This window comes from Grampus griseus (genome assembly GCF_964374135.1).
Source record: "Grampus griseus genome assembly, chromosome: 10".
NCBI lineage: Eukaryota > Metazoa > Chordata > Mammalia > Artiodactyla > Delphinidae > Grampus > Grampus griseus.
Genome location: NC_139004.1, coordinates 15603989 through 15725884, shown reverse-complemented (window position 1 = coordinate 15725884; position 121896 = coordinate 15603989). Strand labels below are relative to the sequence as shown.

General features: G+C 41.5%; 1 protein-coding gene across 1 annotated transcript; it reads left to right on the top strand.

The window, feature by feature from the left end:
• The first annotated feature begins 1001 nt into the window (after positions 1–1001).
• MBOAT1 (membrane bound glycerophospholipid O-acyltransferase 1) lies at positions 1002–113420 on the top strand. Its single transcript, XM_082664173.1, has 13 exons — positions 1002–1114; positions 56497–56642; positions 57526–57603; positions 61321–61416; positions 83046–83101; positions 85147–85201; positions 86659–86842; positions 88756–88948; positions 93468–93571; positions 95542–95606; positions 97705–97837; positions 100375–100526; positions 112045–113420. Exons 1-13 carry the CDS (start codon positions 1019–1021, stop codon positions 112169–112171), a joined length of 1485 nt encoding a protein of 494 aa, XP_082520299.1. The 5' UTR covers positions 1002–1018; the 3' UTR covers positions 112172–113420.
• The last annotated feature ends 8476 nt before the right edge of the window (positions 113421–121896 follow it).

Below are 121896 nucleotides of genomic sequence, written 5' to 3'. Positions count from 1 at the left end.
TTTCCAAGTGCCAGTGATACACTTGGGTGTCTGAGGACAGAGAAGCGAAGGGGCCAGGTACCTCTTTTTAGAACCGGTTCTGGCAAAAGCTGATCCGAATGCACGTAACTGTAGCGCCGTTTCTTACAGGAGTAAAAAGAATTCACAATCCAAAGGGCCGAACATTAACGGTCAGAAGCTAGCAGTCCTGGTGTCTGCGCCTGTGTGACACAGACCATGTCAGATCAGGGTGTAGGAAACTATGTCTTGCCCACAGGCACGTAAGGAGAAAAGGAGGCTGGGTGCTGGGGTGCTGGCTGGGAGCCCCGGGGCGTCCTTGGGCTTCGAGCCCCTGGCAGATTAACCCTTTGCCGCAAGGACTGCGAGGGAGAAGCCTTGCAAGGAAAGTGCAGGAAATCTTAGCCGGCGCGGGGACCGGGAGGGCCGCGGTGCCGACGCTGCGACGGAACCAGAACGGGGTGGGGTCAGGGTGCTCCCTAGCGCAAGGAGCCCGTCAGGGTGACCGGGATGGAGGTCGTTTCTTGTGGCGGGGAGGGAGGATGGGGAGCTCGGGCGAAGTAAGAGCAGAGGATCCTCCCGCCCCCGGGGCCGCGCGCCACCAGGCGCCGGGCTAGGCGGCGGCGTCCTTGTCGTCGCTTTCCCTCTCGGGTTGGCCCGGGCAGGGCGGGCCGGGTGGCGCTCGAGGGCCGGGCTCCGAGTCCGCACTTTTCCTCCCTCCCTTCCTCCCTCCTCCCGGGCAGTCCCGGGCGGCCGGGCCAATGAGCGGCGAGAGGAGGGGAGCGGGAAGCAAACGCTCTCGGCCGCAGCCCTCCTGCCGCGCCCGCGGCCACTGCGCCAACGCCAAGTTTGCGCCCCGAGAGTTTTGCGCTGGGTCGCGTCCTCCGGCTCGCCGCTCGGTCCCCGCGAGCCAGGCGGCCGCGCGGCCCTCGGGACAGCCACCCGCGCGCACTCGGGCGGGAGGACGCCGAGCGGGGTGGCGCGGCCTGGGGCCGGGGCTGCCGCCTCCCGAAGATGCAGGATGGCAGCAGAGCCTCCTCCCAGCCTCTCCTACCGCACCACGGGCTCCACCTGTCTGCACCCGCTCAGCGAGCTCCTGGGCATCCCTCTGGACCAGGTAACGGCGGGCGGGCGGGCGGCCCTCGGCTGGGGCGGGAGCGCGGGAACCCTCCCGGAGCCGGAGCGGGCGTGAAGCCTGCGGGGGTGTTGGTGGGGATGTTATCTACCTCCGTCCCCGCCCCCATAGCAGATTTCACTGCTACAAACTAGACAGGTGGAGTTTTGTTTGTTGGTTTTAAATTGATGTTTTTCTCCTGTAAGTGTGAAAAAAATTGGTATACCTTGCACAGAAGGTTCGAATAAACTTTTTTGTTTTGTTTGAAGTTTTGGGTTTCCTCATTTCCTGTAACCCAGGGCTAAAACATTCTGATAAATGACTCAAGTGTTTCTTTCATCAGTGTAGTCAGGTCTTTATTATTTTTAAGTTAGATGAAACTACTTAGAAACTGAACCTGAGTGATCTATATGCAAAAGCCTGTAGCTTATGAATGAGAGACCTGGGTTTTCTGCAGTGAGGCTTGTGAAATCGGGTTGACAGTTATTTTGTACCACCTGTGATCAACATCGTCAAGGGAGGAGGGACACAGGATGCTGTGGTTTTCCGAGGGCCTTAGGTTATTCAGTCAGTCTACCCTCGGGGGTCCAGGCTCCCTAGTAGGACAGGTTAGTGGGAGAAGAGAGGCACTGTTGCAGGTATTTGGACTGTCCAGCAACTGTCTGCTACCATTAAAACTGAAAATGGCAGCAAACAACAGTAATTCCAGGTAAGAAATTTTCCCAAGGGTTGAGGCTATCTTAACCTCTTTTCTTGTCTCCTTAGGTGCTGCAGGCTAGATAGGCCCTGTATTTAGCAGTGAGTCAATAAATATACAGTTGACCCGCGAACAACACGGGTTTGAACTGCATGGGCCCACTTATATGTGTATATTTTTCAATAGAAAATACTACAGTACTGTACCATCCGAGGTTGCTTGAATCCACAGTTTCCGAGGAACCACAGATACAAGGGGCCGACAGTAAATTATAGACAGATTAACCCCTATGTAGTTCAAGGGTCAGCTGTATGTTATTTAAATGGAATTGGGTAAGGCATGCTGGAGGACGGCCCACTAGTGATCTTTTAAAAAATTCTTCTTTCCTTCAAACAAGAGTATACCTGCTGCTCTTTCCACTCACATTCCCTCAGCAACGAGGAAGTGAGACCTAGATGTTTCCCGTACTCAGATGCTGTTTACTGAGCCACCCTTCCACCTGGCTCCCTCTGAGGATCTGATTCAGAACTCCACCTGACCTGACTGTCGGCCATCAGTTGTAAAATCCAGACGGTCAGGAAATTGGGAGAGGTATCAGCTGCTAACGCCTGTTCTTGTAGTGAGAGTGTAGTGACTGCCAAGGACCTGCAAAGGCAGAAATAATAGCAAATTCTTTAGCCCTGAAATGAAATATAACTCAGAGCTGAATTTCCTTCAGGGGAGTTCGTTGGTACTTACCCCTCTACTCTCCATCACAATTTATTTTAATTGCATTTTCCATTTTCAGCAATTCAGCACAGCTACAGAGAAGAGGAATCCAGGGAGGTTTTTTGTATGGAAAGAGTTAGATTGTTAATGAATCCCAGAGATTGACGACTGAGAGGTGCCTAGGATGATGTTATTAAGTGCTTTGTAACTGCATCCACCCTCATCTTCCATCTCCTGGATTTCTGGCAAAGGAATTCTGGTTTTAATTTATAAACAAGAACAAGAGAGCCTGTGGGATGTTTAAGGCTGGAAGGAAGGGATTTCTGGGATGAACTGAAGGAAAAATGTGGGCGATAGGCAAGGAAGGAGCACCTGTGATCTCTTAGATCTTAGGAAACCCCACTGCCCTCCAGCAGGGTCAAATCTAAGCAACTCTCAGTGGAAGAAGCACTGAAAGGGCAATGCCCCAGCTGGCTCATTTCAGGCCGAGGGAGAATCCCAAACCATAAATAATGTGGTTTGAGGCTAAACTGTGGCTTGAGAGTTTGGAAGCTTGATGTGTTTTTCTCCCTCGCACTTTCAGGGGCTTTTTAGTTGTTAGACTGACTTGGGAGTAATTTGTGCTCTGCCAGAAACTTCCTTTATGACTGCTGGCTGGTATTCTACCCTCCTGGAGCCTCAGAGTCTTCACGTGTAAAATGGGAGACGACAAAAAGACCTACATTTTGGAGCCGAGACATTTTATATAGATATAAAATGCCCTACAGTCCTTGTATCAGACAGGGTCCTGGCAGGAAACAATTCAACTCAATGGATGGCAATGAAGAAACTTTGATGAACTACTTAGAGAGGTGTGGGTGGCATTAAGGGAACCAATAAAGGAGGTCCAGGTACCAAGACCTGGGCAAGGGAAAGGGAAGAAAGTCCTCTTGCCAGGATACAGGGGGGAAGTAGAGAGAGAACCTCAGCCCTTCTGCTCCCCATCTCCTGGCCTTTCCATCTCTTTTTTCTTGCGGTACGCGGGCCTCTCACTGTTGTGGCCTCTCTCGCTGCGGAGCACAGGCTCCGGATGCTCAGGCTCAGCGGCCATGGCTCACGGGCCCAGCTGCTCCGCGGCATGTGGGATCTTCCCGGACTGGGGCACGAACCCGTGTCCCCTGCATCGGCAGGCGGACTCTCAACCACTGCACCACCAGGGAAGCCCCCTTCCATCTCTTGCAGTGGCCCCCAGTGGGTGGCTGGCCTGGGGCACCTGGGCGATGTGGTCTGCAGGGGCTCCCCCTGGGGCACAAAATTGGGAAGAGAAAAGTGGAGCCAGGTCTGGAGGACAGTCCTAGGGTGAGAGCCCAGTCCTTGATACATGTTTGCTCCTGGCCCATTAAAGAGTGACTTTTTATTGGCCTTCGATTTGCTAACAGTGATTAAACATATACCTCACGTTGTCCAAGTGGTTCTTCATATGCCACTTAAGGATAGTGAATCCTTTTCTTAATGTCTTAACATTTCACACGTATATTTTTAATTTCTGTATTGATTGCACTTGTGAGAATGTCTTTGGCTTCTGGGTCTCCCTGTGTCAAGTTGTTTATTATTTGCAAAACCTGAAATATCTGTTGAGCATTCTACTATGTGAGTGAAGAACTCTTTTTTTAAATATTTTTACTGGAGTACAGTTGATTTAAATGTTATGTTAGTTTCAGGTGTACAGCAAAGTGAATCAGTTATACATATACGTATATCTACTCTTTCTTAGGTTATTTTCCCATATAGGTTATTACAGAGTATTGAGTAGAGTTCCCTGTGCTATACAGTAGGTCCTTATTAGTTATCTATTTTATAAATAGTAGTGTGTATATGTCAGTCCCAATCTCCCAATTTATCCCTCCCCCAGCCCTTTCCCCCGGTAACCATGTTTGTTTTCTATATCTGTGACTCTGTCTTGTAAATAAGTTCATTTGTACCATTTTTTTTAGATTCCACATATAAGCGATATCATATGATATTTGTCTGACTTACTTCACTCAGTATGACAATCTCTAGGTCTATTCATATTGCTGCAGATGGCATTATTTCATTTTTTTTTTATGGCTGAGTAACATTCCATTGTATACATGTACCACCTGTTCTTTATCCATTCATCTGTTGATGGACATTTAGGTGGCTTCCATGTCCTGGCTATTGTAAATAGTGCTGCAGTGAACATTGGGGTTGCATGTATCTTTTCAAATTATGGTTTTCTCTGGATATATACTCAGGAGTGGGATTGCTGGATCATATATATGGTAGCTCTATTTTTAGTTTTTTAAGGAACCTCCATACTATTCTCCATAGTGGCTGTCTTTAATTATTTTTCATCTAATTCTTCCATTTATCTGTTCTGTTAGCTTATGGGGGGAGCCTGTGTGCAATTGTGACTATACTCAGGAAAAGTCTATGGTTTTAGTTTCCAGGGACTTTTACTAGCCTGGCCTCCTCCTAAAGATGTTAAATGCAAAATCATCTTATTTAATTAGAGACTAGAGCACAGCAGTTCAGATCCAGAGTATAGGAAATGGATGACTTAGGGGCCTTCACAGGTGCCTCACAGATGAGTTTGATGAAAACTGCGTTTCTAGAATGAGTTTCTTTCGAGCAGATGTGGAACTCGGGCAAAGAACTGAGGATGACTATTTTGTTTGATTTTTTTGTTTAAATCATCTGCTCATGCCCTCTCCACTCGGTTTTGGTCGTGGGGTATGGCATGATCTGTCTTTAAACTATCCTAGCCTTCGAAGTTTGCAAAGTTGACTCAGCTACCAGGATAGACGCGGTAATACTGACGTTCCTAATTTGTGTGGTACACAGTCGTATCCTAGGAGCTGTGCAAGAGGAGAAATTCCTGGCTTTAAGGAATTTGCAATTTGGTGGTGGGGAACTCTTTGTGCCAGGAAATGATTTTTGAGATTAAAGCAGTCCAGGTTTAGGCCTATTTATGTAAGCTTGTGTTACAGTTTAAAAGGCAAGATCAGTGAAGACCAGCTCTGAAGGCCTGACCCTCTCGACTTATGGTGATATCAGCAGTGGGTTTTGATGACTCCACCGGGGCCTCTGACCACAGTGTCTGTACCTGCCTGGAGCTTTCAGTCACCTGGTTGGTTCTTTTGCCTATTCTTGGAAAGCCCAACCCTCAATTTTCTATTCTTATCTAAGTCTTGCCCTTGGTTAAAAGCCCAGCTCACATTCCACAGTCATTATTAAATCAATTAAATATTTATTTAACACTAGTAGTACCAGGGACTTGGTCAAGTCTTAAAAAAAAAAAATCAAGGTTCCTATCCTTGAAGAGTTTATACGCCCATGGAGGAGACAAAAGACCTATAGAAGTGCTATGTCCTCACAGACCTATGTAGGTACTAATAGAGGTTTGTAGGTGGTACCTTAGTGGAACAGAGAAGGGAAAAGCCACAGGACACCTTGGACTCTTGTGGAATTTACTGTTTACCTTTGACACGGTTTATATTTGACACTTGACACAAAATGTTACCTTATTTTGTTAGGTATCCTGCCTGGTTTATAATACAGAGTTTCAAACTAATTTAAAGTCTCCTTGAAGTCTAGGTTTTATCTATCCTGGTATTCCAAGCAAGTAGTAGCGTGCTCAACAAATGCTTTTCATTAGTAGCAATATATGCCAGTGCTGACGATATACATGATCAGACTTTGATACAGAATCTTCTGTTTTTAAAGTGGAGAGAGATGGATCTTTGTGGGAGGGGTGGGGAGGGTCCTCTACCGAACATTCCCCCTGTGGGTGCTGCCTCCAGGCTGTACTCTTGGGTTTCTGACTTGAACAATCTACTCTCCACCCTGGGGCTTTCCAGCTGACCCCAGGCTCAGGATGCATATGGCAGGTCACAGAATGTCCATCCTGCAGAGAGCCACTTCATTCATTTTTTTGGCCTACAAGGCTAGGTCTCCTCTCCCTACTTAATTTCCCTTTCACTGTCTGATAGTGAAATCATCGGCTTATGGGAGGAGCATCATTTGGTTAGACTACAAACAGCAAATACTGAGTTTCTGCCATGTTCCAGGAATTCCTGGGACTGGGTGAGGCTGTTATCATTCAAACATGAATAAAATAGGGTCCATCCTCGAAAAACTCATTGTTGGGTGGGGTGGGGACACAGAAGTCAACCAATGTTGCTCCTGTGTGGTGCCTGGACCTGCAGCATCAGCCTTGAAACTTGTTAGAAAAGTTATTCTCTGCCTGGCACCCTGTCTGCTGCTCTGGGCACAGACCTAGCCAGCGGGGGATTTCATGAGCCCTCTCGGTGGTGCTGGGATGCCCCAAAATTTGAGAACCACTGCTGTATGCAGATAAATGGGATACAAATTAATTAAGTGCCGTGGAGGCGGGTGAGGTGTGGTTGTCAGAGAGCATCTCACAGGCAGGGAGGACCACGAACTGGGTCTTGAAGGCCGAAGAGGTATTTGTCAGGCAAAGTGGGTAGAAAGAACAGCACATACAGAGGTGGGGAGGTGTGAAACTGTGCACTTCGTTCAAGGAACTGAGTCCACTGAAGTGGCTGGTGAGGCTGCCCTTGTGAAGATTTTGGGACTCCAGGCTGGGGAGGGAGGCAGGGGTGACATCATGAGGAAGCTGGGAGGCTCTGGTGAGGTGTTTGTACTTCACCCTGCAGAGACCAGGGGGAAGCAAACTATTTCTGTAACGGGCCAGACAGTAAATATTTTCGGCTTTGCAGGCAGTACAGCCTTTGTTGCACGACTCAACTGTGCCATTGTGCGGTGAGAGCAGCCATAGACAATATGTAAATCGTTGGGCCTGGCTGTGTTCTCATGAAACTTTATTTATGGACTGAAATTTGAATTTTATGTAATTTGCACATGTTGTGAAATTTTCTTCTTTTGATATTTTTTTCCCAACCCTTTAAAGATGTAAAAACACGTAGCTAACATGCAGGCCACACAAAACAGGCAAGGGCTGGATTTGGCCTGAGGACTGGCGTTTGAGACCCCTGTTATAGATAATTTTCCTCACATTTGGCGGATGGACCGTCATCAGTATCTATTGCCAAATATGCTTCTGGGATTTGACTCAGACCTAGTGAATCCAAATACATTTCCGAGTGACAGGGCTGCCCAGGTGATCCTTGTGCTACCTGAAGTTTAGAGGCATTACTACCGTCCAAGGGAAGGCATTGAAGGGTTTAAGATGTGAAAGGATTTTCATTTTGTGAAGTGGGGCGGGAGGTCCTGGCTGAAGGAGGCAGGGATGGAGCAGGGGTTTTTGACAATGAGTGGATGTTTGGAGTAGTCTTAATGGGGGAGCAGAGAAGGAGCGGCCTGGGGTCAATTTAATGGGTTGCTGAGTATAATCGACGCACTGAAAATCAAAAATTTCAGGATTGGTGCCAATATGTGGTTTTTGTCTTTCAGCAGCTCCTTGTAGGAGCAAAAGTAAAATAAATCGCTGGACGTTTGCAGGGAAGGTTGTTGGAACGTTAAGAAGTAAGGGTGTTGAAAGATGCTGACAGGTAGCTGGAGGTGATGGCAGTGAAAAGGGAAACATTTGGAGATTGGAGGGACTTTGAGGGGCGGGTGCAGGGGAAGTGAGAGAGCCGGGGGCCAGGGTATTTAAGATGAAGATTCCTAGGGAAGCTTCCCTGGGCAAGGATGAAAGTCAAGGTGTGGCCATGGGAGAAGGGGTGAAAGTCGACTCAGTTTAGCAAGTTGAGGAACTGGGGAATTTGGTTGATCGTCCTAAACATTGAAGCTGCCTAGGTGACTGGGGATGTGAGGTGGAGAGAAAGACTCTGTGCTACCTAAACTCTCCAGGAATGTGGAGGTAGATTGGTAGATCCTGACAATGAAGAAGGACCAGAGAGGGTATGACAGGCTCTGCTATCAGGCACTCAGCCAGCCACTCTCCAGGGCGCATCTCATTTAATGTTAGGACGCAGAGTGGGGTCTGGAGGGAGGTACTTCCTGGCTGGAAGGACGGTGCCTCTCAAAGGGCGTTGGAAGAGCTCTCTTAGCCCCTTTATCAAAGGAGGCAGCAGCTGAGCCTGTTGAGCGGGGGTCAGCCTGCTCTGTTCTTTCAGTCCCACCACCCCCTGTTCCCTCCAACCGACACCATCCTAGGGCCCAGTTCACACTTGGCACTACTTAAACACTTTATTGAATAAATACAATACCAAACAAAATGCATTCAAATGCTTTCTAAAGAAGTCAATTTTAAAGGTCTTTCCATTCAGGTTAATGACAAACACAGTAAAGGCAGATACGCTACTTTCACATAATTGGCTGATTCTATACAGCACTTATATCTTTTAGTCCACAAGTATATTCTTAAATGACAGAAGGATGGTGGAAGAAAAATGGTCCAAAGCAGCAATGGGGGAATCTGGAAAAGCAGTGACTTTCTTCTCTCTCCTTGCCGTTTGTGGTGGTAAAATGGGAAAGCAGACGCCTGGGGGCGGACAGTTCTCCCTCAAGGCTAAGAGGGAGGGAGAGAGCTGGGAAGACACCGAGGCTTCCGGGAGCAGAGCAGACTGAGGGCTTTGAGGAGGACCTCGGAGCCCATGACTGCAAGCCTGCATGCTGGGCACAGGAGGCTCAGGGATGAGCGGCGGGGTGCTTGGCAGGTAGAGGTGTCCCCGGGGGCCCCAGAGTCCTGGTAAGGCCGCGGCCAGCGACTGACCCTGGGCCTTGTGGTCTTTCCTGGAGCTGCACACAAAGAGGGTGGGCAGCCTGGGAGCTGGGCAGGGCTCGAACCCAGGACTGCCTCTGCAGACTTTGCTCGTAGTCACTGCCCTGCATCCCAGCCACTGCTTCCCTGGGCGCTGTACCATCAGTGCAGCGGATGAGTTCTTTCCTGTGCCTCAGATCCACTGCGTCGTTCACACCTTCCAGCTTCTGCTCACACTTTTCCCTCTGCCTGATATTAGTCCTCATCCTCATCCTCATTTCCTTTTTCATCCCCTCCTGTCTGCTCTCTGGAACCCTGGCCTTGCTCTCTCCTCTCCCCTTATAGATCATCCCCCCGCCTCCCCCAGGGCCAAATGGATCCGATTTTATTTTCTTTTTTTCTCCATAGCACTCTCTCCATACTGTATGTGCTTCTCTTTTTGGTGGGAGAGATTATGTTTATTGACTTTGTATATGCATATCTACTTGTCTGCATATTGGTTATGTGTGTGTTTCTGTCTTTTTTTAAAAATTGAAATATATAGTTGATTTACAATGCTAGTTTCAGCTGTACAGCAAAGTGATTCAGTTATATGTATATTTTTCAGAGTATATTCCATTGTAGGTTATTACAATATATTGAATATACAGTACATATATTCCCTGTGCTATACAGTACATCCTTGTTGCTTACCTATTTTATGCGCAGTAGTTTGTATCTGTTAATCCCATACTTGTAATTTATCCCTCCCCCCTCCCTTTCCCCATTGGTAACCATGAATTTGTTTTCTATGTCTGTGAGTCTCTTTCTGTTTTGTACATAAATGCACTGGTATTATTTTTTAGGTTCCATATATAAGTGATATCATGTAATATTTGTCTTTGTCTGACTTACTTCACTTCGTAGGATATACGCTAGGTCCATCCATGTCGCTGCAAATGACAATATTTCATTCTTTTCTCCCACATGGTGCCTCTTACTTTATGTCTCAGATATTTATCGTCTTGCTGCCCTGCCTGATTCTGAGAGGCTTCTCTCTGTACTTGCTTATGGAGTACCGGATGCCAAATATTGGGCTAGAGGGGGATACAGAGATTAATTAGGATCTCTGCCTTCTAGGAGGCAAACCAATACGCACTTGGTAAATTACTTTATTACGTCTAAACTCTTGTAAAGCAGTGTGCTCAATGCTCCAGAAAATGTGTACGTGTGGGCCTCAGCACTCCTGGGCCTGTCCTGGGGAAGGTGAGGGGAGCTTCCTGGGAGCTGCTGCTTTAGAAGGAGAAGGGGAAAGGGCAGCGGTGAGGCCAGGTGGGACAGGCAGAATATGCCAGGAAGAGGAAGCTGTTTGAGCAAAGGTACTGAGGCTGAGGAAAGATGACCTTTCTTCTTGGGCAGTGAGTGAGGCTGCATCTTAGTCATCTTGGTATGCTTGTTAGTACGAAGTAAGAACTAAATAAACTTGGTTCCCTTGAAGTGGAATTTTATTTACATAATTTGCACTGGAATGGATGACTAAGTGATGATAAAATTAGGAGCCGGTTCTTTTTACCAACTGGTTAAGCCTGTTTATTATTTGGACCCTACACTTCAGATCGAATAGGCCTAATTTCTGATTTGAGAGTTAATTAATGGCCCCATTACTGATAGTTAAATGTGAATCTTGGGTTGTTTAAATATAAAATTCTCCATTCCCGTTTTCATTATGTGGAGTTGATAGATGCATTACCTACCATTATAAAGGCAGATATTAATATCATTTTTTTGGACCAGTTGTCTCAAGTGTGTGTGAACACCATGTACAGTTTTCCTTTTGCAGTTTGAAGTCAAGTCACTTACATACAGAAAGTGCTGTATACCCAAGTACTCCCAAGTGTTTTTGAAGCACAGCCTCTGAATTACATTTATAAAGGAAAATTTCATGGAAAGATTATAAGGAGATACAATCTGGAAATATCTTTTTGTAGCAGCAACTTGTAAAAAGAATTCAGTCTGTGTAATTTAATAACAGTATTTGGTTGTATGCTTTTCAGAAGCTTTCTATTTTAAGGAAGTCAACCCTTTCAGTAAACAAGACAAAGGGAGAACTTGCTGCAGTCTTGTTAATGACAATTTCTAGTAGTTTTGCCAGGATAGCAGAAGGATAGAGAATAATCAGCGGGAAAAGTAACTTCAAGTAGTTTATTCGAGTTAAAAATGTGCTTCATTAAAAGCCCATTATCCCGTAGGGCTTAGAAATGTGATCATCTGCCACAAGATGAACTCTTTAACCCATTTTAGTTAGCCAAAAAATAGGCACTCGGTTAATCATTTACCGTCTTCCTTATAATAGTGGGGCTCTGCCTATAACTTTGTTATCAGTGGTTAATCATTTTTTGAAGTATGGTTTTGAAAGTCCACACAGCATAAAAGGGGCTCTCAGTGTTGCGTTAGGATTTCTGGCTGGGGGATGGTGCTGGGGATTTTGCAACCATCGTATTATTACAGATACTCCATTCTCCAGCCTATTTACCAAAACAACAACACAAAGCTCGGGTTTGAAAGCCTCATCTGAAAAAGGAGCAGGGGTACATTGGAAAAGTTTTGTTCAGAGAGTTCTAACTTCTTATTTCAAACAAGTAATTAAAAAATGAGTGGTTGTCTCCCCCCCACCCCTATTTTTGTCTCATTCATCATTCTGTACTTCTCATTTGAAACAGTCAGCAGAGGTATACAACACAAGGTTGCTAAGGCCTAGAGGAAGTTGCTAAATTCAAAAGTCATTTTGTGAAATTTTATGAAGTGGTTTAACTGTGAGTGTCACTGGGTTGAGACTTCTTTCCTCCAACGACTTTTTTTTTATCCCTGGCATCACTTTTTGCTCTGTCTTTTTAAAAATTTAATTTCATTTATTTTAAATATTTATTTATCTGTAATGTTTTGTGTTTGATTAATTTTTTTGGTTTTTATTTTGTATAAATACAGTTTAAAAAAATGAGTTTTCTGACCAGGTAGCTTATGGACTTAGTATCAAACCACAAGGCAGAAAAGGGGGTATAATGAAGGGTCAGTCCCTGTGGTGTACACCCCCCTCACGCCCCGCCCCCAGTTTGCAGCTGCTCAGATCCGCTCCCCGCTGGTGGCCAGAGGTAGGCGAGGCTGCCATGTACACAGAATCTTTTTGTCTTTTCTGACACAAACGAGAGTGTACGGTTCTTCCACTCTTCGCCTTTTTAAAAAAACTTAACAGTGTCTCTTAGGGATTGATTCATATCTGCATCTACAGAGTTCTTGTGACGTTGACTTCCTTTCTGCCTTTTCTGAGAGTTCTGCTTCTCTGCTTCCAGGAACGGCCTTGTCCTTTAGCAGACGCTGAAAGACGCTGGTGGGGGTGGGTGATGAGTTTGGGGAGGGGTCTCCCACATTGGCATGGTCCCCAGGAACATGGAGAACATGGGGACCACGTTCAGTGGGGCAGGTGGGGTGGTGGGATGAGCACTGAGCTCAGGGCGAGCAGAAGATGGGCTTTGCCTCCAATTTCCCTGGGAGGGAGAGCGTACACTCTGGACTTAGGCATGAGGACATTAAAGATTCCCTTTCCCTTGTGCCCCAGGGATGAAAATGGTTCTGCCTCCCACTGACCCGGTGTCAGCGGAAGTTTTGGTCTCTCCGTCTGCTGGAAATGATGTTCTTTAAGCCCAATGCAGCTCTAAAATTCTGTGATTCCAAGATCTTCAACAGTAGCAAGGAAGGCTTGGTTTTAGATTGTAAAGAAACACTTCTTGAGGGTAAAGGCCCCCCTCCAAGGCCTTTTCTTTCTCTTTTTACTTTTCAGTGGATGTAGCTAAAAGGATTGTATCTGTATATTTTCCTTTCTTGTTTCTCCCAGTGAAATGAGTGCATTTCCATGCATGTTGGCTGAAGCGAATTGACCTTCAGGGCTCTGGAATCTCTCTTCTTCCACCTCCTCGTTAGAGCAAGGTCAGAACGCCTTAGGAATTTGTGTGCTTTACAATGGAAATAAGACAGTGTGAAAAAGAGCTTCTGTTTCTTGTTTACTAGAGATGTTGAGCTGGTTTTCCTCCCTTCTCAATTCCAAAAGAGAATCGCCATTCATCTCCAAACAGTAAGTGTTAACCTGCCTGCAGGTTACTGAACAAAAGGGAAGCAAATCAATTTGTATATGAAATTCTACTCAGAGAGCTGTTTTCTACACATTGTGGAGGGAAGAACAAGAAGATTTTTCATTTTCTTAATGTGTAGGGTCTGGGGGTGGAGTTTACAAAAAGAGTATAATAAAGGACTGTTTTGTAACCTCAGCCTTATCGAGTTAACATTTACCTCAGTTTTATAGTGAGCCTACGTTGCAAAGCTTAAGTTGACTTATGTGTTTATCTTTCTACTGAGGTATTGAGAACCTTCATAGATATCTTTATCCGACGGCCAGTTTTGTTATCTTAGTTTGAAAGAAGGGCGAAAGGAGGCTATAAACTAAAAGTAATCATTTCATCAAGATACCAGGTGGGACCCAAGTTCACTGTCATAACCAATAATGAATTATGACTGTGCATCTTAGCTAGTGGAAACTGCAGAGAGAATTAGAAAGACAGTAGTGGGCTGTAAAATGATTTGGAAATTGACCCCTTACAAGTTTTTAGGAGAGCTGGAAAACCAGCTCTTGTGTGCTTGGCAACCCTCAAACATTGATTAGAGTTATATGTGTCGAGATTTGGTTCTCTGTTGCAGAGTTTCTAGATGCTATGGAGAAGTTAGAAACGAGCAGGAAAAATGGTTCTAAGAACAACTGGACTGAAGGTTCCTAAACAAAAAAGGAAATGAACTTGAGTAAAGGAGTTGACAAAAGATGGCAAGAGCCACAGACTGTGGAGTAGCCATCAGTGAGGACCATAAAATGCCGGTTAGGTAACCATGGATGGGGTGTGCCACTGATGCGCCTCATTTCCTGAAGAAGGCCTTGAACTTGATGGCCTCAGAGAAGTCCTTTGTTGTGTCATTTTGTAATTATCCCTCTTTAGCTCGAGGGAAAATACTAAGGGTCTCACCAATATTTCAAGAAGCGACTTGCACCTCATCTAAGGTTTGCCCTTTGCTTCATAATAATAGATCACATTCTATGGTAATTAAAGAAAAACAAACTTATTTTGGAATAATTTAAAATTCACAGAAAAACTGTGCTGATAGTACAGACAGTTTTTATATGTGCCTCCCCCGGTTTTCCTCAACGTTAGGTACACTTGTCAAAAGTCAAACATCAACACTGATAGAAAACCATTAAATAAATTCCAGACTTTTTGAATTTCACCCATTTTTCCACTAATGTCCTCTTTCTAGTCTAGGATTCTGTACCTTACAATTCACCCATTTCAAGTGTACCAGTCAGTGTTTTTTTTAGTATATTCACCAGGTTGTATAACCATTGGCATAACCAAGAGAAGTCTCAGGAGACATGACAAGTGAATGCAATGTGGTGTCCTGGATGGGATCCTGGAGCAGAAAAAGGGCATTGGGTAATAAGCAAATCTGAGTAAAGTATGGGCTTTAGTTAATACTAGTGTATCAATGTTGGTTCATTAACTATGACAGATGAAACCTTTATATGTAAGGTGCTAATAATAAAGGAAATACGTTGTAGGATATATGAGAACTCTCTGTATTATCTTTGCAATTTTTCTGTGAATCTAAAACTGTTCTGAAAAATAAATTTTATTTAAGACATGATGCTTTTTATTTTAAATCAAGGATTGTTAGTTGTGCTATGTCTGTGAACATTGGGACCAGCATGCTTTTAGAGAATTTTCGAGTCAGAAGAATGGAAAGAAAGCACACAGTTACACTGGTATGTGTCTGTGCTTTACTTTAAAGTCAGATTTATTAAAATCATTGCATGCATCTAAGTCACTTTCAGTAAAGATATAAAGGACTTTTGGTTCATCCTGAATCCATCCGGTAATCTTCATGAATGAATAGTTGTTTAGTAAGATAAATATTTCTCTCCCTGTAACATCAAACAGCAGAACCACCCCCGGACAAAACTCTCCAGGCATTTACCATTGCTCAATGAGATATTTCCTCATTATTTTGACCACAGAAATGCTATTCTGCATCTCAGTTGTCCATTCAACCGGACCATTCTGAGTGTATATTGCTTAAGCCACAAGAATTCACGCGAAAATCTTCTCAAGGCATTATGGAGTGCAAGCTGTAAAAAGTGACTAAATTTTAGACCCAGGCTGTGTAATGAATGTTTGTGTTTCCTTCTGGGTTCTGTCCTGTGAACTTACCTTGCTCTAACATAGTAGGAACAATGCTGGAATAGACTTTGAAGAGCCGGGTTCTAGGCTTAGAGCCAGTCTTTTGTAGATGTGTGACCTTGGACAAGCTATTTAACCTTTCAGAGCCTGATTCCTTATTTGTAAAATGAGCTAATATATATACATGAGGGGTCTTTGTGTATTTCAAATGAGGCAGGTGATCCATAGGGAAGATTTTAGTAAACTGCTCAGTAATTATGTGGATGTTGTTTGCTATCATTTCCCCATCACCACCTTCATCACATTTTTGAAGCTCATAGGGAAAAATGCTTATGTTATAGCACTGAGCTTAAGTGAGGTGAGTGTAGGTGGCATTTGGAAGGGAAGTTGGGCTTTCAGTTAGAATCTGGTGAAGAGTAAGAAAAGACTCGACTTTGGGGATTCTATGGGATGAAGGAATTTCATACTTCAAGGCAGAAAAGATGGGGCAGAAGAAGGCAGTGAGTAAAGAAAGGGGTGACAGCTGGAAAGAAAACTTTTTTTTTTGACTGTAGTGAAATGGGAAGGTGAGGATCCAAGCTGAAACATTAGTAAACTTAGTGAACCCAGGAAGTGAGAAAGAATCTCGCATAGGAATGACTCTTTTTATCAGGTAAACATTACCTGTGTTGGAATCAGATAACGTGAGAGGGAAGGTGAGAGATTTTGAACCTAGTTCCTATGAGGAGGATTACAGAAGGAAGAAGAGGTGTTTAACTTAAAGAAGAAAAGCCTTAGATAGGATATAATAGTAGTTTTCAGATATTTGAAGAATATAATTATGATGTGTCCTCTGCAGAATTAAAGGATGGAAACTTTAGCAAGGTAGGTTTCAATTGTCAGAAATTTCTTATTAATGAGAGTTGTGTAGATAAAAGAATTGATCATCATTGGAGTTCATGAGTCCCCCATCCCAGGCAGTATTCAAGCAGAGGCTGTGTGGTGATGACTCCTATTGTCAGGGTCTACTCCCTTCCTTCCTGATGTCCCTCCCTGCTTGCCCTGAGTTCTTTCTTTATCTAGCTGTCAGTCCACAGTGATCCTAGTTTCAGTATTAATTGACAAGTAAGTCAGTGGTTTAAAGAGTGACCTTTCTCAATGGGCATTTAAAGGTAGAAAGATCCCTAAATGTTAAGCAGTAGAGGAATAGTTAGATTGAATTATGGTATACTCTAGCTGTGGAATTATATACAAGTGTTAGAGAAAATAAAGTCAGATTGAAAGATATCATATTGAGTGAAAAGAGCAAGTTGAAGAACAGTATGTATATTATGATCCCATGTCCTGTTTAAATTTAAAAAAATAAAAATGCTCTCTCTTTCATCTATTTATCTGTCTGGTTTTGGAATGATAGTCACCAACGTGTAGCTAGTGGTCACAGTGACCTTGACCCTCTTAACAGTCACCCCGATTGCTGCAGAGGATAAAGGAAACTTTAAATTTTTTACATCTGTGTTTTCTTAAGCAAACATAGTATTTGGGTATTTAAAAACATTAAAAGGAAAGATCTTCAAGACCCAAAGGAATGAAATAATTGTGCAAAATATCAGGTTGTCTGGTGGTTATTTTGGGGCTCTCCCAGTCATAAAGCCAATGGGGTTGCAGAGGGGAGTATAAGAGTGTCTTGGCGAACGGAACTTCTTCTGACAGAAATGGAGAAACTGGAAACAGAGGTTGACTAAGAGGTGAACTAATGACTTCTGCTTGAGCCATATTAAGATGAGAGCAGGATTTCAAAAAAGAAATGCCCTGAAGGCAGTGTGAGGCATGAGAGATCAGAGCTGGGGAGATGGAGACTTGGAAGTCATTGGCATGGGTTGGGGTGGGGTGAATGAAACCAGGAAAAGGAACAAACTCACTGAGGGCGGAAATGAGATGAGACCACAGCAGAGACTTGTTCTGGTGAACACTCCCCATTGAACGCCTGTGGAGGAGTCCAGAGAGAGCGCAGCATTAGGAAGGTAATTTAGTAGCACAGAAATGGATGAGGGTGGGAGGGGTGTTGCAGGGCCCTCAAGGGAGGAGGAGGGTTGAATTTTTTGAGAAAAATATTGTTTGGGATGGTGGAGAAGGCAGTTTTAGAGAAGTGGTGAAGAGGGAAAATGATACAGTGTTTAGGGAAGAAATGGACATATGTGTAGACCATTCATAAGAGGCATCTGATGGCTTTGAAGAAGAGAGATGAGACAATGGCAGGAAAGGCCAAGGGGAGGTTTGTTTTCAGTTTTAAAGATAGAGGGGAGGGCTTCCCTGGTGGCACAGTGGTTGAGAGTCCGCCTGCTGATGCAGGGGACACGGGTTCGTGCCCTGGTCAGGGAAGATCCCACATGCTGCGGAGTGGCTGGACCCGTGAGCCATGGCTGCTGAGCCTGCGCGTCCGGAGCCTGTGCTCCGCAAAGGGAGAGGCCACACAGTGTGAGGCCCGCATACCACAAAAAAAAAAAAAAAAAAAAAGAGGGGAGTTATCCATATCTGAAGACAGAAGTGAAGAAATCACAAAACCTGTGGAGAAGAAGTTGACAGAGACTTGATGCAGAGTGGGTTAAGTGTGAGAGGGGACAGGATCCAGCACATGGTCAGCTGAGGACACGGAGACAAGGTCCCCTCTGCACCTGGAAGGGTGGGTGTGGGCCTGAATCACTTCAAGATGGAGACAGGAAGAAGCATGGGGTGCTCCTCCTGAATAGCCTTGGCTTTGGTTCTTCATTTGACTGAAGAATACCTGGATGAACGTGTGAAAACAGATTTATCAGCATTTGTTCTTCAGAAAGAGCCGAGTAGATGGGAACCATCAAAAGGGTGGGACGGGGCTCAAAGTATCATAAGGACTTAAGGCATCCTAAGGACATAAGGTGTCATGAGGTGGCTGAAGTTGTCCTTGTTTACAGTGGTCACCATCAGAATCACCTGGGCAACACTTTAAACACAGGGATTCCTAGGCCCCACCCCTGATCTTTCTGAGTCAGAATTTCCTAAGAAGTCCCAGTCTAAGACTGAGGGAGTCTAAAGAATCGACCTACATCAGCGAGCAGGGAGACAGAGTAGTGGAAATCAGTGAAGGAGAACAGAAAAAAAGAATAAAAAGAAATGAGGACAGTTTAAGAGACTTCCAGGACAGCATCAAGCATACTAACATTCACATTTTACTGGTCCCAGAAAGAGAAAGGGGCAGAGAACATATTTGAAGACATAATAACTGAAAACTTCCCTAACCTGAGAAAGGAAACATATATTCAGATCCAGGAAGCACACAGAGTCCCAAATAGGATCAACCCAAAGAGGACTACATCAAGAGACACTGTAATTAAAATGGCAAAAATTAAAGATAAAGAGAGAATCTTAAAAGCATCAAGGGAAACACAAGTTACAGGCAAGAAGGGAGTGGCATGATCAAATCGGATTTATCCAAGGGGTACAATATGGTTCAATATTCACAAATCAATCAGTATGATACACCACATTAACTGAAGAATAAAAATCATATGATTGGTACTCGTTGGTGGTCCAGTGGTTGGGACTCCGTGCTTCCACTACAGTGGGCAATGGTTTGATCCCTGGTTGGGGAACTGGGACCCTGCATGCCATGTGGTGCTGCCAAGAAAAAAAAATCATATGATCATCCTAATAGATGCAGAGAAAGCTTTTGACAAAGTCAACATTCATTTATGATAAAAACTCTCAACACAGTGGGTATAGAGGGAACATACCTCAAAATAATAAAGGCCATATATGACAAGCCCACAGCTAACATCATACTCAATGGTGAAAAGCTGAAAGCATTTCCTCTAAGATCAAGACAAGGCTGCCCATGCTTGCCACTTTTATTCAACTACTATTAGAAGTCTTAGCCACAGCAATTAGATAAGAAAAAGAAATAAAAGGAATCCAAATTGAAAAGGAAGAAGTAAAACTGACACTACAGATGACATGATACTCTACATAGAAAATCCTAAAGACACCACCAAAAACTACTAGAGCTCATTAATGAATTTAGTAGAATTGCAGGATACAATTAATATACAGAAATCTGTTGCATATCTACATACTAACAATGAACTATCAGAAAGAAAAATTACAAAATTAATCCCATTTATAATTGCATCAAAAAGAATAAAATACCTAGAAATAAATCTAACTAAGGAGGAAAAAGACCTGTACTTGAAAAACTGTAATACACTGCTGAAAGAAATTGAATATGACACAAGCAGATGGAAAGATATACTGTGCTCATGGATTGGAAGAATTAATATTGTTAAAATGACCATACTCCCCAATGCAGTCTACAGATTTAATGCCATCTCTGTCAAAAAACCAATGACATTTTTCATAGAACTAGAACAAATAATTCTAAAATTTGTATGGAAAAACAAAAGGTCCTGAATAGCCAAAACAATCTTGAGAAAGAAGAACAAAGCTGAAGGTCATGTTCCCTGATTTCAAACTATACTACAAAGCTACAGTAATTAAAATAGTATGATATTGGCACAAAACCAGACACACAGATTAATGGAACAGAATAGAGAGCCCAGAAATGAGCCCACACTTAAATGGGAAATTATGACAAAGGAGGTAAGAATTTACAATGGGGAAAAGACAGCCTCTTCAATAAATGGTGTTGGGAATTTTGGACAGCTTCATGAACAAGAATCAAACTAGACTACTCTCTCTCACCGTGCACACAAAAAAATTGAAAATGGATCAAAGACTTAAATGTAAGATCTGAAACCATAAAACTTCTAGAAGAAAACATAAGCAGTGAGCTCTTTGACATCGGTCTTAGGCAATATTTTTTTGGGTATGTCTCCTCAGGCAAGGGAAGCAAAAATGAAAATGAACATATGGGACTACATCAAACTAAAAAGCTTTTTAGGGCTTCCCTGGTGGCGCAGTGGTTGAGAGTCCGCCTGCCGATGCAGGGGACACGGGTTCGTGCCCCGGTCTGGGAAGATCCCACATGCCGTGGAGCGGCTGGGCCTGTGAGCCATGGCTGCTGAGCCTGCGCGTCTGGAGCCTGTGCTCCGCAATGGGAGAGGCCACAACAGTGAGAGGCCCGTGTACCGCAAAAAAAAAAAAAAAAAAAAAAAGCTTTTTCACATTGAAGAAAACTATCAACCACACAAAAAGGTCACCTAATGAATTGGGGATGACATTTACAAGCAGTATATCTGATAAGGGGTTAGTAACCAAAATATACAAAGAACTCAGAAAACTCAATGTCAAAAAACCAAACAACCTGATTAAAAAATAAGCAGATGTTCACATCCCTGTTTGGGTCCCCAAAATGGGGAGGCAGACAATCTGCATAGACATTTTCCCAAAGAAGACATACAGCTGGCCAACAGGTACATGAAAGGATGTTCAACATCACTAATCACCAGGGAAATGCAAATCAAAACCACAGTGAGATACAACCTCACCCCTGTCAGAATGGCTATTTCAGAAAGACAACAATTAACAAGTATTGACAAGGATGTAGAGAAAAGAGAGCCCTTCTGCACTGTTGGTGGGAATATAAACTGGTGCAGTCATCATGGAAAACAGTATGGAGATTCCTCAAAAAAGTAAAAATAGAATTATATAATCCAGCAATTCCTCTCCTGGCTATTTACTCAGAGAAAACAAAAACACTAATTAGAAAAGATATATGCACCCTTATGTTCACTGCAACATTATTTACAATAGCCAAGATATGGAAGTGACCTAAGTGCCTATCAATAGATGAATGGATAAAGAAGATATGGTATATATACACAATGGAATATTACTCAGCCATGAAAATAATGTAATCTTGCCATTTGTGACAACATGGGTATACCTAGAGGGTATTATGCTAAGTGAAATAAGTCAGACAGAGAAAGATAAATACTGTGTGATTTCACTTACATGTGGAATCTAAAAAACAAAACAAATGACCAAACATAGCAAAACAGAACAGAGTTATAGATACAAACAAGTGGTTGCCAGAGGGGAGGGTAGTGGAGGGAGAAAAGAAATAGGTGAGGGAGATTAAGAAATACAAACTTCCAGTTCTAACACATATATATGGAATCTAAAAAAAAAAAAAAAAGGTTCTGAAGAACCTAGGGCCAGGACAGGAATAAAGACGCAGGCGTAGAGAATGGACTTGAAGACATGGGGAGTGGGAAGGGTAAGCTGGGACGAAGTGAGAGAGTAGCATGGACATATATACACTACCAAATGTAAAATAGATAGCTAGTGGGAAGCAGCCACATAGCACAGGGAGATCAGCTCGGTGCTTTGTGACCACCTAGAGGGGTGGGATAGGGAGGATGGGAGGGAGATGGAAGAGGGAGGGGATATGGGAATATATGTGTACGTATAGCTGATTCACTTTGTTATACAGCAGAAACTAACACACCATTGTAAAGCAATTATACTCCAATAAAGATGTTTAAAAAAAAAAGTTACAGTAACCAAAAATGAGTTACAGGTATAAAATTTACAGAATGGGGAATATAGTCAATAGCTATGTAATATCATTGTATGGTGATGTAACTAGACTCTTTGTGGTGATCATTTTGAAATGTATAGAAACATCGAATTATTATGGTGTAAATGGAGCTAGCGTAGTGTGATAGGTCAATTACACTTCAAAAGCAAACAAACGATCTCATAGAGAAAGAGATCAGATTTGTTGTTACCAGAAGCAGGGGGTGGAAAGAGGCGGAACTGGATGAAGGTGGTCAAAGGGTACAAACTTCCAGCTGTAAGACAAATAAGTACTAGGGATGCAATGTACCACATGATAAACAGAATGAACACTGCTGTACGTTATATATGAAAGCTGTTAAGTGAGTAAACCTTAAGATTGCTCATCACAAGGAAAATCTTTGTTTCTTTCATTTTGTATCTATAAGAGATGATGGATTTTCACTAAACTTATTGTGATAGTTGTTCATGATGTACGTGAGTCATATCATTATGTGGTACACCTGAAACTTCTTCAGTGCTGTATGTCAATAATATCTCAATAAAACTGGAAGGAAAAAAACCAGACTCAGTCTACACTTCAGGATCTGCCTGGGATGCTAGGAGTCATTTAAGAGGAAGCATGCCTTTCTGGAGCATAAATACTTTGCATATTGTCTGAAGGTTTGTCTGAGCCTTTACTTCTCTGGGGGCTTGTTCTGAATTTTTGCTCACTTAGGGATGTCAAGTCTTCCATGGTGATCAGACACCTTGCTATTTCTAAGGCTGGGCTGGCGTTTGTAGGTGTGGATATGTGTTTGGTTGTTTACTGTTCTTAGCCTGCCGTGTCTTGTTCCCACAAAGATTCCAAGGCATTTCTGAGCACCGTGGAGTCCTTTTCTCTAGGTGCTCTTCCAGGTTCACAGGGTTGCCTCTTACTCCTCACACAGGCAGACCTCAGATATCTTGGGGGTTCAGTTCCAGACCACTGCAATAAAGCGAGTATCTCAATATAGCAATTTTTTCTGGTTTCCCGGTGCATGTAAAAGTTATATTTACACTATGCTATAGTCTGTTAAATGTGCAATAGCATTATGTCTAAAAAAACCAATGTGCCCACCTTAATTAAAGAATACCTTATTGCTAAAAAATGCTAACCATCATCTGACTACACAAGGTTGCCACAGACCTTCAATTCGTAAAAAACATTATCTGCAAAGCACAGAAAAGTGAAGTGCAATCAGACGAGGTATGCCTGTATAGTGTTCCCATTTCACTTTTAAACTTAGGTAGAAAACCAGTGCGCTGTTAAGTTTCTTCCTTTCTTGACCTGACTTATGGAAATTCTTCTTTTTCTGCTTATTCTTTCACATTAATTAATCCAGGAGTCTAACTCTTAGTGCCGAGACTCTCTTTTCTTCCTTCTTGCCGAAGGTAGAGATTGCTGAACCTCTTCTGGTGTTGTAAATTGTTTTAAATTTGTAAAATAAGAATTTGGAACTATTTTTGTAGGGGAAGTGGGCAGAAGAAAGTGAGCTCTATGGAACCATAGTAGACATTTGCCCCGGAGAACACTCCCCATAAACTGTGGAAGAGCCGTTTAGGTGCTTGTACGAGATGTGATCCCTATATTTTGTTATGGAATTTTCAGAATTATCCTAACAATTATTTTTTTCCCTTCCTCATTTTAAAGACAAGCAGATCTAGGCTCATTAAGATCAGATCACTTGTCCAAGGACACCCTAGCTAGCTGGTGGCAGAACTGGTTGTCTGACACCAAAATTGATGCTCTTTCCTATATGGCATGCTTACTATTTTGTTCATATCTTCAGAATTAATAAAATGTGGCCATGGTGAGAAGGCTAGACCTCTGTATTACATGGTCATTGCACACAGAGTTGCTGTTGGTCGGTGTTTAAACATTCCAGGAAGCTTGGGAATCCTCTCTTATGTCTCAGAAGGACGTTATATTCGTATCTGAATGAACAAGTTGTGACGGTCCAAGATGTTTTAGCGGAAAAACATAGGAAGGTATTTTTATCCCAAAGATGTTTAGGTTGGAAATAAATGTTTCCAACCAACTTGGTAAATAGTTTTATAACCATATTTACAGGCTGCAGGTTTTGCTTAAAACGGAGTGGCTTATGCTTTGCTTTCCACATGTCAGAGTGTAGAACTTGTTTAATTAACTAGAAATTAGTCATTGGGAATAACTCAAGGTTCTATGTTTTTTCTTCTGAATTTCTGGTTAGTTTATTTACTTTCAGAAGTAGATGTTCTCTTTCTCATGTGGTTTTCTTAAGTCCCAGACTCAGATAGAGTTAAAAAGCCTTTACATTGTCCAAGGTGTACCTTTGATGGAATATTCTGATCTGTGCTACTTCTTCAAAGGTTCCGCCAGGGCTCTGGTTCAAAGTGATGGCATTTCAGTCTGGCCTCATTGACCCTCCAGATTCAGGCCCGGCAGCCAGCCAGGGAAGAACTTGCCCGGCAAACTTGCTTCAAAGAGCAAGTGCTTATCTATTCTACACAGGGTCACACTATTGCCTCTCTTTCTGTTTCTCATTCCCTTACCCTAGGCTGTAGGAAGGGTGGTGAAACTCAGGACACGTGGATTTGTAAGTGGTTGGACCTGGAGAATGAGGACAGTAGGGATAGGTATGCTAGAAGTGTCACTGAAGATGGAACACTTGTTGGCACAGCCACTATGAAAAACAATGTGGAGGTTCCTCACAAAACTAAAAATAGAATCACTGTATGATTGAGCCATCCCACTTCTGGGTATATTTACAGAGGAAATGAGATCACTATCTCGAAGAGATATCTGCATCCCCATTTTCACTGCAGCATTATTTACAATAGCCAAGACATGGAAACAACCTGTGTGCAATGACAGATGAATGGATAAAGAAAGTGTGGTTTGTATATGTACAATAGAATATTATCCAGCCCTCCCCGCCCCCCCCCATCAAAAAAGGAAGTCTTGCCATTTGTGACAACATCGATGAACCTTGAGGGCATTATGCTAAGTGAGATGAGTCAGATACAGATAAGCACTGTATGGAAGATTCCGGCAAACGCCAGCCCTCTTACCCACATTTCCTTCCTCCCAATCATTTATTGATGTACAATAGTAGTTAAAGGCAGGGAGTCAGAGCTGGTATTAACTCCCTGTGAGGGCAATTGGCTAACCCTCCCTGCATTTTAAAAAAAATGTTTTATTTTATGTTGGAGTATAGTTGATTAACAATGTTGTGTTAGTTTCAGGTATACAGCAAAGTGATTCAGTTATACATGTATCTATTCTTTTTAAAATTCTTTTCCCATTTAGGTTATTACAGAATATTGAGCAGAGTTCTCAGTGTTACATAGTAGGTCCTTGTTGGTTATCTATTTTAAATATAGCACTGTATACATGTCAATCCCAAACTCCCAGTCTATCCCCCTTTCCCCCCCAGTAACCATAAGTTCCTTCTCTAAGTCTGTTTCTGTTTTATAACTAAATTCATTTGTATCATTTTTTTAGATAATGCATATAAGTGATATGATATTTGTCTTTCTCTGTCTGACTTACTTCAATTAGTATAATAATCTCCAGGTCCATCCATATTGCTACAAATGGCATTATTTCATTCTTTTTAATGGCTGAGTAATATTCCATTGTATACATGTACCACATCTTTTTTTTTAACACCTTTATTAGAGTATAATTGCTTTACAATGGTGTGTTAGTTTCTGCTTTATAACAAAGTGAATCAGCTATACATATACATATATCCCCGTACTCCTCCCTCTTGCATCTCCCTCCCACACTCCCTATCCCATCCCTCTAGGTGGTGGCAAAGCACCGAGCTGATCTCCCTGTGCTATGCGGCTGCTTCCCACTAGCTACCTGTTTTACATTTAGTAGTGTGTATAGGTCCATGCCACTCTCTCACTTCGTCCCACCTTACCCTTCCACCTCCCCATGTCCTCAAGTCCATTCTCTACTTCTGCGTCTTTATTCCTGTCCTGCCCCTAGGTTCTTCAGAACCTTTTTTTTTTTTAAGATTCCATATATATGTGTTAGCATATGGTATTTATTTTTCTCTTTCTGACTTACTTCACTCTGTATGACAGTCTCTAGGTCCATCCACCTCCCTACAAATAACTCAATTTCGTTTCTTTTTATGGCTGAGTAATATTCCATTGTATATATGTGCCACATCTTCTTTATCCATTCATCTGTCGATGGACACTTAGGTTGCTTCCACGTCCTGGCTATTATAAATAGAGCTGCAGTGAACATTGTGGTACGTGACTCTTTGAATTATGGTTTTCTAAGGGTATATGCCCAGTAGTGGGATTGCTGGGTCATATGGTAGTTCTATTTTTAGTTTTTTAAGGAACCTCCATACAGTTCTCCATAGGGGCGGTATCAATTTACATTCCCACCAACAGTGCAAGAGGGTTCCCTTTTCTCCACACCCTCTCCAGCATTTACTGTTTGTAGATTTTTTGATGATGGCCATTCTGACCGGTGTGAGGTGATACCTCATTGTAGTTTTGATTTGCATTTCTCTAATGATTAGTGATGTTGAGCATCCTTTCATGTGTTTGTTGGCAATCTGTATATCTTCTTTGGAGAAATGTCTGTTTAGGTTTTCTGCCCATTTTTGGATTGGGTTGTTTGTGTTTTTTGATATTGAGCAGCACGAGCTGCTTGTAAATTTTGGAGATTAATCCTTTGTCAGTTGCTTCATTTGCAAATATTTTCTCCCATTCTGAGGGTTGCCTTTTCATCTTGTTTATGGTTTCCTTTGCTATGCAAAAGCTTTTAAGTTTCATTAGTTCCCATTTGTTTATTTCTGTTTTTATTTCCATTTCTCTAGGAGGTGGGTCAAAAAGGATCTTGCTGTGATTTATGTCATAGAGTGTTCTGCCTATGTTTTCCTCTAAGAATTTTATAGTGTCTGGCCTTACATTTAGGTTTTTAACCCATTTTGAGTTTATTTTTTTGTATGGTGTTAGGGAGTGTTCTAATTTCATTCTTTTACATGTAGCTGTCCAGTTTTCCCAGCATCACTTATTGAAGAGGCTGTCTTTTCTCCACTGTATATTCTTGCCTCCTTTATCCAAAATAAAGTGACTATATGTGCGTGGGTTTATGTCTGGGTTTTCTATCCTGTTCCATTGACCCATATTTCTGTTTTTGTGCCAGTACCATACTGTCTTGATTACTGAAGCTTTGTAGTATAGTCTGAAGTGTGAGAGCCTAATTCCTCCAGCTCTGTGTTTCTTTCTCAAGGTTGCTTTGGCTATTCGGGGTCTTTTGTGTTTCCATACCAATTGTGAAATTTTTTGTTCTACTTCTCTGAAAAATGCCATTGGTACTTTGATAGGGATTGCATTGAATCTGTAGATTGCTTTGGGTAGTATAGTCATTTTCACAATGTTGATTCTTCCAATCCAAGAACATGGTATATCTCGCCATCTGTTTGTATCATCTTTAATTTCTTTCATCAGTGTCTTATAATTTTCTTATAATTGTCTCCGTAGATAGGTTTATTCCTAGGTATTTTATTCTTTTTGTTGCAGTGGTAAATGGGAGTATTGCCTTAATTTCTCTTTCAGATTTTTCATCATTAGTGTATAGGAATGCAAGAGATTTCTGTGTGTTAATTTTGTATCCTGCTACTTTACCAGATTCATTGATTAGCTCTAGTAGGAGTTCTGGTAGCATCTTTAGGGTTCTCTATGTATAGTATCATGTCATCTGCAAAAAGTGACAGCTTTACTTCTTTTCCAATTTGGATTCCTTTTATTTCTTTTTCTTCTCTGATTACTGTGGCTAAAACTTGCAAAATTATGTTGAATAGTGGTGGTGAGAGTGGACAATGTTGTCTTGTTCCTGATCTTAGAGGAAATGTTTTCAGTTTTTCACCACTGAGAACGATGTTGGCTGTGGGTTTCTCATATATGGCCTTTATTATGTTGAGGTAATGTCCCTCTATGCCTACTTTCTGGAGGGTTTTTATCATAAATGGCTGTTGAATTTTGTCGAAAACTTTTTCCGCATCTATTGAGATGGTCGTATGGTTTTTTTCCTTCAATTTGTTAATTTGGTTTATTACATTGATTGATTCTGTATACTGAAGAATCCTTGCATTCCTGGGATAAACCCCACTTGATCATGGTGATATCCTTTAATGTGCTGTTGGATTCTGTTTGCTAGTATTTTGTTGAGGATTTTTCCATCTATGTTCATCAGTGATATTGGCCTGTAGTTTTCGTTTTTGTGACCTCTTTGCCTGGTTTTGGTATCAGAGTGATGGTGGCCTCGTAGAATGAGTTTGGGAGTGTTCCTCCCTCTGCTATATTTTGGAAGAGTTTGAGAAGGATAGCTGTTAGCTCTTCTCTAAATGTTTGATAGACTTGGCCTGTGAAGCCATGTGGTCCTGGGCTTTTGTTTGTTGGAAGATTTTTAATCACAGTTTCAATTTCAGTGCTTGTGATTGGTCTGTTTATATTTTCTACCTCTTCCTGGTTCAGTCTCGGAAGGTTGTGCTTTTCTCAGAATGTGTCCATTTCTTCCAGGTTGTCCATTTTATTGGCATAGAGTTGCTCGTAGTAATCTCTCATGATCCTTTGTATTTCTGCAGTATCAGTTGTTACTTCTCCTTTTTCATTTCTAATTCTATTGATTTGAGTCTTCTCCCTTCTTGATCAGTCTGACTAATGGTTTATCAATTTTGTTTATCTTCTCAAAGAACCAGCTTTTAGTTTTATTGATCTTTGCTATCATTTCCTTCATTTCTTTTTCATTTATTTCTGATCTGATCTTTATGATTTCTTTCCTTCTGCTAACTTTGGGGTTTTTTGTTCTTCTTTCACTAATTGCTTTAGGTGTAAGGTTAGGTTGTTTATTTGAGGTGTTTCTTGCTTCTTGAGGTAGAATTGTATTGCTATAAACTTCCTTCTTAGAACTGCTTTTGCTGCATCCCATAGGTTTTGGGTCGTCGTGTTTTCATTGTCATTTGTTTCTAGGTATTTTTTGATTTCCTCTTTGATTTCTTCAGTGACATCTTGGTTATTAAGTAGTGTATTGTTTAGCCTCCATGTGTTTGTATTTTTTACAGATTTTTTCCTGTAATTGATATCTAGTCTCATAGTGTTGTGGTCGGAAAAGATACTTGATAACGATTTCAACTTTCTTAAATTTACCAAGGCTTGATTTGTGACCCAAGATATGATCTATCCTGGAAAATGTTCCATGAGCACTTGAGAAGAAAGTGTGTTCTGCTGTTTTTGGATGGAATGTCCTATAAGTATCAATAAAGTCCATCTTGTTTAATATATCATTTAAAGCTTGTGTTTCCTTATTTATTTTCATTTTGGATAATCTGTCCATTGGTGAAAGTGAGGTGTTAAAGTCCCCTTCTATGAGTGCGTTACTGTCAATTTCCCCTTTTTGGCTGTTAGCATTTGCCTTATCTATTGAGGTGCTCCTATGTTGGGTGCATAAATATTTACAATTGTTATATCCTTTTCGTGGATTGATCCCGTGATCAGTATGTAGTGTCCTTCTTTTTCTCTTGTAATAGTTTTTATTTTAAAGTCTATTTTGTCTGATATGAAAATTGCTACTCCAGGTTTCTTTTGATTTCCAATTGCATGGAATATCTTTTTCCATCCCCTCACTTTCAGTCTGTATGTGTCTCTAGGTCTGAAGTGGCTCTCTTGTAGACAGCATATATATGGGTCTTGTTTTTGTATCCATTCATCCAATCCATGTCTTTTGGTTGTAGCATTTAATCCATTTACATTTAAGGGTGTTATCGATATGTATGTTCCTATTACCATTTTCTTAATTGTTTTGGGTTTGTTATTGTAGGTCTTTTCCTTCTCTTGTGTTTCCTGCCTAGAGAAGTTCCTTTAGTAATTGCTGTAAAGCTGGTTTGGTGGTGCTGAATTCTCTTAGCTTTTGCTTGTCTGTAAAGGTTTTAATTTCTCTATCGAATCTGAATGAGATCCTTGCTGGGTAGAGTAATCTTGGTTGTACGTTTTTCCCTTTCATATGTCTTTAAATATGTCTTGCCACTCCCTTCTGGCTTGCAGAGTTTCTGCTCAATGATCAGCTGTTAACCTAATGGGGATTCCCTTGTATGTTATCTGTTGTTTTTCCCTTGCTGCTTTTAATATTTTTTCTTCGTATTTAATTTTTGATAGTTTGATTAATATGTGTCTTGGCATGTTTCTCCTTGGATTTATCGTATATAGGACTCTCTGCACTTCCTGGACTTGGTTGACTATGTCCTTTCCCATATTAGAGATGTTTTCAAGTATAATCTCTTCAAATATTTTCTCAGTCCCTTTTGTTTTCTTGTCTTCTTCTGGGACCCCTATAATTCGAATGTTGGTGCGTTTAATGTTATCCCAGAGGTCTCTAAGACTGTCCTCAATTCTTTTCATTCTTTTTTTTCTTTATTCTGCTCTGCAGTAGTTATTTCCACTACTTTATCTTCCAGCTCACTTATCCGTTCTTCTGCCTCAGTTATTTTTCTATTGATTCCTTCTAAAGAATTTTAAATTTCATTTATTGTTTGTTCATCATTGTTTGCTCTTTAGTTCTTCTATGTCCCTGTTAAAAGTGTCTTGTATTTTCTCTATTCTATTTCCAAGATTTTGGATCATCTTTACTATCATTACTCTGAATTCTTTTTCAGGTAGACTGCCTATTTCCTCTTCATTTGTTTGGTCTGGTGGGTTTTTGCCTTGCTCCTTCATCTGCTGTGTGTTTCTCTGTCTTCTCATTTTGCTTAACTTACTGTGTTTGTGGTCTCCTTTTTGCAGGCTGTAGGTTCATAGTTCCCATTGTTTTTGGTGTCTGCCCCCAGTGGCTAAGGTTGGTCCAGTGGGTTGTGTAGGCTTCCTGGTAGAGGGACTAGTGCCTGTGTTCTGGTGGATGAGGCTGTATCCTGTCTTTCTGGTGGGCATGACCACGTCCGGTGGTGTTGTTTGGGGTGTCTGTGAACTTATTATGATTTTAGGCACCTTCTCTGCTAATGGGTGGGGTTGTGTTCTTGTCTTGCTAGTTGTTTGGCATAGGGTGTTCAGCACTGTAGCTTGCTGGTTGTTGAGTAGAGCTGGGTCTTAGCATTGAGATGGAGATCTCTGGGAGAGCTTTTGCCATTTGATATTACGTGGGGCCAGGAGGTCTCTGGTGGACCAGTGTACTGAGCTCCGCTCTGCCAATTCAGTGGCACATGCCTGACACCTGGCTGGAGCATCAAGACCTGTCAGCCACACGGCTCAGAAGAAAAGGGAGAAAGAGAGAGAGAGAGAGAGAAAAGAAAGAAAGGATATAAAAAGAAATAAAGTTATTAAGATAAAAAATTAAATCCACCAATAATAACAAGTGCTAAAAAGTATACTAGAAAAAAGAAAAACGGAGAGGCAGAACCCTAGGACAAATGGTAAAAGCAAAGCTATACAGACAACATCACCCAAAGAAGTATACACATACACACTCACAAAAAGAGAAAAAGGAAAAATATATATCTATATTTTTTTTAAAAAAGGGCTTCCCTGGTGGTGCAGTGGTTGAGAGTCCTCCTGCCAATGCAGGGGACACGGGTTCGTGCCCCGGTCCGGGAAGATCCCACATGCCGCGGAGCGGCTGGGCCCGTGAGCCATGGCCGCTGAGCCTGCGCATCCAGAGCCTGTGCTCCGCAACGGGAGAGGCCACAGCAGTGAGAGGCCTGCGTACCGCAAAAAAAAAGAGAGCAACCATATCAATAAACAAATCTACCAATGATAATAAACTCTAAATACTAAAGATAAACATAAAAGCAGAAACCAGTCAGTTGCATACAGGAAACCCCAAGTCTCCAGTTGCTCCCAAAGTCCACTGCCTCAATTTTGGGTTGATTCGTTGTCTATTCAGGTATTCCACAGATGCAGGGTACTCAAGTTGATTGTGGAGATTTAATCTGCTGCTCCTGAGGCTGCTGGGAGAGATTTCGCTTTCTCTTCTCTGTTCGCACAGCTCCTGGGGTTCAGCTTTGGATTTGGACCCGCCTCTGCGTGTAGGTCACCTTAGGGCGTCTGTTCTTCGCTCAGACAGAACGGGGTTAAAGTAGCAGTTGATTAGGGGGCTCTGGCTCACTCATGCCGCGGGGACGGAGGGTATGGAATTCGGGGGCAGCAGAGGCCAGCGTGAAGTTGCATCAGCCTGAGGATTGCCGTGTGTTCTCCCGGTGAAGTTGTCACTGGGTCACGGGACCCTGGCAGTGGCGGGCTGCACAGGCTCCCCGGAAGCGGGGTGTGGATAGTGACCTGTGCTCGCACACAGGCTTCTTGGTGGCGGCAGCAGCAGCCTTAGTGTTTCATGCCTGTCTCTGGGGTCTGCGCTGATAGCTGCGGCTCGTGCCCGTCTCTGGAGCTCATTTAGGCGGTGCTCTGAATCCCCTCTCCTCGCGCAACCATAAACAATGGTCTCTTGCCTCTTAGGCAGTTCCAGACTTTTCCCAGACTCCCTCCCGGCTAGGCGTGGTGCACTAGCCCCTTCAGGCTGTGTTCACGCCGCCAACCCCAGTCCTCTCCTGGCCCTCTGACCGAAGCCCGAGCCTCAGCTCCCAGCCCCTGCCCGCCCCGGCGGGTGAGCAGACAAGCCTCTCGGGCTGGTGAGTGCCGGTCGGCCCTGATCCTCTGTGCGGGAATCTTTCCGCTTTGCCCTCCGCACCCGTGTGGCTGCGCTCTCCTCCGTGGCTCCGAAGCTTCCCCCCTCCGCCACCCCCCGTCTCTGCCCACAAAGGGGCTTCCTAGAGTGTGGGAACTTTTCCTCCTTCACAGCTCCCTCCCCGAGGTGCTGGCCCCATCCCTATTCTTTTGTCTCTGTTTTGTCTTTTTCTTTTGCCCTACCCAGGTACGTGGGGGGTTTCTTGCCTTTGGGGAGGTCTGAGGTCTTCTGCCAGCGTTCAGTAGGTGTTCTATAGGAGTTGTTCCACATGTAGATGTATTTCTGATGTATTTGTGGGGAGGAGGATGATCTTTGTGTCTTACTCCTCCGCCATCTTGAAGGTCTCCCCTGTACCACATCTTCTTTATCCATTCATCTGTCGTTGGACATTTAGGGTGCTTCCATGTCTTGGCTACTGTAAACAGCACTGCAATGAACATTGGGGTTCATGTATCCTTCTTAACCATGTTTTTCTCCAGATAATATGCCCAATGCATATATTTGAGCCATGCAGCTGAAACTAATTTTACTTTTTTAAGGAACCTCCATACTGTTCTCCATAGTGGTTAGACCAATTTATATTCCCACCAACAGTGCCTGAAGGTTCTCTTTTTCCACACCCTCTCCAGCATTTATTGTTTGTAGATTTTTTGATGATGGCCATTCTGACTGGCATGTGGTGATACGTCATTGTAGTTTTGATTTGCATTTCTCTGATAATTAGCGTTGTTGAGCATCTTTTCATGTGTCTACTGGCCATCTGTCCTCCCTGAGTTTTAAGTCTTTTCATTTGTTGAATGGATATGAGAATACCTGCCTCACAGCTTTCTTAAGAGGATGGAATGAAAAAATATGGAAAGTGCTGAGACTATAGAGAATGAAATTAATTTTGCTTATCCCGTGGTGGGCACTCTCCTAGGTGGTAGGCTTACGGAGATGAGTAAAACTTGTTCCTTGCCTACAGAGAATTCAAACGTAGCTAGAATATACACACACACACACAAAATTGCAATTATGTGTGCCAATTAAAATATTTGATACATATGGTAGTACAGAGGTAACGTAGAGGCAGATACCTAGCTCTGTGTGCATATGTGTGTCCAGAGATGGGGGTTGGAGGGTGGGAATGAGGAGATGGTTTCCAAAAGAATGGAGTTAGGTAGGGAGTTGGGGGTTAGATGATGGCAGACGCTGGGCTGTATCTGAAGGGCTTTAAGCCTGGGAGAGACATGGCTGGGTTGTTCTAAGCAGTTCATTTGGTGGAGGATGGTTTGGGTAAGTATAGACGAATTGCTCACCACAAACTTTGGCGAGTCTTATAGTCACACAGGGGCTAGTTATCCAACCAGTGATTGAAGCCCAACCCTCAGCCTTGGCTCAGTGACTATAGAGTCCTGCTCTCCAGGGTAACTGCCCATCCCTTGTGTGCCTGTCTGCCGGTGTGGGCTTCCAGTCTAGTCTAGTCTACCTGCCTTGTCCCAGCTCTTCTCTGCCTACCTGTTGTGAATGGCATCACTGTAGACAGAGTCCCGTCCTCCCCCTGCGCCACCACCTACCCCATCTGCACAGTGACCAGGGATGCTGTGATTAACAGAGCTGGCTTTGGCAGCCAGGCTGGACTTCCCTGTTAACACCAGCCCCTAGATGGTCCCCAGCATGCTCCCCTCCTGGGTAACCCTGATGCTAGGTCCCTGCCTCTTCCCTTCTGTCTTGCTGTGAATTATTGCCTATGGATTCCTAAGATACTGTTCAATTTAAGGAGAAGCGATGTCAAAGATTTTGGAGCTGAGTGGCAAGCCTTTGGCGCAGGGCCCTGTCAACAGTAGTAACAACTGTCCAGGTCCTGTTGTTAGCTTTGCTAATTAGTCTAGAATCTTGATTTTTGTTGGTGAACTTACACTTGATGGGACTCAGTGATAGACTCCAACCAAACAGAATGCCATCTTATCCATTCACTGTGACTAATACAACTGGTAAGCCGGATGGAAATACTGATGTTGGGTAGTCATTCTGTTTATCTCCCATATAGGAGACTTTCTCTGCAAATTCAAAGTCGGATCAGAAATAAATGGAGTCAGCTGGGTGTGGGCATCATGGTCACGGGTGATTGAGCCAGGCTGGCCAGATGGACCCAGTATGGCTGTACCTGAGTCAGCTGTTTGTTGTACCTGTTTACCTAGAGGGTGCTCACGTAGTCAACTCTTTTGTCTTCTTTTATTTGTTTTTTAATGAAATCCTTGCAGACCTCCCCTTTCTGTAAACACATTATCTAGATCATAGTACCATGGATTAGATTACAGTTTATTTTAGTTACATTCCAGCCTGGAGGACAAGATGGCCTTCCAGTCACCTTGAGTGAGAGAGTAACAAAGGGGAGGGGAGGACGGAGAGTTCTCTTTGGCTGTAGCTATAGCTCAGCTCTCTGAAGTGGAGTGGGAGATAAGGTGGGTGGATTTTCAGCGTCTGGAGAGCTCTGTATGTCAACTTGTTCTTTTTTTTTTTTTTTTTTTTTTAGCGGTATGTGGGCCTCTCACTGTTGTGGTCTCTCCCGTTGCGGAGCACAGGCTCTGGACGCGCAGGCTCAGTGGCCATGGCTCACAGGCCCAGCCGCTCCGCAGCATGAGGGATCTTCCCGGACCGGGGCACGAACCCGCGTCCCCTGCATCGGCAGGCGGACTCCCAGCCACTGTGCCACCAGGGAAGCCCTGGGATTAGTTTTTTAGTTGAATAAATTTAAGTGACTACTTTTCATCTACTTTAGAGTTTAAGAGAGAAGAAAATATAATGGAGAGGAAAGGCCAGCAGTTGAAAACAGAATGAAGTGGGAACAGGAAGAGGAGGACAGAGGGAAACTGATAATGAGGAGGTGAAAGAAAAGAAATTTTAAGAAAGAAGAAAGAAGTGACTCAGGTCCGGGATGTTGTGCTTCCTCCTCCACCTGAGATGGTCCTACCCTTTTGAGTGGCTCCGATCACTCTTGTCTTAGTGGGGTTGGGTGGGTGCTTAGGGAGGGGAATCACTACAGCAGTGGCCAGAGGTCATTCCTAATTCATCCCTCTCTGTTGCAGCCACCAAGATGGGAAATGCCCTCAACGGGCAAGTCCTCTGGCAGCTGTGAAGTAGACAAGATTAAATTATCTGGTTTCTATTTTTAGCCTGCTGTTAGCACTGCCTAGAACTGATCAGTTCAACGATCATTTGCTACTATTTCTATTTTAATTATAGTCTCCTTAAACTCAGTTTGGGCCACATCAAACTGGTTTCTGGTCATTTCACTTTCTTTCATTCTTAGATTTTAAGTTCTAATGAACTTAAAATTCTATACCTCCAATTGGAAAACATTTCACAAGTTTGCATAAGAGATGCCATTTATTAAATAGAAGTTTTCATTAAATTCACTTGTCCACGGATACTGTATGTTTTGAAGTTAAAAAATGAAAATTAACAAATAATTGGTATTAACAAATAATTGGTATTAAAAAATAATTGGTATTTGTTGGGTGGTAGAAGGGAGAGTTGGTGTCATATTTAAAGGCCAGAAATTTAAATAATGTTAGGGTATAACTCAAAAGCAGAATTTCGTGGGCAGATTCACCAAATGCAGATGACTGTTGAGTTTAGTTAGCAAAATATCAGAGCAGCTGATTCTGTGAGGGGCAGAATGTGGGGTGCAGGCAATCCAGGGCCACTGGTGGTTATTGGAACAAGAAAGGGGTTAGTGAGTTGCCCATGAGGGCTGAGAATCCACACTGGAAGGCCCTGGGGAGATGGCAGGGGTGGGCAAAGGATGGACAATGGCAGGGCCAGCGTGGGGAAAGATGGGCAGGAGAACCGGGAACATATGAAAATAGCCAGTAGTAAGAGCAAGGGGGATTGGAAGTGGTTGGAAAAAGGAATGAGGGGGAAATTAAAACAGGTCGGAGGGTATTAAACTACATCAGAGGTCTGTCAAAAAGAGCCGAGAGGTGTCTACTTTCTGGGCAGTGCAAAGATCATCTGGGTAAGGATCCACTCTTCAAGGAAGAAACAGCCTCGTAGTGGAGATGGCATGTACACAGATACTTAGGGGACTAGATAGGATGTGATGGGTGCAACAGGCTGGCATAAGGCAATCGCAGTGGCCGCCGAAGGGAGGGAGAGATTCAATGCTTGCCTCTCTCTGATCCTTTGAGAGAAGCTACTGGCTTTTTCTTTTTTAAAATCCAACTCTTAGCAAGTCCCTGATACCAACGAGGCACCCACTGTAGGTTTGGTTTTCTGAGAGTGGCCGTTCGGAGGGATGACTGTGCTCTAACCATTCTATTGGTGTCAGTGTAATGGATTTATTTCCCATGCTGTCGGTGTAGACACCAGTGACTTTACGTGAAGTGGATCAGTTCATCATTGCCTGACAGATGGCAGCCAGCCTGCTCCCACAGGCTAAGTCACTTCGTCCCAGCCAAAGCACTGAAAACATTTGTAAGAATTTTTTGAGTTAGAAAGGATCTTACTGATCATTAGTATGAGCTCCTGATTTTTCCACTTGGAAAGCTTAGGACCTCGGGGCTTAGCTGAGTTGTCTGATGTTCAGTATATAATAGTCGTTGACTGCAGCCCATGATGAGCCTATCTCAGAGCCAGTCTGTGTCTGGTCCAAGATCAGGGAATGGAGATCCTTACTCTGATTCCAGGTGTCCTTGGAAGGGCCATCACATTTAGAACAACAACTAAATATTTCCCAGAGTCCTATGATCCTTCTCTAACACTGTCCTGTTTCTGTAGCATTAGCTACTTGCTAACTATTGCAACAGTGGAATCTTCATAGAAGTAGTTAGCCATGGCAAGCTTAGCTTTTGCTCTAAAGAAAAATGGTGTCGTGTGGGGTGGTGTTAGGAGTCCATTCATTGAATAAACAAGTCATGGCTGTGTGTACAGTACGTACACATTGTAGGGACTTTCTTGGTCATCATGTGCAGGTGCCCTTCTTCCTCTGCCTCTTCCTCTTTCCCCGTAGAATTTACATCATTGGAAGCCAGTAGCAGGAGGCAGTAACTTCTGCCTTATACTGTGGAATGGTCAGATGTAAATGTAAGACAAATAGGAAAACCACAGTAGGAGACAGGAAGTCGCATCTTGGTTTGGTAGGCTTCTGAGGTGAGTAATTTTTTTTTTATGTTTACACTACTGAAAAAAATTAAATTACATACTTTAGAGGATGAATGGGTTACATATAAAACCCAAAGGTCTTTTCACTCCACACTGACAGGGAGTAGCTTTAATGCTCACGTACACCTGTAGAACCTTTTAGACAACTGTGGGATGCGAGTCTTGTGAGTGACACCTGATGCCAGCTAATCTGCCCCATCGTCATTCATCCTGCCACCAGGGACTTAGAGAAGCTGGCATCAGAGTAAAGGGAAGGAGGGAAGCAAGGTGGTAGAGGTGGCGGCAGACAGGCTGAGCTTTGGGGGAAAAAACAAAAGTGAGAAAATAAAGTTTTAGAGAAAGCAGACGTTTTAGGATGATGCGTCAGAAACCTTTGCCAAGTTTCATAAGAAATCCGGTGTTGTGCTTCACTCTACTGTCCATATCGACGTACCTTGGTGGATTTTTTTATAGGCGTACTTGTTATTATAGCGTCCCCAAGGCAGGTCTGAACCCTTCTGTTTGCTGCATAAGTTCATGAAGCAGGAGAGAATGTAACTTCCTGAAGATCAAAGGCCAGCTCGCTGGCGAAAGGTGACTGAGCACCAGCCTATTTTTAATTGCCGAAACACCAACAATTAGTGTCTTTATTAGTGTTTTCATCCGGGTAGTGACTATGGGCCGGTAATTCTTGATGGTAGGCTAGACCGTTAAAAAAAATTTCAGGGTTTCTACTGTGTATGAGATAGCTTTGTAAACTGTCCAGTTCTATCCATTTTTATGGTTAATAATTATGAAGCTAGACATCTTTATCATCTTTGAAATGGAGTAAAAACTGATGGTAAATGCCAGTATCCCTTCTGCCTCTTACTTTGGGACTGCTTAAAGCTTCAGCTTAAAAAAAAAATTAGCTTTTAACCACAACGCTGCACTGTGTTCATCCTGAAACAAACAAAGCCAAGAACGCGCGTGCCCTCATAATCACGCTCCAGAGAGTTCTGTGCCAGCAACAGTTGTGATGCTCTCTTGGGCTACCTGATATGTGTTGCAATTATATATATCTTTTTCAATATGTAATTTTTTTTTCTTGAATTTCTCTTGAAGAGAAAAATACAAATTTCTCTTAAGAGCCTAGGCTTAAAATTCTCCATTTAAGAGAAAGCAGTGTTTGTGCTACAGATAATTTCTCTCCTAGGACCTTTCTGGCTATATTACTTTTATTAGCTAAAAGACATATTTTTGTGGGCTCTTAAAGGGGACCGCATTTTAGGGGAGGGAATGGTTTTTGGTTACTTCTCTGTTTCCCCTCCTTGCCCGCAGCCATCTTCATTCTGCATTCTGAACTTACCAGGCAGCAGCTTTGCTGTGAACTCTTTTTCTTGACTGTCTTAGTAAATGATATATCCAGGTAGATTAATTTGCCTCTCGTGGATGTCACTGCCCCTCTTCTGGTGTGTCCCCATCATGTCAGACATGAAAATAGAAATCGAAGGAATTTAAAAATAGTAACTAAATTTTTGCTTTGAAAATTCCTCTCCATAATTGGCTACTTGGTATTATTTTTATTCAGTGTGGATCCCATGAGTGGAACTGTTTGCAAGTACTCTTGACCCCCCAGTGTTGCACACAGCAGGGCACCTGGTGCTGTGCGTGACACCAGGAGGGGCCGCCTGGAGGTGACCGGTGTGGCTGTGCTACACACCCTTCTATAGATTGGTGGCCTGGGCACCTGGACACGTGATACTTTTTTTTCCCCATTTCTCCCTCAGATGTTTTAATTTTCCTCTTTCGAGCATACTAAACAGCATGAACCGTATTATGAGGCTCAGTTTTTATCTAAGAACAAGTACGTCCTTACCACCTGGAAGAGGTGGTCCACTGACATCCACGTACATTGTGTATATGCGTACACACACACACACACACACACACACACACACACACACACGTCTTTCTTGGACCGCCTTGGATCTGGAGGGCACCACAAGCATTGCAATTAGTGCCATCACAGATTTGTTGGGTTACTGTACTATCATTTCCAAGGTTCCTTCAAACCCTTTGTTTTTTGTAAAACATGCAAATCTCTGCAGAAGTCCTGACACGGTTATTATTAGTCCCGTTTTTCATTTGAGTCTGCAGAGGCCCCAGTAAGTGGCTGGCCCCAGGTTACTGGGACAGGTAGCCTGTGGAGCTTGGTCCTCAGGATGGAGAGAGAGCTGCTCCCGGCCTCCCCCCACCCCCCCGGCCTGGTGCATACTGTGATGTGTAGGACTGGTTGGTCCCTTGGGCATTGAGAAGGGGTGGGTGGAGTGTGAGAACATCAGGGTAGATTGACCGTCGCTCTTCAACTCTAGAGAAAAAAGAAGTCGGCAGTCTTCCAGTCAGCAAAGCCTGGGTATCATTTTGCCTTTACTCACATGTGATCCACTGTAAAGCCAAGAAGGGAACTAGTTAGAGTCATTCTTTGGAGCCACCAGTTGTGGGCACCACTGAGTGATACCTGTTGTAGCTGTCTTAGTATTTCTCCTTTCATTTCTCCTTTCTTTCCTAGGTTTTCTTTAGCTTTCTTTTTTATGCCTTTTCTCATTCCTTCATTCTACAGAGATTAAATGCTTATCACGTGCCAGGTACTGTGCTAGGTGCCAGGGATCCAAAGAGTCATAAGCCACTAGGTTTCTGTCCGTGAGACCCTCACATTCTGTTCGAAAAATAGACTTTGTCTAGAGTTTTAATTGTTTACACTGTTCTGCCAGTTCTAGGACCTCATCTGAGTTGTAGAACAGTCTTGTAAGAAGCAGCAGTTAAACCATATCCTTTTTGTCTTTTCCCTTCTTGTTTATTTCCCTTCCCCAACATTTTTGTCTTTCTCCTTTCTCTGTACTTTCAACCCAGTATTCCTAAATGTTTACTGGCACTGCCTAGTTCTTCATGTAATACTCAGATCTAAAGACTTGTCCGATTTCTGGTCTGTCTCTTCTAAGTCAAACAAACTTTTTAATCTCTTTTGTGTCCTCCTACGTATGAACAGCCAAATGTAGTCTGACTTTATTTCAGGTATTTTCCAAAATGAGTCATTAATCATTTCTGATGAAATGTTTCCATTCAGTTGTGGTGTCTTTTAAAAACCGGTTTGAATCTCTATGATTATTTTATGGAATTTTAAGATTTAAATCCTGGATTAACTTTCAGAAGTTTTTCTCTTGTATGGGAACAGAGGTCTAGAAAATACCAGTTTCTATTACTCAGAGACCACAAAATTCCAGTTTTGTGTGACATGGAGGAGAACTTGCCGTTTCTTCATAGAGTCCATCCAGGAAGCTAAACCGTGTTCATACATTTTTACACTTTTGGCCTTTTTTCCCATATGTTTTTGTGCATCCTATCACACTGAAATGTTTATTAAATATACGATTGATGATCTGTGGATCTACACCAAGGTGTTATATACATATATATGTATATGTGTGTATACATACACACACATATTTTACATTTATGTGTTTGCAGGACTTTTCACTGTAGTTCTGGGAATTTACTTTCCTTGGAACAAGAATATGGTATTTGCTAACTACAGATTTGGAAAGGCAAGAAAGCTGATTTCACGTTCTGTTTGCTTTTAAGAGCAAAAGTTGAGAAAGCAAGGCAGCAGATCCTCTGGTTTGCAGGTAGAGTGTTGGAAAATTGAGGCATTCCTAGGAATCAGTTTCTCGTAGCAGTTTGTACCACAGCGTATTTATTATCTCCTCTTTTGTCTTCCTTCTGTTCAAGAATGTGTAAGGATCCCCTGCTGTTAGCAGTGCTGCTGGGGTTGGATTGATGGGGTTAACTGTAATGTTTACTGCTGAAGTTGGGAGGGAGGATTAGATTGGAAAGAGATTGTTGGGTTTGGTTTCTATTAATTTCCTCTAAATGTATGCACGTGAAATAACATTGATCATTTTAAAAAGTGACACCTGTGTCTCAAAGAAGGACACTTATTATGAAGTCACCCGTGGCTCTGAAACAGCCCATCCTTGCACATCAGCTTTCCAGTAAACGTTTTCTGAATGCCCAGTAGAGGCCTGGAACTGTATTCCTTACAGGATAAAGAGTAAGCATGGCCTTCAGAGCCCTTTGTTACTTATTCTCTGCTCTGCCTTTCCTTTACCTACCTTTTCTTATCCCCCTAATGTGCTGACTAACCTCCCTTGCTCCTGAGCCTTTCATTCATTCATTCATTCATTCCAATATTGAGAACCCAATATATAGCAGGCTCTCTGGATACACTGATCAAAAGGATAGACCTGACCTCTGCCTTCTTGAAGCTATTGCCCAGGCAATGAGATCATTACAACACAGTGCAAGAAGTGCTGTGACCGCAGAAGCTTGGGTGCTGGGGAGCGGCAGAAGGGAAGACTTCCTGTAGGAGGTGACTTCTAAGCTGCAATTAGGAGGATGGAGGAGGAGGGGAGGGAAGGGTGGGCATGGTCAGAGGCTGGGAGATTAGTTAAATGGCTGTTGAAGTTGTCCAGGTGAAATGAATGAATGAAGGTCGATGTAGCGGGGGAAGCAAATGGATTTGAGAGACTTAGGAGGTAGAATTAATATAGTGAGGAGATTGATTCCGTTTATGGGATTTAAGAGAGAGGTACAGTTCTCTGGTTTCTGGCCTGAATAATTGGATGGTTGAAGGGCCCACCCTTAGATAAGAGGCCTGGCGAAAAGGACTAGGTGAGGTGGAAGATGATGAGCTGTTATGGACCTCGTGAAATTTAGGCGTCTGTGGTTTATCCAAGTGAGGATTCCAGTAGGCACGGGGGTGTATGCTGGGAATGTAGGAGAGACATCTGGGTTGCAGAAAAAGATCTGGAAGTCATCGGCTGGTAATTGGAGGCACAGGCGTAAGAGAGATCCTTTGGCATATATTGGCAATCACTCGGCATGGGAAGCGAAGCTGGCCCAGAGGGCACCATCTTAGCAGGGGTGGGCGGCAGGGGAGCAGCTCTCAAAGGAGAGGGGTAAGGAGTGATCAGAAGGTAAAGACAAACAAGGGAATGTCAGGGAGTCAAGAAGAAAGAGCAGAGGATAATGCACTGTGTTAGATGTTGCTGAGAGCTCATGGCAGGCACAGACTGGGTAAGGTTCATTGACTCTAGCAAACAAGGAGATGGTTGGCGATTTGCTCAGAGCAGTTGTTTTGGAGTGTTAGGGAGATGTCGTGATTTATGGCATGAAGGGGAGGGGAAGAAATAGAGTCTGATTTTAGGGGTTCTTTGTAATTAAATTTTAAAAGTACAAATCCTTCCCCCAGTCCCTCCCTATGACTCTATAGGTGAGAGAATTAATAAGCACCAAAGAAACGTTTGCCCACTACTTGAATTTTTTTTTTTAACCTGTAGTTGGTCATTTGTTTCCTGCCTTTGAAAACGGTTGTCTTGTTTCCTGTTGAGTAGGCTAAGGTTGTTTTTTGTTTGTTCGTTTGTTTTTTTAAAAAGGGATGCACAGTTCCTTTGACTCATGGTCCAAATTGGAGTTTCCCTTTTATTATAAACATATTTTAGAGAAGGTGATTACATAATAGAAACTGGAAATAGCTTAGTACTTAGGGACAGGCAGAATTACAGATATTCCTATTTTGATGTTCCCTGGTTGTACAATGGCCACGAGGCCTTCGGTCTGTCCTCTCTTGGAATTGTGGCATTTGTGTTGCATCCCGTCTGGCTCCACAAGAGCTCTGTTTTATAAAAGCTAAACGGTGATATGTTTTATTTTCAACTTAAAACTGAATTAAAATTAATTCTGTGTCGAGACTTTTGAGAATTTCATAAGTCTGAGATAATGGGTCACACCCTAGGGTGTTGCATAAGAAAATACAGCCCTGGTTCTGCATTTTCTCTTGTCCCCAAAGATCTCACTCACAGTAGCATCTTTTTTTTTTTCCATCTTTATTGGAGTACAATTGCTTTACAATGGTGTGTTAGTTTCTGCTTTATAACAAAGTGAATCAGTTATACCTATACGTATGTTCCCATATGTCTTTCACAGTAGCATGTTAAATAGTAAGTAGTATTATGGGTGATGGAAAAGCAGATCTATCTGTGGAAGGCACTTTCTTTGGAGTGGTAAAGTTTTTACTTAAGTCCACCAGGAAGGAAATTGTTCAGGTCAGGTGTTTTGTTTACGAGGCAGTGATAGGTTGTTGGGGAAAGAGGTGACTTGGGAGTCCGTTTTCCTCTGTTTTGTTAAATAAACCTTATTTAACCTCTCCATTTTACCCACTGGGGAAACACTGATGATATTTGTACGTACTGCCTCCCTAGGGACATGAAATAACCAAATACAGTGTGTGTGTGTGTGTGTGTGTGTGTGTCTATGTCTAATTACTTTTTTTTTATAAGATGACACTATAGTATCCTAGTGTAATTGATTCATGCTCCATTCCGGTTGGCTTATGTTTATTGATTAATTCTACTATTTCAGATCGGTAATGTCTAAGAACTTTTAAATAATAAGGAGATTTTTTAAAATGTTAGAGTAATGAATGTGGCCTCGTTAAAGTACTCAGTTGAATCTCACTTGGGAGAGAAGATGGACTAATTGCATTTTTACATTTAGGACAGCTGCTGACTGTATAAGAGCTTATGCATTTGGTAGGCCATAAGTGATGGGGGGGACGTTCATCATTTATATGCTTTTTACTAAAGGATGTACAGAGAAATTGATCAACTCTAATTAGTACATTTGAGCTCTTCTTCTTGTTACTGTGTTGGGTAAACAGCTTGATGGGGAAAAAAAGATAATATTTAGCACACTTGGAGCATTTCATGCTGGTCAGGCACCGTGCTCATCACTTTACATGTATTAACTCATTTAATTCTATGAGGGTAGCTATATTATTATCCTCATTTTACAGAAGAATTGGAGTACAGATTAGATAACTAGCTAAAGTTGAAGAGCTAGGAGGTAAGTTAGGGTGGGATTCAGTCCTCGGTAGTCTGGCTCCAGAGCCTGTACTCTTATCCCTATACTCTGCTAGCTCTCATTACAGTGTACCCTCCTTTGTCTGCGGATTAGAAGTTGGTTGAATCCGTGGATAGAACCTGAGGATAAGGAGGGCCAACAGTCCACAGATTTTGGCATCTGCTAGGGTCTTAGAACCAATCCCCACAGATACTGAGGGACCCTGTACTATTGATTAAATCTGAGTGCTTCATTGATCTGCATCACTCCCTTTCTACTATAATGAAAATATTAATCCAGTGGCTAATAAATTCGTTGGCCAAAGGCCAATAATAAATGAAAAGATGTTCAACCAGTAGTCAGGAAAATGCAAATTGAAATTAATATACTACCAGTTCTCTACCTGATCGGAAAGATTAAACAGATTCATAACATCTGCTGCAGGCAAGGGTGTGGGGAAAGGACACATAGTCATATGTAGCTGGCGGGAGGGCCAGCAGTTATTACAAAACTGCTTAAACTTTTAGAGAAAGTAACCTGGTCATATTTATTGAAATTTTAAATAAATATTCTGTTTGATCAAACTCCTAGGAATTTATCTTAGAGACATAAAATCACCAGTACATAAGGATGTATGTACAAGGATTTTTTTTTTTTTAATGGTGCTATTTGTAATGGTCCCAAACTGGAAACCACTTGGCAGTTGGAGGATGCTTGCATAAATTATGTCACATACATAATATTGGCGTTTTGGGAAACTAATCAACAAAACCCTTTTCTTCCTCTCCTAGATGTGGAACCAGTTAGGAAATAAGACCCAAGAGACAGCCAGAGGGAGATCAAAATATTATCTTTATTAGTGATAAAGCTGATTGACCAATCTTTACCCTTGAATGAGAAAGACTTATGCCCCCAACTACTGGTACTCATGGGAGAAGGGCAGCAGGGCAGGGAGCACAGAGCAGAGAATGTCCTTGTTTAAATGCAGACTGGTCCCCAAAGACAGAAGTCCCAGGGGGCTGAACCAGGCATGCCCAGTGTCTCCTCTGCGATTCACCAGTTGGCTAAGTCATTCTTCCCTCCCTGGGGAGGAGGAAGCAAGGGGTCAGGGTGGACAGAAGGTGGAAATTCTCCTTTTTTATTTTCCCTCCTAGGGAATGGACTGGAAATTATTTTGTCCTTATGGAAATCTACGAGGTGGGGAGTGTTCCCCTCTCCCCCAACACGTATTTCGGAATATCATGCAGCTTTTTACTTTTCAAAGTATAAACTAGCTCAATGTGAGCAGACTTGGGAAGATATCTGTGATATTTTGTTAGTGAAAAATTGAGTTGCAGGTAATTTTTATCCCGTGATTATATTCAAAGGAGAAACCGTGTATATGGGTATATTTTTGCAAATAGTAGAAAGTATTTAAAAACATACTGTAGTTTGCTAAGAAGAATGGTGGAGAGTGTGTGTGGAAGGTTGGCAATGGGGAAACTGAGGTTTTACCCTGCACGTCTCTGTATTTGTTCAGTTGTTCAAATGAGCAATTATTAATTTTATAAGAAAATGAAATGTATATTTGAAAGTTGCTACCATATATATATTTTTTCAGATTACTTTTCCATTATAGGTTGTTACAGGATATTGAATATTGTTCCCTGTGTTGTACAGTAACTATGAGATAGATCTTAAAATTTCTCATCACAAGAAAAAAAAGTTGTAACTGTGTGTGGTGATGGCTGTTAACTAGAATTACTGTATTGATCATTTACAGTACATGCAAATATCAAATCATTATGTTGTACACCTGAAACTAATATAATGTTATACGTCAGTTGTATCTCAATAAAAAAAGAAAAGATTATAAAGTCACCTGCAGACGTTGCACGTGCTTGTTCAGTGGTGTTTTCTACAGCAGCCTGTTTCCCCTCCCCTCTTTGGCAGTCCAGGGATCCTTACTCAGAACTTATTTCTAGATGGGCCTGTCTGACCCCCTGCACCCTGTTTTATTTCCATCCCACACCCAAGGCTGGTGGGGAATTTGGGGCAGTTGTGCTGGCCTCCTTCGTTCTTGTCCCAGTCTGATTCTCAGTGACTGTGTGACCCAGGCTGAGTGAGTGGGCATCTCTGGGCTCCACTTTCCTTATCCGGAAAATGAGATGTTGGAATTACGTGAGAAGATTGAACTAACTGAATCATTCTGGGGTGGCTGAGCCGATGGACTCTGGACCCAGTATCCCCAAGTTTAAATTGCAGTGTTGCCACTTACCAGGTGTGTGATTTTTGGGAAAATTTCTTATCCTCTCTGTGACTTACAGGCAGAAGGACTTAGAGAAGTGCTGGGATATAGTAAGCACCCTAAATACTAGCTATTATTATTATTAATATTTTAACTGGCTAACAATGGAATTAATTCTAATGGCGAAATGATATCTCCAGAGGAGGTGGGTGACAGCATACTTGTGGACAAGGTTTTTCAGGATTCCTCAAATGGTTTTGAATTCTATCAAGTCTTCCCCGTACAGAGGTATCTCCAGGCGAGGAGGGGGCTCCAGCTTATGCTGAGACAGCATCCCTCACAGTTTGGTTTGGGTCTTGCTAACTTCCCACCTGCAGGAGCAAGGAAAATGAGGTCTGTTTCATTCCATGTCTTTGAGTAGAAGATTTTTATTGGGAAGTGTTAGAGGTTGAACCGTGTTCCTGCAAAATCCAAATATTGAAGTCCTAACCCCCGGTATCTCAGAACATGACTGTATTTGGAGATAGTGTCTTTAAAGAGGTAACTCAGTTAAATGAGGTCATTTGGGTAAGTCCTAATCCAATGACGGATGTCCTTATCAAAAAGAGGCAAGGAGAGAGGTCTCAGAAGAAAACAACCCTGCCGACGTCTTGAATTCAGAGCCTCCAGAATCGTGAGATAATAAAGTTCTGTTGTTTAAGCCCCCCAGTCTGTGGTACTTTGATATGGCAGCCTGAGGAAATTAATCCAGGCAGCTACTAAATTCTCCCTGAGTGACAGTATTTCTGGGGAGAATGTTTGAAGTTGAGGGGAAGCAGTACAATGTAATGAGTGAGGACTCAGGCCAGGTTTGAAACCCTGGCTGTGTCACTCACTAGCTTTGTGAATTCAGCCTTTGTTTTTCCTTCTCCTACTGTGTAAAGTGGGAGTAAGCTACTTACTTCATCAAGTTGTGAAGCTGAAATTACATCATTTATGTAAAGTTTATCACTGTGCCCAACACTTGGTAAACGCTCAGAAAAAAAAAAGTGCTTATTGTTATGATGAGACAGAATATCAACTAGAAGTTTGTGTGGTTATACATTACCCACATTATCAGTCTTAAATCATATTTGTTCATGTACAAGCTTGGAAAACACTGGCTTATTACAGATTTAAAAGCATTTCTTGCTGACATTCCAAGGAGTTTAGATTTAAAGTATAACAAGGATGTCTTTGAAAGTGCAAAGTAGCTGGAGAGTATGGGACAGCCACTTTTTGTTCTGTGGTACAGAAGGGAATAGCATTTTTCATACTTTCCTGGGCCACACACATTTGTAGGAGGCGGTGCACAAAAAGCACTGTTTGTGGAGGAGGGACAGCCGCCTTTAAATAAGGAATTGCTTAATTAGATTGGTTTTGTCTGGGAACATATAAGGCAGCGTTGCTGAGAAGAACATTCCAGGCCTGGACAGTTGCCTCGGTCTCACTGGTGAACCTCTGGTAAATCACTGTAGCAGGGAAATCATTTTGGACTGTTAATCTTTGCTGTTCGTTAAAAATAGCCTGCTTGGGGGCTTCCCTGGTGATGCAGTGGTTGAGAATCTGCCTGCCAATGCAGGGGACGCAGGTTCGAGCCCTGGTCTGGGAGGATCCCACATGCCGCGGAGCAACTGGGCCTGTGAGCCACAGCTACTGAGCCTGCGCATCGGAGCCTGTGCTCGGCAACGAGAGGCTGCGATAGTGAGAGGCCTGCGCACCGCGATGAAGAGTGGCCCCCACTCGCCGCAACTAGAGAAAGCCCGCGCACAGCAACGAAGACCCAACACAGCCATTAAAAAAAATAGCCTGCTTGCATCTCTTCATTAGGAGGAAGGCAATGTTTTGTGCTCCTGGCAAAGTTTGGTTTTTTTGGGAAGCGTATGAAGGCCATGGAACACAACTCCCAAAGAAATGCCTTTCTCGCAGCACATGAGAGCACAAAGATTGAAAACTTACACTGGAAAATTGCAGCTCAGTGTGATTGGGCTTTGGTGAAATAAGAAGTCAAACCCTTGGGTACGTGACTTTGAAATCTTGCGAGAGCAGTGAAAATTGAGCTCTTGCTGAATCCAAGTTATGTTGGATCAAAACAACTGTGCTCTACTGCTTCCTTCTGTAGAAGGGCCCACATAATTGTTTAACTGTGGAGGGCGTATTGTTGGAGATCACGAATGAAAGCGCAGCTTTCTTTCCTGCTCTAGAGGGAGGGCATCAGTAGAAAAATAAAAACTTGGCACACCTTCCTTTTTTTTTTAATTTAAATTTTTAAAATTTAAAACAAAATAATTTTGTAATTATTTTGCAAAAACAATTGTAATTGTTTTGCAAAAACAAAATAATTTTGTAATTTTAGAGGTCTAGTTAGTAACAAAGTTGTTCTGTAAAAATTTATAAATACACAAGTGAAATATACAAATACAATTTTTACATGTTTTAAATGAAAATACAGTGGTCTGTGCTATTGACAGAATGTAATATTCATATATGAGTTTAAATAGTAGAATGGAACTAGAAATTAACTCGCCGCTTGGCATGTTTGTTTCAAAATAGTAAAATTTAAGAAATGGAAAAGAGGTTTTAAAAGCGATTTTTTAAAATTAAATAGTGCATCCAATATAGCATTACTAGAACAAATATGTTTATAAATACATTTATTCATGTAGTTTCTAATACTAAAAGTAAAAACTTGACTCTTTGACTACTGTGCAGAGTGATATTGAGAATTAACACTTACCTTTTAAACGTGAAGAGTTTATTAAGTGTAAAGCTGCGTATTTTCATCTTCTCTGGCCATGCACATCACGGTTACTCCTGACATTTTGCTGCCTGTAAAAAGGGCGTTTTTCTTTAAGGTGAAACTTTTTACAAGTTGACTTCTATTTATGCCTAACTCCTCCCTAAACTTTATTTATAGTAGATGCTAATAAATGCAACCCTGAGGATAGAGTAGAATTAAATAAGAATTGTTGTGAGTTTCTTAGAGTGCCCTGATTGTGTGTGTGTGTGTGTGTGTGTGAGAGAGAGAGAGAGAGAAATTCGTTATGGAAATTACATTATGAGTTGAAAAAAAATTTACAAACAATTTGCCTGGATTCCTGTCATCTTGATAAAACCGCCATGTTCAATTTTACATGTTATCTTTGCCTTTTTTCCATATGCCATTATTGTTTTTTTTAAAACATGGTTGTACATGTCCATACAGTTTTATATTCTGCTTTTTATTAGTTACAGCAAATGTTTTTCATTTCATTATAGGTGCTTTGTAATGCCCATTTTAATACTACTATACTGAACGGGTTTACCATTAATTACTATTCCTCTATTATCCTATATGTAGGTAGATTTTGCTTTATTTTGTCTTGTAAATAATGCCTTGACAGTTTTTCAGCATTAAGCTTTTTACCAACCAATGAATACATTTCCAGGAATTGGTCAAAAGTATGACTTGTAGCAAATACTACCATATTCCTTTTGAAAAGGATTGTAGTGCAAGGTGCATCCTTTGTTTTACATGTTAACCAGCGCCTTGAACTTTTAGGTTCCTTCTTCTTGCTACTAGAAATAATACTGAGGTGTACTTTTTTTGTGTGTAAAAATTTGGTGCACATTTCTAATAGAGGTAATAACAGTGGGTTTAAAATTTATAGCCACAGACAGATATGCAAAAACGGAACTTTTAAAATTTCTCCCTACTAAACTTAATTTACCTTTCAAGCTGAATTGCCAGTTTTAGGCAGCTCACCTCCCATTTAAGGCTGTAAAGCTTCGTCTCCCTCTGCACCTGGGACTGAGAAGCAGACCTTCCCCGCGGCCTCGGCAGGCATCGGGTTCCCGTGCCATTGGAACCTTGCTGGCCTCTGCTCAAGAGGAGCCCATCTTGTGGTCCTCTGGAGTGCCTCTCTACAGGGCTGGCCATCTCCCCGGGCTGCATTCTGAGAAGCCGGGCCACCCTCTCTTCTGTGATAACCTGCATCTTCCTCCAGACTTCTCTAGGGATGCCATCCGTTTCGATGGTCTGAGCATCTTTGCTCTTACCCTTTTGTCCCCATGTCTAAGTGGTAGTCCTGACCCATGGAATCCCTCCTTCAGATCCCTGGCCAAACTCTTTTTTTTTTTTGTGGTATGTGGGCCTCTCACCGCTGTGGCCTCTCCCGTTGCGGAGCACAGGCTCCGGACGCGCAGGCTCAGCGGCCATGGCTCACGGGCCCAGCCGTTCCACGGCATGTGGGATCCTCCCGGACCGGGGCACGAACCCGTGTCCCCTGCATCGGCAGGCGGACTCTCAACCACTGTGCCACCAGGGAACCCCCCTGGCCAAGCTCTTTATCAACTTTTGTGCCGAAAAACAGCTCTTATATCATTAAGAGCTTTTCTTCCCTCTGGGATTATGGTAGAAACTCCAATGCTTTAAATTCTTCAGTTTTGCTCCTGATCTATGAAGATAAGCTTTCAGGATTAAAAAGGAAAAAGAGAGCTTTCCTAAATTTCCGGAGACTGCTTTGACTTTCAGATTTACCTCTGCTTTAGGTTTAGAAGAATCTAATCAGGGACTGGAAAACCCAGGGGTTGACTCTCTCGTCCTAGGCTGCATTGCCTCTCCCTGTGGAAGAAAGGGTACGTGGAAGACTCAGGCAGCTGCCTGGATGATGGGTGCGAAAGGGCATCCGTCCAAGAGCAGCAGGGAGGGGACTGGGGAAGCCGATTCTTAACAGCCCAACAGTGGTGACCGCATATTGAGTTTAATCTGTGCACAATTTGTGTGTTAACTTAGTGGATATAGAATAATATTAATAGCAAGTGCGTGTCAGAGCCAGGACTGTTTCCAGTGATTTTCTACGTTAACTTCTTTAGCCCTCAGAACAACCTGAGAAGTAGTACTGCTGTTACTGCCTCCGTCACGTGAACCCGGAGCCTAGACGAAGCGAGCTTTGTAACTCTTCAGCCAGTAAGTGGTGAAGCTGGGTCTTGCAGCCCAGTAGTCTGCCTCTGCTGGTAACCGCTGGTTCTGTTGCTGGTCACGGGCTGGGAGGCCACAAGTACTTAATTGATTATTATTGAAAAATGCTTTTCTCTTGCATTTGTTATAATTTGGTTCTCTTCTTTCAGGAGTTTGATCATTTCATAAAAGGTGGTTCTTTTCCTGTTTAGGAAGGCATCATCTCTTTATTGTTTTGGTCTGTTTCTATACTTACGTATATTTCCTCACTAACTTAGCTGTTTCTCTGGATAAAGAGACTTCTTTATCACTAGGGTTTAAACTCTGTATCATCTCAGGCCAGTGATCTGCTTTCCAGAGTTGTGTAGTTATAAAAACCTGTTTATTAGGGAAAAGGGCAAAAATATGTGAAAGTGGAGAGATGAGTAGAGTGAACTTTTCATGTGCCCAGCACTCAGCCTCAGCAGTTTGAAGCTCATGGCCAATCTTGTTTCATCTATACCAGGAGTTCTTAACCTTGGCACTACTGACATTTTGGACTGGAAAATTCTTTGTGTGGGAGGCTGCCCTGTGCCTTGCAGGATGTTTAGCAGTATCCCTGGCCTCTACCTACTAGATGCCAGTAGCACCAGCCCCCCACCCCCTTTCTGGTTATGACAACCAGAAGTGTCCCCTGGGGAGCAGTTCATCCCCAGCTGAGGACCACGGATTTATGCTCACTCCACTCTTCCCATCCCCTCAAGATTATTTGGAAGTAGATCCCATACATTAAATCAAACCCATTTGGGGATATATTTTTAAAATAGAATGTCTCCAATTTTGTTAGTCCATTAGAGAGGAAGGGAACAAAGATCTAATTATGTTCCTATACGAATTGTTGTCACGGCAGCTAGCCACTCTTGGCTGCAGAGATGCCCATAGTTCCTACCAGCTACCAGTATTGATATGAACAAGGAAACACTAAGAAATTGGTATTGTGCTCCAGCCTGTACATTTTTAAAAACCGTAGTAAAATATACCTAGTGTAAAATTTTCCATTTTACCCATTTTTAAGCATATAGTGCAGTTCAGTGGCATTAAGTACATTCACATTGTTATGAGACTGTCACCACCATCCATCTCTCCACTCCTCAGTCCTTGGCAACCACTATTCTACTTTCAGTCTTGATGAATTTTACTCTTCTAGGTACCTCATATAAGTGGAGTTAGATACTTGTCCTTCTGTGTCTGGATGATTTCACTCAGCATAGTATCTTCAAGGTTCATCCATGTTGTAGCATGTGTCAGAATTTTCTCCATTTTAAGGCTGAATAATATTCCACTGTATGTATATATACCACATTTTGTTTATCCCTTCAACTGTTTATAGACATTTGGGTTGTTTCCACATTTTGGCTATTGTGGTTAATACTGCTATAAACATGGTGGGCAAATATCTCTTCAAGACCCGCTTTCAGTTCTTTTGGGTATATACTCAGGAGCGGAATTGCTGGATTGTATGTAATTATATTTTTAATTTTTTGAAGAACCACTGCTTTCCATGGCAGCTGCACCATTTTGCATTCCCACCAGCAGTGCACAAGGGTTCTAATTTCTCCACATCCTTGCCAATGCTCATTATTTTGTCTTTAAAATAATCACCATCCTAATGGTGTGAAGTGGTGTCTACTTGTGGTTCAGCCCGTACCTTTTAAGCTGTACCTCTGGTAATTGAAAAGCAATTCTGCTAGAACCTTCCTGCTAGAACTAAGTGCTGCTATTGTGTATTTCTACTTTTACCTTGGAACAGTTTGCCCTGAACCCTCAGCTAGCCATCTGTGACTTACTCCTGGGAAGAGGCGGGGGGTGTGGGTTGTGTTTGTATATAGGGGAAAGCTTTTAATCCATATTGAAGTGTTGCATTTGCACATTTACCATGAACAGTTAAGGGAAAAGATTCTGGTTAGATATGTATGGAATCAGAGACCATTAGAGCTGGAAGAGGCATTAGAGACCAGTTCATAAAAGGAAATTGAAACCCAGAGCGTGTAAAGCTCCTCTTCTTGACTTGAGGGTAGTGACAATGTCTCGCTCACTGTCCCCAGTATCTAACACATAGAGTCAACCACTAAATGTTTGTGGAATTAATCCATGAATTACCTAAGCCTGACCAGTTGGCTTTTCAGTGTCAGGACTAGGGCATTCAGTTGGTTACGTATGACATTATGGTGACTAAATAATGGCAGTTTGCTTCAATGGCCAAGTGAGTCTTCTCTTTCTCCTTTTCAGTTGCTGGCGTGACAAGACTAGATGTAGTTTTCCCACAGTGAGGCCCTCTCTTCCTTGGAGATAGGTTTGAAGGGGTCTTGAAGACGACCAGCCCAGCTCAGGAGCCCTGAGGAGCCCTGGGTTGGCTGAGTGATGGCAGTCAGGCTTTGATCACTCTTAAATCTCTTCCACTTCATCCTTGCCTCAAGCTAGCACGGTCCAACCTCCCTGTCCTGTATTTGTGTTTTGCATTCTGGGAAAGCCCGGCTCCTAATGGGTGCCTCTGTAGGTCTCTCTCTTTATTCTTCTAATCTAGGAGGTCGCCATCCTGCCTGCATGTTAGAATCACCTGAACACTTTGAAAAGGCCTGACGACAGGCCAGATCAATCAGAATGGTTGAGGATAGGATGCAGGCATTATTTTTATAATTTTTTAATGTTCGTAACATCCCTCAATTTTCACCTGTTTCAACAGTTTTCCTGATTGTCTGCCTGAATCTCATCCCTCCTTAACGATGAACTTCTTGTCATTTACTTTGGATCTAAAGGCACACAATGTTGATGTTACTTTACAATTTCTTGTAGGTTATTTGTGTTCTCTTGCCAGTTAGATTATAAACTCCTGGAGGCAGGGATCATGCCTTTTTTCTCCTCTGTCCTGTTGGCTCTCAAACTCGAGTGTGCACCACAGTCACTTGGGGGGCCTGATAAAACACAGATTGCTGGGCCCACTCTGGGAATGTCTCATTTAGTAGGTCTGGGTGGGGCCGGGGAGTGTGCATTTCTAACAAGTTTCCAGGTGGTGCTACTCCTACTGGTCTGGGGACCATACTTTTGAGAACTGCTGCTCTAGCCCCTGAACCATTCTTCATGCACAAGGGTGCTCAATAATTACTGGCCAGCCAAAAAGAATGGTGCAAATTTCCCCTTGCTTGCTCTTCTGAGTAACTATGTTCTGCTCTCACTGTGGGCTGGTCTGCTCTCACGGTGGGCTGAGAGAATGAAACAATGTATGACCGATCGTCTACAAATAATCATAACTTTGACTTTCTAGTTGCCAATTCCTTTACATTCTGAACCTTGCTAAGACAGTTATTTTTCTTTTTGTGTATATGTGTGTGCATGTGTGTGTGAGTGTGTGTGTGTGTTGTTGGTTGTGCATTTAGGCTATAAAGAGATATGACCACATCATGCAGGATAGGATCCCAGTTCATCTCCTGTCTTTCAAGGTAGAAATCAAGTATGAACAGTAGTAGGAATTAGTTTTTGGAAAGACTGGGGAAGGGTGATCTCCAAATAGAGGGGAAACACAGCACAGTCAATTTTAAAAAAAGAAATTCTCTGAAAGTGTTATTTTCTATGAATTATAAGGAGTTTAAAGTATTCCTGTTATTGGGAAAACAAATGAGCTTTGGGTGGAGCTGACGTTGGCTGCTTGCAGCCTTACCTTGGAGCATAGCCCTGATGCATTTCACTAACAGCCACAGTTTTTTTGTAGCATGAAAAACTGTCGAGACTGAAGTTGAGGGTTTATTCAGATACTCTTATCCTCCATCCGTTCTAAAAGCAAATTGATACCGAAGTTTTCATGCTGAATACTCTAAAAAGCTTAAACTGCTTTTCCAATGTTAATTAATGGTTAAACCACTTAATGTATTTTGGTTTTGTGTTAAATCAGCTGATCTTTTCTAAGGGTATTGGGGAATTATTTTATAGTTTCTTTTAGGTAAAATATTTTTGAGAGAGAGATCACTGAGAGTTTTCTAAGGAGATGTGGTGCCTATTCTGCATAACTGGATAGCTTTGATGTTGAAAGTTCATTGCAGGGCTGGTTCTTACTTTGTGGGTCTTTACTGGTGCACCTTGGATTTGAGCAATGTTCTTGTTTATTTCGTGTTAATTTAAAATGAGAAAAATTAGACTCAGAAAACAGCTGATGATTGTTTTGGAGAAGCATGTGTTTTCTGAGGTACCAGTGAGGGAAGCCTCATGGATTTGATTCATCTGTGTCTCGAGAAGAACATAATGCTGGGTGGTGGGGGAGGGGAAGACACCCAGCAAAGTGATCTCACAGTCTGATAAGGCCCCTTCCTATAGAAAGTCTCCGGTTTGTTGGTGGGAAGGCAGTTTTGCCTAGTCTCAGAGATTGGAGAAGGAAGTTTTGGGTTTGTCACTTCTTATACCAGATGAGGGTGTGGTTATCTTTTCCGTCTCTCGCACCTCCTCCAAATGAATGCTCTACTGAGGAAAACATCCAAGTCTGAGATGCACCTTGACGTAGAATCTGAAAGAAGTAGGGAAAACTCACACACAGGCCAAACAGTAAAAGTCTCGATTCTCTCCTTTTTTTCCCATACAGGTGAATTTTGTGGCATGCCAGCTCTTTGCTTTGTTTGCTGCTTTCTGGTTCCGCAGCTACTTGAGTCCTGGTAAAACCAGTCCCGATGTCCGGCATGCGTTCGCCACCATTTTTGGCATCTGTTTTGTCATCTTTTGTTTTGGCTGGTGAGTACGAGCCTCCTGAATTCTAATATTTATCATTTGGTTTTGTAGCGATATTCTTGGCATTTCCCAGGCACTAAGGAAAAAAAAAGATATTTACTCGTATTGTAAAATGTTGGGGATGTTGCGAAATCTCCATTTACTGTAAGAAACTGGAACCAATAAACGGACTCATTAGAAATCAATTCAGTGAGTTTTTCTTAAAATTAGACTTCTGCTGATCTCACCTTGGGTCATGTAAATGGAATGTTCTAAGGTTTAATTTTCCCAACGAGGGACCTTTCCTAACTGTTGTAGATATTGGTGTTTTTCTTGCATCACTGCTAGAGATACTGGTGTTAATCCTGCATTTAGAATAGAACAATAGTTTTCGTGCTGGTGTTAGGGAATGTGTCATTCTTTAACAGAGAAAACCTGTGGTCTAAGACGTTCTCTACTAGGAAAGCTGGGCAAATCCCCTGGGAGGGGTACTTCTTGGGGAAGAAGTTTTAGGAATGAACATTTCTAGAAGTACAACTTAAGAGAATTTGTGACTTTGTTCAGGGTAGTAGATTATGGCTCTTCCTCCTTCAATGAAAATTTGAGAAAGGATGATGAGTATTTTGGTATCTGGGGCAGCTCGGTTGTGGTCTTGATACTTTAAAATTGAAAGAAAGAACTCTCTTCACTGCAGTTGGCAGACTATGTCATGTCTTCCTAGTGTCACACAGTATCTTAATTACATAGGACGAAAATACTTGATTTATTTTCTCCTACATAAACATGGGGTAACTGATCACTTGCTTTTTTGTGGGAGTGGAGGTGGAGGTGCAGTATGGGTGGCCAAGAGGTATGTTAATATGAAATATATTCAGTGTTTCCCTTTCCTCCCCATGATGGCCTACAGGTACTCTGTGCATCTTTTTGTGCTGGTGTTAATGTGCTATGGAATCATGGTCACTGCAAGCACATCCAATATTCACAGGTAAGACCCTGGGAATGAACAATGAACAATCTTTGAAATATATTTCTAGGATGAAGGGATGCCCTCCCCATTTGCCTCATGTGGCGTAACCTAAGTGCTTTGGGATATCAGAAAGGAGGGATGGGAGACCGTAAATGCTGGGAGTCTTCAGAGAAAGCTTTATGGAAAAAAAGTGTGATGTGAATTGGGACTCAGGAAAAAGAGAGTTTGTCAGAATGAGGCAGCCTCATTTGTGATAGCACCAACCTGGAAGCAACCCAGATGGTCACACTATGGAATACTACTCAGCAATAGAAAAGAATGAATGATTGCTACACACAGTGCCATGGATGAATTTCAAAATCAACATGCTGAATGAAGGAGGACCCACAAATTCTGTTCTCAAAAATGCAAGCTAATCTGTAGTGACAGAAATCAGATCAGAGGTAACGAGGGGTGAGATGGCTCGGGGAGATGTGAAAGGAACCACAAGAGGCATGAAGCAACCTAGGGGGTGATGGGTATGTCTGTTATCTTGAACTTGGCTGAGGTTTTCTGAGTATGAAATAGGTCAAAATTGTGTATACTTTACATATTTCCAATAAGTGTTAAAAAAAAGGAAGAAATATTCTTACTATGCTATTTTGACTTCAAAGTGCAGAAGTAATTTAATTCTCCCTTGAAGACTACACGCTTGAACAATCCAGGGAGATACCTGGAAGAGCTGTTTTGCACTGTCTCTGTTTCCCATGGTCTTTCTGAAACCTCAGAATTAATTCAGCCTCAGTAACACTGGAATGGAAGCTCTGTGGGAACAAAGACTTTTCTCTCCTTCTCACTGTTATAGCCTCAGAGCCTAGAACAATACCTGGCACAAATAAAGGCTCAATAAATATTTATGGAATGACTGAGTATACTTGAAAAGAGCTTCACCCTTCTATGGCTTCCTTTCTGATGGCTTCTCTTAAAAAGCAGATGCCTTATTTCAGCCTCAGAAAGTTCTTTGATTACTGAGACTATTAGCACAATCGTTTTCCTTCTTAAAAGCACTGTAATTTAATTTTTGAGTGTATAATCTTGTAATTACTTCCAATAAATTTCTGATTTGTAAGGGAAAATATTTTTGCCTGCTTTTAACTTGAATAGTCATTCAACTTTGTATTCAAAGGAGCTCTGGAAATTTGAATTCTAATCATCTCTCTTCTAAGTGCCCTCCTTGAAGGGGATAGAGTCATTCCTTCAGAAGGGAAATAGGAAATCCGTATTTCTATAATTTGGTACGAATGGGTTTTGGAAATGCTTCATATTATGACAAAATGCTTTTTTCCCTGGGAGGTAAAGATGCCTGGCTTTTCCTGCACTTGATGTTGGAAGCAATTAAATGATTTATAAAAGCGTTGTTGCATCTCTAGAGCACATTTCCAGCTGCCTTACCAGTTGTAATTTGTCACCTTTCCCCACACCTGTGTGATGTTGGTGAGGTGCAGTCTGTTTTGCAGAGGGTCGAGCTGCATTTCCAGGTTCTCTGGGTTAGTCTCCGGCCAGGAGTGGAATCTTCCAGCTTTGGCAGAGACTTTACAGACAGGCTCTGACTGTTTTCCCCAAATAATGTTGTGGTAGCAGAGAGCCATGTCATAAGACCGAAAAGAAAAAATGCCAGAACAAGTTCCTCCCCTCTTTCTTTGCTTGTGTGGTTGCCAATACTGCAGAAATAGGGAGTGGTTCACATTTCCGGATGGATGGAAGTTGTTTCCTATTGCTGCTGGGAAAGAACAAGAAGCTGGAGTCAGGAAGCCTGGCTCTTTCCAGCAGTGTGGGTTTGGAAAAGCCGGGCAGCTTCTTCACATGTCAGGTTTCCTGCCTATGAAATGTAGGGTTTGTGGTGGTTTGAGCTTAAGTTCTCTTCAAGACTAGAATTTCTGGGTTCTCTGTGAATTGTTTTCCTCTTCCTTTCACCGAGTTATGAGCCCTGTCCTATGCATAGCTGGGAATAGGAGGGGACAGGGAACATTTGCAGCTATGTGGAACTAACCCATTTCAGGACTGATTGTTGTTATTCAGGATTTATCTAGAGAGTTCTTGGGGTACCATTTCTGTTTCCTTCCCAAGCCACTCTGTTGGGCAGAAATCACAGGTAGTCACTTACCTCATATGAACCGACTGGAACAGAATATAATATCTCCTGGGATGGAAGGCCTCATGTGGGAACTTGGTGATGCAGTTGCCAATTCTGGAGTACTTGCTTAGTGCCAGGTGCTAGGCTGAGCCCTCGTAAATATATTATGTTTCACTATTTTGATCTATAGACCCTTATTTAGTATATCACTTAATGTTCTATTACATTTAATATTTCCTATCATTATTGCTAATATATTCTTTCTAGGACAACTCTATAGGATACAGACTTTTTTCCTGAGATGGAGAAAAATGAAAGCTCAGAGTTGGGGAAACAGATCCATACATATGATTTTAACGTTATAATTATATATGTTAGCAGGTAGCACTAGAGAAATACAGGCAGTGGAGCAGCGAATGGTGTTGGGAGTGGGGGTGGGATGGATACAGCAAGACTATGCCAGGTGACATTGGAGCTGAGCCTTATCTGATAGTTTCCAGCTAGACCATAGGAGGGAGCAAGGAGTTGCAGGCAGAGGAAGGAGAAAGATTCCTGGCCTGAAAATGCAGGATGTAGTTGTGGAAAGGGAGCAGTCCACTGTGGTTTAACACAGGGTGGATATGGAACATGGTTGGAGATGAGTCCAGAAGGAAAGGTAGAGCTTAGCATGCGAAGCACCTTGGATGCTGTGTTCAGGAGTTCTGATGTGATTAGATAGGGGGATCCACTGGAGACTTTTAAGACCAGTAACATTCATTTGTTGTTTGTTCACTCAGCACACAGTAGGTTCACTCAGCACACAGTGGTGAATGAAACACACATGACCATCTTTGCTTTCATAGAGCTTTCAGGCTTGTAAGGGAGACGGTTGTTAATCAGATTATCACCGATCTTTATAGGTACAAGTTGATGAATGTTTTGAATGGTGTGTGTCTGTGCATTGGGGGTTTATACTATAGGATGGTCAGGACCTGTCTCTGAAGGAGGCCGGGGAGTGAACATGAGTAGGTAGGTGGTAATTGAAGCCTCAGGCATCAGCAGGGAGGGTCCTAAGCAGAGCACTGGGAATGCTAACACCTAAGGAGTAGATTGAGGAAGATGAGCTGAGCAAACGCCTTGGAAGAACTGACCAGAGAGCTGGGAAGGAAACAAGGGGAATGGAAGCCAAGAGAACAAAGTGTTTTGGGAAGGGAGTGGTTGGCAGTATGATGATGGTTTGTATTTTAGGAAGATCATTGTGTAAACAGGATGGTTTGTGAAGAGGAAAATCTGAGTGAAGGACCTTACAGGCCAGCGGTTCCCAGCTCTGGCTGCACGTTGGAATTATACCTGCTAGGTGCACCCCATCCCAATGAAATCAGGGTATCTGGGGGTGGGGCCCGGTGCTCCCCAGGTGATTCCATTACGCTGCCGTAGTTGAGAACTACTGCAGTGGTCCAGGTGAGAAAAGACGAAGGGCTCAGAGCAGCGGGTGTGAAAGTGAGGAGAGGGGATGGGCTGGGATGGAGGTGGACCACATAGGACTTTGTGACTAATTGCACGTGGCGGGGGAGGGAGAGAAAGAAGAGAAAGTTGATTGAACGGGTGCGCAACAATCTGATCCTCTGTGTTTTTGGTTCCAGATACTCCTTTTTTGTAGCAATGGGCTACCTTACGATATGCCACATCAGCCGAATATACATCTTCCACTATGGCATTCTCACTACAGATTTTTCTGGGTGAGTATCTTAATTTGTGTGGGGACAGTTGGACTGCTGACTCAGTCCAGCAGCCCCTTGACTGCTGAGTCCCTTGACTCGGTCCCTTGGGGTCTGTAAAGATCAAGCACGCGCGTAAGAGTCATCGGCAGCTCATTAAATCAGTTGGTAAGACTGTGCTAATGAGGTTGAGGTTGAAGATTTGATTGCTCTGTGGGACGGTGAGCTCTGCTATGGTCCACGGGCTATATCTGTCCGGCCACCCGTTTTTGTAGTTACACTGGAACATACCCAGGCACTTATTTATGTGTTGTCTCTGTCTGCTTTGGCACTACAGTGGTAGAGTTGAGTAGTTATGACAGAAATTATATGACCCACAAAAGCCAAAATATTTACAATCTTGCTCTTTACAGGGAAAGTCTGCCAACCCCTATTCTAAGGCCCTTAACACAGAGTTGGTGTTTATCACCTACTGGTTAATAATACAAAATTCTTCGATACTAGTTGATGAATAGCTGCTACCCTGAGCCCCGTGAGTGCTGCCTGGCTGCCCTGGCCCCCTCCCCAGATCCCCCAGACTTCTAGTGATGAGAAGGGCAATGCCTAGCACAGCAAGGGTCTCCATACTTCTTCTAAAAATTTTGTCTGTTACCATAGCCTTAACCTGGGGGCCACGCCTCTCCTGATTGGTCACTGGGTGAAGACGGCGGTGGATCAGTGAAAATTCTATTGCTCTGTTGGTATTTGTTTAGGAGCAACTTTTTATGAATCTTGAGGAATGGGTACTAAAGCAGAGCTACTTCTCATGACACATTGTACATTATCCACGTTATTTCCTTAGGAGTTTGGTCATGGTCTACGCAGGCAGCCTGGAGTCAGGGAGAGCCTGGGTTCTCCTCTCAGGTTGAATTGCCTTTCGTTGGATGAGTTGGTATAGAATAGTCAATGAAATAAAGACCTACAGATTACTGCCCATTGCTGTGAACTTTGCAAGTTGTGCAACTAAACTGTCCCACTGTGAAGAGGCTTTGGAAGGCAAAGTGTGGTTTGGGACACAAAAACTGTTGCATTGGGATTTCGATGACCGTAGTTTGGTCTCAGACTAGCTTTTTGGGCATCGGTTCCTCTTACCCTCGGTCCTTTCGATTTTACCATTTTCTCTTTGAATTGCCTCCTTTCTTTATTCCTTTCCTCCCAGATTGTAGAGCATAATTTTTCAATTTTTCTGAAACATGTTCACAAACTTCTTTACTTTTTAACAATGTGTACTGCTAATAAAATATGGAAAATATGGCAGCAACAAAGATGACAATATAGTCGTGAAGTTATAGCATTAAAAGTAATTTTATTTTATTTTTAACAATAACATACATGTGTCCTTTAGAGGAGTAATTGTAATCCCTTGTTTTTTTTAATATATTTTTTAACATCTTTATTGGAGTATAATTGCTTTACAATGGTGTGTTAGTTTCTGCTGTATAACAAAGTGAATCAGCTATACATAAACATACATCCCCATATCTTCTCCCTCTTGCATCTCGCTCCAACCCTCCCTCTCCCACCCCTGTAGGTGGACACAAAGCACAGCTGATCTCCCTGTGCTATGCGGCTGCTTCCCACTAGCTGTCTATTTTACATTTGGTAGTGTATATATGTCCATGCCACTCTCTCACTTCGTTCCAGCTTAACATTCCCTCTCCCCATGTCCTCAAGTCCATTCTCTATATCTGCGTGTTTATTCCTGTCCTGCCCCTAGGTTCTTCAGAACCATTTTTTTTTTTTTTAGATTCCATATATATGTGTTAGCATATGGTATTTGATTTTCTCTTTCTGACTTACTTCACTCTGTATGACAGTCTCTAGGTCCATCCACCTCACTGCAAATAACTCAATTTTGTTTCTTTTTGTGGCTGAGTAATATTCCATTGTATATATGTGCCATATCTTCTTTATCCATTCATCTGTCGATGGACACTTAGGTTGCTTCCATGTCCTGGCTGTTGTAAATAGAGCTGTAATGAACATTGTGGTACATGACTCTTTTTGAATTATGGTTTTCTCAGGGTATGTGCCCAGTAGTGGGATTGCTGGGTTGTATGGTAGTTCTATTTTTAGTTTTTTGAGGAACCTCCATACTGTTCTCCATAGTGGCTGTATCAATGTATATTCCCACCAACAGTGTAAGAGGGTTCCCTTTTTTCCACACCCTCTCCGGCATTTATTGTTTGTAGATTTTTTGATGATGGCCATTCTGACTGGTGTGGAGTGACACCTCATTGTAGTTTTGATTTGCATTTCTCTAATGATTAGTGATGTTGAGCATCCTTTCATGTGATTGCTGGCAACCTGTATATCTTCTTTGGAGAAATGTCTATTTAGGACTTCTGCCCATTTTTGGATTGGGCTATTTGTTTTTTTGATATTGAGCTGCATGAGCTGCTTGTATATTTTGGAGATTAATCCTTTGTCAGTTGCTTCATTTGTAAAGATTTTCTCCCATTCTGAGGGTTGTCTTTTGGTCTTGTTTATGGTTCCCTTAGCTGTGCAAAAGCTTTTAAGTTTCATTAGTTCCCATTTGTTTATTTTTGTTTTTATTTCCATTTCTCTAGGAGGTGGGTCAAAAAGGATCTTGCTGTGATTTATGTCATGGAGTGTTCTGCTTGTGGTTTACTCTAAGAGTTTCATAGTGTCTGGCCTTACGTTTAGGTCTTTAATCCATTTTGAGTTTATTTTTGTGTATGGTGTTAGGGAGTGTTCTAATTTCATTCTTTTACGTGTAGCTGTCTAGTTTTCCCAGCACCACTTATTGAAGAGGCTGTCTTTTCTCCATTGTATATTCTTGCCTCCTTTATCAAAGATAAGGTGACCATATGTGCGTGGGTTTATCTCTGGGCTTTCTATCCTGTTCCATTGATCTAGATTTCTGTTTTTGTGCCAGTACCATACTGTCTTGTTTACTGTAGCTTTGTACTATAGTCTGAAGCCAGGGAGTCTGATTCCTCCAGCTCCGTTTTTCTTTCTCAAGATCACTTTGGCTATTCGGGGTCTTTTGTGTTTCCATACAAATTGTGAAATTTTTTGTTCTACTTCTGTGAAAATGCCATTGGTACTTTGATAGGGATTGCACTGAATCTGTAGATTGCTTTGGGTAGCATAGTCATTTTCACAATGTTGATTCTTCCAATCCAAGAACATGGTATACCTCTCCATCTGCTTGGATCATCTTTAATTTCTTTCATCAGTGTCTTATAGTTTTCTGCATACAGGTCTTTTGTCTCCCTAGGTAGGTTTATTCCTAGGTATTTTATTCTTCTTGTTGCAATGGTAAATGGGAGTGTTTCCTTAATTTCTCTTTCAGATTTTTGATCATTAGTGTATAGGAATGCAAGAGACTTCTGTACATCAATTTTGTATCCTGCTACTTTACCAAATTCATTGATTAGCTCTAGTAGCTTTCTGGTAGCGTCTTTAGGATTCTCTATGTAGAGTATCCTGTCATCTGCAAACAGTGACAGCTTTACTTCCTTTCCGATTTGGATTCCTTTTATTTCTTTTTCTTCTCTGACTGCTGTGGCTAGAACTTCCAAAACTATTTTGAAGCGTAGTGGTGCGAATGGGCAACCCTGTCTTGTTCCTGATCTTAGAGGAAATGGTTTCAGTTTTTCACCTTTGAGAACAATGTTGGCTGGGTGTTTCTCATATATGGCCTTTATTATGTTGAGGTAAGTTCCCTCTATGCCTGCTTTCTGGAGGGTGTTTATCATAAATGGGTGTTGAATTTTGTCGAAAGCTTTTTCTGTATCTATTGAGATGATCATAAGGTGTTTCTCCTTCAATTTGTTAATATGGTTTATCGCATTGATTGATTTCTGTATACTGAAGAATCCTTGCATTCCTGGGATAAACCCCACTTGATTATGGTGTATGATCCTTTTAATGTGCTGTTGGATTCTGTTTGCTGGTATTTTGTTGAGGATTTTTGCTTCTATGTTCATCAGTGATGTTGGCCTATAGTTTTCTTTTTCTGTGACATCTTTGTCTGGTTTTGGTATCAGAGTGATGGTGGCCTCGTAGAATGTGTTTGGGAGTGTTCCTCCCTCTGCTATATTTTGGACGAGTTTGAGAAGGATAGGTGTTAGCTCTTCTCTAAATGTTTGATAGAATTCGCCTGTGAAGCCATCTGATCCTGGGCTTTTGTTTGTTGGAAGTTTTTTTTTTGCGGTACGCGGGCCTCTCACTGTTATGACCTCTCCCGTTGCGGAGCACAGGCTCCGGATGCGCAGGCTCAGCGGCCATGGCTCACGGGCCCAGCCGCTCCGCGGCATGTGGGATCTTCCCAGACCAGGGCACGAACCCGTGTCCCCTGCATCGGCAGGCGGACTCTCAACCACTGCGCCACCAGGGAAGCCCCTGTTGGAAGATTTTTAATCACAGTTTCAATTTCAGTGCTTGTGATTGGTCTGTTTATATTTTCTATTTCTTCCTGGTTCAGTCCCGGAATGTTGTGCTTTTCTAAGAATTTGTCTATTTCTTTGAGGTAGTCCATTTTATTGGCATAGAGTTGATTGTAGTAATCTCTCATGATCCTTTGTATTTCTGTAGTGTCGGTTGTTACTTCTCCTTTTTCATTTTTAGTCTATTGATTTGAGTATTCTCCCTTTGTTCATGATGAGTCTGGCTAATGGTTTATCAATTTTATCTTCTCACAGAACCAGCTTTTAGTTTTATTGATCTTCGCTATCATTTCCTTCATTTCCTTTTCATTTATTTCTGATCTGATCTTTATGACTTCTTTCCTTCTGCTAACTTTGGGGGTTTTTTGTTCTAATTTCTGTAATTCCTTTAGGTGTAAGGTTAGGTTGTTTATTTGAGGTTTTTCCTATTTCTTGAGGTAGGATTGTATTGCTATAACGTTCACTCTTAGAACTGCTTTTGCTGCATCCCATAGGTTTTGGGTCATTGTGTTTTCATTGTCATTTGTTTCTAGGTATTTTTTGATTTCCTCTCTGATTTCTTCAGTGATCTCTTGGTTATTTAGTAGTATATTGTTTAGCCTCCACGTGTGTGTATTTTTTACAGACTTTTTCCTGTAATCGATATCTAATCTCATAGCATTGTGGTCGGAAAAGATACTTGATATGATTTCAGTTTTCTTAAATTTACCAAGGCTTGATTTTTGACCCAAGATATGATCTATCCTGGAGAATGTTCCATGAGCACTTGAGAAGAAAGTGTATTCTGCTGTTTTTGGATGGAATGTCCTATAAATATCAATTAAGTCCATCTTGTTTAATGTATCATTTAAAGCTTGTGTTTCCTTATTTATTTTCATTTTGGATGATCTGTCCATTGGTGAAAGTGGGGTGTTAAAAGTCCCCTACTATGATTGTATTACTGTCGATTTCCCCTTTTATGCCTGTTAGCATTTGCCTTATGCATTGAGGTGCTCCTCTGTTGTGTGCATAAATATTTACAATTGTGTCTTGGATTGATCCCTTGATTAGTATGTAATGTCCTTCTTTGTCTCTTGTAATAGTCTTTATTTTAAAGCCTATTTTGTCTGATATGAGAATTGCTACTCCAGCGTTCTTTTGATTTCCATTTGCATGGAATACCTTTTTCCAGCCCCTCACTTTCAGTCTGTATGTATCTCTAGGTCTGAAGTGGGTCTCTTGTAGACAGCATATATACGGGTCTTGTTTTTGTATCCATTCAGCCAGTCTGTGTCTTTTGGTTGGAGCATTTAATCCATTTACATTTAAGGGTGTTATCGATATGTATGTTCCTATTCCCATTTTCTTAATTGTTTTGGGTTTGTTATTGTAGGTCTTTTCCTTCTCTTGTGTTTCTTGCCTAGAAAAGGTCCTTTAGCATTTGTTGTAAAGCTGGTTTGGTGGTGCTGAACTCTCTCAGCTTTTGCTTGTCTGTAAAGGTTTTAATTTCTCCATCTAATCTGAATGAGATCCTTGCTGGGTAGAGTAATCTTGTTTGTAGGTTTTTCTCCTTCATCACTTTAAATATGTCCTGCCACACCCTTCTGGCTTGCAGAGTTTCTGCTGAAAGATCAGCTGTTAACCTTATGGGGATTCCCTTGTGTGTTATTTGTTGTTTTTCCCTTGCTACTTTTAATATGTTTTCTTTGTATTTAATTTTTGATAGTTTGATTAATATGTATCTTGGTGTGTTTCTCCTTGGATTTATCCTGTATGGGACTTTCTGTGCTTACTGGACTTGATTTACTATTTCCTTTCCCATATTAGGGAAGTTTTCTACTATAATCTCTTCAAATATTTTCTCAGTCCCTTTCTTTTCCTCTTCTTCTTCTAGGACCCCTTTAATTCGAATGTTCGTGCATTTAATGCTGTCCCAGAGGTCTCTAAGACTGTCCTCAATTCTTTTCATTCTTTTTTTTTTCTTTTTTCTTTATTCTGCTCTGCAGTAGTTAATTCCACTATTTTATATTCCAGGTCACTTATCCCTTCTTCTGCCTCACTTATTCTGCTATTGATTCCTTCTAGATAATTTTAAATTTCATTTATTGTGTTGTTCATCATGGTTTGTTTGCTCTTTAGTTCTTCTAGGTCCTTGTTAAACATTTCTTATATTTTGTCCATTCTATTTCCAAGATTTTGGATCATCTTTACTATGATTACTCTGAATTCTTTTTCAGGTAGACTGCCTATTTCCTCTCCGTTTGTTTGGTCTGGTGGCTTTTTACCTTGCTCCTTCACCTGCTGTGTATTTCTCTGTCTTCTCATTTTGCTTAACTTACTCTGTTTGGGGCCTCCGTTTAGCAGTTGGCGGGTTCATAGGTCCCGTTGTTTTTGGTGTCTGCTCCCAGGCAGACACCAAAGGTTGGTTCAGTGTGTTGTGTAGGCTTCCTGGTGGAGGGGACTGGTGCCTGTGTTCTGGTGGATGAGGTGGATCTTGTCTTTATGGTGGGCAGGACCACATCCAGTGGTGTTTTTGGGGGGTGTCTGTGAACTTATTATGATTTTAGGTAACCTCTCTGCTAACGGGTGGGTTTGTGTTCCTGTCTTGCTAGTTGTTTGGCATAGGGTGTTCAGCATTGTGGCTTGCTGGTCGTTGAGTGGAGCTTGGTCTTAGTGTTGAGATGGAGATCTCTGGGAGATCTTTCGCTGTTTCATATTACTTGGGGCCGGGAGGTCTCTGGTGGACCAGTGTCCTAAACTCAGCTCTCCCACTTCAGAGGCTCAGGCCTGACACCTGGCCAGAACACCAAGACCCTGTCAGCCACATGGCTCAGAAGAAAAGGGAGAAAAGAGGGAGGGAGGGAGAGAAGGAGGGAGGAAGGGAGGGAGGAAGGAAGGAAGGAGGAAGGAAGGAAGGAAATTAAATAAAGTTGTTAAAATAGAAAAGAATTATTAAAAATAAAAAAGTAATAAAAAGAAAGGAAAGAGAGAAAGAAAGAAGAGAGCAACCAAACCAAAAACCAAATCCACCAATGGTAACAAACGCTAAAAACTATACTAAAAAAACCCAAAAAATCCCCCCAAAACAGACAGTCAGAACCATAGGAGAAATGGCAAAAGCAAAGCTATACAGGCAAAATCACACAAAGAAGCATACACACTCACAAAAAGAGAAAAAGGAAAAAATGTATATATAAAAAAATTAAAAAAGGAAGAGGGCAACCAAATCAATAAACAAATCTACCAATGATAATAAGCTGTAAATACTAAACTAAGATAAACATAAAACCAGAAACAAATTAGATGCAGAAAGGAAACCCTAGGTCTACAGTTGCTCCCAAAGTCCACCACCTCAATTTTGGGATGATTCGTTGTCTATTCAGGTATTCCTCAGATGCAGGTACATCAAGTTGACTGTGGAGATTTAATCCGCTGCTCCTGAGGCTGCTTTCCCTTTCTCTTCTTTGTTCGCACAGCTCCCGGGGCTCAGCTTTGGATTTGGACCCGCCTCTGAGTGTAGGTCACCTGAGGGCATAAGTTCTTTGCTCATACAGGACAGGGTTAAAGTAGCAGTTGATTTGGGGGCTCTGGCTCACTCGGGGAAGGGGGTAGGGGTGCAGAATGTGGGGCAAGCCTGTGGCGGCAGAGGCCGGCATGACGTGGCACCAGCCTGAGGTGCGCCGTATGTTCTCCCGGTGAAGTTGTCCCTGGGTCACGGGACCCTGGCAGTGGTGGGCTGCACAGGCTCACGGGAGGGGAGGTGTGGAGAGTGACCTGTGCTCGCACACAGGCTTCTTGGGGCTGCAGTAGCAGCCTTGGCATCTCATGCCCGTCTCTGGGGTCCGCACTTTTAGCCGCGGCTCATGCCTGTCTCTGGAGCTCATTTAGGCGGTGCTCTGAATCCCCTCTCCTCATGCACCCTGAAACAATGGTCTCCTGCCTCTTAGGCAGATCCAGAGTTTTTCCCGGACTCCCTCCTGGCTAGCTGTGGCGCACTAGCCCCCTTCAGGCTGTGTTCACGCCGCCAACCCCAGTCCTGTCTCTGGGATCTGACCTCCGAAGCCTGAGCCTCAGCTCCCAGGTCCTGCCTGCCCCGGCAGGTGAGCAGACAAGCCTCTTGGGCTGATGAGTGCTGGTCGGCAGGGATCCTCTGTGCGGAAATCTCTCCTCTTTGCCCTCCACACCCCTGTGGCTGCGCTCTCTGAAGATTCCCCCCTGCCCACGCCCCGTCTCCACCAGTGAAGGGGCTTCCTAGTGTTTGGAAACTTTTCCTCCTTCACAGCTCCCTCCCACTGGTGCAGGTCCCTGGTGCAGGTCCCATCCCTATCCTTTTGTCTCTGTTTATTCTTTTTTCTTTTGCCCTGCCCAGGTACGTGTGGAGTTTCTTGCCTTTTGGGAGGTCTGAGGTCTTCTGCCAGTGTTCAGTAGGTGTTCTGTAGGAGTTGTTCCACATGTACATGTAGTTTTGATGTATTTGTGGGGAGGAAGGTGATCTCCATATCTTACTTCTCTGCTATCTTGAAGGCCCCCTTTTTAACAATATTTATTTATTTTTGGCTGCACTGGGTCTCAGTTGTGACACGCATCCTCCTCTGCAGTGCGCGGGCTTCTCTCCAGTTGTGGCGCGTGGGCTCCAGAGTGTGCAGCCTCTGTAGTGGCGGCATGTCGGCTCTCTGGTTGTGGTGTGTGGACTCAGTAGTTGCGCGCCAGCTTAATTGCCCCACGGCAGGTGGGATCTTAGTTCCCTGAACAGGGATCGAACCCCTGTCCCCTGTATTGGAAGGTGGAATCTTAACCACTGGACCACTAGGGAAGTCTCAAAAGTAGTTTTAAATGGTGGTCATAACTTTCCCTAGTGTTTAATCAGCAAATTTTATTTTTTTTGGTTCAACCACACAACTGGGCCCCCCACCCTGTCCCCCATACTTAGAAGAGTTCCTGGCTCTTCATAGATGTTCACTAAAGGAATGAGTTAAATACTCTAGTATTTGTCAGTCCTTTTTTTTTTTTTAATGCTTCCAGGAGCCTCAATTAAACAGCCCCTCCAGCCATATTTGGTTGGGATATTGAACAAAAAACTTTGACTTTAGCCTAAAGTAGATTATTATTTGTTTCTCATCTATATCATCTTTCTTTTTAGGACACAAGCGTATATTCATTCATTCATTTCTACAACAATTTTTTAGTCTGCAATATGCTATGCACAGTGCCAAGTGTCAGAGACACCATGCATTTTAGCAGGAGGAGGGGTATTCCTGGCAAAGGGAATAGCTCTGCAGGAGCACAGACATGTGAGGTGTTTGTGGAGGTCTCAGAAAGCCACCTTCCTTTCCCTGCCACCCACATTCTTATGTCAGCAGCCTGGCAGTCCCCAGAATCCGTCCACTGCCCCTCATGCCCACTGCCACCACCCTGGATCACCATGTCTGCACCTTTCCTAATTGGCCATCTTTCCTTCCATCCTGCACCTCTTCTCCAGTCTATGCTCTCTAGAGTATCAAAGCCAGTGGTGATTTGGACCTGCTTCCTCTGCTGCATCGCCTCCCTGTGTGCACTGCATGTGGCAGCAGTGCAGAAAAGTTTAGGGTCTGTGCATGCGCTTGGTTACTTCGTGTCTCTGCGCCTCTGCCTTACTCGTTCCCCTGATTAGAAGCCCCTTTTCCATCCTTAATTGCATGGAAATCTCTCACTTCACTTTTTATAACCCAGCTCAAAGATTACTGCTTTACAGAGCTTTCCCTGCTGGCCGCCTCCTCCCTCCCGCGCCCCCTTCCTTCCACCTCGTGAGTCCTTGCATTTGGACCTGTGTAGCAGGAGGCCTCTCATCTGCTCTCACTGGCTGGTGCCGCCCATCGCCCGTGAATCATACTCACTGAGACCCCAGTGCACGGAGTGTTTGTAGGTGGTGAGCATGGGCACTTCTGCTCTCATCCATTGATTTGTACGCTTAGGTAGTGTCGTGTGTTTATCCCCAAATTTGTTTATTCCAGTTTGTACTTATTATGAATAAGCTGATTATATATGGATGTGAAAGGAGAGAGAGTGGTTTGTCTAAATCTAGGTAGGGTCCTTTGGAAAGCCACCAAAGCAAATTTAGTATATTAAAAGTAATAGTGGTTGAATTAAATGTGATGTGGCTGAGAAAGCCGAAAGCGTCTCAGGGAGGATTATACCAAGTAAAAACTCTGCACTCAGATTGCCCTGCAAGCATCTTTACTTCCTTTTACCTTCTCAATCCTTGTTAGAGGAAACAACTCTGGAGATAGTGGATGGGATCTATGTAAGAGAGTAGACACCATTGATCAGATCCACACTCCAAGGAAGAGCTTTGGTCCTGCATTGAAAGGTTCATTCATTCATCATTCAGCAGACCTGACTGAGAAGCTATATATGGCAGGCACAATTATAGGAGACAGAGGTGACCAAAGACTGTGGAATGAATGTAGTTACCTATTTCAGGTTTGTATAGGAAGGTCAAATGTGAGCATGTCATTGTGTACTGGCTTGACGCGTGTTCCCCCAAATTCGCGTCCCCCTGGAGCCTCAGAATATGTCCTTATATGGAAATAGGACCTTGGCAGATGTAACTAGCTAAAGTGAGGGCATACTAGATTCGGGTGGGCCCTAAATTCATTATGACTGGTGTCCGTCTAAGAAGGCCACGAGAGAGACAGACACAGAGACACAGGGAAGATGGCCATGTGAAGATGGAGGTGGAGATAAGAGTGACACAGCCACAAGCCAAGGAGCTCCAGGGGTTGCCATCAGCCACAGAAGCTAGGAAGAAGCATGGAACAGATTCTCCTTCGAAGCTTCCAGAAAAAACCAACTCTGCCAACACCTTGATTGGGACTTTCTGATCTCCGGAACTGTGAGACATTACGTTTCTGGTTTTAAGCCCCCCAATCTGTGGTCATCTGTTATGGCAGCTCTAGGAAATGAATACCCATTTTTATATGATTCCATACCCTTTGATGAGCTGACAGCTGTCCCCTGGTCCTGGTCATGCCTCCACTCTCAACGTTTCACTCTGTTCTCGTCACATCTCCTCCTCCAGTGGTTTTGCCCATAAAACTGTAAACTCGTGAATGACTGTTATGTCATTTTTAATATAATCAGAATTGTGGAAAGTTACCGAAAGGAAAAAATAAAGAGCAAATAAAGGGAAGACAGTCATGTGCTTGTGAAATGGGGTGGATTTGGGGTTTGACAGCAGGGGAGGATGGAAATCAGTTCCTGTCCATTCCGCTTTCAGTGGCATAGGCATAGTCATGATAAATTTCCTTAGGTGATGTTTGTTCTCTGGCATTTTTTGGATCTTCTTGTATTAAGAAATCTCTGACTTTACACACAAAAGTGTAGACTGTTTGAATGAGAAAGGACACTTTTGTTTGGGAAAGGATACAACAAAAATGTGTCTGCTCCTGTAAGTAGAATGTGATTTAGATCCCTGATTGTTGAGTGACCATACTTTATCCAGTTCTTGGAGGGTATGTCTTTTTTTAAAAAAATTATAGGGCATTATTAAGCAGCAGAATTGTTTTTTTTTCCTGTCACCATAAATGCATAGTGCCTCACTGATATAAATCCATCTTCTCGGATAATGTCAGAAACATAAATGGACGGGTACGCACTGAAATTGATAAGATGTTTTAAATCACAAATGGTCAATAAGAGAGATTCTTTTCCAGTGTCTAGTCTCATTAAGAACATGCAAGCAACCACCAGTTCTCCTTCAGAACGGAATTTGTTTAACACTACTATTTATTTCAGCCTAAAAATCTTATTTAGGATTTTGTTGAGGAATGAAGCAGTGATTTGAAGTTGAACTTGGCGTTTTAAAGCAGCCTGATGCGATAGCTATTCTCTTTTGAGCATGCATGTGAACCTATGTGGTTAACATACTTACTTAGAGTAAGAGCACAGACAGGAATTGAACAGGATTGGAGTATGTTAGTGTTTGTGTCCAATAACGTATATATGTTTTTAATTTGGGGAGAGCACATAAACTTGTACTTCAGATGATTCTGGGGCTCGCAATTTTGCTACCATTCTGAAAGTAATCAAGACTGATGTTAAATGGTGAGGACGACACACAAGATACACTTTTATTAGTGCTGCTAATGTAGTTTGTATCAATACATGTAGAAGCCAGTGTCCTCCATGTTTTCTCTGTGAATATGGGTGATTAACAATACTGGAACATTTACTGTTCTCCCCGGGGAAGCTCTACAACTGCTTGTAATAAAGCTGATACTTGATTCCTTTTAAGTTGGTGATAGTGAACTGATTCCTTTTTGCTCACAGAAGGGCGCAAATCGAGTTTTCTTCTGAGGGAAGCAGCAAGAAGGAACCTTAATTCCTTTTGCAGGCGAGGCCAGATTCAGGCAGATAATTGCTCTCCCATCATGTTGGCAATTTGAGTTACCCATGTGTTTTTGAAAACATTATGAAATGAGAACTCATACGCTTCTAGTGGGAGTATGAATTGGTACAACCGTTCTGGAAGGCAAGTTAGCCATAAATTTTAAGCAAGAATTTTTTTAAAGTTTATATCCTATAATAGGATAAATTCCTAGGAACTGAATTACCTTAAGGAAATCAAATTTATTCATAAGCGTGTTCAACTGTTGTCAATAACAGTGCAAAATTGGAAGCTCCTAATTGGTCCAAAAGAGGTGAATGATTAAATTATGATACTAATATACATCCATTAAAAATGATGTCGTCAAAGAATATTTAATGACATTGGAAAATGCTTACAATATAATGGAAAATCAAAACCACAGAACAAATACATGTATTAAGATTCCTTTTTGTGTGTGTGTGATACGTGGGTCTCTCACTGTTGTGGCCTCTCCCATTGCGGAGCAACAGGCTCCGGACGCGCAGCCTCAGCGGCCGTGGCTCACGGGCCCAGCCGCTCCGCGGCATGTGGGATCTTCCCAGATCAGGGCACGAACCCATGTCCCCTGCATCGGCAGGCGTACTCTCAACCACTGTGCCACCAGGGAAGCCCTAAGATTCCATTTTTATGAATGTGGACATGTGTAGAAAAAAGAGTGGAAGGAAATAATACATACTAAGACAGTGATTCTGTCTGGGGTTGGGGGGTGGTCTTTATTGGTGATTTTAATAATTGTTTTATTTTATATGATTATAATAATAAATTCTAAATGTTATTTAAATATATTTGAATGCATACTATGCATGCGTATCGTGGTGAACTGCAGCCTACACCAGTGGAACAATAGTCGTTTGTGTTCCTGGTTATCCTGTTGGGCATTCTAGAAGTATCACTTGCCCACATCCCTTGGAGCAGTGGAGATCATTGCCCTGTTGTTCCATGCGAGATGTTTTCCTCTGTTGGTTTATGATATCCTGATCACTCTACCTAACCAGCCCAGTATGTGCAAATAACTGGGTTCTATAATATGAACAAAAGAAGAGGTTTGCAAAGAGATTTCCAGATTAGCGTATTTCATGTTTCTCCTTCAGTCTGCTGCCAGCTTTTCAGTAATTAGCACCATCACTTGGAATTTAATTCTGAGGACACGAGTATAAGTTATACCAAGTATATTTGGCGGGTTCCTGTTAAAATGGAGAGCTGGTGATTTTATTGTTGTTGAGTGCCAAAGTATAGAGATTAGATGGGTCTGAACAGATAGCAGTGAACTCTGAAGTGAGTCCAGAGGAGTTTCCATTGCCTTCATTTGCAGCCCTAGGAAGCCTGGTGGAACCACGTACTTTCTTTGCTGTGACTCCAGGAGTCCCTTGTTTTCTTCCCCCAGGCTGGCATAGTTGATAGGAGTTTGGGAGCATTGTACTAAAGGTATAATATCATCACCCCCCTCTTCAGTAATCCCGGGAGCAGGGGGATACTGGAGGGGCAGAAGCAACAGCCTCCTGTCTGGCCCTCAGCTCTTGGGTCTGGGCCACGGGCTGCAGTTTGCATTGTATCTTGGCGCCCCTAGTTGTTGTGCAAGATCCAGCCCCGTCCTAGATTGCGGTTGATTGAAAGTTTGTTGCATTGGATTCTCCCATCCTGTCAAACTTCTTGCTGGCCTGATGCCTTGCTTTCCTAGTATGTATGCATTGTAAGTGGATTTGTATTATAAACAAAGAATTGATGAAAAGATAAAGTATAACTTTTTGCATCTAAAATCACCTGTTAGGGAAAATAAGATCCTTGAATGTCAGACTTGGCTTGATGCTGTCCAGCCAGCTGTGATTGGTTGGCTCTTTTGACACCTCTAACTGATGACTGCATCATCTCATTGTTCCATCCTAGCTTTACCAGGACAGAGAACTTAACCACTTAAGGTCCAAAGATTAAGCTACAATAGGCAGGTTATCCTGGAATACTGCTCAAAACAGAGTTTTGCTTAGTGTTTTAAAAACAGGTTATTTTTTGTTGGGAGTTGATACAGGAAATGGAAATGGATGAATGGGTACCACTACTGGTAAATTGCCCGAAGTCTGTATCAGCAGGCATTGATTTTATGTGTGTGTGTGTATGTGTGGTGGGGAGAGCAGAGTGGCATGGTTGTTTCTTTTTACTCTAAACATATCTCTATCTGCCTGTTTTCCCCGTACTTTATTTCCCCCTATATTTCTTTATCCAAATTAGACTAATAATTTTAGGTTCAGGAAGAAAAAATTTTCTTCAGCTTTTTTTTTTTTTTATCATGAAAAAAATTCACAGGACAAAAGAGAAATGGCCCCATCTCAACCCTGCTGGATTCAAACCTTGGTTTCCGATTGGTCAGATGGTTCCCATAGATTCAGGGGCAGGGGCCTCTGACTGGTGAGTGTGTGAAAATCCAGGGACAGGGCCTACTTCTCAGGGGGGTGGATACTCTGAGCACAGCTAAGCTACTAAGGCCTCATTGTCCTGAGGAAGTCCTTTGGCTGCATCAAGGAGCCTTTCTGTGCCCTTTGTGTGCTTGTAGTATGTGTTTCGATCTCCTGGGTTTTGTATTTTTGCCGGAAAAAACATGAATTCCGATCACAGACCAACAAACACGTCTTAGATTATATTATGTTTTGATTGAAATGCAACATCGATGGTATTTGAGTGTTTTTTAAAATATATTTATGTATTTATTTTGGCTGCATTGGGTCTTTGTTGCTGTGTGTGTGCTTTCTCTAGTTGCGGCGAGCGGGGGCTACTTTTCGTTGTGGTACGCGGGCTTCTCATTGTGGTGGCTTCTCTTGTTGCGGAGCACGGGCTCTAGGCACGCTGGCTTCAGTAGTTGTGGTACACGGGCTCAGTGGTTGTGGCTCATGGGCTCTAGAGTGCAGGATCAGTAGTTGTGGCGCACGGGCTTAGTTGCTCCGCGGCATGTGGGATCTTCTCGGATCAGGGCTCGAACCCGTGTCCCCTGCATTGGCAGGCGGATTCTTAACCACTGTGCCACCAGGGAAGTCCCGGTATTTGAGTTTTATCCTAAGTCGGTAACTCTCTGGATTTGACTCTGAAATCTCAGTAAGCTGTGCATTCTGAGTTTGGCATCTGATCTACCCATCGGTTTAACTAAATTGATCAGTGAAAAGCGTTCAGAATGGACTTCCTCTGTTCAGGAGCGTATGGCGCTCTTCCCTACACCCACAGAAAAGTAAGAATGTAGGAGGACTCTAACTCCATTTCCTTTTCTGCAAGTTGTCAGTATGTTGTTTTTTATAAGCCCATGATCACATGTGTGAGTCGCTTCTTATTTAAGTTGCTAGAAACTTCTTCAGATGTTTAAAACAGAAACAATATATTATTAAAAGTATAGTCTAGATCATGGGTAACAAAATTTGATCCATAGCTTCTTGTTTTTTCCCCCCAAAAGGGAGACTTTTTTTCCCTTAAAGAATGATAACAATGTGGTTCTTACATAGGCCCAAAGGTACAGATTGAACATGGAGTAATTATTATTTATTTACATTGATCTAGATACTCAGTAGTGTGTATTACATTAGTCTGGGTTCTCTGAGAAGCAGACCCCAAGGTGAGAACAGATGTATGAGATTTGTTGGGCGAAATACCTGTGAGGGAAAACAGGGAGGCAACTGGATGAGGCTGGGAGAGCCATCAGATTAAAACGCACGTCTCACCCCTGAGATGGGAGAGGGAAGGAAGGAAGGGAGGTCTTGGACTGCGGTGCAGTTCTGAGCCTGTTTCAGCGAGTTCAAGGATGAGTCCTCGAGCTGGAATTCCCGGGCTGAGGAGCACCGCGCCTGGTCTGGAGGGCGTGGCTACCCTGCTGTGCTCAGTCATTGGCTGGACGTAGCCTCAGGGAGGCGTGGGCTGAGCACCAGCAAGGTGGTGGAATCAGAGGATGCAGCTGCAGCCAGTCAGTTGCGCACCCCCAGCAGCCAACCTGAGAGGTGCTTTCTCATGCCCACCACTTCTGTGAATAGACTCTAAATGCTTTGCTGAACGTGTGCCTAATTATGGAATACATTAAATCTAACCCCAGAAAGAGGAAAACAAATGGTACATTTCTGTAGAGGCTGAAGGTCAGGCTAATTCCATGACACATTTCCTTTATGGATATATCAATTTTTTAGACCCTTTGAAAATGAAGTTGTGAATTAAATCAGATGTAGGAACTTGGTTTGCAAATTGCATGGTCACCAGAATGTGTGTCTCAAAACACAAAAAACGTGTGCCAGGCTTTGTGTAAAGAAGGCTGGGAGTTTAAGTCCTGTTACTGATTCCTCAGGCTTACAATCTTACAGGAAAAAAAAAAGCACAAAGAGGCTTTGAAAACAAAAACAGTCATATTTGGCAACTACATTGAATGTGATGCTTAGTGTAAGTCCCTTTCAAGAAAAACAGCTCATGGCATCTGTTATACATTCTGGGTCAGAGGTGTTGTTAAACATCAAGAAGATGAGCTGTGAAGTTATATATTTGTCTGTAAGACGAAATTGCTCTTATAGAAAGTTTTGATGTAATCCTTATTTCTAGGACCCAAACCTCGATGTTCTGGAAGCAGTTATTTTTTTCACTATACAAGAGAGTGGTCAAAATTACTGTCAGCTGTGAGCATGTCTTGCTGTGCTAGAATGACCACTTTGGGGGCTCCCTTGTCTGCCACCCCCCACTTCTCCCCAGTCCTGGAGAGCAAGTCACCCCTCCCTTCCACAGTCAGACAAATCACTTCTCCTTCTCTTCGCCTTACACAACATTAGGAATCTTGTTTCAAACGTTGGCCACTGGACTTTTACAAATAAGATATAAAGTTGGGTGTAGGTGTTAAGATGTCAAAGGGCATTTGTTGACACTTTCTTTAAAATAGTTTATCTTATTAGTTTATATTGACAGTTTAAAATATTACATGCTTATTATTTTAAAGAGATGGAAAATGGAAATGAGAACGAGAGGAATTAAAGAAAATGGACTCACAGAGAGGTGGCCGAGTGCAGTGGGCACATCAGCCTTGGCCTAAAGATGGTTTGCGTCTGATCCCATCCTGCCACACCTGGGTGTGGCCTGAGCTCAGGGCACAGAGGCTGTGCGGCATCCTAGGTTTATCCCAGGGATGCTGTCATAGGACGTTGACCAAACCTCAGCTTTCTATGTAAATGAGTCATCAGTCCATACGGGTCAGAGATAGCAAATTCAACAAGAAGCTATGAGAATGGAGATCAGATAACCAGGCTAAACTTAGAAGGTTTGAAGGAAAGTAGGGTAGTTGGGCAGTGGGATTTTATCTCGTCTCACTGGGCAAGGATGGAGCTATTAAAGGTACTAAGCTAGGCTAGATGATTGGAAAAACAGATGTCTTTTTTTAAATTAATTTTTTATTGGAGTAGAGTTGATTTACAATGTTATGTTCGTTTCTGCTGTACAGCAAAGTGAGTTGGTTATACATTCACATATATCCACTCGTTTTTAGATTCTATTCCCATATAGGTCATTACAGAGTATTGAATAGAGTTCCCTGTGCTATTCAGTAGGTTTTTATTAGTTATGTGTTCTACATATAGTAGTGTGTATATATCAAACCCAATCTCCCAATTTATCCCTCCCTCCCTTTCCCCCCTGGTAACCACAAGTTTGTTTTCTACATCTGTGACTCTATTCTGTTTTGTAAATAGGTTCCTTTGTACCATTTTTTAGATTCCACATATAACGATATTTGTCTGTCTTTGTCTGGCTTACTTCACTCAGTATGATAATCTCTAGGTCCAACCACGTTGCTGCAAATGGCATTTTTCATTCTTTTTATGGCTGAATAATATTCCATTGTGTGTGTGTGTGTGTGTGTGCGTGTGTTGTGTGTATATATATATATGTACACACTACATCTTCTTTATCCATTCCTCCACGGATAGACATTTAGGTTGCTTCCATGTCCTGGTTATTGTAAATAGTGCTGCAGTGAACATTGAGGTGGATGTATCATTTCGAATTATGGTTTTCTCTGGATATATCCCCAGGAGTGGGATTGCTGGATCATATGGTAGCTCTATTTTTAGTTTTTTAAGTAACCTCCATACTGTTCTCCATAGTGGTTGTACCAATTCACATTCCCAACAACAGTGTCAGAGGGTTCCCTTTTCTCCACACCCTCGCCAGCATTTATTGTTTGTAGATTTTTTGATGATGGCCAGTCTAAACCGGTAGGAGGTGATACCTCATTGTAGTTTTGATTTGCATTTCTCTAATAATTAGTGATGTTGAGCATCTTTTCATGTGCCTCTTGGCCATCTGTATGTCTTCTTTGGAGAAATGTGTATTTAGATCTTCTGCCCATTTTTTGATTGGGTTGTTTGTTTTTTTGATATTGAGCTGCATGTGCTATTTGTATAGTTTGGAGATTAATCCCTTATCAGCTGCTTCGCTTGCAAATATTTTCTCCCATTCTGTGGGTTTTCTTTTTGTTTTATTGATGGTTTCCTTCACAGTGTAAAAGCTTGTAAGTTTCATTAGGTCCCATTTGTTTATTTTTATTTTCATTACTCTCAGAGGTGGATCAAAAAAGATCTTGCTGCGATTTATGTCAGAGAGTGTTCTGCCTATGTTTCCAAGAGTTTTATAGTGTCTGGCCTTACATTTAGATCTTTAATCCATTTTGAGTTTATTTTTGTGCTTATTTTGTGTTTATTTTTATGGTGTTAGAGGATGTTCTCGTTTCATTCTTTTATGTGTAGCTGTTCAGTTTTCAGGTGTCATTTTAATTGCAGCTTTATTGAGATATAATTCACATACAATGCAATTCAACCACTTAAAGTGTACAATTCAGCAGGTTTAAACACATATGCAGAGTGAATTTACAGAGTGTAACCATTTTACCACAGTTAATTTTGCAACATTTTCATCACCCACCCAACCCAAAGAAACCTGTATGCATTAGCTATCACACCTCATTTCCTCCCAATTCCCCGAGACTTAGGCAACCAGCAACCCATTTCTCTGTGGATTTGCCTAGTCTAGATAGTTCATATAAATGGAATCATACAATATGTGGCCATTTATGTCTGGCTTTTTTCACTTAGCATAGTGTTTTCAAGGTCTATCCATGTTGTAGCATGTATCAGTACTTTATTGTTTTTATTGCTGAATAATATTCTCTTAGAGGGACATATCACATTTTATTTATCCATTCATCAGTTGATGGACATTTGGGTTATTTCTTTTGGGGCTGTTATGAATAATGTTGCTCTGAACATGTATGTACAAGTTTTTGTGTAGACATGTTTTTATTTCTTATGGGTATATACCTAGGAGTGGAATTGCTTGGTCATGTGGTAATTCTATGTTTAACGTTTTGAGGAACTGCCAGACTGTTTCTCAGGTAGCTGCACTGTTTAATGTTCCCACCAGTAATGTGTGAGGGTTCCAATTCTCCACGTTGTGGCCAAAACAATCTGTCTTTTTGATTCTGGTCATCCTAGTGCTTGTGAAGTCGTATCTCATTATGGTTTTGATTTGCATTTCTCTGAGGGTTGATTACTACTGAGCATCTTTTCATGTGCTTATTCACCATTTCTTTATCTTTTTTTAATATAAATGTCCATTCAGATCCTTTGGCCATTTTTAAATTGTTACTTTTGTCTTTTTATTATTGAGTTCGAAGTGTTCTTTATATAGTCTAGTACGAGTTCCTTAGCAGATATATGATTTGCACATATTTTCATGCATTCTGTGAATTTCACTTTCTTGATTGTGTGTGTCCTTTGAAGCACAAAATTTTAAGTTTTAATGATATCCATTTAATCTATCTTTTCCTTTTGTTACTTGTGCTTTTGGTGTTACATCTAAGAAGTCATCACCAAATCTAAGGTCATGAAGATTTATGCCTGTGTTTTCTTCTAAGAGTTTTATAGTTTAGCGCTTACATTTAGGTCTTTGAACCATTTTTAGTTACTTTTTGTATGCTTTTTATGTGGATATCTAGTTGTCCCATCGCTATTTGTTGAAGAGACTATTGCTTCCATTGAATTATCTTTTTGTGTGTGTGTGATTTTTTTTTTGAACATCTTCATTGCAGCATAATTGCTTTACAGTGTTGTGTTAGTTTCTGCTGTATAACAAAGTGAATCAGCTATATGTATACATATATATGGGGATATAGGTATACACTGAATTATCTTGACATGCTTGTCGACATGGGTGTCACTTCTTAGGCTTGTATTGGATGGCTTTTTTCAAAATAAGATTGGTGCTATTTTTGGTCACTAAATGGTTTATTTACAGGCAGCTACATTTTACAAATGTATCTTTTACTATGTGTGAATGAAAGAATTGCCTTTAAATAGAACAAAGCAGGTTAGAGCATATTCGCATGAAGAAGCCAAGATCATATCCATCCAGGTGGAACCAGGGCCCTGGATTAGGGCACCTCCCAAACCAGCGCTGCTTACATTTGAATGTGCATTTGAATTCCATGGAGATCTTGTTAAAATGCAGGTTCTCATTTTCCAGGGTGGGAATGGAGTGTGAAAGTCTATGTTTCTGACAAGCTCCAGGCGATGCTGGCAGGGCTGGTCCTAGAACTTAGCTTAGAGTAAGAACGCAAGAGGGAGTTTCTCCCGTGATCTTGTTCACTGTTGCCTATCTACTTCTTTAAAGTGATTTGGAAGGGAAAAACAATTGTTTGAATTCTGTATTTTATTTCATAATCTTCAAGATGAAACACTACCATGCCCAGAAATGGAATAAATGTTTTCTCCAGGGGCAGTCCTGCCAATCTTGATTGTTTTCTATCTTCCTTTTAGGCCTTTGATGATTGTCACTCAGAAGATCACAACCTTGGCATTCCAAGTTCATGACGGTGAGAAAAACAGCCCTCCTTTTGGTTCTAAGAGTGAGCCTGACCTTCAGAGCTCTTCTTTTCTACCGTATACACAGTCCAAAGGTTAGACAAGGGCTGGCAGATCTTGCAAAAAAAATTGCAGCCCACTTTAATCATAGCTTTTTACTTTCCCAGCTATTATTTACCATTTCCCTGCTGAATCCATAGTCTTGGCTAAAATGTTTATATTGAGAATGGTGGGTTTTCTGTTTAGTTTTACAGTGTTTTAAATTTAAGTTAATGTGTGGTGCTCTCTGCCCTTCATTTCCAAATCCATTCAGAAGAAATGGAATCCTTTTTCTTTGGTTTAATCTCTGAGAAGCTCATGAGGTAATAAAATGTTAAACAGCATTGGCTAGTTAACCATTTTTGGGGGGTGCGGGGGCTTGGAAAATTATCTAATGAGATTAGCCCAAACCTATAAAAAGCTGGGAAGAAAAATTATCTTTTCTTTATATAAAACTGAACATTTTCTTCGCTCAGGCCCTTCCTGATAATGGCCAGAAAGTGTGATTATTTCCACTGTTGATACTGGGTTCCAGGAAAGGAGGATGGCCCTTCCATCCATGTGGAAGGTTTCAGTATGGGCTTAAGAGATGCCAGGTGCAATTAGTAAAGGTATCTTCTGCGGATTTGTACGGCTCTGGCAAATGCTTTGCGACTGTTGAAACTTCTTTATGTGTTGACGGGTTGGGAAGATTTAGTCTCTGCTAGCGAGTCTTCCTGCTTTTGCTTACAGCTGGGGAGCTGATTTAATTTCGTTTTGACCCTGTTTATTCCTAGTTCATACTTGGTGATTTAGTCATTCTGTAGAGAACTGAGTAATTTTATTCTGAGGATGGAGTCTTTCTAGGGTGAGCAACTGTCCTGGTTTGCCCAGAACCCAGAAGTTTCCCAGGATATGAGATTTTTAGTGCCCACGTTGGCAAAGTCCTGGGCAAAATGGGATGATTTGGTCAATATTTTTGTACCTGAAAACCATTTGGTAGTTGTTATAGACTCACAATAGCACCGTAAGTCAATAGCTAAAATCAGTTTAATTCCTGGGATTGCCAGAGCTGTACTATTTGATGAGATCTTAGAAAAAAGTGAGGGTGATTTTTTTCTTTTATTAACATTGCTTCTTGGTTTTGTTTTGTTTTTAATACACAGAATTTTTGCCTAAATTTACTTTTTAAAGCATTCTCAGTTTACCCTGTTTTTTGGAACATCCCTTACATGCAGCAAAATGTTTATTTGCCTTTTTCTTTTTTTTTTCTTGTGTGTGGGAGGAACAAGTAAATTCCAGGAACACTCTGCCTTCTCTTAGGCATGTTTTTGAGTTGCCTTGATGGTCGGTAACCCTAATCAGTCTTAGCTGAATATACAGTTTTAAAGTCGACTTCTTCTGCTCTTTAGATGACAGTTCGGTTTCCTTGACTATTAGTTAACATACAGATTTTATAGGAAGCACAAATGTGATTTGGTTGGGAGTTTTTCTGGCATGGATGAGTTTTAAAAGAAGAAAAACCTCTTGATAATTCTTTTGTGTTTTCCGTGCATTCAGGGTTACGTTTCCTGTTTTTTGTGGAAGAGGAAAGTCCCCTATTCCTTTCCCCATCCATTCCATTGCATTCCCAGCTTATACCAGGTATCTGCACCCAGCATAATCAGGAAGGCAGTTAGGCAGGTGCTGGCTGCAAAGGCAGGCTTATGTCTCTCATGGAGCAATGAAAACGTATACAGCGTGGTAAGGAGTGTATGAGGTGTGAAGGGTTCTCTGGGATCCATGTTCATACTGTGTGAATTAAATCGGGGTAACCCCTGAATTCTCCCCTCTTCATAACCTATAGAGACTTTCCTCCTCACACGTGTCCTTACAGGCAGCCCTTTGATCGATTGAAAAAAATGGAGAACGGGGACTGTTTATGATCGATGAAACAAAAACGAATCACTTCTTTCAAATGAGTTTTTATAAGCCTCTTTAAGGATTAAGTTCTCTACTTCACTTAAAACTTCTTATTTCTCAATATTTCTTTTCATAGGATTAGGTCGAAAGGCTGAAGATCTTTCCACTGAGCAACGTCGGCTTGCTGTAAAGTAAGTTTGACAATATATTCTTGAGCCCCTTGGGTATCAGTATCCAGAGATCTTCCTTAATGTTGTTTATTGAATGAATCTGCTATTGATGGACACTTGGGTTGTCTACCAGTCTTTGGCTCTTATAAATGGTAAGCCATGATAACCTTGTCCATAGGTCATTTTAAATGGGTTTGGGTATAGCTGTGGGATAGATTCCCAGAACTGAGAGTGCTAGATCAAAGGGTAAATGGCTCTGTATTTTGTTAGTTTGACAGGATTCTCCTTCAGTGGGGTTGTTCTCTTTATTCCAAAATTATTTTTATTGGGCATGTGTCTGAGGTTGCCAAGAAACAGTTAATTATCAGTGCCTATCAGTATGATTATGCTGGCATGAAAAAAGATAGGAAGTGGGGTTGGAGAGATAAATATGGGCTGGAGAATAGGATGAAGGAGGAAGCTGAAGGTGGTCTTTGGCCAGTGTTGATATGTAGTAGAAAGAGGATGGGTATCGGAGAGGAAGGGAGGCCGTATAAGGTAGGAGAATAACGCTGACAGAGGAGCAGAAATGGCTTATGGGGTAGCACATGGGGAAGAGTGGTGCAGCCATGGTGGAGGGTTCCTACCAGAGAGTAGCGGGAAATAACTGGGATATGTAAGAGAGGGTCCCAGCTTCATTCCTTCATTAAGAAATTGGGACTTGGAAGCCACGTAGAAAGTTATCATTGGAAGTCTAATGAACCAAGTTCTTTGCTAAGCATCATGGGGGTGTAAATGCTATAGGGCGTAATTCCAGTGACTGGTTAGCAATGGCATCTGAGGAAGCCTTTGCCCACAATTCTGTCCTGCTTGACGAGCATGCCCTTTCAAAGGCCCTTAAAACACTAGACAGAACTGGTCTCTAGAAATTTTTTCCTGCCACTACCCTTGTCTGTTGTCCAGGACCTCGTGTCTGGATGCCAAAGCAGACAAGAGGCTGTTAACAGCTGTAGTTTGTGTGGCCTCAAGTGGAAACCGGTTCTACCCATCATTTGTTTTGTATTTATTTTGGCAGTTGGGAGGGAGTTTTCCCATTTCAAAGCATCTCAACCAACTCACGTTAGGTCGGGTTCCGACCCTGCCTTATGTTCAGTACCTTCATTTTCTCTGGTAGACAGACAGCCAAGGTTGTTGAGAAAGAACGTTTCCCAGCCTCAGGGTTGCCTTTGGCCCACTCCTGGCCCTCCGCGTTTATAGCTGTGGGTGGCCAGCAGAGGGCGCCACGGAGTGCTGTGCCTTCTCTGCGCCACCCACCTCAATAACTTCCTTTCAACTAGATTTCTCCTTAGACGGATTTTTAAAGAACCAGAACAAGGAAAGATCATGCCGCGTTTAACAACCCGCAGAGACAACACCTGTGTTTACGATCGGCATATTTGCAAATATGAACGAAAAATCAAAGACTGAAGACTCTTCAACTTTTTACTTTATTTTCGCAGAGCAAAACCCTCCTTTTTGGAATACGTAAGCTACCTTCTCAACTTCATGAGTGTCATAGCAGGCCCTTGTAACAATTTCAAGGAGTATATAGCCTTCATTGAGGGGAGACATACACACATGAAGTTGCTGGAAGTGAACTGGAAGGAAAAAGGCTTCCACAGCCTGCCAGAACCTTCTCCCACTGTAAGTTTTTAGTGCCAAGTATTTACCCAGAGGTCCAGAAAATGAGCTTTGCTGCCAGGGCTGACTGTCACTTTTCATTGTTCTAATTAAAAAGCCAAACAGTTTATCAGAAATCTTGGCTGGTAACATTTTCCCCCCGTTTGTTTAAAATATCAATATTGGTATTTATTTGCAGTAGTTCTCTGTGTTGGAGCAACAGATGTTTATTTCACAGAGCCAGTTCACAGCTCATTGGCTGGGAATATTGAAGCAATTAACCCATTTGCCAACCAGCCAATATTTAGTGCCTACAATGTGCCTATGACTGTGCTTGTTAACACATTCAAATTTATGAGTGTTTTCTCTTTATGAATAGAAATTCATAGACAGCCAAAAGATACTATGTCATAAATGGTGGAGGAGGAAAGAGTGGGACCAGAATAAATGTGCTTTTTATTGCAGATCCTGCTTTTATGGCAAGGGAAACCAGTTTTACACTGGCATGCCTGTAGTTTGGTCATATTGACTTTGAGAGAGTTTAGGTGGTTTTTTTAAACAACATTTAAATTTTAATCTGAAGTGTATTAACCTCAGATTAGTCAACATGCGCTTAATTCACTGAACTTTACAAATATGCTGAATTTATCCAGATCAAATATCCTATATTTAAGGGAAATCTGTAATTAATTGAAGGGATGGGGAACATTGGAAAGGGAGAAATTGAGGATAATTTAAATATTTTTAAAGTGCTACCATCAGGCAGCATTAAGTATTTGAAAATTTAAGTGATTGATTAATAAAGCATGCATTTTTGGAGAGTTTTGACACATTTGGGTCCTCTGCACTTTATGATTTACTTAGATGTCTCAGCCCCAGCGGTTTTATTGACATAATCTACGAGTGAGGTCACCGTGGCTGGGAGACATCAAAGTAACCACAGGTGTTTCTAGGGAGTATCTGTCACAGGAGTGCTGCGTTTCACATACTTGAATTTGGAAAATAACATTATTAGAGAGTCTTCACATCACCCTCCAAGGAGACTCTCGCATTTTTTTGTGCCCAGAGAACATGAAGCGGTAAGGTTGCATTTTGGCTAAGGACACACGGATGGGAGGGGCTGGCGCACACAAGCTGCTGGCCCCTCAGCAGTGTCATCATAGTTAAGCGTGGTGCGCACTGAACGGGGAGCCCCGCACTGCTTTCAGCCCCTTGTAAGTATTCACGCACTGAAACCCCAAGCCACCCTCTGGGGGAGGTGGTACTGCTATCCCTATGTTACAAGTAAAAGAAGTCTGTTTTTATAAAGTTGGGAACTATAATTCTGTGGATGTTTGGAATGTCAGGGGAACCAGGCAAAATGATTCCATCCAGAGGAATTGAAAACCTCTGTATAGCTTAACCCCAGAGCAGACTACATGTAAACCATCCAGAAAGGTTTTCTAAAGCTTTCTACTACCTGCCCACGTTCTGGCTCAGACATGTCATCATGTGCACATAATCCTTCCCAACTAAGCCTCTGTGCCCTTTGCTGGGGATTCAAACCCATTTCCTTGGCTCTGCTGGCTGCGGGACCGCAAGGCCAATGGTTCGTTCTTTCTGATGGAAGATCGCCACCCTGTAATGTTACTGATTTCTCTTATGTTTTGGGTAATAAAACCAGCTGCCCATTGTTGGTAGAATGTGCCGGTAAACGTTTTCTTTTGTTTTAGATCCATCCACCTCAGGTGTCAGAGGTGTATTCTGCCTCTAAATATAGCACATAATGCCCATCACCCACTACATGCCCTGAGGAAGAATGCCTTTTGCCACTCCTTCTAGAGAATATTGCCAAAGCAGCTTTGAAACGGCTTTGTTCTCAATGTGCCTTTGCTGAAATTGTTTTCCTCATACCAGTGTCTTCTGAATAGTTACCTCATTTTTCCCCCCATTTTCAGGGAGCCGTGATACACAAATTGTGCATGACCTTGGTGTCTCTCCTTTTGTTTTTGACGCTTACGAAGACCTTCCCTGTCACCTGCCTGGTTGACGACTGGTTTGTTCATAAAGCAAACTTTCTGACCCGACTCTGCTACTTATATGTGGTCATGCAAGCCTCGAAGCCGAAGTATTACTTTGCCTGGACGTTAGGTGAGTTTGTTGGAGGGTGCTAAATGAATGAGGGAAAAATGATACTCCTTGGACGGCTTGGCCAGGGCAGCATTTGGATCAGCTAATCTAAAAAAAGTCCAATGCGTGATGGAAGGCAGTTGAGCCAGGGTCACTTTCTACCTTCCGGAGTAACCCTCTTCTTTCCCGCCGCCCATAAACTCAATTATCTGTGATAAGGAGGAAAGAAATCCCGGCTGTTGTTATTAACAGACGTCACAACCTGGAAGCTGCTGCTTCTACCAATCCTACTTGGAAAGTTAGGGGAAAATTCCAGAATGATCTGGCTTTCTGGTAATTTTTCTGGCTTGTCTGTAATACAGGATATACACTGACTTAATTGTATCAACACACGTGCTCATTTAGGTTACACTTCTTTAAGAAATTGTTGGTTAAGCTTTATGCCTTAGAAAGAAACTGATTTCAAGTGACTTTTTTTTTTAAAGGTAGAAAGTTCAACTTAATTTGGTATTATCACACTTGTTTCCCCCCTGTGAGATAACTTTAGTCAATATTAAGGTTTCATCTCTTTCCTTTTAAATAATTTTAGACCAGAAAAGTTGAAACCTTTGCTAAAGTGAGCAGTAAACCTTCTGTTTACTTACCAAGAATGGTAAAGTATTTTGATAAGGCATGGTAACCGTATCTATTTCACATTTGGAACCCTTTCAGGAATGGAAGTTTAACACCTTAGCTGGCAGTGACCTGGGGCTTGATGTCAGGGAACAGTGACTTGGTTTATGAAGCCAAATAGATTATTAAACTCAGTTCCTAGTGCTTAGTCCATATTTCATAAGAGCACAGCACTTAACTGAGTTCTCTTCTCTCATTTCATGCTCCACGTTTATAGCCCCCAAATCAAGTTCGTAGCTACTGTTTTTTTCATTTATTATTTTTATTACGGTAAAATATACATAATGTAAAAGTTGCCATTTTAACCATCTTTAGTATACGATTTAATGGCATTAAGTTCATTCACAGCGTTGTGCAACAATCGTCACCACCATCCATCTCCAGAACTTTTCCTGAAACAGAAACTGTCCATTAAACAAAGCGATAACCCCCCATTCCTCTTTCTTCCCTGCTCCTGGTCCAAATTATTTTTAAAGGTCACAATGTTCAGAGACAAGTTCAGTCTAGCGCAGTATTTATGTTACGCTTGACCAGAGAGAGACTTCAGAGCTTTTCCAAAATTTGCCACGGGGGAAAGTTTGTTTCTGGTCCCATTCAGTTTAATTCAAGGAGTTTTTTTGTGGAGTACCAGTCTGTGTGCTATGAGGAACTCAAAGGTGAGTAAGATATCTCAGCCCTCAAGACCGTTACAGTCTGTGAGGACACAGACCTGTACACCAACCAGGCAATACACGTCAAGAGCTGCCCCAGGAGTAGGATTACAGAGGGGATGATGTATATGGACTGGTCCTTGGGGAGGGCTTCCAGAGTCTCCGTGTATCTGATTCCTTTTTCTGCAGATGCTTTATTATTGAAAAATAATTTCCTTCGTAGGTAGGCATTAGGCCTACTATGGATGGAATACTGGGCATATTTTTGTATGTGAAGTAGAGTTTTCGCTTTGCTCCAACCTTGTCTCACTCCTTTCCTAACCTCTACTTCTTCACTTTTCCTCCTTTTCTTTTCCCCTCTCCCTCCCCTTCCCGCTGCCATATTCTGTATCCCAGGACTTATGGGCTGGCTTCTGGAGTAAAGCAGCTCCTGATTTAAGGAGGAAAGAAAGGCCATGCCGTAGTCTCATAGGGAAAGTCTAACACGAGGTGGGTTGTGCTGGCGGGGACCTGGGTGGGGAGGGGCTTACGGGGCACAGGGGTGTCCGCCGTCAGTCTGCTCGTTGCGGAGTGACCCCAGATATTTGGAATAGAGGAGTGACCCTTTCCATGGACAGCTTTCTCTGTGGACTTAACTCTTTGTTCTCCCCCACTGCCCTTTCTTTATTGTTTCTCGTGGCTTCCGTAGAAACACTTCATTACTTTGGCCTCCATTTGAAGTTTGTTGTAGTTTAGATTGCATGGGCTGGTCTGAAATTAAGCTTTGTATTATTTATGAGTAAAGAAGCAATGAATAGTGTAACAGGGAATGTTTAAACTGCTTAACTGAATAATTGTTTTATCCAGCTCCTTCAAACACCATTTACATATAATTGATTAATAATACATGATTATAAATTTAATCCTTAAAGCTGGCCTCTTGATGAATCTCAGCTGAGTTGCACTGTGTAAGCCTAATTCTAGTTACCGTTTCTATGGAAAGAGTACAGCTATTTTCTTTGGACTTAGCATAGGAGGCTGGTTGGTTGTTTTTCTTCTAATTAGTACTAATGAGTGAGACTCAGTTTTAGCCCAGGCTGTGTTCTAAAGATCACAGATTCCAAAATGTGGGTGTCTAAATGAATTTATCTTCAGTCATATGTTAGAGCCGTGTACCATGCAAGCGAAGCCAGTTTTAGACTGGTGAAATTAGAACCTCTAACTGCTCTAAAGCAAAAACCAGTCTTGGATACAGGGGAGCAGAATGCGCTCGGGGGAGCAGGGAATTCTGACCTCCTCTAAATGCAGCAGTTCGGAGAGTCACCGCTTCTGGTTCTTACATTTATCTTTCAGACGACTCCTAGCCACTCAGGCTGCTGAACCGGAGTTCTAGTATTCAGATTCTAGCACTGTTTAACATTGAGATCACTCAGGTGGTAACATTACTAAGCTTTAGTCTTCTTAATAGCAAGATGGGGGTGGTAATAATAATGATAATAATGGTGGCAGCTGACCATTCTTGAGTGCTCACTTGGGCCAGGCCCTGTGTTATGCACTCTACATATGTTCAATTTGGGTTAATCCTTTCAACATCCCTTTAAAATGGGGACTGTTATTACATCCATTTTCTACTCAGGGGAATAGGTTTCTAGAAGTTAGACAACTCTCCCAAGGCTGTGAATTGACCCTGTTCCCAAGTGGAGAAGGGAACCCAGGAGAGCTGTCATTCCCACCCTGAACCACCACCTTGCTCACAATGGTGTGATTAAATGAGAAATGTCTGTGGAATGCTTTACAGAATCCTGGGAAAATAGTAAGGACCCAAAAAAAAAAGTCATTCTTCTTTTTTTTAGATCTGAGGCTGGAGATGGGAGAGGGAATTCCTGGGTTGCTATGCTGGTCCCAGCATGGTCAGCCCAGCCCTGTTTTTAGTTGTCAACACAACCCTCAAGGGCTTGTCCTCTCCTGGTTTAGTTTATTTCTGTCATTCACAGTTTGTGCCCACACATTTTAAAACTCTTGGTTTCTTAACTGGTACACTCTGCCTTTGTTCTTCTTTTTCTTTTCCACTGAGTTTCCCTCTGGTCGGCTTGGGAGAAAGACGTATTAGGACTCGGTACTTTTCCTCCTTTCTTCTAAAAGAAACCAGATCATTTTACAGTGAAGCTAAGAATAAGATAAGCGATACTAAATCATCAACGCTGCCAAAAGGGAAAGGAGGCATACTTAGAGCGGGTGATTTTTCTTCAGAAGTCCAGCTGGAGTTGGACCTGAACTCCCATAGAAATGGAATGAACACAACTAGCGAAGGAAAGGTTTCTCTGAGCTCTCCCCCAGATCTCAGACTTTAAAATTTCATGAGTTTATTTTTCTTAGGAAAATATTCTAACAGACTGAACTTGAAAGAAGATAAGTGAAGAGAAAAAATTAGCCTCTTGGCTATCATAATACAACTGTGTTGATTTCATCAGATCTCTTTTTGAGTGTAAAAAATTTCATTAAGGAATTGAGTAGAACTGAATTACAGCAGGGGGACATTTTCATAGAGTTCAGTGAAGTGACATAACGGTGGACACAGGAGCTTTTGGACTGACTTTGTGGGTAGGGTGGCTTTGGTCATTGTGTCCACATGTGGCCTCTATGGCAGCTGGTCCCAAATTCACATCTCTAGAACCGTTCTTTTTCTTAGCTTCTAAATTTTTCTAACTGTATCTTGGCTGCCCCAACTGATATCCTACTGGCATGTCATGCTTAACAGGTCCAGAACGAGCTCCAATTTCTCTTTCAGAGCTGGTTCTCCTCCTGATATAATGATATCAGCCTGTGTCCCGCCATCCTTAATGACAGCTCTTGGACGGAGTCCCCTATATCTTCTGGTCTCTGAGCTTATATGTATTTTCACCTTTTTCCCTTTCTCCCCTTATATCCAGTTGGTCACTAAATCTTCCTGTTTCTTTGTTTTGCTTCTTCATTTCTCTTTTTTTCATTTTGCATTCTGTGAGCATCTAACACCTTCCTTCTTACTTAGCAGATGCTCACTAAATGCTAGTGAATGAATAAAAATGAATAAAAGAGCCCAAACTGATTCATAATGGTGCCAGGTCCTTTAAATTTATTTTGGTTTCTTTTCCAAGGAAACTCTCTCTCTTCATCTTAAAGCTAGACAGACATTTAGTATCTGTTAAAGCAGCAATGTGACTTTTGCTCCACATCCTAATGTGTTGTTTTAAAAACCATAGCTGACGCAGTGAATAACGCAGCTGGCTTTGGGTTCAGCGGAGTGGATAAGAATGGAAATTTCTGTTGGGATCTGCTTTCTAACCTAAACATCTGGAAAATTGAGGTGAGTTTATCATGCTTTTGAATCAAGCTGCCATTGTGAATAAAGCAGATGGTTTGCTGTGAGTGTGGCATCCACAGAAGTTTATCATCAGTGTGCAAGGAAAAGCTGCTATCAGGAAATGCTGGCTCCAGCAGGCTCGGGGACATTTTGTATCTTGGAACTTCTTTCCTTTTTTTTTTTTTTTTTTTTCTTTTCTTTTAAGGTGCCTACTTTCTTGGCAGTATTAATGGTTCAAGTAGTAACAACATACGAAAAATCTGGAAAAGAGCCAGGAAAATCTTTTTGTTGCTTACATTCCTGTCCTGTCAACTAGAAAGTACAGATATCATTTTCTCTTGTTCACATTCTCCTTTCCTCAGTCAAGGGTACAGACTAGCAGTTGTATTTCAGCATTGCCAGTGTTCTTGGTGGTTCCTTTGGAAACATTTGTAATGCCTTCGCTTTTAAGAATTGTAATTGGTGCACAGCTTTTAGGCCACTAGAATTTGTGTGGTTTTTCTTTTTCGCTGGCTTTGTTCTTGGACCACAGTTCTGGATATGTTTCCGTCTCTAGAGGTGGTCTCTCTGGGGCCCCATCCTTCTTGGTTCCCTTGGCATTGTCATCCCTCGGAGCTGAAAGGAATGCCAAGTCTTGGGCCCTTTTCCTCCTGGCAGCTGGTTGGGAGGAAGGGCATGATTCTCAACATACCAAAGTGTTGGTTCTCCAGCCACGTGACTCATGGTTGCTGGTGGTTGATTTTCCACCTGCCACAGGGCAGGCAGAGTGCCACTGGCGAGTTTGGGCAGAAAGGGGATGCCATATAGGGCAGGAAACCCGGGATGTGGAGACTGACCACCTGCCACCCACATTTGGTGGAAACTAGGCCTTCAGGGGACCTGTGTTCTGGGTAAAGGGCTGAGTTATGTATCTATTATAAAAGAAAACCAGAAGGAGAAAGTTTGTATTTCCAATAAAGTTGATATAGAGCGAGGAGCTAAAGGGTACCAAGGAAGTCCGACTTATTTAAGGCACCTTGAAGCTGTGGGTATAGCATTTTATCAGCCATAGAAGGTGTCTAAATGGATAAATAAAACTCCGTAGGGTTTTGACATTAAAAACTCATAGTACAAAAGTCTGTCTGTCTGTCCATCATTGGTCTGATATCTCTCTCCCTTCCTTCCAAACATATTACATTAGGCCAGTGTGTGGCCTAAGATTTTCTTACGGTTGAAACAGAAAACAGTGACATTTGCACTTTTCAACTTCGTTAGGAATTCTGGTTCTTAAATGTTTGCTTCATGCTTTCTACCACCAGCTTTTATTAAGTCTTTTTCTCTTCTTTTTTCTTTTGAATGAGAAAACCCAGTTGATGACTTATTTTGGAATCTCTCTTTCTCAGTGGTTGATTTACCTGCATCATTGCCAGTTGGGTGATATCTGTTTCCTTTTCTGTATTGTGACTCCTTCCTGCATAAAATCTCCTTACTATTCTAGATACAAGTGGAAGCACTTGAACCTGTGCTATTTGTAGAATAACTTCACCAGACTGACCTGGTTTACAGATGGCCACAGAATGAAAAGATGACAATTAAATTCAAGCCGTCTCCGTAAAGGCGCTAAATTCACATGATAAAACTTTTCCGGTGGCAAATCCCATTTTAGAGTATTTAGTTTTAAAATTCAGATGACTTAAATTTTGTGTTTCACCAGAATGGAAGGAAAACCTACAAAACGTTCCTTCAGTCGTCCTATAATTTGAAAATAGATTGAGAAAAATTGAGACTTTGTGAGCCAAGTTTTAGTTGCAAAGTAAATCTTATAAACCCCCGAAAATTTGACTGTGTGCAATGGAACAGCAGATCTGCTCCTGAGTCAGTACTCACTGTTGAAATAGCACGTCTAATCTGCCGCCAGGGAAATTCTGGGGAGGACTTTCCATTTCTTGGGGTATTTTTAAAGCTAATGATAGGTGTTATTTTCTCCTTTCTAGACTGCCACAAGTTTCAAAATGTACTTAGAAAACTGGAATATTCAGACAGCTACTTGGCTAAAGCGGTAAGGAAACCAAAAACGACCTCATTACTCATGGCACTGGGATATGTTTAGATGGGTGTCATTAGATGAACAGCGATAGTCTGCCAGTGGTAACCTCATCTGACACTTGTGTTTGGTATTAACATCTTTGCTGTGTAAATGAAAAAGTAGAAATACAGTAATTTGAGAAGGTCACAAGGTAGCATATTTATTTTACTGTACCAAATACTTCATACTGCCATTACTGTGTACCAGGTACTCATTTAATCCTCATAACGATCCCATGAGGTGTTGGTAATTATTATCCCCATTTTACAGATGAGGAAAGTGAGGCACAGAGGGGTTATGTAACTTGCCCAAAGTCACACAGCTTATGAGCAATAGATATGAGCCCATATCTCATAGATAATAGATATGAGTGTCTCTCCAGAGCCAGGCTCTTAAGCTCTATGATGTGCTGCCTCTTATCTAGAGGAGAGCCTATTGCTCAGATGTCATGGAAAGTCAGTGTCAGCATCAGATCACTGAAGATTGCTGTGTTTATTTTATCCCCCGTATCGAAAGCTTTATGGTGCCCCAAATGCTTGTGCTTTTCAACTTTGTATTTTTGTTGTTTCTCTGTCCTTTTGTTCTACACATTCCAAAATTAGAAACATTAGTTATTGTGGAACTAATGATATGCTATCCTTGAAGTGGCTAAGTTGAGCTAGTGAATATTCCTTTCACATGAGTGCAGGGAGAGTATAAAGATATTAAGCTGTTGATTCTGCTGTTTTTGATAAGTAGCATTTTTCATCAGTTAAAACATCGGGGTAAAAGAAGAGACAATGTATAATAATTCCAACAAAGTAAACTCATGCAACTACTCTGAACATGCAGTTTTTGAAAATTTGCCCTTAATGTTATTGCTATTCATTTTGCAAGTCATTTTAGCATAAACCTCTTTCTGTATATTGAATAATCCCAATGTATGGAGAGTCCTACAGTCTCCACTAGGAGTTTGTTCTACATAAACATTTTTTATGTGACTGAACATACATGTGGGCACATAAAAAATGAAAAAAAACTATTTAAAAATCATTTTAGAAAATGGAATATTTCATTCATACAAAAATACAGAGGGTAAGAAATAAATACCCATGCAAACTACCTCTCATTTCAAAAAGAAACATTACAAATGGAGTCCCATCCTGTGTTTCTTTCCTCAAATGCATTCCCTTTCTTCCTATGAAGAGAGAGCCATAGTCCTTAGTTTGGGTTTAACTTGGTCACTTTTGACAGCCCATCCAGGCTGGATTGGTATTAACTGTTGGGATTTCTGTTTTACTTTTCATCTGGGCCCTCTCATTTAGGAAGCCATGTCGTTGCTCCTATGGTGCCACTGGCAATCCGTGGACTGAATTTGGCAGGAAGTCCCCTGTCATGTTGTTTTAATAAACAACCAAGAAGCTAAAGATCTCCAGAGTATTTGCTGACAGTTTCTAGATTCTTACGATGTCCTCACTCTTTAAGGCAAATTCATGGATTGGAATCCAATAGATACTGAGGACTGAAGAAGCCATATAACTGACACGTTGATTTTGTGCTGGAGTCATGGCCAAGAGAGATGAGAAGGCTGCAGTGTTGATGAGTTAGATGACATTGGGGCCAGTGTGGAAAAGTAACTTAATTTAGACGAAATAAGGATCTCACTTCTAAAGACCCTGATTCTAAAAGTTTTAGTGCCAATGACACTTATTTATCCATAAGTATCCTGGTAGATTAGGCCATTGGTGGAATAAGCTTCTATAAGGCAGGAGCTCTCATTGGGGAAAAGCGACCACTCTTTTATTAGATATTGTGTGATGGGGTCCAGATCATTTAGTCCTATGGAGGTTAAACATTCATGCATCTTACAAAGGGATTGGACTGTGTGAATAGCCCATCTGGGAGTGTTTAAGAAAACTAGAGCTCAAAGCTGCTTGGATTGCGCTGCAAGTGCCTGAAAAGGGTGAGGCAGGCACCCCATCAATATTGGATCAAATGATTTCTGCATGATTGGTTCCAAAATGATGCAGGTGTAGGCGGAAGTTTCTGGTATGTTTGACCTGTGGCCCGTTGTACCTTCCTGTCTTCACAGAGTGTGCTATGAGCGGGTTCCCTGGCACCCCACAGTGCTAACCTTCATCCTGTCTGCCTTGTGGCATGGTGTCTACCCTGGATACTACTTTACCTTCTTAACTGGAATCCTTGTCACACTAGCAGCCAGAACGGTAAGCTCCCTTTGGCTGTGGGGTCTTTTCCTTAGTAATCGGATGCCTGTGTGTTTGTGTTTTAGGTCCCAGCAGAAGTGGTGTTGGGGGTGATGGTAGGAGTGATGTTTTGAAAAATCAACAAAAGTCTTCCCATTAGAGAAATACTTAAATATATTGGAACTTATGGTCATAAAATGGTTAAGCATTTTATTTTCATGTTACTTGCCGGGGGTGTATGCAAAACAAAAGGACTTTTAGGAACAATGTTTAGTGCCTTAAGAGATGAAAACATGTTTAATCATTAAAGGCTGTAAACATACAGTCTACTAATTACAGGTGACAATGATTATAACGTAGGCTCTGTAAAACTTCATTTTGCTTATACTCTACTTGATTTGTCTTTTCATTATCCTACACCTAAAAATAATTTGGTTTCAGAGCAACTGGAAAAATTGCAGCCATAGGAACTGTTCTCTTAAAGATTGCTCTCAGCCCTCATGTTGGATCCAATTAAATTAGTTTGTGTAAAGTCCTTTGTGAATTTGATAAATTTGGTTCTCTAGGTTTTGGGGGTAGCCCTCCGTTTGTCCTAGACTGTTCCTGCCATTTGCTGGCTGTAGAGCAAGAATAATAACAGAATTAAAAAATATGCCTGCCCTCAAAGAATGAGATGAACATGTATATAAGTAATTACAATTCACTGTATTCTGAATTTTATTTCAATACTTGATAATGATTTTGGCATTCCTGATTCAGGTGCCAAAAGCTTTTACTGAGATTTGTTGAGCTGTATTTTTAGATGAGGATTTAGGAGCCCCAGCACAGCTATTCACTCGTTCTTTTTTTTTATCTTAAAAATATATTTATTGAGTGCCTAGTACGTGCCAAGTACTGTGATGGGTACTGGAGAAAAAATGGAGAGTAGAACACATGTGGCCCCTGCTCCTGGTCTAGTGCTGGGAATAGAAATGGATAACTTCTTCATATTTGTTAAATGGAGAGACAGGTAGAGTGGGAATTTTTTTCCACTTCTTTTAGCTATTCACTGATTCTTGAATTCGTCTGTTCTATTAATATTTCAGGAGCCCTACTATATGCTAGTAGGTGCTGGGCTATTGCAGTGAACAAAAGTTCCTCGCCCATGGAATTTCTATTTTAGTTAGAAGAAGGTTTGTGGGGATACATGTGTGAACAAGATGGATAATTGATTATTCTGATTAGCACTCTTTAAAGTACATATTTTACATATTTGTGCATTGAAAACAGAAGACATTTTCTTTTCTCCCGTACATATACTGACTTGGATCACAAAACTAAAACACAGATGGGAGGACAAACTTGAACAAAGGCCAGAATTTTGTTAATACTTTCAGAGTATTATTTCTTAAGCTGTCTTTAGTTGATTTCAGTGGGTATAAAAGGATTAATTTATGTAAAGCCTCTTGGGTGACCTGGAAATGTTTTTCACAAATAAGTTAGGTAAGGGATGGAGGGGAGAGGGTTGATAGAACAGTATTTCCATTTTTTTTCCAAAAGGAGAATGAACTCAAACAGTCATGAAGTGTCTCAGGCCCAGGAAGTTACCTAGTAAAATCTCTTACATGCTTTTCAGTACTGCCCACAGATGGACCCCTAGCCTCTGTCCTGAGGAACTCAGAGCCTAGGAGGTGCCCTCAGCTTCCCAGGCAGCCCTAGGAAGCCTTTCCTGATTTGAGGCTGACCTACCTGTAAGCCTGCCATTGTTGCAGCTCTGTCTTTGGTTGTGGCTTCTGGAAATTAGGTGTCTTTCTGGAGCCAAATCTGTGTCAAAAGACCTACAAATGAGTATCCTTTGCCCCAGCATTTTCCATCTCAAAGAATGTTGTTTCCTTGTCTGGAAAATAGGCATACTGATGCTTACATGATAGGCCTGTGTCCTGGGAGAGTCAACAGAGATGATACCCATAAGGAATTCGCACAGGCTTGGCACACAGTAAGCACTCAATAAATGGTCGCTCATGTTATTATACTATTATATTATTACTGTTATTCAAAGAAAATAATTAGGAAACAGGGCAGAGACTTTTCTACAAGAGTATACATCACAGAATTGTTTACAATAGCAGGGGATAGGAGACTAACTTTCCCATAATTAAAATTGTATCATGAATATTTAATGACATGGAAAAACATTCATGCTATGTTACTAAATGAAAAAACAGGCTAAACATATTGACGCCACTGGAAACGTAAATATGGATATATATGAATATAAAAGGACTTGGAAGGTATGTGCCAAGTTTTTCAACAGTGCTTTTCTCTGGGAGATATTAAAGAAAAAAAAATCTGATTCTGCTTAGCTCTTTAAACATTTTTCTACAGTGAATGAACTTATATTTTTTTAATAATAAGAAAAACCATAGTGGTATTTTTCGTTGAAAATAGAACTCAGATGGTTGGTAGTTTTTAATCTCCTGTGTTCCTGAGGGGTATTACCTGCATGCATGGAGTAAAAGTTTCTATTTTTTGCATCCCCCCCCCGCCCCCACATCCACCATGACTTCCTCGGTGAGCAGGTGAGGAACAACTACAGACATTACTTCCTTTCGTCAAAAGCCCTCAAGGTTGTTTATGACGTAGTCACCTGGGCTGCCACTCAGCTGGCCGTCTCTTATACCGTCGCCCCCTTCGTTATGTTGGCCGTTGAACCCACCATCAGTTTATACAAGTAAGTTTCCACTGTTCTCGGTTGCTCTATAGTAAACTTGTCTGTTCTGTGTTGGACTTAGGAGTTGGCAAATTGAATCAATCAGGACTGACAATCTCTATGTACGCTTTTGATGGGAAAATGTCTAGAGAAAGCTTTAGGAGGAAGTGTCCGTCCTGGAGATGCCAACAGACGAGTAGTAATACAGTGAGCAGAGTTGACAGGTAGCCCTTCAGTCATGACTAATGTAAGAGATGCTTATGGCAATGAATTCTGAAGGGATGTATCCAGATTACAGACTCAGAGGGTGAGTTCGCTGCCCTTTGCCTCTGTTTCCTGGGGTTAGGCTATGTTGGAGGCCGTGGGGCACTCAGAGAGGGACAGAAGCAGGCCGCAGCTGGGGCTGGGTTCACCCTACAGACAAGAGGCCTTTAGGGAAAGGGTGTCTTAGGGAAAGGGTGTCAGGCCCTTATATTCAAACACCAGCCCTCCAGATGAACTGCAGACCTCTTTGTGCTTTTATTGTTTCCCTCTTTTGTTGAATTAGTCGTGTTTCTCTGCTCTTGGAGAAATGGTTACATGACCTCTGGCAAGTTATTAACCTCTTTTACCAGTGTTTTCTCAACTGTACAATGAAGGTAAGAATAGAATTCACCTCCAAGCACCTTTAGGTGTTAGGATTGAATGAGGCAAACGTGCAAGGGGCTCAGCCCAGTGTCTGGCGTGTAGTCTGTACTGGATAAATACCAACTTGTGTTCTTTACTGATTTGCAGAGACTTTTGCAGATTGAGTTTGGACCATAGCTACGGTCAGAAAAGTGGCTTAGAAATAAACATGCCTTATTGTACATCAGGGATTGGACTCGCTGGTCAGGAATGATCAAAGAAATTTTACTACTTGGTACAGGTATCAATGTCTAGGATGATTTTTTTTTTTTAGGTTATAGGAAAAGAAGGTAGAGGGAAGTACACCATGCTCCTCAATGAATTCTGTTTCTATAATGCCGGTTAGGTCACAGGAGTTATGTCCGTATAATATGGAAGTTGAGCTGGTTTATACACAAATTTTTCTAGATAAGGGATGCCAGAAGAGTGGAAAAACGATGAAATCTCCAGCCAAAAATAGCCCTCAGTTCAGCTGCTACAGCGGTAGGAGCCATGAGTGCCCGCCCAGCGCTGGGCTTCCTCTTCTCAGAGGCGCCCCGCCCAAGCTGCACCATCTTGGTTTACCTCCTCTGCACCTTCCCTCTGGGCAGCCCCACTTGCTCACAGCTCTATTGTCCTTTCTCTTGTCTCAGTGCCCTCTAGCCAGCATTTGCCCTTCATTATCTGGGACTTTTATTGCCCCCTGAAGCAGCCTTAGCCCGTTGAGCTATCTGCCTAGGCTGTCCAAGTTTCTGGCTTGGGTGTTCATTGTGTTACGAAGTCTCATAGGTTTTGAGTTGTCTGCTTCCGTCTTCATAGGTTAACTTGTAACCCTGGGCCCTTCTCTCCCTTTTCTTTGGAGGTGCCCAATCCCCTCCACACTCCCTTACTCTAGGGCAGAGAGCTGCTAGTGAGGAGATGACTTTTATAAAAGAAATGGAACGGTGAAATAAAAAATGTTCCGTTAAATCAGATTTTTAAAAAATGAGGTACTTGTTTTTTTATAACAGGCATTGAAACACATTGACTTGCATTCCTGAGTAAGATGGATGGGGCTGAGTGTTTCCCCCCGTGTTTGGAAAATCTAAGTGCCTATGAGGACTAATAAACAGGAACTAGAGAGAGACAGAAAAACCACCCTAGTCCTGGTGTTTTAAGCACATGATGTTGCGAGATGCAAGATTTTTTTCAGGAATATATGTATCATGTTTGTTGTAGCAGAAATGCCTGTATTTAACTCAGTACCATTTAATACCTACAGTGTGCTGGGCACTTTTCTAGAAGCTGGGGGATGGGATGGTGAGCAAAAGATAGAAATCATTCTTACTTCCATGGAGGAGATAGCTTGGTGGAAGTGACAGGAAATAATTGACAAATTTATAAATACCCACTAAGATCATACTCTGAGTGAATGGTACAAAGATTTATGAGAGCCTATAACAGGAATCTGCTCTTGGGAGGAAGCAGCGTTTGAGTCCTGGAGTCTGAGGGTGCTGAGAGTGGTGGATGGGACACTGTGGGTTGTGTTCCAGACCCAGGGAGCAGTTGTGATAGGAGGAAGCCCCGAGAAACATGAGTGTGGGCAGAATATAAAATCAATCCAAGGTAGAGAGTAGTGAGCTGAGAAGAGAAAAGAGTAGGTATCAGTGTCCCTGTTTATCATATATGGAAGTGGAGGCTCAGAGAGGGTGAGCAGTTAAAACACACACAGCAAGGCCCGAGTTTCAGATGCAAAATTTTTTTTCTTTTTTTTTTTTAAACAGCAAGAGCAGTAGTGCAGTTACTAAAAATTTCTCTAGGAGAAGCTATTTTGGAAGAATGTTACTGCTAGGGGAGTAGCACAAAGTGGTGATTTGTTTGTGATCACATGCATTTAACCAACTAAGCATGCTAATTTCTATATTTAGGCAGGAGTTCTAGGGAAAGAATTCAATCTATCAATCCAGATCACTCATGTAGATTTCCATTTCTTTTTAAAAATAATCTTTTTTTTTTTAGAAAACACCTTTGTTTAGGGTGAAATTAACATTTCTGTCACTTCTGTCAATTACAAGCAATTCAACCTAATATGTTATCTTGTTTTCATAGTTGCTTATGTATATAATTTAAGTTCCCTATCTAGATCAGCTCTGTCCAATAGAAGTTTCTACAGTGACTAAAATGCCATCCAATATGTTGGCCACCAGTGCATGTGGCTGTTGAGCTTTTGAAATGTGGCTAGTGTGACTGAGGAACGGAGTTTTCAATTTATCTAATTTGAATTTTAACAGCCACATGTTGTCAATGGCTACTAGATTGCCTCTCAAAAAAAGTTTTCAGAATCTTTTAAAAACAATTTTTTTCAGAAACTCTTCTTAAGAGAATCACTGAATCTGGCAAAAGAAATAAAAATTGAATCATCTTTTTAGTCGAGATGGGTCTAGATGCATTCCAGATCTGTTCCTCACTAGGGAATAATTTAAATAACTGGCAATGAATGGTAGTTGTATGCAAATCCATTTCTCAGGATACCCTTCCCTGATTGACATTTAAATGTCAGATGGGCTTCATTTTTCTGGCTAGTCACTTTTCAAGGTACAGTGACTACAAATCCCAGCTTTAAATTTCTTAGTCTAATTTTTTTCCTTTAAGTTGTAAATGAGCCCCAAGTGAACATCTAAATGTATTATGAAAGAACTTGTGATTCCGAAAAGATGATAGAGATGATAGAGTAGAAGGACTTGAGCTTACCTCCTCTTGTGAAAACACCAAAATCACAACTAACTGCTGACCAACCATCAACAAAAAAGACTGGAATCTACCAAAAGAGATATTTTATATTCAAAGACAAAGAAGAAGCCACAACGAGATGGTAGGAGGGGTGCTTTTGCGACATAAATCCTATACCCGTCAGGTGGGTGACCCACAAACTGGAAAATAATTATATCACAGAGGTTCTCCCACAAGAATGAGAGTCCTGAGCCCCACGTCAGGCTCCCCAGCATGAGGGTCTGGCATCAGAGCATTTGGCTTTCAAGGCCCGTGGGGCTTGAGTACAGGAGCTCCACAGGACTGGGGGAAACAGAGACTGCACTCTTGGAGGGCATGCACAAGTTTTCATGTACCCTGGGACCCAGCACAAAGCAGTACCTCCATAGGAGCTGGGGCTGGACCTACCTACAAGTCTTGGAGGGTCTCCTGGGGAGGCAGGGGTCAGCTGTGGCTCATTGGGGGTGGGGAGGCAAGGACACTGGTAGCAGAGGCCCCAGGGGATATTGATCAGCGTGAAGTCCCGCAGAGGTTGCCATTTTGGCATCAAGACATGGCCCTTCCCACTAGCCTACAGGCTCCAGTGCTTGGACGCCTCAGGCCAAACAACCAGTAGGGTAGGAACACAGCCCCACCCATCAGCAGAGTGCATAAAGCCATACTGAGCTCACAGCCACCTCTAAACACACCCCTTGACATGGCCCTGACCACCAGAGGGATAAGACGCAGCTCCACCTACAAGTGGGCAGGCACCAGTCCCTCCCACCAGGAAGGCTGCACAAACCTCAAGACCAGCCTCACCCACCAGAGGGCAGACACCAGAAGCAAGAGGAGCTATGATCCTCCAGCCAGCAGAAAGACGACCACAAACACAGAAATTTAGACAAAATGGGACAGCAGAGAAATATGTTCCAGACGAAGGAACAAGATAAAAACTGACAAGAACAACTAAATGAAGTGGACATAGGCAACCTACTTGAAAAAGAATTTAGAGTAATGATAGTAGAGATGATCAAGATCTCAGAAAAAGAATGGAGGCACAGATGAAGTTACAAGAGATGTTTAACAAAGAGCTAGAAGATTTAAAGAACAAACGAACAGAAATGAACAATACAATAACTGGAATGAAAAATAAAGTAGAAGGGATCGAGAGCAGAATAACTGAAGCAGAAGAACAAATAAGTAAGCTGAAATACAGAATGGTAGAAATCACTGCCGTGAAACAGAATAAAGAATGAAAAGAAGTGAGGACAGTCTCAGAGACCTCTGGGACAACATTAAATGCACAAACATTCACATCATAGGGGTCCCAGAAGGAGAAGAGAGAGATAAAGGGCCTGAGAAAATATTTGGAGAGATTATAGCTGAAAACTTCCCTAACATGAGAGAGGAAACAATCAAGTCCAGGAAATGCAGAGAGTCCCATACAAGATAAACCCAAGGAGGAACACACTGAGACTAAAGACAACAAATATTAAAAGCACCAAGGGACAAGTAACAAATAACATACAAGGGAATCCCCATAGGGTTATGAGCTGAAACTCAGAAACTCTGCAGGCCAGAAAGGAGTGGTATATTATGTAAAGTGATGAAAGGGAAAAACCTACACCCAAGAATAGCCTACCCAGCAAGGCTCTCATTCAGATTCAACAGAGAAAAAGTTTTACAGACAAGCAAAAGCTAAGAGAATTCAGCACCACCAAACCAGCTTTATAACAAATCCTACAGGAACTTCTCTAGGCAGAAAAGAAAAGGCCACAACTAGAATCAAGAAAATTAAGAATGGGAAAGCTCATCAGTAAAGGCAAACATAAAGTAAAAGTAGGAAATCATCTGCACACAAATACGATATCAAAACCAGCAATTGTGAGAAGAGGAGAGCACAAATGCAGGATATTGGAAATGCATTGGAAATTAAGTGACCAGCAACTTAAAACAATCTTGTACAAATATAGACTGCTATATCAAAACCTCATGGGAACCATAAGCCAAAACTCTACAACAGATACACAAAAAAAGAAAAAGCAGTCCAAACACAACAATAAAGATAGACATCAAATCACAAGAGAGAGAACAAAAGAGGAAGGGGAGGAAAAAAAGACCTTCAAAAACAAATCTAAAACAACAAAATGGCCATAAGAACATTAATATTGATAATTACCTTAAATGTAAATGGATTAAATGCTCCTACCAAAAGACATAGACTGGCTGAATGGATACAAAAACAAGATCCATATATATGCTGTCTACAAGAGACCCACTTCAGACCTAGGGACACATACAGACTGAAAGTGAGGGGATGGAAAAAGGTATTCCACGCAAATGCAAATCAAAAGAAAGCTGGAGTAGCAATACTCATGTCAGACAAAATAAACTTTAAAATAAAGACTGTTACAGGAGACAAAGAAGAACACTACAAAATGATCAAGGGATCAAGCCAAGAAGAAGATATAACCATTGTAAATATGTATGCACCCAACATAGGAGCACCTCAATAGATAAGGCAAATGTTAACAGCCATAAAAGGAGAAATCGACAGTAACACAATAATAGTGGGGGACTTTAACACCCCACTTTCGTCAATGGACAGATCGTCCGGAGAGAAAATCAATAAGGAAACACAGGCCTTAAATGACACATTAGAACAGATGGACTTAATTGATATTTGTAGACCATTACATCCAAAAGCAGCAGAATACACTTTCTTCTGAAGTGCAGATGGAACATTCTCCAGGATAGATCACATCTTGGGTCACAAGTCACACCTTGGTAATTTTAAGAAAATTGAAATCATATCAAGCATCTTTTCCAACCACAACACTTGAAATTAGAAATCAATTACAGGAAAAAAACTGTAAGAAACAAACATGTGGAGGCTAAACAATATGTTACTAAACAACCAATGGATCACTGAAGAAATCAAAGAGGAAATCCAAAAAAATGACAATGAAAATACAATGACCCAAAACCTATGGGACACAGCAAAAGCAGTTATAGGAGGGAAGTTTATAGCAATACAGTCTTACCTTAGGAAACAAGAAAAATCTCAAACAACCTAACCTTACACCTAAAGCAACTAGAGAAAGAACAGAGAAAACCCAAAGTTAGCAGAAGGAAAGAAATCATAAAGATCAGAGCAGAAATAAATGAAATAGAGACGAAAACATTAGCAAAGATCAGTGAAACTAAAAGCAGGTTCTTTGAGAAGATAAACAAAATTGATAAACCTTTATCCAGACTCATCAAGAAAAAAAGGAAGAGGACTCTATAAATCAATAAAGTTAGAAATGAAAAAGGAGAAGTTAAACTGACAGCACAGAAATACAAAAGAGACTACTACAGATAACTATATGCTAATAAAATGGACAAATTCTTACAAAGGTACAACCTTCCAAGACTGAACCAGGAAGAAATAGAAAATATGAATAGACCAATCACAAGTACTGTAACTGAAACAGCAATTAAAAACTTCCAACAAACAAAATTCCAGGACCAGATGGCTTCACAGGTAAATGCTATCAAACATTTAGAGAATAGTTAAACACATATCCTTCTGAAACCCTTCCAAAAAATTGCAGAGGAAGGAACACTCCCAAGCTCAGTCTATGAGGTCACCATCATTCTGATAACAAAACCAGACAAAGTCATCACACACACACACAATTACAGGCCAATATCACTGATCCTCAACAAAATACTAGCAAACTGAATCTAACAACACATTCAAAGGATCATACACCATGATCAAGTGGGATTTATCCCAGGGATGGAAGGATTTTTCAATATCCACAAATCAATCAGTGTGATACACCACATTAACAAACTGAAGAATAAAAACCATATGATCATCTCAATAGATGCAGAAAAAGCTTTGGACAAAATTCAACACCCATTTATGATATAAACTCTCCAGAAAGTGGGAATAGAGGGAACTTACCTCAACATAATAAAGGCCATATATGACAAACCTACAGCTAACATCATTCTCAATGGTTAAAAGCTGAAAGCATTCCCACTAAGATCAGCAACAAGGCTAGGATGTCCATTGTTGCCACCTTTATTCAACATAGTTTTGGAAGTCCTAGTCATGTCAATCAGAGAAAAGAAGAAATAAAAGGAACCCAAATTGGAAAAGAAGAAGTAACACTGTCACTGTTTGCAGATGACATGATACTATACGTAGAAAGTCATAAAGATGCTACCAGAAAACTACTAGAGCTCATCAATGAATTCAGTAAAGTTGCAGGATACAAAATTAATACACAGAAATCTCTTGCATTCCTGTACACTAACAACGAAAGACCAGAAAAAGAAATTGAGACAATCCCATTTATCATTGCATCAAAAAAAACAAACTACATAGGAATAAATCTACCTAAGGAGACAAAAGACCTGTACTCAGAAAACTATGACACTGATGAAAGAAATCAAAGATGACACAAACAGACGGAAAGATATATACCATGTTATTGGAATTGGAAAAATCAATATTGTCAAAATGACTATACTACCCAAGACAATCTACAGATTCAATGCAATCCCTACCAAATTACCAATGACATTTTTCACAGAACTAGAACAAAAACCTTTAAATTCGTATGGAGACACAAAAGACCCCAAATAGCCAAAGCAATCCTGAGAAAGAAAAACGGAGCAGGAGGAATCAGGCTCCCTGAGTTCAGACTATACTTACAAAGCTACAGTAATCAAAACAGTATGGTACTGACACACAAAAAAAGACATATAGATCAATGGAACAGGATAGAAAGCCCAGAAATAAACCCACAGACCTATGGTTAATTAATCTACGACAAAGGAAGCAAGAATATACAATGGAGAAAAGACAGTCTTTTCAATAAGTGGTGCTGGGAAAATGGGACAGCTACATGTAAAAGAATGAAATCAGAACATTCTCTAACACCATATGCAAAGAGAAACTCAAAATGCATCAAAGACCTATAAAACTCTTAGAAGAAAACATAGGCACAACACTCTGACATAAATTGCAGCAATATCTTTTTGGACCCACCTCCTAATAAAAACAAAAATAAACAAATGGGACCTAATTAAATTTAAAAGCTTCTGTACAGCAAAAGGAACCATAAAACAAAAAGACAACCCATAGAATGGAAGATAATATTTGCAAACGAAGCAGCTGACAAGGGATTAATCTCCAGAATATGCAAACAGCTCATGCAGCTCTATGTCAAAAAAAAAACCCATAAAACGAACAACCCAATCAAAAAATGGGCAGAAGACTTAAATAGACATTTCTCCAAAGAAGCAATACAGATGGCCAAAAAGTATATGAAAAGATGCTCAACATCACTAATTATTAGAGAACTGCAAATCAAAACTACAATGTGGAATCACCTCACACCAGTCAGAATGTCCATCATCAAAGTCTATAAACACTAAATGCTGGAGAGGGTATTGAGAAAAAGGAACCCTCCTACACTGTTGGTAGGAATGTAAATTGGTACAACCACTATGGAGAACAGTCTGGAGATTCCTTAAAAAACTAAAAATAGAAATCCCACTCCTGGGCATATATCCGGAGAAAACCATAATTTGAAAAGGAACATGCACCCCAATGTTCATTGCAGCACTATTTAAAATAGCCAAGACATGGAAGCAACATAAAATGTCCCTTTACAGAGGAATGGATAAAGAAGATGTAGTACATATATACAGTGAATACTACTCAGCCATAAAAAAAGAATGAAATAATGCTATTTGCAGCAACATGGATGGACCTAGAGATGTCATACTAAGTGAAGTCAGACAGAGAAAGACAAATATCATATGATATCACCCATATCTAGAATCTAATTTTAAAAAATGATACAAATGAATTTATTTACAAAACAGAAAGACTTACAGATATCAGAAACAAACTTACATTTACCAAAGGGGAAATGTAGGTTGGGGGGGATAAATCAGGAGCTTGGGATTAACATACAAACACTACTATATTATAAGATATCAACTGATAACCAACAAGGACCTCCTGTATAGCACAGGGAACTCTACTCAATATTCTGTGATAACCTATATGAGAAAAGAATAAAAATGTATGTGTATATATATATATATAAAACTTAATCCCTTTGCTGTACACCTGAAACTAACACAACATTGTAAAGCAACTATAATCCAATAAATTTTTTAAAAAAAGAACGAAGTTGTCTTAGCTCAGGCTGCTATGGCTAAATAGTATAGACTGGGTGACTTAAACAGCAGACATTTATGTCTCACAATCTTGGAGGCTGGGAAGTCCAAGATCAAGATGCCAGCAGATTTGGTTTCCGATGAAAGCTCTCTTTCTGGCTTGCAGAAGGCTACCTTCTCACTGTGTCCTCACATAGCAGAGAGAGAGACCGAGGGAGACAAGGACAGCAAAAGAGATGGGGTGAGGGACAGTGAGAGGGACACAGAGAAAGATGGCTCACGCTCTGATTTGCCTTTATTTTCTAATAAGGGTACTAATGCTGTCATGGGGGGCCCACCATCATTGCCTCATCTAAACCAAATTACCACCCAAAGTCTACTTCTCCAAATACCATCAGATTGGAAGTCAGGGCTTCGACGTATGAATTTGGGGGAGGACACAAACATTTAGCCAGAGCAGAACCTTTCTATGAAATCATTTTCAAAAGCAAAATCTCATATGTTGTTGTCTTTAACTAGATAGCACTTTATTAAATTCAATGTATAAGAATGTTAGAATTTGTGTAGGAATTTTTGTAGATAGCAAACTCCTTGAGAGTAGAACTATGCTTTATTCATCTGTGTATCTGGAGTACCTAGTTTAGTCCTAGCATGCTCTATAAATGTTAGCTGAGTTTTTCCATAACAAAAAGATGGAAGTATTGCTTAAAATTTGAGAGAAGTATGGAGTGTCAGAATAGGTTACTAAACCTCCCTGGGAAGTTGAAGTTTTTCTCCCTTGACTTCCACAATATTTGGCTTTAATCTAACAAAATTGCTCCAGTGTAGATTTGGCCACATGTAAAAGATTAAGGCAAAATGCAAGAACAAAGTACATTTTACGAGAGCAGACTCTGAAAGCTGGAGTTCCCTCTGCCTGGGGTGTGCCTGTGAGAATCCCAGCTTACACTTGCTGAACCAGTGTGTTTCTCTGTAGAGCTGTCATTCACCCTCATTAATGTCCTGGTTTAAATAGTAAATCAGATGGTCACTTACCTGTGGCTCTTCACCCCTCTGCTAATTACTACCATTGTGTCTATACGTCTCTTCTTTTCCATTCCCAAAAGGAGGGGTGGGGTCTTTGCCTTTTTGTAGATCCCAGTTCAATGCTTCGTACATCCTAGGCAGTAAATGCTTATTGAAAGAAGAAATGAAGATATGTTTGCTTCTGCTGAAGTTTTTAACTATTCTATATAGACCTGACATTATGATCACAAAAGCTGGGGAATTATATGTAAATCAATTGTGGGTCCCCTGCCCCTTAACATTATTTTCCTTTGCCCTTGAAAAAGCATTGGAGAAAGTGTAAGTTCAGTTTTCCCAAATGGATATAGAACAATTTTATAACAGCTGCTTTCTAATTACTTGCATTCATTGAGGTGTACAGTATGTATTGAGCATCTACCCTGTGTCCAGTATCACACTTATGCAATAAGTCCACAAACCTCGAAAGCAAAACTTGTTTTAGTTTGGATGAAAATCGAGTTATGGAGTAGGCTTTTGAAATCTGGATTCCTCAGGCTCATAATATCTACAGGAACCCCTGACACTTAGTGGAGCACATTGGCTAAAGGGTCAGTTGCGTTTGTGTTTGGGGAACATAGGGTAGGGCTTCAATTTCATTCCATGCATCCTTAGACTTTTAATATGGTGGGTTTCTAGCTGTCAGGGTTAATTCTCTCCATCTGCTTATTACGTCAGTGGGACATTGCCATACGTCTGTCTGCAGATGGGCTGGTTGGTTTGCTCTGCCCAGCTTTGTGGTTTTGGTCCATCCCTGGCCCACTCACCCACCACAGGGAGTTATCTGTGGAGTGGATCAAGGCGAGCCTGAGTGCAGTCAGGTCCGCCAGTGCCAAAAGGTGATGTAATTGCCTCATGTGACATTTCCCACATACACCCTTGTTTGAAATATAATTTGTGTGTTTATTCCTAGGTCCATGTACTTTTACTTACACATTATCAGTCTCCTGATCATACTGTTCCTGCCAATCAAACCACAAGCTCATAATCAAAGGCGGCCTCAGACTCTGAACTCTGTTAATAAGAAAAAAATAGATTGATACCTCCAAAGAAAAGAAACAAACAAAAGCTGAACACATAAGACTGCAAATCACTGGACAGAGGAGATAAAAAGACTCCAGGGTTCTCCAGTGACTTAGAGGTGATGTTTACATGCATCTATTTTGTTTTGATTTTTTAAGTGCAGGGAGTATTTTTATAAAGCTTTTTTTTGTACCATTGAATCAGCCATGTCCAGTTGATTTAATACTTTCTAGGACATTTGAGTAGTATGGAGGTGTGTGGAGAATGTGCTAGAACTGCAGAGACAGTCCATTCTGGGCTAGCTGTGTCTTCACTTTTCTGGCATGATCTCCAACCACTGAAATCTGGACGTTGGGAACCCGGGCGTCTGCTCCAGAAGTTAGAAGGTAAAGCTGAGATGACTTGTCTTCCAGAACATATGCAAGACGGTTGTTCCTTCGGAAGCCCCCAGTCCCTTGCCTTGTGACATTACTGTTCTCAAACACATTAACTACACTCAGAAGACTGCCGGGGAGGGACCGTGTGGAGGGAGGTTTGCAGAATACTGAAAATTCAATGAGCCTGGAGGACTGTGAATGGACACTTGAATGGACTGGAGGTCAGGCACGTGCCCTGAAGGTGGCTGCGTTTCCCCCGCCACCCACCCCCGCCAGGGATGTAACCCTTCTTTCTTCTGAAATGAGCCAAGATTGGAAATCAGAAAGTCTCCTGTGCACATACCAGAAGTCTCAGAGAGGCTACTGTTTTCCATTGCATATGTGCCATCTGCTGGCCCAGGCATGGCCCTGAGAAGACACCCAGATTTCACACCATTAAGGCAGAGGGATATCTTTTTATAAATATTTTTAAAGTAATTTAAAGTTATATTGAAGTTTGGGAAGAAGAGGCAGATATTTCTCTTTTCTCCCCTTACTTCTCAGAGGTGTTCATGATCACAGCCCATGATGTTCACTCGGGCTGGTCTCCATTTTTTTTCATTTTCATAGCTGATTAAATCCGACATTGTTTTAGTTGAATCATCCTATTAGAAAGCAGAGATTGAAAAACGGTTTCCTTTCTATCTTTGTAATGAATGTGCTGTGGCTCCTTTGGGAAACTTCTATTGGGTGATATTCTATGTGGGAGAAGGAAACGTGGTATTAAATGTTGTGGAAGATAATAATGATAATAATAAAATATATGCTACAATGTTGTACCCTCAATCAAATACTTTGGGAGGAGAGAATTTGTTCAAATCAGATGGTTAAAAATGAGTTTCTTACTAAATCAATACTGCATTTCTACATAAAGGAAATATTTCTAAAAAGAAGTGCTTTTTGTTTGTGTCAGACTTGCCGTTCTGAAGCATGTGTGTGTATTTTGTGTGTGTTTTAACAAATGGGTACAAGGTTTTACTTGCTTAAAATTTGAGCATCACACGTTCAATTTGTACTACATGTCAGGTGCTTGGATGTTTTTGGTTTGATTTCTGATCTTCGTTCCTAACAGTGCAGGTAAGATTAACCTCCTTTTAGAGATGAGGAAACAGAATCAGGAAGATGGCTGCAAACTGCCCCGGAGTCACAGACTTAGTGCTTGAGCTGAGATTTGAACCCAAGACGGTCCCAAGAGAGCCAATGGCCGTGGATCTTTCTATGAGGTATCCTGCTGGTGCGTCTCTTTGGACAATGAAATGTGAAATGATGTGCTTGTCCCTTAAATAGTTTGTGTGGTCCTGATGCTGCTCAGAACCTGAGCTCTAGTCCTTATGTGAGACAATGGAAGTTAAGAAGTAGCACTTTTGTGCCAGCATAGGAGGCTTACCCCAGTTTAACCAGGGAACCTTGTGGTAACCCTACTTTGCTGTCCCAGGAGGAATATTAGATAGTGGATAGAGGGAAGAGAATGTAGGTGCCTAAAATCTGTCAGGGTCTGTCTCCAACAGGAATATTTTGAGGTGCAAGACCAAGAAAAATACCCATCTTGCACACCAGCAAAAATGGTATACATCACCATTGGCATGGAGTGTGTGGAATAATCCATCTTACAATGAAATCTTTGAACTTGCAATATGATTTATGTCTGGGGTTCTCTGTATTTAGTATCTTCATTTCTGAGAGAAGAACTTTGGTGGCGAGAGGAGAGGTGATCATTAGGGAGACCAGCAGTCCTGCTTTGCAGAGACTCTGCCAACCTCTCAGTCCTGGGCAAACAAGGACCACTGGTCCCTTAAGAGACCACTCAGAATCAATTACTCATTATGGAATGGAAGTCAAGCCTGTGGAACCTGGGCTTATAGATTCTCTATTTCAGACAGTGCTAGGTCCTGAGACACCCTTTTCATATTATGAGGCCTTATTCAGTACTAAAAGGACAACAACTCCAAGAGCAATTAGTACCTTTTTTCCCCTGAGAACATTTAACCATAGAAAAAATTTCAATTTAGGACAAAAGTTTAAACAGAAGATTGGGACTGTTCCTATTGCCTTAGAGTTCCTAGTTGTCCTAAACATAATATGCATTTAATAAATATGTTTTGGGTCGATGAGCTTGCAGTTTAAAAGAAACACTTTTTAGGTTTTGTTTTTGAAAAGGCCAGATTTAAAATATTCTATTCTAGTTCAACATCACTAATCATCATGGAAATGTGAATCAAAACGACAATGAGATCTCACCTCACACCAGTCAGAATGGCTATCATCAAAAAGAACACAAGGATAGAAAGCCCAGAGATAAACCCATGCGCCTATGGTCACCTAATCTATGACAAAGTCGGTGAGAATATACAATGGAGAAAAGATCGTCTCTTCAATAAGTGGTGCTGGGAAAACTGGACAACTACATGTAAAAGAATGAAATTAGAACATTCCCTACCACCATACATGAAAATAAACTCAAAATGGATTAAAGACCTAAATGTAAGGCTGGATACTATAAAACACTTAGAGGAAAATATAGGAAGAACACTCTTTGACATAAATCACAGTAAGATCTTTTCCAATCCACTGCCTACAGTACTGAAAATAAAAACAAAAATAAATAAACAGGACCTAATTAAAAGCTTTTGCACAGCAAAGGAAACTGTAAACAAAACAAAAAGACAACCCTCAGAATGGGAGAAAATATTTGCAAACGAAGCAACTGACAAGGGAATAGTTTCCAAAATATACAAACAGCTCTTGCAGCTCAATATCAAAAAAAAACAAACAACCCAATCAAAATATGGGCAGAAGACCTAAATAGACATTTCTCCAAAGAAGACATACAGATTGCCAACAAACACATGAAAAGCTCCTCAACATCATTAATTATTAGAGAAATGCAAATCAAAACTACAATGAGGTATCACCTCATACTGGTCAGGTTGGCCATCATCAAAAAGTCTACAAACAGTAAATGCTGGAGAGGGTATGGAGAAAAGGGAACCCTCCTACACTTTTGGTGGGAATGTAAATTGGTACAGCTATTATGGAGAATGGTGTGGAGGTTCTTAAAAAACTAAAACTAGAGCTATCACATGACCCAGCAATTCCACTCCTAGGCATATATCTGGAGAAAACCAGAATTCTAAAGGATGCATGCACCCTGATGTTCACTACAGCACTATTTACAATAGTCAGGACATGGAAGCAACCTAAATGTCCATTGACAGAGGAATAAAGAAGATGTGGTACATATGTCCAATGGAATATTACTCAGCCATAAAAAGGAACAAAATAGTGCCATTTGCAGAGACGTGGATGGACCTAGAGATTGTCATAGAGAGTGAAGTAAGTCAGAAAGAGAAAAGTGTGGAATCTAGAAAAATGGTACAGATGAACTTATTTGTAAAGGAGAAATAGAGTCACAGATGGAGAGAACAAACTTACAGTTATCAAGGGGGGAAGGAGAGGGTTGGATGAGTTAGGAGATTGGGATTGACATATATACACTACTATGTATAAAAGAGATAACTAATGAGAACCTACTGTATAGCACAGGGAACTCTACTCAGTGCTCTGTGGTGACCTCAGTGCTCTGTGGTGACCTAAATGGGAAGGAAATGTAAAAAAGAGTGGATGTATGGATACATATAACTGATTCATTTTGCTGCACAGCAGAAACCAACAACATTGTAAAGTGACTATACTCCAATAAAAATTAATTTAAAAAAAGAACACAAGTAACAAACGTTGGCAAGAAGGTGAAGAAAAGGGAGCCCTTGTACACTGTTGGTAGGAGTGAAATTTGGTACAGTCACTGTGGAAAACAGTATGGAGGTTTCTCAACAAACTAAAAGTAGAACTGCCATATGACCCAACAATTCCACTCCTGGATATATATCCAAAAAACCCCAAAACACTAATTCAAAAAGAAACAAGCACCCCGGTGTTCACAGCAGCATTATTTACAATTGCCAATGTATGGAAGCAACCTAAATGTCCATCAACAGATGAATGGGTAAAGAAGATACACACACAAACATATATACATATATATGTACACACACACATACTGGAATACTACTCAGCCATAAAAAAGAATGAAATTTTTCCATTTGCAGCAACATGGAGTGACTTAGAGGGCATTATGTATGCTCAGTGAAATAAGACAGAGAAAGACAAATACTGTATGACATCATTTATATGTGGAACCTAAAAAATACAACAAACTAGTGAATAAAACAAAAGAAGTAAACTCACAGATATAGAGAACAAACTAGTGGTTACCAGTAGGGAGAGGGAAGGGAGGGGCAACACAGGGGTAGGAGAAAAAAGGGGTTATTATGGGATTATATGAAATCATGTATATGAAACTTTTGAAAATTATAAAGCACTATAGACTTTAAAGAATATTTCATTCAATTAAAAACATTTCTATTTTAGTTTTAAGGTTACCATAAAGAAGAGAAACATTATTCAGTAGTTGCAAAAAATCAGTAAGTGCTTCAGTCTGAGATTTTGACAGGCTGAGAGAGAAAAAGGCAGAAATCGGGAGGAAAAAAGAGGAGTTGGTGGGTGGTCCCAGAATGGGGTGGGTGTGCCCTCTGTACTCTGCAGGCTGAGGGCGGTGAGCAGAGGGTCCTTCTGGCCAGCCCTTCTCCACCCTGGCTGCACATCACAACCACAACAGGAAGTTTAAAAAGAAGTGATCGATGCCCAGCCTCACGAGAGACCACATCTTATCTCTTCTTGTCTCCAGCACTTGGCATAGTGCTTGACATGTAATGAAGAGTCAGTAAGTGTTCACTGAATGAATGAGGAATTGAAGCATGTTTAATGCGTTGTTGGGTTTGACAGTTTTGATGGAGTCAGTTTTGTGCTGGAGAACATCTTTTCTGCTTTTCAGAATTAGTTTTTGAAATGGCATGTGTCTTCAGGGAATTCTGAAAGCACATTATGTGAAATAGCCACTCAGGCAGGCAGTTTACATAGTCTGAAACCCCCTGATCTGCCCATCCATTAATTAATGCATTTTCATATTTATCAAATTTTGTTGGGTCTGGAATGGGTCTGGCATTCTGTTAGCCACTGCAGGTAAAGATGCTGAAGACCCATTCTCTGCCCTTGAAGAGCTCACAATGTGACCAGAAAGACAAGATCCAGGGCATGTGCTGCAGGAATACCTGGGGGAATCCCAGCATGCAGAATGACAGCGTGACTGGTTGCTGTATCCTTGTTTTCCTGTAAGTTTGGAGCTACCTCATCTCACAGTGCCTGAAGGCTACCCAGCACAGCACCGTCACCACTCACCAGCCTCTTGTCCGGGTGAAGTTAAGCCTGCCCTTATCCTGAAATTGGATGCTGCCTTTGCATCAAATCAGTACCAGTTAATGCAGTGGCCACCTAAAGGAGCAGGCTGTGCTTTCACAGTTGCCCAGAGATAGTGGGGTGGCTAGTCCCCTCCTGGAAGGATCTTTAGTGAAGGTTCCAGGCTCAGTGAATGATGTGATGAGGCCCAAGAGGAAGGGCATTTGCTGAGAGAAGGCCCAGCCCACCTGAGCTTTGTCTAACTCCCTAAACTTACATAAGGCTACAAGCTCCAGGAACAATTGCAAGCCACCATCCCACCCCGACCCCCGGGCTACAGGAATGGTTGCAAGCCGCTGCCGCTGGACTCCTGGACTCCAGGAGAGGTCTTGAACTGTCACCATTTCCATCATGTGCTCTGGGGGTACACGTGAGCTGCTGATGCCACCGAAAACCCCAGGACAGAGCACCAATCACCTCATCTGCACAGTCCCTATCAAGGGCGTAATGGTCAGCACACACCGAGGAAAGGGGCGACAGACATCCACACTGAAAACAGCCCTCACACCAAAAATATTAAAGCTACACAGGGACACTCCCACATATATATAACCCTCTAAGACCATAGTAGATAATTGTTTCTCCTAAACCCCCAAAATAAGAGAAATATAAGTAAAATGAAGAAGCAGAGGAACCACTTCCAGTTAAAAGACCAAGAGAATTCCCTTGAAAGAACAAACAGTGAAACAGACCTCTTAAGTCTAATAGACACTGATTTCATAAAGGAGATAATGAAGATACTGAAGCAATTAAGAAAGGCTATTGACAGAAATGCAGAGTACTGTAAAAAGGAACTAGAGACTATAAAGAAGAACCAAGAAAAATTAGGAAACTCATTTGCTGAGACAAAAGCTGAGCTAAAGGCAATGAATAGCAGAATGAGTAAATGACCTGGAAGATAGAATGATGGAAAGTACCCAATCAGGACAGCAGACAGAAGGCCAAATGAAAAAAAATGAAAAAAAAAATGATACAAATGAACTTATTTACAAGATAGAAACAGACTCACAGATTTAGAGAACAAATTTATTATTACTGGGGGGAGGGGGAGGGGAAGTGGAGGGATAGATTGGGAGTTTGGGATTGACACAAACACACTGTTATATTTAAAATAGATAACCAACAAGGACCTACCATATAGCACAAGGAACTCTATTCAACATTCTGTAATAACCTATATGAGAAAAGAATTTGAAAAATAATAGATACTTGTATATGTATAACTGAATCATTTTGCTGTACACCTGAAACTAACACACCATTGTTAATCAATGATACTCCAATATAAAATAAAAAATTTCTTAAATGAAAGCAATATGAGACCTATGGGATAGTATAGAATGTGCTAATCTATGCATAATAGGGATTCCAGAAGGGGAAGAAGGAGGAAAGGGGAATGAAAATGTATTTGAAGAAATTATGGCTGAAAACTTCCCAAACTTAGACAAGGAAACATATCCAGGTACAGGAAGCACAGAGACAGCCACACACATCCACACTAAAAACAGCCCTCACACCAAAAATATTAAAGCTACACAGGGACACTCCCAAACAAGATAAACCCAAAACAGACCTACACCAAGGCATATTATAATAAAAATGACAAAAGTTAAAGATAAAGAGAGGATTCTAAAGGCAGCAAGAGAAAAACAAAGGGTTAATTACAAGGGAACCCCTATAAGGCTATCAGCTGATTTCTCTACAGAAATGTTGCAAGCCAGAAATGGAGTGGCAAGATATATTCAAAGTCCTGAAAGGGAAAAATCTGCAACCTAGGATACTCTACCCAGCAAGACTATCATTTAGAATAGAAGGAGAGAAAGAATTTCTCAGACAAGCAAAAACTAAAAGAATACAGCAATACTAATCCTAAAAGAAATAGTTCTATTCTCTAAATAGAAAAGTAGTAAGAATCTATAGGAAAGAGAAAATCACAATTGGGAAGCAAATCACCCAAATAAGCCAGTACACAAATCAAAAAAAAAAAAATCAAAAAATTTCTGTGAAAGTGAAGATAACCACAGTGAACAGCAAAAGGATGAACGTGAAGATGTAAAAGAGGACATCAGAATCATAAAATGTGGGGGAGGAGAGTAAGAAAATGAGAAAATGTAGGGTTTTTTTCATTTCCTAGAAGGTGTTTGAGCCTATATGACTACCGGTCTAAGGCAACTAGATATAGGAAGCAGTTAATAATACTTGAAAAAACAGGGTAAACACATGTCAAAAACATACAATAGATTCACAAAAAACAAAAAGAAGAGAACATAAGTATAATACAAAAGGAAATCATCAAACCACAAAAGGAAGAACAGAAAGGGACACAGAAGAAACATACCATCAATGGGAAATAAGGTTTAAAATGGCAATAAATACATATCTATCAATAATTACCTTAAATGTCAATGGACTAAATGTTCCAATCTAAAGACACAGGGTGGCAGATTGGATAAAAAAAAAAAAAAAAAGAGCCCACAATATGCTGCCTATACAAGTCTCACTTTAGGGTAAAGGACACACGTAGATTGAAAGTGAGGGGATGGAAAAACACATTTCATGCAAACAGAAATGACAAGAAAGTGGGGGCCGCAATACTCATATCAGACAAAATAGACTTTAAAACAAAGGTTATAAAGAAAGATAAAAAAGGACACTATAGTAAGTCCCCTACATACAAACCTCTAAGTTATGAAATTTCAAAGATGCGAACATACGTTCACATGTCCAATCACATAAGTTTGTTCACGTGTCTGGTGTACATTGTCACATGTGTGTATCCTCTACAAGTGGTTGTGCCTTTGTGTACTTTATTGTACAGTACTGTATAGAGTACAGTAGTACAGTATCTTTATTTCAAGCCCAGGATGTCCAGAAGCAAGTGTAAAAGCAGTGGTGATGTAGCTGGTACTACTGTACTTTTCAAGGTACTGTACTGTAATATTAAAAATGTTCTCTTTATTTTTTTTTATGTATTATTTGTGTGAAAAGTATTATACACCTATTACAGTACAGTACTAGATAGCCAACTGGGTTAGTTGGTTACCTAGGCTAACTTCGTTGGACTGATGAATAAATTGGACTTATGAACATGCTGTTGGAATGGAACTCATTTGTGTGTAGGGGACTTACTGTACATAATGATAAAAGAATCAATACAAGGATTTTACTCTCATATATATACAGCATATATACACCTAATATAGAAGCACCCAAATATATAAAACAAATACTAACAGACATAAAGGGAGAAATTGATAGGAATACCATAACAGTAGGAGACTTTAACACCCCACTCACATCAATGGACAGATCTTCTAGATAGAAATTCAATAAAGCAACAGAGATCCTAAATGATACAATAGAACAGTTAGACTTGATATTTTCAGGACACTAACTACATCAAAAAAAAAAAAAAAAACCCAAACCAGAATACACATTCTTTTCAAATGCACATGGAACATTCTCTAGGATTGAGCACATACTAGGGCACAAAACAAGCCTCAACAAATATGAGTACAGAAATTATCTCAAGCATCTTTTCAGACCACAACGGCATGAAACTAGAAATCAACCACAGAAAATGAAATGACAAAAAAATGATTACATGGAGACTAAACAACATGCTACTAAAAACCAATGGTCAACAATGAAATCAAAGAGGAAATTAAAAAATACCTTGAGACAAATGACAATGAAAACACAACCATACAAAATCTACAGGATGCAGCAAAAGCGGTTCTTAGAGGGAAGTTCATAGCAATACAGGCCTTCCTCAAAGAACAAAAATCTCAAACAGCCTAACTTACCACCTAAGAGAATTAGAAAAAGAAGAACAAACAAAACCTAAAGTCAGCAGAAGGAAGGAAATAATAAAGATTAGAGAGGAAGTAAATAAAATAGAGATTAAAAAAGCAATAGAGAAAAATCAATAAAACCAAGAGCTGGTTCTTTGAAAGGGTAAACAAGATTGACAA

What these genes read in the sequence shown, in the direction of transcription:
- MBOAT1 (XM_082664173.1), top strand. Translation starts at nt 1,019, where the DNA reads ATGGCAGCAGAGCCTCCTCCCAGCCTCTCCTACCGCACCACGGGCTCC. An exon ending in GTCATCTTTTGTTTTGGCTG is followed by an intron (nt 56,643 to 57,525) that starts GTGAGTACGAGC and finishes GATGGCCTACAG; the next exon opens with GTACTCTGTGCATCTTTTTG. An exon ending in CAACGTCGGCTTGCTGTAAA is followed by an intron (nt 85,202 to 86,658) that starts GTAAGTTTGACA and finishes TTATTTTCGCAG; the next exon opens with AGCAAAACCCTCCTTTTTGG.